The sequence below is a fragment of the Agelaius tricolor genome, unplaced genomic scaffold (assembly GCF_023055355.1).
Source record: "Agelaius tricolor isolate 1412-34295 unplaced genomic scaffold, bAgeTri1.0.p SCAF_7, whole genome shotgun sequence".
NCBI classification, from domain to species: Eukaryota; Metazoa; Chordata; class Aves; order Passeriformes; family Icteridae; genus Agelaius; species Agelaius tricolor.
The window spans coordinates 17,334,678-17,478,856 of record NW_027269267.1 but is presented as its reverse complement, the minus strand read 5'-3'; the positions used below and the strand labels follow the sequence as shown (position 1 = coordinate 17,478,856).

The window sequence follows — 144,179 nt, the reverse complement described above, 5'->3', positions numbered from 1 at the left end:
TTCTGTGCCTGTTCCTTTACCTCCACCTGTGCCCTCAGTCTCTTATTTTCTTCCTCCTCTCAGAAAGGGCTGGGCACAGACAGAGTTTCAGGACTCTTATTGCCTTAAAGCCTGACATAATTAAAATCTCTTTCATTACCATCCCTGATCAGAGAGTATCATTACAATGAACAGGATAGATACCTTTAGCATTTACAATAAGAATAAAAGATAACTGCCCATGACCACATGTGTCAAATAATATTAACAGAATGTACAATTCAGTAATGAGAGTTAATACAGTTTTTAATGGCACTGAGGTACTGGTATAATTTATCACTCAGGTATTGAACAGGATTCTCTAAACCACCATTGCTTGGTGCACTCCTCCCTGCACGTGGAGCTCCCACTTCTCCAGCAGCAGGGCTCAGGTGCAGAGCAGATGTCCAGTGATGGGAGCAGCTTCCCATAGACAACAACCTCACTGTGCTTCTGCATTTAAGACTATTAAACCACCTAAAGCCTTCTTGGGAAGTCAGTTAGTTCCCAGAAGCTGCAGTAATGGCCCAAAAAGCGTTGAGACAATTTTCTGCTCCTAAACCTGTCTCATCTTGGCAGGGACAGAAAGGAGCCCCCTGTGCCTGTGCTTCAGCTCTTGCACACAGTGGGGAGCTGGCAAGCCCTGCCCAAAGCTGTTCCCACTGTGATGGCACTGGGTGATGCCATCTGATGTTTGCAGCTCTGGGAGCTGCTCAGCCCTTGCTGCACATCCTTCTGCAGGATGGAATCCTCCACAACAGCTCAGGTGCCCCAGGACATGGCTCCCACCATTCCCATGGCAGCCGTTCCCATCAGCCACATCTATGCCCCTCCTGACCTCTCTGATCAGCCTTCCAAAAAGGATGGGCCAAGTTAGCTCTGGCAAAAGGGTAGCTCTTGTGGGAGTCAGGGAGAGCAGGAGGAGCTGCTTTCCTCCTGGAGTTGCTTTCTGTCCCACTCAGAGCACACTCAGGAGGTGCTGATGGACTGGAGCATCATCCAGGCTGCCAAGTGTGGTGCTGGTCATATGTCCTCCTGGGGACTATGCTCAGTGCCACAGGAGCAGGGGCCCTCAGCAAGGAGCTCAGGAGCTCCTTGTTCTCTTCCAATTCCTGTTCTTTTGATTGTCCTCAAGAAAGAATTAATATTCAGCTAGGAAATCAAATTATCATCCATTTTTCTGCTGTAAATCACAGGGCCCCCACTACAGGCCTGCACTGTTTCAGAGACAATTTCATGACCTTTGTCATTTGGAGATGGGTGTTAAGGAGTAATAAGGTAAGGACCAGAAACAAATAGAAAATAATTGACATGGGAGTGTGCCTGACAAAATTTTACAGACTGATGTGACCAGTGTTTCAGTTGGTGCCATGAAGTCTTTGCCCTCTGCTCTTTGTCACATATCATAGAAAACTGTTGCCTGTGGTCAGCTACTCCCTGTCAGTAGCTCTTCTGAAGAATCTCATCATGTCACATAGCTGGTATCATATTCTTCTTTATCATTGCTCAGGAAGGCCACAATATTTCGAAAAAGACATTGAAGAACAAGGAAATATGCAGAGAGGAGTAGCATTGCTCTGGAAAGAAAAGAGGACCCTATGGAAAGACATCAATATCCTTCAAGTAGGTAAATATATACCAGAGAAATTAAAAAAGGAATGGGAGATATGGGTGGAAAAGGAACAGCTGAGACCTGAGAGCCCTCCAATGAAAGCATCACATCGCAGACAGATTTGAAACTGTCATAAGGTCAAATTATCCAATAGAATTAAATTTGTGAGCTCATTCCTGCAAAAAAAGTATGGAAACAGTATGTAAAAACAATTAGACAAATTCATAGAAAGAAGAGGCTTCATAATAAAAAACCCACACCTTCAGACTGAGAAACCCCTGACAGCAGGCTGTGGATAAGAGATCCTACCAGGGCATCATGAATACAGACTGACTCTATGCACCCAGTTACTGCCTGAGCACTTTTCTTCTTGCCTGATGGTGGCTGCAGGGAGGCACAGAGGACTCTGGGCCACATGGGACCTGTAAACCCTTTGGCAGATGTCATCAGTACAGCTCTAGACTGGCCAGAGACAGCTGGAGCAGAGTGACTGCCATGGGGCTGAGCTGTGCACATGATGGGAGCGCCCAGCCCAGAGGCAGCACAGTGGGCAAGGTGATGGTGACACTTCAGCAAGTGAGACCTCCACATTTCTCAGAGCTGGGGGAAGATTTTCTCTACTTCTGACTCAGGACTGAGCTATGACAGCACAGCTGAACCCTGTATGACCAATGAGTACACTTTATCCAATGACATCTCTTTATTACTTCATGTATTCCAGTCCCCTCTGGTGTAGTTCAAAACCAAATACAATAAAATGTTCTGTGTAAGGGAGACATGAAATTGAGATGTATGGAGCAAATATTTTTGCCTTCTTGCCTCATTGCAAGAGGTAAGAAAAATTCAAGTTCTTTCATTAGGCAGGAATTAAAATGTATTTTATAGAGCAGGAAAACAGCATATTATTGAACAACTGTAAGGCAGGTGAGGTAATCACTCACTGATTCTATTATGCTACCTTCTCCCAAAATTAAAGTGACTTCCCTATAACTTGGAATGAATTCTGAAAGTATTTTCTGACTGTGCCTCCTAATGATGCAGGGGATGGTGTTTGTGTTCACTCTTGCTTTGCCCTCTAGTGAAACATGCCAGATAAGAAAATTAGCAAGCTGTTCTCATTAGCCATTTTGAGCTGTGTATCCCACCCTCACAACAGACAACTGGCAGGTAGGCTGGGAAATGTAATCAGCTTTGAGCCCATTATGAACAGGTTTGATGAATTGTTACTTCACAAATTATGTCTGCCTGACAAAGAACCTGGCATGGGTGTCTGTGCATTCCTGTCAAGTGGCAGCTTTGCTGGGTAAGGAATTTAGGACTGGTTTCAGAAAGAACTCTGCTGCCAACATTTTCTTTTGGCACCCCTGGGAATTATCCTAGTTTGGAGTGTTTTACAAAGCTAAGAAATCCCATAAATGCTCATTTCTGGAACAGTGCTGCAGCTTTCTGTGGAAGGCAAGCTCTGAACAGTAAAGAAATTGCACATCTACACTTGCACAGCCCTTTCCTTCCCTTCCCACGTTGTGATGTGCAGTGCTGCCTTGTGGACAGCCTTTGTGCCTCTCCAGGGAGCTGTGTTTCCCCACAGGGCAGCACTGCCACTCATCTCAGCTGCAGCATGCTGTGACCCAAACTGCAGCTCCTGCACTCCAGAAATAGCATCCTGCCTCTGGGAGAGGTCAGCCATGGCTGACTGCTTCATGGCAGCTGTATCTGCTGTGGAGCTTTCCAAACATGCCCTGCCTGATTGCTCATTGCCTTTCTCCTCCTCAGGAATAATCTCTGAAGAGGCTCTGCATTGCCTCCCAACATTGCTGCCCCAGGGCAGGAGACAGCATCCACACAGAGCTGTCCCCTGCACATTCTAACCCTGGAGAATCCTGTATGTGGGTGAAGTTCCCCTAAATCACCCGTGGGGAAGTTCCTAGGCCTGCCCTGCTCCAGATTTGTGGCTCAAGGGCATTAGAAACTCGGGATTTGGGATACATCACTGTGCTACAGGCAAGGTCTAACAGGGCTCTTAAGAATGTAAATGCACCCAGACTCAGAGCAAGGGTCATCTCGTCTAACAGCAGCTTTCTGAAGCATTCTTAAGAATAGAGGGTAAAAACCAGTCCTCTGCCCTTACAATTCCTCCCAGCCTCTAGAAACCAACCTTTTAAGGAGTTCTTGAGATTGTATACTCATCACTGTATGTAATAGCTCTTTTCTCCATGAGCTCACCCAAGTCCCTTCAAATTCATTTTTCTTTTTGGAGAAATGCATTAATCTTTTGACAGTGAGATTTGGGGTTTTGAGGGGGTTTTTTCTCCTTCTTTTTTATTTTGTTTTGGCATGTGTTGCAATAAACAGCCGAGACATGAGAGTGGCAGGTTGTACCAGAGGACTGGAGCTCAGCTGCAGCCCTCCAGGACCATTTCTACGCAGACATGTCCTCCCTCCTGCCTCCTGAGCTCATCTCATGATCAATCCCAGTGCTCTGCTGTGGCAGCCAAGCCCTCCTGGGCTCCTTTTCCCAGCCCTCTGGGGGCAGCAGGCAGGGGTGTGGAGTGAGCCCTGCATGGGGGCAGAGCCTTGTGCTTTCAGTAATCGCTGAGATCATTGTTTATGTGATCCCTCTGCTCTGAGACAGAAATATTAGTGCCTGAGGAGATCAAGCATGTGGACCACTCACCAGGAAGTGGAAGCAGAGATTAAATGCCCCTATTGTCCCCAAGACCTCCTCTCCAGAGTTCCCCTCCTTCACCTTCCTCAATCCATGCCTGTCCTGCCTTGCTGCTGACCAAGCCCTGGTGTCCCTCTGTTCCCTGGAGCTTCATGGCCCTGGGTTGGCCCTGGGGCATGGCAGGGCTGAGAGAGCAGGTGAGGACAGTTGTGTGACACTGTGAACCCTGCAGGAGTTCTGACCCAGTCAGTCCTGATTTTGCTGCTGACATTGAAGCACAGCTGGTCTGACCATGACTGGTGCTGTGCTTTGCCCTGAGGTCTCCTGCTGTGTGTGGAGGGTCAGGGCTGTTCATCCACCAGCTTTGGCTGCTCTTCTGTTAGCTGGGTACCTTATTTTCCAGAAATGTCATCCCAACAATGTCCATGAGCCTAAATGTCTTTATTTTTTTAAATTACAGATGGTCATAGTTAACATGATTTACCAAGATATATCTTAAGCATCACAAATTCTTCCCTTGATGAAGATTGCGTTTCTCTTTAACACTTTACATGGACCCTAAGGTTATACTAGAGCAGCTTTTTTTATGAGAGGATCTTGTTTTGTAAGGTGATTTACTAACAGCAAAATGTCAAGAAAATCCCACACTCCACAGGTATTACACAGTAGTTCCCACACGTGTGTGCTTTGAGAAAAGAAAAGTCCACTCCCCATTATCTGAACCACAATTTTGGCAATTTTGTTTAGCTAGAGTAGAAGCAACCACCTCTGAAGCACCTCAGATCTAAGAGCTACACAGATGGTAGAAATGGGCACAGTAATTCCATGAAAAATAATAATAGCCAATGTGTGGAGGTTACAGGTGAAAATAATATATTGGACCTGTAAGAAAAGGAAAAGACAAAACATGAATAAGAGTGTTCTGAGAGGACACTTAGACAATCACAGAATAAAAATAGCTGGATGAAGAAAGCCCTCCAAAAAATTGAGCTGGCAAAAGAAAGACATATTTTGAAACAGCAACAAAAGAGTGAATTATGCCTGTGAGCTGAGAAGCTGAATGATAGTGCCAAGGTCAATGGGATGGTAGACAATAGCAGGAGAGAAAGTTAAGAGGGGTTTTGTCACTTGCTAACTTGGCTATGAGAAGGAAAATTTGAGAAGAAAAAAGAAAAGAAAAGAAAAGAAAAGAAAAGAAAAGAAAAGAAAAGAAAAGAAAAGAAAAGAAAAGAAAAGAAAAGAAAAGAAAAGAAAAGAAAAGAAGAAAAAGAAAGAAAGAAAGAAAGAAAGAAAGAAAGAAAGAAAGAAAGAAAGAAAGAAAGAAAGAAAGAAAGAAAGAAAGAAAGAAAGAAAGAAAGAAAGAAAGAAAGAAAGACAAAAAAAAGGGGGGGAGGGGAAGAGAGGTAAAATTTTGTCCCTGAACACCAAGGAAGCCAAAGAAAGAATAGGAAGGAATAGGAAAGGGGAATAAACAGCACTACAGATATCAAGAAATAGCAAGTTCTGCAAAACTAGAAGGATAGTAATATAAAATCAGACTGTCCTTCCTTTTCTCTGAGACACAAGAACAATTTGATTATATGAGGGGTTTGAGAAACATACAAAAAGATATTTTGCAGGATAAGAAATATTTCTTTTACAGCTTGAGAAAAATACACATTTTTCTCAAGCTGTAAAAGAAATATTTCTGAAAAAAGCATGGAAGAAAATATCATTTCTGGTGAGAAGAGTGGGAGCAAAAAGAAAAAGAGATCTTTATTTGTGATAACCATACATTTTGGAAACTAACTTTTATACTTCAGGACATATGGGAAAACCAGTGAGAAATAATATAGATGCTATATCAAAGACAAGTTAATCATTTGAGTTTTTCATTAAAAAATCTGATGTTTGATTGTGAACCACATTTCTGGGGGCTACACAGCACACAGAGATAATAAAAATATTTTCTCTGAAACCCAAAAATATCTTTAAACATAGGTTCTAGAGAATTAAGAAAGACAGATGCACTTGCCTTGAACAATAGAAATTCCCTAAATTCTCCATTACTTTCAAGCAGTAGTTTTAATCTCCAAGGAGTTTTTACTGTAGATAAAATAAAATCTACTTGGAGTAGGTTTTTGCTTTCCTCTGATGCAAATGAATAGATTGTTCAGCTCACATTTCACAAAAATTCCCAAGGCAGGACCCACAGAAAGGGCATGCAGGCACCTTTTGAAGCAGAAGACTACAAGCAGCTCATTTTGTGGCTGTGGTTTCTTCTTCACTAAAAGCTGCAGGCTGTGTTTCAGGGTGCTGGTATCCCTCCAGATTCTTGGAGAATTTGGAACAGAAACCTCTCCCCAAAACAGGGCACTGTGGCCAGTTTGCTGCTGGCCACACCTGTAGCTCTGTCAGGGCAGGTGCCCATAGTCTGAAGATGCTCCCATGCTTTGACCTGAGCCAGCTCTCAAGATGCTGCCATCCAGGGAGGAGAGAGCTCCTTTCCTGCCAAAGCATGTGAAACACAGTGAGGGAGACATAAATGATGGTTTTGACCATCTTTCATTCTGAAACAATGCTTTTCACTTACATGGAAATATGGAAACTTCAGTGAGAGCAGCCATGGTTTACAAAGAGAAATGGACTGCCAGATGATGTTAAAGTTTTTTTGTTAAAGATCTCACATCTTCCAGAGTGAGGATCTGCTCTTTTCCACAGGATGTGCCCAGGTGAGAGAATATTGCTCCCAGCAGCTTTCTCCTACATCTTCCTCTGATGAAGAGGAAAAGGGTGGCTCCCCTGCCCTTGTACCCACAAGAAACAGCACCCACATCTCCCAGATCCTGCAGCCCCAGGGCCTCCCTACTGAACCCCTGTGGCAAGCATGAGAGAAAACCTCTGGTGATGCCCAACTCTGTTTGTATAAATGGATTGAGATTGGACTGCCCCAGGTGGCTGAATCACTCCAGAAGCTCTTGTGCTTGACCGAGAGCAGTTTTTTCTCTCCTTAGAGAGTCATGGGCCACCTGCAGGTGTCTGAGTCAGCCTCATCTTCTAAATTTGCAGAGTTCCTGGCTGTAGCCAGTAGGTTTAAAGAAATTGTTGATGTTTCAGCAAGCCTCAGTCTGCAGATTCCCCATGCATGCTGTGATTAGCTTGTTACAAAACTGTATGAACCACTGCAATAATCCCATGCACTAAGGAAAGGAATTTGGTACCTCTGTTCAACCCCTATTGAGCAGCATACCTCTGACTGCTTGGATTTACAGCCTCTTTTCTGACTGAAAACAAATTTACATATGTCCAGACTCTCCATTTTCCACTCAGCAGAAGAAAGACGACTCATTAAATCCATTGTCTGCTCTAATGAGGTGAGTGTTCATGAAGTTTCTGATCACTCTCCAAAAAATACTTCTGAGTGCAGGTGTTTAGAAACTGCACTTATCTGGACAGTTTTCATCCTGCTTGTTAGAGCTTTTAACTGATCAGTGCAATTCTAGGGGATGGAGCTGCAAGCCTGGAGGATGCTGCATGTGAGGGATCAGAGTGCCCCTGCCTTGGCAAGGCAGGAGCTCACCCTGCCAGGGCATCTCTGTGCACCCCTGCTGTCTGTGGTACCAGCAGCCTGTCAAAGTGCTGTAGGATCTGAGAACACATGTTAAGCACTCAAATTTATCTTTGTTTTATGCTGCTTAAGATAAAAACCTTTGCCATCTTTTCAGTAGGCTGTTGTCAATTAATCTACTGCTGAGGCTATCTAAACTTTCAAACAGTGCAGACATTTTCATTATTTGGCAAACTTGCCCTTCATTACCCACTTTGCCTCTCATCCAGGCTCCATAAGGACTGAGATTTACCCAAAGTAACAGCTAATTGAATACATTTTCTGTGCAAGAAATCTTTTAATCTGCAGAGATCAAATAACAGAATACTTGCACAGCAACTCTTCAGCTGGACATTGGATTGCCACATGCTTGCACCATCCTAATGAGCAACAGCAGAACAACAGGAAGCAGATCCTATTTCCCAGCTCTCTTTCTTTAATCTACCAGCCAGGGGTGGAACCATAAAAAAGGAACCACACCTCAATCGGTAGGGAGGCTCCCTTTTCATGTTTTCTCCAGGCTCAAGTTTTTACAGACACATGACAAAGACATTTTCCTGCCTTTACTGGTTTGCAAACATAAGGATTGAAACATATTAATTGTCATCAACACTTGCAAATAGAGTGAGGACTCTCATCTTGACTTTTGGAGAGCAATAATAAAGAAACTTGTTGACAAATTTTCTCCTTATTCTTACATAAAGCTACATTCCTTTTCTGTTTTCAGTTTCCTCCTATGAAATAGTCATTAAGACCCAAATTCCAGGCATTTTCAAGTACATGTGAGCAGCAGAGGGAAAGAAAATACAGCCTTGTAGTTTATATGATGTGAGCACAAAACCTTGTCAGAATTCTTTAGCCATGCTAAGCTAGAGGAAAGGCAGGAAATCTTGAATTTACACAACTTAAGGAATGCAGTTCAGCTTTCTGCTATCTTTACCGTGAATGAAGCTGTTGATATTTTTCTCACAGAATGATTTTTCTTGAAGATCTGAAGGGACAAAAGATATCCAGTGGAAACACATTCATTTAAAAAAATTGTTTTGCCCTTTTCTGTTTTATTTTTTCATGATAACACATAACTTTCATTATATAAAGGTTAAAAAGCTTCAGTGAAACGCTATGGATTATTTTTCTTCATAAGGAAAATCTACAATTTCAACTTTTAAGTAGACAAAAAAGAGCATGGTTCAAATTCCCAACATTTCTCTTGGGACAGATTTCACAGGCTCCCTTGGAATGGCAGTGATCTGTGTGAACAGCCTGCAGAGTGTGCAGTGGCTGGCAAGAGGAAGCAGAGCTTGGCAGGTCCCAAGGCCAGGCACAAGGCTCAGATGCAGAGCTGCAGCTCCCACCTCCATCACCCTGCTGCTGCCTGCAGCCCAGGCAAGGCTTCCACCCAGCCCTGCCTGCCACAGCTGGAGGTGGCAGCATCCTCCCTGCTGTAATATCACCCTGCTCCTGGCTCTGTGCTGAGATTTTGAACTGCTGTTTATAGAAGCTCTTTCATGGATTTTCTTCCAGTCAGTCTTTCCAATCCTCTAAACAGGCAGTAGGAGTTTGCCCAATATACACACAAGATTTACAATCCAGTCTTATTGTGGTGGTGTTCACAGGGGCCCCAGGATGAGGGAAGAGACGAGAATCTTGACTCCATGCTTCAGAAGGCTGATTTATTATTTTATGATATATATTATATTAAAAGAAAATTATATTAAAACTATACTAAAATAATAGAAGAAAGATTTTATCAGAAGGCTAGCAAGGAATAAAATGGAATGATAATAAAATCTTGTGACTGAGCAGAGTCCAAGACAGCTGGACTGTGGTTGGCCATTAATTAAAAACAACCACATGAGATAAATCAAAGATGCACCTGTTGCATTCCACAGCAGCAGATAATCATTGTTTACATTTTGTTTCTGAGGCCTCTCAGCTTCTCAGGAGAAAAATCTTAGCAAAAGGATTTTTCATAAAATATGTCCATGACATCTTATCAATTAAAAAATTGAAAATTTCTTGAAATTTGAAATTAAATTCTTGAAAATGGAAGTTAAATTTCTTTGCAAACTTTCAGTCATATATGGAGACTTCTGCAAAGAAAAGCAAAGCTCATATGCTTTTTTCTTTTTTTTTTCTTCTTTACTGGGGACTCTATGGCCTTTAAACACAATACAGAAGGGCATTTTTCACATTGGTCTTCTACTGACTGGTAACAAGTATAGGGAAGCAGAAAAAGTGCAACACTGTGAGAAAAATCATTCACCCCAACAGATCCAAATCCTCAGGAAACATATTTTCATTTGCAATGTGACTACCAGTCTGCAAGGTGTAAGGGAGCAGTGTTCTCTCTCCCAAGAGGAAAAGGCACCCTTTTTTCCACAACACCACAAGAGCTGTGTTAATATCACATCTGAGACATGACAGAAAATTCCTGCTAGCTAGAAACTACAGTGAAAGGGTTGTTGAATATTGATGTGCACCAGATGCTACTGCATATCCTGAACAAGCAGGGAGTGCCCAATTTCAGACATTAATTACTGGCTATAGAACACAGAAGGTATGGATAGAGTGAATCCAAATTAAAACTAAGCCTCAAGACAAAATATCCCACACAACTTCAGTTGGCTAAAGCAATGCACCTTTTTATGCAAAGCCATATTAATTGAAATTGCAAAAGTCTAATCAAAGAGTCATTACTAGTCCAGTTCTGATGATACTTATTGTCCAAATTGTATAATTATTACAGGAAGATCAGGAACAGACTTTTCAGGAGGGCCCCAGCAGGACTGGCAAGGTGAAGCAATAAGACTCTTCTTAAGGTAAAGGTTTTACTTTAATTCACTTTAAGGATCCCTTTAGGGATCCATAGCATTTGAGAGGCTATGGGTTAAATTAGACAGAGGCAAAAGAAAAAAGTTGTTGTTATTGATGTTGTCTGTGAATCACCCAGGCAGTTAACTAACAGATGAGTTAGTTATTCCACAGGCCTTTAGGAAAAATCTCTTGATCCCTACTCCTTGTGGGACATTTCAATGTCTCACACCTCAGCTGGAAATACCTTACTGTTACTGTGGAGACAAGTAAGTGGGGAATACCTAAAGGTTGTTTACTACAACTTCCTAAAGGTAGTTTACTAAAATTTCTTTTCACAATTAGTCTGCAAGCCAGCTAGGAGAGGTGCCCTCCTGGACATGACTTTTGTGAGGCAAGGGCTCATAGGAGATACCAGATGAAAAGAGCAATCATGCTTCCACTGCTCATCCAGTCAATATGACTAACTTTTGGAATACAGCCTGAAGTGTGTAGGATGATGTCTTGCTGTTCTTACAGACAAGGGTATTTAGCTTTTGAATAACAACACCTTTTTTGTGGCAGCATGAAAAGTCTCACTTTACCAGCTGCAGAGGATTTCAGTTTGTCAGCTTGTGTGCCACCCAGCACAGCACAAAGAGACAAGTGACATTATCTTTCTTTCATCTCCTGCTCAGTCTTGATAGTGACTCCTGGGATTCCTCATGCTGCTCTCAGTCTGTGGTTTCCTTCCCCTGGGAATAGTAGTGTAGAAGAGACAAGATAAGTGAAGCTGTTGTGTGCCACAGATAAACTCTGCTCTGCAGGGCCTCTTCAAGGGGTGCCAAGGCCTTTCCTGCCTTTCCTGCTGCCATGCTGGTGAGGAAGTTGGGGTTGCATGGGGGACTGGGGGGTGACACAGCCAGGACAGGCAGCCCCAACTGACCAAAGGAACATTCCAGACCATCTGACATCATGCTCAGTATATAAACTGGGGGGAAGAGGAAGGGAGCAGGAGACATCTGGAGAGATGGAGTTTGTCATCCCAAGTCACCACTGCACACGGTGGGGCCCTGCTCTCCTGGAGATGGCTGAACACCCGCCTGCCCATGGGAAGCACTGAATGAATTCCTGGTTTGCTTTGCCTGTGTGCCTGGCTTTTTGCAGTCCCTATTAAACTGTCTTTGTATCAATGCATGACTTCTCCAGTTTCACCCTTCCCATTCTCTCCCCAGTCCTGCTGGTGGATGAGCAGCTGCCTGGGGTTTGGCTGCTGGCCCACCAAGCTGGGATGACACAGAGAGGGCAGGGACACTTCCCTGGCTGCAGTGGCCAATCCAGATGGACAGATTCAGAAGAAAGATGCTCTCCATGGTTTGCAGCATGGAGTGACTAAAGTGGCATCACATTCACAGTAGTCAGAGCTCTGCAATCATGCTGCAATCCAGCTTCCTCTGGGAAGATGCTGTTCTAGAACCAGGCCAAAGCTACAATGTCCAAGAAGATTATGAGTAGTGTTTGGAATATTTTTCCTCATGATAGAATAACAAAATAAATATATCTGGAAAAGCCATAGTCAATAAGCAAAAGGTGACTACAGAACTCATTGTTTAGGTGAAAATAGTAGTTATTATCTAGTTATTATCTTGTTTATGAAAGAATCCCCCTGTCCCTCAGTATTTATGATGTGTGCCAAAGTTCACTAATAAACTTTTATGTTTCAGAAATTTTGAACAGTATTTTCACTGGCCACAATATTACACAATTATAACTTTCACAAATAATACAATCATCTCATTCTTCAAGTTGCTCTTGTTTTTCTATTCTTTAGGAATCACTGAAAAGTGCACTCAGAGGTCAGCCTATATGGCTTCACTTTTTTGTTTTTATTGTCATTCAGTAAATATTTTTTTCTGGACAGTGCAAAAGATTCATGTAGGCTGAACAAACAATGCCAGTGAAATTATCAGAAAGTATTCTTCTCACCCCAACAGGAACAGCTTCTGGTGCATTCAACTCACATTCCATTACATTTCCTTCATTACAGTATGGTGATGGAGAAAGGGAATTAATTTCATATCACTTCAAGCCTTTGCTGTCACTAAGCAATGGGTGATGTTGATTCCCTTCTCCTTGAGTGGTTAAGTTTTACTGGCAGTAGTAAAATGTTATTATCTTCATTCTGCTGTAGTTCTAGGCAATACCTGGTCTCCCAAATATACCAAGACATAAAAACTACTTACTAAAGAAATTTCAAGCACATATCTACATTAAAATTATTTATTAGATTCAGCAATTCCTTTTCCCCTACAGCAACAAATATGGCCTTTAGAAACTAGTATTGTATGAAGAATAAGCTGTCCATTCAAATACAAAGTATTCCTTTGCCCAATTATACTTTTTCCCATTTGAAATCCATTTTCAGGCTTTATTGTCTAATAAATACCAGGTCCCAATTCATGTTGAGGCAGAATATTATATTAGCATTCCTGGAACTCTGTCTCACTATTGAACCCTGCTTATATAAGATGAGAATTTTTCTTTAGACACAGATGTCAACCTAAATTGATGAGATTCTCCCACTCCTAATAATTGGTATGAAATTTTTTAACAGTATCTACACAGAAATTCACAGCCCATGCTGTAATGAGCCATTCAGCTTCACATGAAAAGCTAGCAAGAAAATCACCTTCTCCAGAACTAAAATGACATATTAACACCTGCAAAATGTGGAATTGTATCAAAGAGAATGAAAATGTTCTCTAAGGCACTGAGCACAGCAGCACATGCACGGCCCTGAGTGTGCAGTCCCTTGATCTCCTCTAGAATGATACCAAAGGCCAGTATTTAAAATTGCTTATTAAACATTTTAACAGAAGAACAAGTCAAAACTGTTCAAGACTGCACAGGGTCTATATACAGCCCTGGAGTTAAGAGCTTGTTCATTTTTTCCTCAGAGCACCATTGTTTTCAATTTATTTTTCCTGCTTTCCTTTGCTATTGTAGTGGATTGGGCTGCTCTGCTGGGAAACTGCTTGTGAATACTGCAATGATCAGCAGGAGAAGAAATCACCTGCAAAAGGGAAATTCAAGAGGCTGTTTGGTCCCTGCCCACACTGATGGAGAGACAACACTGTCAGATCAGTCAACACTGTCCAGTCACTTATTGGAATTTTCTGATGAGGGTTATGCCATAGTCTCCCACATCTCTGTCACTATATATCTATAGAGTCAATTTTTTTTCTCCAAAATCACACTTATATCTTCTTTCCTGTAATTAAACTGAACACATCTTGCCATCTGTGGAAAACAGCTGAAAATGGAAAACAATTAATTGTTGTGCTTATTTTATGTTACCTTTAGAAATGTGAGTTAGAAATCTTGTTTTGATCTTCACCACATTTATCCTTTCTGCCTAAGACTAAACAAAGGCAGTACTTTCAACATATCCCTCAGCAGTGACATCTCCAAATCATCCTTCTTATCAATGCCACCTTTCAGCTTTTGGCATGTTCTGCCTCACCCACACCTTTCAAAGGGATTGAAAAGTCCAGGTGGGAAAAGGCCAAACACCTGAGTGAAGCAGAAGCTTCCTGATCGATTGCTAATTTTTTCAGAAAGGATCCCCCTCAAGGCAGTGGACACAGTTCAGTCACCAGCCCAGAGGAATCTGTTGTCATTTGGCCTGTCCTACAGATGTCCCCAGCTGACACATGCTGCTCCACAGGACACAGCTCTCCCCTGGCTCTATATTCCCTCATTCCACAGAGACGTCTTGGGCATCAAGAGCAGCAGAAGTGACACCATGTTCAGGTAACTCAATTAATTTCTCTCTGTCTGCTTACAGAGCGAGATAAAAAATAATCTTCCAAGATACAAGTCAGCATCAGTCTACTTCATTAATTTTAGAAATCCTTGTGCCTTTGATGGCCAGACAGATTGCTACTGCCTCATGTAATGCAGGTTTATGCTTCCTGAGGATCTGCAAGTACAAGAAGTATGATTGCCTACTCTTCTCAAATAATAAATTAGTTCACTTTTGACTTTATATATTCACATATGTCTTACTCTCTGCCTAAGTACCTTTTTGTTGTATGACTCATTCCACAGGCTCTAAATATTGTTGATTATATCAAAGAGTGGTATCCAACTCCAAAACAGACTTCCACGAGTTTTACTAGAGGGACTGGGTGTAAAAATAATACTTTGTTCTTCATTTGACTGATCCTCTGTTCTTCCAACTATGCTTATACCATGTTCATAGCTATGTAAGGATGTATATATGGCCTTCCTAATCTCCTTTTGCAGTTAACAAAAAAAGACAGACCCTCCAGACTCCAGGATTGTCAATGCAGAAAATGCAAAGGGCCAGGTAGGAAGTTTATACACTGAACTTTTGAACATCTATAATTTTCTTTATCCCTTGATATGTCTTTATTGTTTCAATTAATTCACTCTAATTAATTTCACCCATGCCCAGTCCAGATGATAGCAGAATCTCACTCTTAAACAGATGTTCCACTTTAGGACACAGATCTTTTACCTCACTCAATAGAAACACAACTCAGATGATCTAAAACACAGCCCTCCAACTGCCTTATGCATAGAAACTGAAATAACACATGAAAGAAAAGATCAACCCCAGCTTTGGGGCACAGGAGCATCCACGTGGGTCCAACAGAAACCCAGGGCCAAGTGCTGTGCAGCTTTGATTGGACCAACCTGCACTAACAGTGGGAGCAATACAGATATGAGCCAGGGAAATCCTTTACCTGGCCTCATAAGTGAAGATTTATCATCTTCCCCAGTAGAGACAGCTTAGGACAACAACATGTTTATTTTAGGAGTCACTGTGTACCCAAAGAAAGCCAGATGAAAGCCATATATTGATAGTGGCTGCAGCACAGACTTGTGGATCCCATCCAAAGAGGTTAAGGGGAAGTTACTGACCACAGAAATTTTTTATTTTCTGCTCCTATCCTCAATGAACAGTCACAGGGAATTTCTGCAGGTAGTTCAAGGCTGAGGACTGATTAACCATTAGAGAAATGTCAATGTAAATTTTAAGTGGAACAGGGAGGAGCTCCAGCTTTCTGATCATCTTCATGGCCTCCTCTGGACTCACTCCAACAGTTCCATGTCCTTGTTTTGGGAGATCTGGCACTGAATTTATTAACATGCAGAAATTGCAGTGTATAAAATTACAGTTTTAATTGAAAACTAGCTCTGATACAAGTATGTTGCTGAAAATGGTTGCACTTTGATACTGGCAGTGTTGAACTCCATAGTGGGCTGTTATTTGCTAATGTTTATGTACATACAAAGCATTCACCATTAGCAAGCCACTTCACTAAATAAGTAGGGTACAAATGCAGTTAACAATTACTGCAACTGAGAGAGTAGTGAGTACAGGCTTTTCTCATCTGCACTTTGGCATACAGACAGCCTATGCTCACGTGTGAAAAATGAGCTCTTTCTTTACATGTTTTGCCTTTCTCCATTATATATAGAATACAGTAATAGCAGCAGGGGCAAAACCCTCCAGCATGACTCAGAGACCTAAGAAAAGCCACAAGCCCCCTGCTAATGTGATGCCAATTCTCATGCAGAGCTGCTGACTGCTCTGTGCTCTGTGCAGAAATCTCTGCTCACTCCTTCGGATCATCGCTCCCCTACGGACACGGCACAAAAAGAGCCACCCCACTGGAGGCAGTTACAGAATTCCTGGTGAGTTAAACAGGGAGCAGAGCTTGCCTCAGGTCCTGAAGTCAGTGTGCCTGTGCAAAATGACATCTTAACTGCGGGTCTGTGCATAGTGTAGGACATCTGCATTGTGGTTTACCCTGAAGGAAATCCCGGGCAAGTCAGTGTGTCAAAAGATTGACATAGTTTGGATACATCACAAGTCCATGGCTGAGGAATGGAGATCATGGCCCCACCACACTGCTGTGATCCATGAACAGCCCATCTTTCCCTGCTGCAGCCCAGCCTTTACCAGATGTGCTGTTCTGGTAGCAGAGGATCCCCCAGTGTCAGCTCACCTTGTAACCCCATTTAGTGCTAGACCCATCTTAAGGGAAAAGCAAAATCATAGTTATTGCCACAGAACATAGGAGTAATGTACTTTATTTATGGAACTGGGAATAAAACTACAAAATAAGAAAAAGGGGGGGAAAAAAGGGAAAAAAAAGGAAAAAAAGAAAAAAGGAAGAAGAAGAAGAAAAACTAATTATTAAAGCCACCTAAAATATTTCTCTGTCCTTATCTGCTCTGTCAGGAGTTGTTTGCAGATGTTGCCATTGCTGATAAATTCTCACAAGCAAATACCCATCAGAGAACACTCTAATTTTGGAGATCCCACCTCTTCCTCTGCTCACAGTGTCCTGTTTAGATGTTTTCTTAAAGGAAAAAATCTCTAAATATTTATGAACTTTCAAAATCTATTCCATCTCTCCAGTATTCCTCTTTTCAGCTATTATTGTGACAGTTTGCATCATGTTGCAGTTTCATTTCTTTCTTTTCCCTCCTGCCAGTCAGTGCAGACAGGTTCCTCAGGGCTTTTTTTTTTTGTGTCACTAGTGCTGTACCTGCTGCCCAGAGCAGCTGCCTGGGTCCCAATTGATGTTTAACCACTGAAGTAAATGCATCAAGGTGAGTAATTTTACTGAACTTTCATATTTCTGCTATGTGTTTCCATCACCAGTTCAGCCAGAGCTGTGATTTACCACAAAATTTCAAACATTTTGTCTTTACTGTTCCTTCAAATCTAGTAGCACCACCAGTTCAGGAGGTTTCCTCCCCACTCAGATAACCACCCCCAAACTGCTGTGTAACAGAGACAGAGAATAGAGCAGAGCCTGTTGCCTTGGGCTGGGTGCAGTCTGCCCTAGGCAAGCTCTGGACCAGGGCTGAGGCTGAACAGGCTCACAGCTGTGGAAAAAAGACTGGAAAAAAGAACAGGGCTCAGCCTTGTTCATGCACATTCCTTGCCAGGGATGCTGCACCCTGCAGACCCCCACCTGCCTGCTGCAAAATCCAGAGCTGAACATGGGGAGCTGGTAATCCCCAGGCCTGGTGTCCTGTGTGACAGAAGTGCTGGCCCTGAGCACCCAGTGAGAGAGGGAGGGCTCCCTGCCCCTCCATGCCTAAGGAAAAAGCACCATCACCAGCACTGTGGTTCTGCTCATTGTGGCTCAGCAGCCACCCAGGGATGCTCGTGCAGCCCAGCCATGCAGCCCTTCTGCATGTCCTTCCCTCCACACCAACTCACTGTGTAAAGACAAAACCCATCACTGACCAGCAAAACAAAGCACCTCAAAGGCCAGCCCTTTCTGCAGGGACTGTGTGTTTATCTAATTAGGGCACCTTCCCAATAACTTTGTTATTAAGTGCTATGGCAACAGGTGATATAAACATTAACAAACCAAGTAGAATGGGAGGGCAGGCTTTCAAATAAAAAGAAAGTCCACATTACAGGAGTGGACTGTGCAAAAGGACACAAAAGCCAGCAAGTCTAGAATAGATTTAAAATGTGGTATGAAACAGGTTCAAATTTTTGGAGGTAGTAAATAGGGTAGGTAAAGGCTTGTCACACAAGTCCTGGTAAGTTGTTTCCCATCCAATTGTCTTGGCACCCTCCCAGGTGTTCACCTGCCTCTGCAGAGTCCCAGGACTGTGGCTGGACACAAGTTGCCTTCTCTGTGGCAGCACAGCCACCCTGAGTGTCCATCAGCACTGCTGCCCATGTCCTCTGTCTGCTGACCAGAGCTCCACCAAAACTACATGAGCTGCCAACACAGAACCTTTGGGAAAAATTAGGAAATTAGTTGGTTCTTCAAGCAACTCATCATCACTTTGTCTTGAGCTGGAAATAAGGACTGAGATGTATTTTGGCTAGCAATGTTTTCTGTCCTATACAGCAGCACAGAAAGAGTATAAATGTTCACAAAGTGAAGTTCTCCATGGTCTACTTCATTGGTTTCAATGATGAAACTTGATCTCCCCCAGAAGACATGCTAAGTCTTCACAGTGCTGAATGAATTAGTATTTAGTGTACAGTTCAGAAAAATAGTTTTACAGGTTTAAATTTATATAGCATGTGTATGAAAGAAAAGGATTGAATGCCTATGGATCATGGAAAACACGTTCAGTTTTCTTTTCTGAGTATATGGGCCCTATGCTTAAGCAGTTTGCTATATGTAAAGTTTTCTAAATCCCTTTTAACAGATATAAATAACCTGATTTTTAGTTCACAGTGTTCCAAGTTTTATCAGCAGAATACTATGTCTCATGTACTCTTCCAAAGTCCAAACACAAATATATGCTGAAAATAAACTCTGCTACTTTGCTATCTCTACTTACTGGGACGTTCTTGCCTGCTTTTTAAACTCAAGATATTGCTGCATATTTATGGATTTGAATACAAACAGCATTAAAAGGAAGGCAGGGGAGTTTTCTAAGGACCTTCTGTAAAGACACTCCTAAAGAAAACTCTGGGAAAGGCTGACCTTCTTGCAGGTTTGCCTGTTCATCTATCACAGTTGCACAGTGACAATATTTTTTCAGGTTGGAAAAGAGATACTGGACAAAGGGAATTTGCTCTTGTGGGGTTTACTTTCCTTCTGGGTGGAGTTATTCAACTGCTATGTTATGTTTAATTTTGCTTCCTCTCCAAGTGTCAGGACTGCTTCTAGAGAAAATGCTGTGAGGAGTGATGACAAGCAAAGCAGCACAGGACCAGCAAGAAAATATGTGGAATATATGGAAATATATGGAAAATATATGGAATCATTCCCATATTAGCTTTCAAATCTGAAGATGAGTCTTAATGTAAAATGATTGGGCTTCTTTCAAAACTGGAACAGGCTGCCCAGGATGGTTTAGTCACCATCCCTGGAGGTGTTTGAAAGATGTATGGCTGTGGTGCTGAGGGACATGGTTTAGTGGTGGACTTGGCAGTGCTGGGTAAATGGTTAGACAAGAGTCTTTTCCAGCCAATGGGTCTGTGATCCTGTGTGCTGTGCAGGACTGCAAAGGTGAGTAGTCCCAAGGAGGGCTGCAAAGGTGAGTAATCCCAAGGAGGAGTGCAAAGGTGGGTAATCCCAAGGAGGAGTGCAAAGGTGAGTAATCCCAAGGAGGATGCAAAGGTGAGTAATCCCAAGGAGGAGTGCAAAGGTGAGTAATCCCAAGGAGGATGCAAAGGTGGGTAATCCCAAGGAGGAGTGCAAAGGTGAGTAATCCCAAGGAGGGCTGCAAAGGTGAGTAATCCCAAGGAGGGCTGCAAAGGTGAGTAATCCCAAAGAGGAGTGCAAAGGTGAGTAATCCCAAGGAGGATGCAAAGGTGGGTAATCCCAAGGAGGATGCAAAGGTGAGTAATCCCAAGGAGGGCTGCAAAGGTGAGTAATCCCAAGGAGGATGCAAAGGTGAGTAATCCCAAGGAGGGCTGCTGTGGGCCCCCGAGCACTTTGAGCAGAGCTGTTGTGAAAGGGGATCAGCCTCTGAGATAAAGACAATGAGCAGTGGTGTTCCACCCAGCTGAGCCCTTGTCTCTGCAGCAGTACAGGCTGTCCCAGTACTATTTCTCCTCTGAACCAGAAAGGTTTTCCTAGTTGGCAGCTACCTTTAGCAGACCATAGGTACAATATGTGCTGGGGGATGCTTCCCTGCAAGTCTGCCCTGAGGGACTGAGGCATTTTCCCAAAAGAGTTCAGTGTGAGAAGTCACAGTGCCTTCATCGAGCTGTAGCTGTCCCCATAGCTCTCCCCACCAAACCAGCACAGCCCTTGCTGGTGGTTCCTGACCTGCTCCCCCAAACCCCACAGTCACAGTTCCTCCATTAGAGGAGCAAGGGGAAGTTGCCCTTCTTGCAGCTTTGAGCTAAAAGTGACCCAGGTTTCCAGGCTTGCTCCTCCATGCCTCCAACTTTGGGTAAATTTCCCGTTTATCACTCCTCAGTCTCTGTTCCCCTGAAATAGCCCATTTTCCCAGGCAGTGGCTGGATGAGCTGGCAAAGACAGCCCTGTGTTTGCTCTCATGCTGAGGTCCACAGGCAATCAATCACTGGAGTGTCTGTTTGTTGCTGACAGACGGATAAGTGCCTCCTCTTCTCTGTTTTCAAATTATTTCAAGCAACAAAAACAGATACCCAAAACCAATCTCTGAATGCTACTTGAGCAGCAGAGACAGGATCTGCAGACAGTGGAAGAGCAGCCCCTGAGCTGGTGATGTGGGGAGAGATGGGCTTGGGGCAACCTCACTGAAATGTGGTGCTGCACCAGCAAGGAGGACCAGGAAACCCCACTTGAGGAATCTGGGTCAGGAAATCACTTACCTGTTTTACAAAGACTGGACCACAGGAAAGAGTCTTATTTTATACATGACAAACCTGTGGGGAAAAAGAGAAGCAGCCTGTGGGGAAGGATTGTCCACAGCTCTGGGGTGTGGGGGGAGAGGAGGAGTGCAGGAACAAGAATATTGAGAGCCAATGGGTCTGCTAACATACCTTCCAGATATGAAAAATCTTACTGATAACAGCTATCATCTAGATAAAAGAGCCATGCTCTGGGAAAGTCTGAAGGCCTTTTGCTGGAAATAAGCTAAAAGGGGCCTAGAGAAGGTTTTCTGTACTTCATTAAATTCTGTATGCTTTATTCTAGTTTTTGTTGAACTTTATGTTCCCTTGGTTTTAAAACATAAATCCCAGAATTCTATAGTTACAGTTTGCCTTTATTTTAGAGAGAAAAATTGGTTCAAAAATTCTAATTTTTATGAGTAAATATCTAATATTTCAAATATTCTAATTTTTTATGAAGATTATTGAGCAACAACCTTAAACAACAAAAATTAATATGGACAGAAATATCAATTACATTAATACCAGGTATGGATATTTTAAAGGTGTGAAACCAAGTGTAGTAACATATTATACAGGCTTCCCAGGTCAAACAATCCATTGGAGGGAATGAAGAAGTTATTTTCTCCACCAAATGCTTTTTTATAATTTCTTTTTACAAGTAAAAAGTAAGCCTATTAATACACATAATTTGTTCTAAATAAAGATAAAAATCTATTTATTTTCTACAGCTTCAAGATATCATTCATTACTGTCAGGTCCTGCCACCTCATACCAATTAATTTATTAATTTTTAAGGAACTGAAGGGAATGGATTTAGATGATACTTTGATATATAATTGATTAGCTCTGCATTACAGATGCTTTTGAGTCAAATAGCTGGGCCAGTCTGACTGGAGTGTTTTTTAGTGAAATATCACAAGAGCATGTGCTGAGCTATTGCCTCTCTACACTGGCCCTGAGGCAGCAGATCAGGGCAGGAATGCTCAGAGTTGCCAGCGTGCTTGGCTTCATATGAAGAGAGAAGTTCAGGGGCTTGTCTAGGGATGGCTGCAGTCAAATGTTCTCCATCCTTCCCATCTCTGAGAGTAGGAAGAGAGAACTGAGTGACCTGAGACATTCCCAACGCCACTGGCCAAAACTATAAAGGAGAGGATTTTCAGCTCGCAAATCCTGTCTGAATGTTTTTATGTAGCATGGCAGAGTAGGATGCCTAGAACAAAAAATAAAGGGAAATTTCACAGAACCACAGAATCTTCTGAGTTAGAAGGGACCCCTAAAGGATCATCAAGCCCAAATCTGAAGTGAATGGCCAATGTAGGGATCAAACCCACAACCCAGTTGGTGTTATTAGCACCATTCTCTGACCGACTGTACTGCAAGATATCCTCTGTGAAAATCAAGGCCATGACTGTGGATTCAAATTTCACTGAAGAGACCTTTAGATAGTACATTAGAAACATCTTCCTAACATCAGCAACTGCCTATTCAATTTCTCTGCCAGTTCCTCTCCTAAGGAGACTGAAATTTATCTACTACAGGGCAACACAGAAATTCTCCCTCACAAATTGGGGTATGGATTTGTTTGTACTTTGTCACTATTGTCAGTAGCCATACAGGGGAAAAGACACATTTTCTTTTCCATGCACAGGGTGTGACATGGTCCCTTCCTGGAGAAACAGATTCAAGTTGAATCAGATGGGGTGAGGGAAAGTCAAGTAAGACACTCCACACCACTTAGGAGTTGGTCACTTCTCTTGGGTCAGGCAAAAAGGACATCAAGGGGATGAGAAAGCTCTAGCTTACCCTTCGTGTCTCAGTTTGGTCTGACTAGTGTAGTTTAAAGCAATTGTTCTGTATTAGCCAAGGGAAAATCCATTAAGGTCACAGTGCCATGGAACAGATCCATGTTCATGAAGCTTCAATGGTCTCCACTTGATCTTTCCAAGCAGTGTTTGCTCTCACCCTGGCCCCCAACAGACAAAGTTGGTAGAAAGATTCCTGTCATTACCCGTCTTTAAGATGATATTAAATTTTTCTCATTCCCACTGGCAGAATAAAATATCTGGGAATTGTTTGCACTAGTAGCAGCGTGAAAAATGTGAATACATTTTTTCAAAAGCATAGGAACAAACTCCAACAATGGCTTGGCTTTGATTTGGTGGATGGGGGTGCTGGTGAATGAGAGCACATGTTTTCATCTGCAGAGAGATTTATTCTGAATAGTGAAAATATATTAAAATTATAAAATATTAGGGAAGGAAGTGGCGGAAGTGGCGGAAGGAAGTGGCGGAAGGAAGGAAGTGGCGGAAGGAAGTGGCGGAAGGAAGTGGCGGAAGGAAGTGGCGGAAGGAAGTGGCGGAAGGAAGGAAGGAAGGAAGGAAGGAAGGAAGGAAGGAAGGAAGGAAGGAAGGAAGGAAGGAAGGAAGGAAGGAAGGAAGGAAGGAAGGAAGTGGCGGAAGGAAGGAAGGAAGTGGCGGAAGGAAGGAAGGAAGGAAGGAAGGAAGGAAGGAAGTGGCGGAAGGAAGGAAGGAAGGAAGGAAGGAAGGAAGGAAGGAAGGAAGGAAGGAAGGAAGGAAGGAAGGAAGGGGCGGAAGGAAGGAAGGAAGGAAGGAAGGAAGGAAGGAAGGAAGGAAGGAAGGAAGGAAGGAAGGAAGGAAGGAAGGAAGGAAGGAAGGAAGGAAGGGGCGGAAGGAAGGAAGGAAGGAAGGAAGGAAGGAAGGAAGGAAGGAAGGAAGGAAGGAAGGAAGGAAGGAAGGAAGGAAGGAAGGAAGGAAGGAAGGAAGGAAGGAAGGGGTGGAAGGGGCGGAAGGAAGGGGCGGAAGGAAGGAAGGGGCGGAAGGAAGGAAGGAAGGGGCGGAAGGAAGGGGCGGAAGGAAGGAAGGAAGGAAGGGGCGGAAGGAAGGGGCGGAAGGAAGGAAGGAAGGAAGGAAGGAAGGAAGGAAGGAAGGAAGGAAGGAAGGAAGGAAGGAAGGAAGGAAGGAAGGAAGGAAGGGGCGGAAGGGGCGGAAGGAAGGGGCGGAAGGGGCGGAAGGAAGGAAGGAAGGAAGGAAGGAAGGAAGGAAGGAAGGAAGGAAGGAAGGAAGGAAGGAAGGAAGAGGTTGGTCTAGCAGGACCTGCCTTTCCTGAAGCAATCCTGGCTCAGCCTGATCCCTGGTTAGAGTGTGATGGCACTGAAGATGATCTGCTCCATGACCTTCCCCATCAGGCTGAGAGGCCTCTCATTCCCTGGACCCTCCTTCTGGCCCTTCTTGTAGACGGGTGTCACATCTGCCAACCCCAGTCAACTGGCACCTCCCCAGCTCACCAGGACTGCTGGTAGATGACTGAAAGTAGCTTGGTGAACTCTTCCAGCACTGGGAACTCTGCTGGCATTACACAAGAACAGGCCCTGCTACTGTAAATAGTGGAGCAAGAAACTCACTCCCCTTATAGGAGCAGACAGGGACATGATTTTTCTTTCTATGTGGTATCTGCCTCATTTTAGGATCCTATATATTCAATTCCCTTGGAGCTATTTTATTCCAGCAGTGGGTGTCACAGAACTTGCCTCACAGCTGTTGTCAATTAGTAACAACGGGACATTATAGTAAAATGAACAGCCTATTAGTTCACATCCTGGTTTATTTTCACGCCTCGCTCTTGAGAAAACCAACAGGCAGCTGCACTGTGACTTTGAACTGGTCCCTATTCATTTCCTACTGGGGTGTGCTTGGACATCAAAATATATTATGCATGCACAGCAGCTCAAAGGAGCCTTGTTCTTGCTTCAAGCCTGTGGAAATAATACATTGGATGGGATGGTAATACAAATAGTAGTAATTATACAGAAATCAGCCCATGTTCCCTTGGTAATGGCACCTCATTAATTTCACTGAAACCTCCCTAAATTATACCAATGAATTCTCCTGTAAGTTTGGGTTTGGGGTTTTTTCTGTTTGTTTGTTTTTTCCCTTTCATAAGCAAATTGTGCCATAGAAAAGCAAGAAGGGAACATTTCTGTTGGGTTGAAATAGATAAATTTCCCATCAGATAAAACAGCGGTGGTGAGAATAAGAGTTGTGATGTCTAGTACACACTAAAACTGTGGGTGATAACTGCTGCAAAGAAAGTATTACTTTTTACAAAAAAAGTTCAAGAATTAGTTCCAGAAGTGGCAGAGCCCAGTTTCCAATGGATTTCTGTAGGCAGTTGAATCGCATGAAGATTGCAGCATGAACTCACCATGCCAGTAAACATGACAGAACACTTCAGGGAGAAAGTAATAATATTAATTTTGACAAAAACTGCTATTAGCCAGTTGGGTTTTTTCTTTTATTAGTAGTAGTTAATGCCAGATAATCTCCTTAGGAGACAAGCTTTGACAGAGGAGAGGACTCTCCACTTGACCCTCTACATTTCACAGCTTAAAATCAGCCATGAAACACAACTCACAAGAGGCCTTGAAGGCAGACAGAGCATCCATTGGCTCTTCACATGGATCCTCTGGCAAATGGTACAATCTGAGCTCTAGTTGAAGTAAGAAAATGAGTGGAAATGCAGTGTCTTTGAGACCTTCAGGTTCTGGCAAATCTGTTTAAAACTAAACAGCAAGTTTGAAAATTATTGATAAAGGAGTTGATGGTTGACATATCCCTGCAGCAAAAAGAGTTTGAGCTTAGTTTCTTCAGGAACCAGGCTAATTAAGAAATACACTTTTATTATTCTCAGCTTTCACATTAAGTTTTCTTCACATTTTGTCACCCTGTCCTGTTGATGGAGGGGGTAGTGGGTACCTGGCAGCTAGCCAAGGTAAGCCCAACACATTCACTTTTATGTTTATCCTTTTTTAAAATTCCTTCTCTGACTATTTACTCTGATAGTCTCCATATCTGATACCCCTTATTTTCTCTCTCTTCTGCTGAGGTGTTTCTTATGTAAATACATGATCACCTATGTTTTTATTAAGCTTTAGTTTTTTATTTGCTTATTTTTAATTCACCAGTTGTACTACTTAATAATTTTATTTTCCTTTGCCTTTCAAAGTCTGTATTCAGTCTTTACAAGTGCAACACATTATTCATTTAATTCCTGAGGTACACATAGTACTTCCAACAAATGCAACAATAGTCTTTCCTCTAACAAGCTTACAGCTCAAATGATAGATGATAGAAGAAGCCTGAGCTGGGGGCAATCATAGAATGATAAGTCTTTCACTGTATACACTTGAGAATGAATTGACCACAGGATGTACATAGATCATCACATCCTTGATGGCATGTAACTGTGTAATCAGTGCCTGATAATGGCTTCAAGACATTAAAGCAATGAGGTTTTAAAACAACCTTCTTGTTAGAGTTGTGGGAACAACAAAATAAGTCATCCTTAAGCTGTAGCCTGGTGTGTTTCTGAAAATGACTGCGAGATGATGATGCTGCCTGCAGCAATGGGAGAGTGGATTTTTTTTTTATTTTACTTTTTTTCCACCATATTTTTTGTATTTGCTTGTTGTTAGCAGGGAGAGAAAGGGGCTTTTCCCAGTGTAAGCTTACAGAAGGTGAATGTCAAAACTGCATGCATAAGAGACAGCAGCCAAGCACAGCACCCTGGGAACAGATGAAAAAGTGCCAGCACAAGATCTAGCAAGAAAGCAGGGTCATTAAATGCCTACCTGCACCTGTGGTAGCTCCCATCCATGCCTAAGAGGTGAAAGTATTTGTTTTACTGCACAAGAGATGGACATTGTGCATTAGACTGATCCCAGCTGATCACAGACTAACCCAGTGACAGCTGTCAGTCTGCCCTCAGAGCAGACAGCACCTGCACTGCTAACTTGCCAAACCACATTAAAATAAACCATAAAATATTTTCCAAATAAGCAGTTCTTCTAGCTTTTAGAGAGCAAATAAAAGCAGGGAAGAGAAGGAAGGTGGTCTGCAGGTCAGAAAGAGAAATAGAGACACATGGCCAGAAGAGGATCTCACAATTGACTGTGATCTGCTTTTGAAAAATAGTTTCTACTCCATCTGCGCCAGTATATTTGATGATAAATGATACTCCTGGAAGAGTGGCTAGACATCCTAAGACAAAATAAAAGGGTTTATTTGAGGGATAAAGCATTTTGCAGGAAAGCATAATTAAATACCATGCTCTCTTCAGCCCTCAGAACATTGCTGTGAGGTTAAAGTATTGTATTTTTGCCTCCCTTGTGCACTGATTGCATTTTGTCTACACACATGCTCACACACACACAGTCTGTCAGCTTGCTGGATTTGCCACTTTTCTCCTGATTTGAAATAGCCTTTCCTTACTGAAAAAAATACTTCTGTACCACTGCCAATGGCTTCCCAAATACTTCTAGTATTCAGGGAACAATGACAGGGAATAGTTTATTCACCCTGTGTGATTCTGTCACCTAGAGACTGAACCCTGTTTGAAATAGAGATGTGATTCCTGACTATCTGCCTAGAAAAACAGATATCTGAATGACAAAGGCTGAAAGGGAACCTGTAGTATAACTGTAGTCTTTAAATTTTTTATTGGGTTTTAAGTAGGAAAAATTTTTCTGCAGTGCTATATGGCAGGGAAGTCCAGGAGTTTCTGCCCAGCACCTGCTTGATGTCTTTGGAGCCCCAGATCCCAGGAGCAGACTGTATGGAGTCTGCTTTGTCCCTGTGTTCTGCCATGCCTGACCTAACACCACTGAATGTTTCATCGTCTGTCACTGCACAGAAGCCAGGCAACATTATTTTGATGGAGTTTTTAGAGCACATCTTAGTGCTTTGGCACATAATTATTTCTACAAAAGCCCTCCCCAGCTTCTCCATTCTGTGCCTGCTTCACTGTCCTTTTCAAGCTGCCTTTTGCTGCATGGCTTCTGAAACTCTGACATGGGAGAGGGCACCTGCTGTTTCTGCAATCACTGTCCTCCACCCTGTCCATGCCTATCCAGGGAAGCTTGTCAGCTTGTTATATTGTCCAGAGGGGGGCAAGGATGGCCTTTGGTGAGCACCCAGCATGCAGGGATCTTTCTCTCAGCAAGTACTTCTGAGCAGAACAGCAACACAAACATATTGACAAAACAGTATTTGAAATAGAAACAGGATTCTGCCACAAACACTCTGGAGAGCTCCTTTCCCCTCTCTGCTGTAGGAGTTTGATCTCTCTGTGCACCACTTTCACAGCACACTTGGGGGTTCTGATTAATTTCAAGAGTTTCAAGTGCATTCCTCCTATGTTTTGAATGCAGACATAATAGTAACATCTCCTCCTTGATTTTCTTGAAGAGTTTTGTTAATGCATTTCATAGTGATTTGACTTACTCTCTACTCCATATTTTTAGGTGTTTTTCTGGCAAGAAAGATGTATTTTCCCTCATGAGAGAGTGAAGAGTGTTTACTCTTCAGCTCTTTAGATCTGCTTCACCTTTCTCCATCTCTTTCAGGATAAGCCATTGATAGCAGGGTTGGGGAAATACAGTACATTAAACTTTCTGAAACAAGGCAGGAGCAAAAAAATCTGGGGTGTGATGGTTCTAGCATGGGGTGACACAACACTGGTGCCATGTCTTGGTGATGGAAAGAAGGATTCAGCAGTCATCACTGCTGAGGCCCTCAGAGACCCCTGATCTCCCAGATCTGGAGCTGGCATCCACAGCCTGTTTCCCAAAAAACCACCAGTGGTGAAACACATGGCAAACTATAGCATATGTCTAAATCCTTGAGAAAAAGTACTCAAAAATCCCTTATGTAGGGGAATTTAACAATCCAAGCTCCCTGAAGGGAGGGAGAAATGGGGTAAAATGCAGCATGGATGAGGAAGCAAGAGGACCAGATGGGACAGCCCCAGGTGTGTGATCGGTGAAAGGGTCTCCAGAAAAATGCACAACACCATTGACCTGGACATCAAACATCACCTTGCTGTTGAGCAGATATTTTGGCAGTCAATTCTGTGGGGATGTTTTATCCTGAAAACTGCTTCATGTCTCTTCTTTCCTCATTGCTTCATGTCTGGAATAAAAGCAGAGAGCCTGAGGGAAATTTCATCCTCACAGGTTCAAAGGCCTTCACATAAAACATGACTGGAGGTGACATCAAAGAAAGTTCTTCTTGCCCAGCCCTTGTCCGGTGATCCAGCTTCCCTCTTGCCACTCCAGATTCTACTTCATTTCAGTCACCTGGAATAGGTAATGCATTATTCCTTCATGTTCATATACAGATAATGGCCCAGAAGTCTCAAAAATAATGATGGTATCAGATTAAGCCAAACTTAGCTTTTGTCCTGAGTATGGACTTCAGACCAACCCAAGTTAAATGTAAGCTCTTTGTGAGGCTGGTTTTGAACTTTCCAACAAGCAAAAGGCCTCTTTGGATACAGACCTGTGCCACTGCATCTGCCTTGATTTGAAAGGAAAAGATTGCTAATATCTTGAATCTAAAACATATTTTTTGCTTCTTAAACTTAAAATCAAAGGAAAAAAGGGTGTGTTGATAGCTGCTGTGCTCAAATAGAGGTTTTTTAGCAGTCTGCCAGAGCCTTCAAATTTTTTTCACCTAGTAAAAATCTTGATAGTAGCAAAGACTGATTCACTCTAGGCAATTAAGGAATTTTTATAATGTTTTGCCACTTCTTGAAGTATCTTAAGCTGTATGTAACTCACCATAGTTCTAACATCTGTCATTTCCTTGGGAATACTTCACCTGTCAGAAATTAAAATGCATTACTACTAATGAGATATTCTGATTTCAGATTGTCATTTCAGATTCTAAATATAAAAGTAATTACCAGCACATATGACCCCCCACGACTGAACAATTTTATCATCATTCTCAGAAGTAGCATCAGTACTTTTGCTTTTTTCTTGTAAAAGAAAATCCTTTACAATAATGACACCCTTATAGTCAAGTGGAAAACATTACATAGACACAAAGGAATGAAGTAATTGTATCAATGATTTCACAATATTTTCTACGTGAAAGAGAAAAAATAAATACAAAAGGACAGTTATTTAAGTTCTTACGTACAGTCATATAAGGCAGCTTTTGGGTTTGTTTCCAAATGCAAGGGAAAAAATACCTAAAAGCAGTGTCTCTGCAAACTGAGTCTCAGCTTAGTCTCTGAAAACTGCAGCAACAGAAGGAATGTTTGTGCTACTTGAAAATCTCAATAAAGGAAGTGTCATTTCTTTTCATCATACCAATATCTCACTTTGCAAACAACACAGCTATCCATGAGAGAACTTTTAAGATACAAGCAGCAGATTCATAAGCAAGCTGGATTTCAAGGATAAATTTTGCCACATGCAAACCTCATATTCATCTCCTGCTGTGCTTTTCCTTTTTCAGCAGACCCTTGCAGTAGGCAGGAGTTCCTGTTGGCATTGTCATCCCACTCACTGTTTAGCCCTCTCAAATGGATGCTCTATATTGGATATCCTGTATTTGATATAGAGTATAAAATGTCTCAGAAGGGAGCCAACAAGCAAGCAGACTTTTAAAGACTCTCCCTTTATCTAGCACATGTAGTTGGAATTATCTGAATAATTGCTGCATTTCTACAACCTGTTCCTATTCTGTAATTTAATGCCTCTGCACATGTCTATACATTATAACACTCCTCTGTATAGCCCCTTCAGTGTTTTACAAGTTGGTTTTAGATGAGTATTAGTAAGTGTATTGATAATGGTGATTAAATAAGTAATAGTATTTCTTCACTACTTACTACTGGATACTGAGAAACTATTTTGAACAAACTGCTCTGGTTTATTCTAAGAGAAAAATATTTCAGAATAAAGCAGACTACTGAATATCTGGTTAGATCAATATTCAGACAGACACTAACTATGTCCCCTTTTCCCATTTCATGTGCATTTGAAAGACAAGAGAAATTGGCAGTTTTTTGCCCAAATTCTTCTCCCTTTCCTGAGGATAAGACCATGTGAGGAGATTAAGAGAGAAAGGATTTTCTTGGGTCATCAGATCTAGCTTTCTGTTATCCCTTAGCAATGTCACACACATTTTTCCATAAAGAGACAAGCATCTAAGTTTATTTTTCACTCATATCAGTGATCATCTACTGGTTAGGAACATTGGGCTCATTTCCACTTGGAAATTATTCTTGTCCTTGTTTATTTCCAGCTCTTGTATCAGCATTTAGGTCAGTTAAATGCAGTGAGGTCCTTTGGTTAGCTGCCAGAAAATGGGCTTTCCTTTCTTCTGATTCTCCTCTCCTTCTTACCCCTGTTACTCCTCTTCAGACAGAACAGATCATCACAACTACATGCTCTGTTTTGGGTGGGACCTCATCAGTGGTTCTCAGAGGGTAAATAAGAATTTCAGTGTCTGCAGAAAGCATTCTGCCTGATCCAGCCACAGGCCTGTGTTGGCCTTCCCACAAATCCATCTCAACCTGCTCACCCTGCAGCTGTTTAGAACAACAAGGTCTTGTTCCTTCTTCCTTTGTTTCCAGCTGATGAGCTCCAGCTCACAGCAGGAATTTTAGCTACTTAGCAACCTTGTAATTTTGACTTCCATAATGTCATTATTTCTTTATTATGTCAAGATTTAAAGTAATCCTTTTGTTCCTGTACTGTTCTTCCTCCCAGCTGTTACCACCAAGAACTCATCAGCATGTTTCTACTTTTTCTGCCAAACTCTAAGATATTTCTGAGTCCCATATCCAGTACCCAAGGAATTCAGTTCTTCTTTTTTCTACTACTGATTAGTTCCCCCCACCCCTTGCATTTTGTTTATCAGACATTCCCTTAGTTATCATATACAAATTAACACACAAAACTGCAGCCTTATTAATCATTTCCAGTGAGAAAATGTTTAATCTAAGTCCAGGCAGATTGAAGCTATTTCACTCCTCTTTTATCAAAATTTAATTGAATCATAAGGGATAAGTATTAAGTTAGACTGACAAAATCTACTGTCAGGAGATGGCAAATCTACATTTTGTTTTATACCATTCCCCATCTAGTTCCTTGCCTTTAATTATGCTTTTAGAATTATTGGATGAATATTGCCTAAGTTTCTAGTTTGACTGCATTCAGCATTTTGAATTCAAATTTGTTTATGGGAATCAGCATATTTTATCATCAAGTTAAGAATTACTGGGCTCTCTTGAAAACACAATAATGTTTAATTATTTGTAAGGTTTTCTGTGATGTAATATATCTATTTGAGCACCTATTCTGCTGAATAAACTTCTTATTTGATTTAAAGTACATTACAAAATCTGAGTGCCATTTTCCACCATCATAACCTTCTTGATCTTCAAATTATCTTTTTTTGTTGTTGATCTGCTCTTTTATTTTTATCTGATCAGTCTAAAGAATGCCTGCTTCTCTATATAGAGAAATATACAGAGAAAATCCATGAAAATTGTGTCTCACTGTTTTTTCAATGGTTCATCATTCTACATTGGAGAAGGGAGTTTCCTCATTCATATTTCAATTCTTAAAATGTTTTTAATTTGAAGAAGTACTCAAATATTAATCTACTCAAATGCATTCACACAATCAAGCACAGATATTAACATAAGGGGGAAAAAAACAGCCAAAGATTGTAAGAGTCATTAATTGTGAATCACACAGTACAATAGCACATTTGTTTTTTTAAAACTAGCACAAAAAGCTTTTCTCACTGCCATCCTTACAAGTGTCTCTATAATCACCTGAAGCATTTAGCTTCACAGGTTGGAGAACTAGAGGATTTGACCTAGTTGTTAGATTTAAGGGAAACAAGACATACTAAGGAAGAAGCTGGAGGTTTTCAAGACAAGATGTTGCCAGGGTTACAGGAATTTGCTCGTGCAATCCTCTCTACCACACTTGAACTATTCCAGAGCTGCTTCATGTGCCTGCACACAGAAATAAGTGCATGCACCAAGGCCTTGAGAATGTTATTCCAGACAAGGAGAAACAAGATGCTGTGTCCTCAACACTGTTTTCAGCTCATTTTGTTCCTTATTCATTATCAAATTAAATAGTCTATGTAAAAAAAAAAAAAAAAAAAGAAGAAGAGGAATGAGGTGATCTTGGTTTGAGAGAGGTCTTCAGGTGGTCAAGATGTTTTGTTACTATTTCCAGAATGACATCATTTGAGCAGAGACTTAATATTTCATACTGGACTTCATGGTAGTACTGAAGAGTTGTAGTAAAGAAAACCTACTTTTAAAGTGTGTATTCATTCATATTTTACCTTATCAGTATCCAATCAAAATAAAATATTTGTTATAAAAGACTACACTGTAAAACTCCCTTAGAGTAAGACAAATATTAAGATTTGAACCATGTGGAGCTTCCCTGGGCCTGCCTGGACTTACACCACAGGCCCCTGGTCATTGTCACATCCCAGTCCTGACTGCCCCTGTGTCTTGTGTGAACCTCAAAATCACATTGCAGCAGTTTCTCTGCTGCTGCCAGGTGGATTCTGGACATGACTCACTACCTTGCTTCCTCTGGGACTGTTGGTGAATCCTGCCATGGTCACCAACCCATCCCTGCTCAGAGCCTGGGGGATGGTGCCCATTGCAGAGGGCAAACTAAACTTGAGCTCCAAAGGCACCAAGGGATGACAACTCTGTGCTCAGGTCCTGTGGGAGCTGTGATGAGAATGAGTCTTCTTCTCCCTTTCATTCCTCTGGACAGCTCTGATTTTCCAGGCTGGGGATCAGTCCAACTTGGTCCAACTTGGAGGCTGACACAGCTTTTCTGTTGGACTGTCCTTTGAGCAGGAAGAATTATGGTAGCACATGCAGTAGATAGGCTTGCAAGCCAGTGGAGAGGTTTGTTCTGCCTGGGAAGGTGTTTCTCTTGTCATATTACAACCACCACACCGTAGCAGCTACCAGTTATGCTTCTGAGCTTCCCTGGGCATCTACAGGACCCAGGAGAAGCCAGCAGTGTGTGAAGCTTGATTTCATCTCAGAAACATCCAATTAGGTCTCTGGATGCTGATTGCTACAGATCTTAGCACACCACAGGGTGTAAGAAACTAACCTCAGTTTCCATAAAGCATTCCTTTCCTCAGATTATGCTTCTGGTTCTAGTCTTTGCTTTGTTTTTCATGGCCAGTCATTAATTACCCCATGGATTAATGCAGAAAGCTATGAGCATAGGTTGCTTTTGGCATCAAGGAACTTTAAAAAAAAAAACTTAATTCAGGAAAGCCAGTGATGTGGTTTGTCTGAGGTCCATATGGACAGAACCAAAAGACCTGTTAGACCTCCTAGTAAGGTTGAGACCAGAATGATCTCATGTGCTGTATTTTCATTACCAAAATGCACCTCAGCAAAGGTGCATTACTTGAGCATGTCTTACCTGGGTTTTTGTGAGAACTCTCAGTGAACTTCCCAGCACACCTAAGCTTTGAAGGACTCACACAGAAAGGGGCAGGAACAGGTCCAGCCTGCTACAGGCACTCAGCCATTGTGACTGTATTGTGGTGTTACACAAATGTAATCCCAACAGCCCCAGTGCTGTTCAGGCACATAATCCCAAACGAAATGCAGTATTCAGAGGCATTACACCTTGCCTTGCATCATGGCATACAGCCCAGCCCAGCTGCCCTTTGCACAACCTGGCTCCAGAGCCTCTGGATTCCTGACTCCACAAGCAGCTCCTAGTGCTCAGCAGCAGAGCAGAGGGGCAGAACCCAAGCTGTGCATCCCCACCTGCCCCTAAAGCAGCTCTCCTGGCCCCCAGCCCTGCCTTATTACGGAGCAGGGTTCTGTAGGGCATACAGGAGGGTTTCTGAATGCCTGAAGGAGGAGGAGGAGATGATGTCAAAGATTATGCTGGAGTGAAGAGCTGGGGCAGGAGAACTCATTGTATGACCTTGAATTGCATTGTTCACTGTGGAGACACATCACAGGCTCGTCACCTCTCCTTTGTTCCTGTTCCAGCTGAGCTCTCAATGTTCCAATTCTCTCCTAATCAGCATCACCCTTTGTAAGCACCACAAAACGTTTCTCATTTTCTAGATACATCAAAATAATGCCTTGATTTAATCTCCTTCCTGCAGAGAAACAGAGGGAGAAAGACCTTCTTCCATCTCTGTCCCTATACTAAGAGCCATTTAGTGCAGCCTTATTGACAATACTCAGGAAAAAATCTAGCTCACTGCCTTCAGAACTGAAAAACAGGACAATCAGGAATAGCATAAAATCTATGCTGTCACCACTTTAAAAGCCCTTTAAAGGACAGCTCTTAAACCCAGCATCAGAACAGAGGCATGTCCAGGCAGAGAACACCTTAAGATGCTGTGTGACAAGGTTACAAATCCTAGGCCCCTCCATCTCATTTGCTCTGAAGTTTTTCTCCATAGTCTTGGACTCACTAAGTAACTGCAAACACCCACTGAAGAGAGATTGTATTCTTGAAATGAGGTGACACTCAGGTACTGGATGACACTCAGCACAAGTTGAACCATAGTTAAAATACCCCAGTTGCATAGAGACAATACATGTCTGATAGACAATAAATATATTTCTGCAAGCATTTTGTATTGGAAGTCCTGAAAATCATGCAATATAGTTACTTAAATGCTTGGCACAGCTACTGAAAAGAGACAAGGTCAGATATAAAAAGACAGTGTCAGTTTGTGGGAACTTTATTCCATGGTCTGATGGTCTTTGGGGCAGCAGAAGTGAACCTGTGCATGAAACAAGAAAACAGGCAAGTAAGCAGTGATCCTGAGAAATGGCACAGCAACTTATTCTAATTAACTAAATTTAATTACTGGAGTCAGACAAACTGTCTTTTTACAACAAGCCAACAAAATCAATACCAAGGATTAGTCATAGCAAATTTAGTAGTGCTGCCTGTTAGGAAAGTGGCTGGACATTTCTTATTAGAAAACCTGCTTTTGATCTAAATATTCCTTGCACAGCTTCATCTCTCTGAACTGAAATTGTCCAGATGTGATATCTAATTTTGACTAATTTTTCCAGAAAATGTTATCAAAAAGAGTGTAACCATTTCCAAGAATCAAAGCAGTGAACAGGATACTGCTGAGCCATGTAACTTTCCAGGACAATTATTTTCACCTTCTTACCCTTTGCTTCAGAGGGGGGTACTTAAAATGCAGTAGAAAGTGGGAGCTAGCATCAGAAACTGGAACTGTGCTTCCCACAGGGTCTAGCTAAACTCAGCTAAGCTTCACAGTCCTCAGACACTCCACAGATGCTCTGAAGTGTTTGACAGCTGAACTGCCCAGAGGTACAGCCCTCCCTGAGGACAGTGCACCCATTTCCCTCACTGACGCAATCCAGGAAACTTCTCAACATGCAAGAGCACTGGGAAACTCCCCTGAACAGCTGCTCTGAGTCATTTGGGACCTACCTGGGATAAACAAAGAATTTGTACTTAATTGTACCTTAGGTGGCCCTCAAGCAACCCGAGGGAGGGAAAAGCTCTTTATGAACAAGGGATGAAAATCAAAATAAAAAGAAATAAAAAGACTGGCCAGGTACAGCAGATTCAGACCTAGGCCTGGGGCAGGAAGAAAAGGAGGCTGGGGCAGAGGAGCCAAAGGACCAAAAGCTCAAGAGCTGGGCCCATGGGAACTTCATGAGGTCAAACAGGCCCAAGTGCAAGGTGCTGCACCTGGGTCAGGGCAATCACCAGCATCCAAAGGAAAGCTGGACAGGAGCTGGCTAAGTTAGACTGGCAGAATCCACTGCCAGGAGATGGCAAATCTACATTGTGTTTTATGCCATTCCCCATCTAGTTCCTTGCCTTTAATTATGCTTTTAGAATTATGGGATGAATATTGCCTAAGTTTCTAGTTTGAGTGCATTCAGCATTTTGCAGCCCTGTAGCCTGGGCTGCATCAAAACCAGCGTGGCCAGCAGGGTGAGGAAGGGGCTCCTGGCCCTCTACTCTGTGCTCTTGAGACCCTAAATGCAATACTGCATCCAGCTCTGGGCTCCCTGACTCAGGAAGGACATCAGCTTGCCAGAGTGAGTCCAGAGGAGGCCAAAAACGACCAGAGGGCAGCAGCACCTCTCCCATGAAGACAGGCTGAGAGAGCTGGAGTTGTTCAGCCTGGAGAGAAGGCTCAGAGGTGACATTATAGCACCTTTCTAAAGGGGAAGGTACCTAAAGGGGCTACAAGAGAGCTGGGGAGAACTTTTTACAAGGATGTGTAGTGTTAGGACAAGGAGTAATGGCTTTGAACTGAATGATGGTAAGTTTGATTAGATATTAGGAGGAAAGTCTTGACTGTGAAGGTGGTGAGGCACTGGAACAGGTTGGCCAGAGAGATGGTGGATGGCCCATCCCTGGAAACAGTCAAGGTCAGGCTGAACAGGGCTCTGAGCAACCTGGTTTAGTTGAAGATGTCCTTGCTCTCTGCAGAGGGGTTTGGTCTAGATGACCTTTAAATGTCTGTCTCAAACTATTCTATGATTTCATCTCAAGACAAGCACCCAGGTGGTGTCTCTAGTCCATATTCTCTGGAGGCTCTCACATATATCAGTGTCCTCTCCAAGGTGGTTTCCATGTGGACAAAATTCCCTCAGTGAAAGCCAGACAGAAACTTCAATGCAGTCCAAGAGGTTCCTGAGTGCAATGAGGAACTCCAGGAGAAGGGGAAGAACAGGGACTGGAAGGAAGCAGGGATATGGCACATCACAAGGCAGGAGAGTGCTTGTGAGTGACAGAAAAAGATTAATATTTCTTATAAAAGCAGAATTCTAATCAATACATATTAAAATGTCAGTGAGGCAAAATAAACACATTAATTTTATTAACCCTCTTCTCTTCTAGCATGTGTGCTGACTATTCCTAGCCCACAACAGAAGAGACAACCAAGCTTTATCCAACCAGGCAATGAAGCCATCAATAACCTTGCCACCACTATGCCTGAGGGAATTCTCTCCTAACCCATTTAAGTCTCAGTGAGCTTAGGAATAGCTGTCAGAGCAGACCTTGATGGTCTTTCTAGTAATCTTTTCAGGCCACTGGGGAAGAAATAAAATTGAACATTTTATTATCTGACTTGCTGTGGGCTTGGTTGTTTTTTTCCTTTCTTATTTGAGAAATCCAGCCTTTTAAGGACTGTCTTCAAAATCTTTCTACTCATTTCCTTGGATGGGGCCTTCAAAGGGAAATATAACCATGATCAGACATGTCTACAGAAATGACTGTTGAACCATTTTTTGTCACTTCCCTGCTGGAGAGGAACACTTCCCCATCCCAGTGAGGAGAACTGATTGGAGTTCTTAATCAGTCCTGTATCGGCGTTACATTGATTAAATATTCACTAGAAGACAATTTAACCTGCTCTGGCTTACTTCAGCCTGAGGTGGACAAAAAGACCTCATATTTGCTCCCCCTGGGGGAGCAATCATCACAGGTATTCCAGAAGGAGTGATCTGTCTTCAGCCTCAACTTATGTTGTGCAAATTCTTAGCACAAGTTTGTGCCCCAGAACATCTCTTTGCTGCTAAAATTTAGTCCTAGTAATAAAAATAAAAAAAATAAAAAAAATAAAAAAAAAAAAAAAAAAAAAAAAAGAGAGAGAGAAAGAGAGAAAAATGAGGAAAACAGGAAAACACAACAGGTGCTGCTGTATTTCAGTCGTTATCAAACATTTGGGCTGGAAATGTTGAGTGGCATGCAAACACTGAGAGGTGAACAAAGTAACCTCCAGTCTTTATTCATACTAGGTTTCCCTGTTATGGAAGAAGGCCAGCTTATTTCCTGTGTCTCCTCTCCTGTGAATCTGAATCCTGAAAATGCATAAAAAAACCCTCAGCAAAAGCAATTCAAACATGAATTAAGTCATGCTTTGTAAAAAATTGACATAAATTTGCATGGACAAGTGGCCAGACACAGGGAAAGCATTAGAATGCAGCACACAGACAGGCAACTCTCTTAGTTTAATCTCAAAATAATTTAGCTTTAGTGTTCTTAAAAAGCAGATGTCATTGTACAATACTGAATCAGACATGCAGAGCTGTGACTGATGGGAAGCTCAGCCAGCAGTCCAACCTGGCATTCCTGCTATATTTCTTCATCAGACAGAGCCCCTGATGTGTCTGCTCCTTGTCCATAGCAGTCATGAAGACAGGCATTGCCAGTAGTGCACCAGCTCCCTTCAGATTCCCTGTCTGCACTGGTGGGAAAGGAACCATGAAACACCTGAAGGCACACTTAATGCTGAGAATCTCAACTCATTCTTCACAAAATAGGTTGAAAATCTACAATCTTGTTTCAATCTGTACTAGCTATCAGATAACCTGATTTCTTTCAGGTTTTTAGCTGACTCACATCTTGGGGAAAAGCCATGGTGCAAGGACTGTTCCACAGCCACCTTTAGAAAACTGCTGCTGTGGTTTCAGATGTAGCAAAGGACTAATCCCATCTCAGACAAGTATAAGGAGAGGGAGGGAGAACAGAAACCCACTTTCCTCTCTTCATCTCAAATTGCAGCATTTAATGATGTCAGTAGTGCAATGGTCAAGCCTGGCTGAGAGCCGCTCACATAAGTTGTTCCATGGCAAAGAAGGAACCTCAGGAGATAAAAGCCCAGGCAGGCATCACACCTGTGATTCTCTTCCCAGGCAGGCCCACCTGGCTTTAGGGAGTGTAAGGGTCTCCTTAAGGAAACTACAGCAAGCAGTGTCAATAACTTCTTTCCCTATGCTAGGTTGGTTTAGATGTGCTGCCATTTTTTTTATTTGGAGCATTATTACAACACTTTGATACAAGAAAATAATTACTGATGGGAGCTAGTAATTGTCTGGGGCAGAGATCACAAGAAGTAAAGAAAGAAATGATAAAACATCCACTGCAGCGTAGCCCATTAACTTGATGCCTTCCAATTCTTCTCAGCTTTCATCTCCTTTTATTTTAGTTACTGTTACTCATCTCTTTGTGGCCTCCCGTGGTTCCTGATCCCTTCCATCCAAAAGGCATACATTAAATCTTAGAACAGAGCCAGGCTTTTTCCTAATGAACAACAGTCAAAAAAAAAAAAAAAAAAGGAAAGAAAAGAAAAAGAAGAAAAATACAAAAAATTGACAACTTTTTTAAGTCACTGCATAACCTGACCCTCTGGCTTATCTTACCTCCAGCTCCCAAACATCTCCTATTCATGTAAGAATCAAATAGGGATTATTTTTGCTTTCATACAATGTGTCTTCCTGGTCTTATTCCCACACACGTTTGTTGTCATCCTTGTAGAAATAAAAAGGCAGCTGTTCTTTGTAACAACATGAAGCTTTAGCAGAAAAGAACCTCATGAGGCTCATATGTCTCTGATCCCTCTAGTCCTAGTCTCTTCCTTTCATCCTTGGGATGAGAATACAGACAATATGGTTGTTTGAAGGACACCAAAACCTTCTCTTTTCCAACCCCAGGTGGCTGAAATGCTCCCCAGTTAATGGCATAAGGAGTCCCTTCCTTGCAGCTGTCTTGATGCTCAGATGCTTGGCTCTCTGCATAGGACTGGTTTGCTGGTGACAGGACAGAGCTGTGTGCTCTGTGCCCCACCCCTGAAAGCCACCAGATGAAACAAGAGCAAGGATTTGGATATTTAAGCAGCACATGCTCTCTGACCCTGAGCCCTGTGAATAATGACAAAGTTTAAATGCCAAAGCTCTCTTAGCATCATACTTTTGTCACCATGAGCTATTTCACTGTGATAAATTGCATTAGTGCTTCTGTGTCTCTCATGGCCAAAGCCAGCCTTGATCTAAAGTCAGTTTTGGTGACACTCATGCCCAGATTTTCATAGTGTGCTAAAATCTTTGTAATATCTGGTTCCACTCCACTTATATCAAAGAGGAGATCTGGCTTCTTAATGGGTCTATCATATTGAGACTAGAGAAAGTCTAATGAAATCCATGCTGGGCTATTTCATTATCTTGCAGGCAATAAAACCATCAAAACAAAGCCATTCATTATCTTTCCTATTAGGGAAGAAAACAAGTGATCTATATAATTTAGATTATCTCATTGTCCTCCCTGTTCAAAAATGATAGTAGCATAATGAACATTAAAAAAGGCAATGTATATTATTCACTTGTTTCTTTCCACAGTAAGAAAGCAGTGCCTTAGAAGGAAGAATAAGCTTGAGGGCTCAGCTGCATAAAAATTGCCTATTTTACAGCTCATTGCATTGTTAAGTAACATTATAGTGTAATTTGGCCTTTGGGATATAGTTTTACATAGGGTAGACTAGCATTTGCAAATTTTTTTTAATATTCTTTTCCCCCAAATATGTTACATATAACCAAATTCAATATTTGGATTTTCAAATCTGCACTAAGTGGAAATGGTTATGAGCATACATGACAGTAGGCTGCTTCTGCACTCCAATTCAAAACCACAATTTTTTCTAAAGTGATATATTAAACACTTCAGAATTGCTCATCCCTACTGTCTATATTTTAAAACAGATTATAGGGTCTTTATGATAAGAGCTCTGTCACATTGACATGCCATAAGGCTGTGATTGTAGTTAGAGATCTGGGAGGTTAAAAAAATACAATAATTATAATAAATTTTGTCCTGTTTTTATAAGAAAAAAATATTTCTGTGACTGCAGCATTTTCCCTATCCCTTCCTCAGTCTGTCAGTTCTCACAACTTTTAGGAAATTTTCAAACAAGTGCAACACAGAAACATGTGTCAGAAATGTTGAATTCCTCTAAACTTCATGGAAACAGGTTAGAAATACCTGGGTAAAAGGCAGTTATTACTGCCAAAGGACACCAGAGAGTTGGGCAAATGCATTGGGGCTACACTGCTACCAAAGCAAGACTTGGCAGGAGCACTTCTGGCCTGAATCACAGGCAACTGCTCTGGGGCTCACCCCTCATCTCTGATGGCAATGAGAATTTAAATAAAAAGGGCTTTAAAATGGTATTTAATGTGCTCCAAAGCACACATCTTCCACAGCTGCCTAGAGCACTGGGCACAAATAAAAATAACACCTCAGCTGCAGAGTCACCATTGGTAGCAAGGGAAAGAGTCTCAGTATTGACCCCATGTTTAATGAAGATTACACTAGAATTAGACCAAGGCAACTGTGGAGTAGGTTTAGCCAGTGTTTGAATTCAGCAAGGCTAGGACTTTACATCTAGGGAATGCCTTTTCACAGTTTCCATGGCATTTTTATTTCAATTAAGCCAAAATGAGATTCTAGTCTCCTGGCTGTGGGAAATAAACTGAAGCCAAAATATGTTGCTTAGAGGCAGTGACTGAAATCGGATGGAAATTCAGAAGAATGTGTCATTATATTGCCCGTTTCTAGATGACTAAAGAAAACAGCACATAAAAGAGAAGAATCCTATATTTTACTTTCAGACTGGATTCTCCTACAAATAAATATCAAAATCCCCAGTGGGTAGTAAAGACAACCAGACTGTGGGAAAGCCAAAATGTTCCAGGTTCCCCCTAAAAAGAAATTGCCCTACAAAGAATATGACTAGCACACATCATTTTTTTAAAAGCTCACTTGCAATAAGACTTTTTTATTTAGTAGAAGAAATTGAAATTAGGAAGCAAATAGTGATATTTCATCTCAGAAGAGGAGGGGAAATTCTGGGTTATGCTCTGGAATTAAATTCTTAATAAATAAATGCATTATTAAATAATTAGTAATTCAGGCATCTAAAAGGTTATCCTGTGGCAGCACCTCAGTCCTGTGTTATAGATTCACTGTAATATACAAATCTTTAATTGTAAGTTGGCAGTAGAAGATCCTCTGTGGTAATTTAGCTTTAAAGCAATTAAGTTCTTAATGCCACTGCAGCATAAATTTTTCCTACCATTTTCAGCTTAGCTGAAGGAATAAGGCCAAATGCTGCCTTTGGGCACCTGAATCTGGAAATAAGGAATGGGAAACCATTCCCAAAACCTCTGCCTTGGATTACTGGAGGGTGGACTTTGGGCTCTTCAAGACACTGGTTCAGAGAGTCCCTTGGGAAACAGCCCTTAGGAGTCCATGGAGGCTGGACATTAAATAAGGAAATCTTGATGGCACAGGGGCAGCTCATCCCTATGTGCCAAAAAAAAAAAAAGCCAGTGAGGAAAACCAGTCTGGCTAAACAGGAAGCTTTCCCTTGAACTCAGCAGGAAAAAAGAAAGTTTGTGGTATTTGGAAAAAAGGGCAGGCAATTCAGGAAGAGTACAAGGATGTCGTTAGGTCATGTAGAGAGAGAATTAGAAAAGCAAAAGCTCAGCTAGAACTCAATCTGGCCACTGCTGTGAGAGATAATAAAAAAGTGGCTTTATAAATGCATAACAACAAAAGGAGGGCTAAGGAAAATCTGCATCTTCTGTTAGATGTAGAGGTGAATATTGTAACCAAGGGTGAGAAAAGGATTGAGATGGAAAGGCTGGAAAATGCCTTCTTTGTCTCAGTCTTGAACAGAAAGACAGGTTATCCTCCAGGCAACTGGCCCTGTGAGCTGGTAGACAAGGATGGGGAGCAGAATAGACACCCTGCAATCCAGAGGAAGTAGTTAGTGACCTGCTGTGCCACTTAGATGCTCACAGGTCTCTGGGGACAGATGGGATCCAGGGAAGTACAGGTCTGTCAGCCTGTCCTCAGTGCCAGGAAAGGTGATGGAGCTGCTCATCTTGAATGCCATCATGTGGCACACACAGGTCAGCCAGGGGATCAGGCCCAGCCAGCACAGGCAGCATTTAGGAAAGGCAAGTCCTGCTTGATCAACCTGACCTGCTTTTATGACCAGGTGACCTACCTGGATGTGGATGTGCCTACCTGGAGCTCAGCAAACCCTTTGCCACATCTCTCACAGCATTTTTCTGGAGCAGCTGGCAGCCTGTGCTGCTCTCCCTCTTCACTGGGTTAAGAACTGGCTGATGGCTGGGCCCAGGGGGTGGTGGTGAATGGAGAAAAACCCAGGTGGTGGCTGGCCACCAGCAGGGTCCCTCAAGGCTCATTATTAGTCCTATTTAATAGCCTTATCATGATCCAGATGAGGAAATCAAGTGCACCCTCAGTCAGTTTGTAGATGACACCAAGCTGTGCAGGAGGGAGTGTTGATCTGCAGGAGAACAGGAAGGCTCTGCAGAGGGATAGGGATTTTGGGGTGAAGTTGTGTTTTTATTAGATCAAGATATATTGCTGGGAACAACAAACTAAATTTGAAATACACAAGCTCTCCTTCAGATGACCCAAAAGCTTGTCAAAACACTTCTAAATAAGTATTTCCATTTCATGGAAACAGTTACATCTGCCATCAGGTCTGCTTCTCTAACTTCACAGTCAAATTGTTAACCCATGTGCAAAAAGTCAGCAAAGCAGAGGGTATTCAGACAGCAGCAGAAACTCATTCTTTTATCAAGTTCATGCTCCTGAGCACTCCAGCAAATATTACCAGAATTTTTAAGCCTGTACAGTAGAAACAAAAATGACATAAATTAGCAGCCTTGTAAATTAAGGCTCCACACTGTTAAAGACCAAAACAAACAGATTGGGTAAGGGTCTTTTATCTTTTTCACACTAACATGTTCTTCTCACACAATGAGACGACCAACAGATGTTGAACAAATCATCTTGGGAAAAGCAGTTTCAGAGGACTGCCACTGGCACATTTTAATTTGTACTTAGATTTTTACTTTATACAGTCATATTTTAAACTATGATCTTGGTTGAACTTTTACATTTGCAGCACTGCAACAATATAAAAAGCATGACCTTTGTGTGATTCCTCTGACCCACCCTAGTAAGCTTTCTGTCAAAATTCTCAAATAAAACAATCCCAGGAGTTCTTCTACACACTTCTCAAATTAATAAGCAATCATGTCTCTGTTCCCCAGCAAAGTCAGAGCTGCATTACTCTGAGTTAAGAGCAGATCATTAATTTATAGTCTCATCCCTAATTCACTTAGCTATGTGAGTAGCAAGTCTCCTAGATCCTGCCCCTCAGGAGGTCTGATTGTCTCCTGCTCACAATATTCACTGCTACCTAACTTTGTGTAGCCAGGAGAGCTCTGTATCTTCAGTGAGTTGGAGAGAAATCTTTGTTGGTCAAAACCATTCTCTCTTAAAGCTCATGTAAAACTGAAAGAAGATGCTCTCAAGAGTGATATCCCTGTAAGTTTGTGAACAAAAGTTTGACAGTAAGATAACATACACAGAACAATCTTTAAATTGTTAACCTGCTTCAAACTCAACTATACACTAGCACTGTCCAAACTTTGTAAAAATGGCACATTATGCTCCCAAGACTAAACACAGGGGAAGTACATTAGCCAGCCACAAGCCTTAGAAGTCAATGTTTTGACTGTTTCAAAATTTCCATGAAATGCCTTTTCAATTTCTCAAACCTAGAGACTCAACCAAGGCATATTATTAGGCAGGTATGTTAAGAAGAGTTCAAGCTCTTTCAGGCGTTGGAACTAGGCTGAGAACAGTTTACTTTTATGTGTACAGGCTTCCTTCTATCCCTTTTTGGGATAAAATAAATTAAAATCCTGGGTAGGACAGATGAGGAGTAGCACATCCAGCAGAGGAAAACATAATAAGCTGGTGCCTGAGGCTGGCACTGGCAGCAGTACAAACTGGCACAGGCTCTCACAAGCCAGCAGGGACAATAACTGGATGGACAAAGCAATGATGCAGCAACTTCCATCCATAGGGGAGAAAAAAAAGAGAAGGTGCTGTCACTCCTTCCTGTTCAGACAGTGGGTTTTTTAGTCCCTTAGGAAGAACTACTCAGTGGTATCTTTTAAAGGCTCCTGGCTGTTGATACTTGCAGCTGAAAAGGGAAGTTGAGGAGCATCCTCTGGATGAAGTGGAATGTTGAAAAAACAATCCTTCAAATCAATGATTACAAGGGGCTACTCTCTTGGATCATTGAAAGAGAGGGGTGTCCAAGTTGAAGTGGTCCCATTTCCTGGATGACCTTGTTAATTCTTCTAAGGTCATGAAGTAATCTCCATTTAGAAGTTTTCTTGTGAATAACAAACACTGGAGGATTCCAGGGACTGTTTGTTAGATTAATGTGGTCTTTCTGCAATTGTTCTTTCACTGAATGTTTCAGAACACTCATTTTCTTTTCTTCCAGAGGCCACTGGTCCACCTGTACTGGGTCATTTGTTTTCCAGGTTAATTTTAGTGTGCGCCACCCCAGAGAAAAGGGTTCAAGACTGATTTGCCCAAAACCAGAAAGCCTCTTTTTAATGGCACTGGTTTAAGAAATGGGAGTCCTATGCTCTGGCTCCTTTTCCAATGACAGTTTCTGTCTTTTGTTCAGTATCTATTTAAAATTCATACACAGTCTAAAGACATGGGCTCAGGTGCTCTCCCTTCCTCCCTCCCTCTCAAGGAACCTCTTGTTGCTCCACCTGCAGAATCATATCCTTGATATTTTTCCAACAAAGGACCAGTGGGGGCAGATGGCCCTGGTATTATGAGAGCCATGAACATTGGTACCGAGAACTGGCTTTAACCTGGAGGAGTGGGCAGCCTCCAGAGGAGAGGGGCCCTGGCTGTTTCTGAAAGTCAGGAGGAAGCTGGTCATGTCTCCTACATCCTGGGGGAGTGCCCTGGGAAAGGGATTGTTATTTTTCCAGGGAGGGAGGCACTACATGATAACTCCTGATGACAGATTCTGCTGCTGCTTTGTCTTGTGTGGAGCTGGTCCCAGCAAGGGCAGACAGAGATGTTTACCCAAGCACCCACACTGGGGACACACAGGGACAGGCCCCTGGCTGGGCTTCAACAAGAAAGGGTTGCTATAGTCAAGGCTTTGACTAATACAAAAATGGGTTTGAGGCCCAAGAGAAGAATGAATTTTGTATTCTGAGGAAGTTCAGCCTGTCTGGGGCTGAGACTGCTCAACTGAGCACCCAAAAACCATTGTTACTAATCAGCTAGATATATCTAGCTGATTAGTAACAATGAGTAGATGGTAGTTGTGGAGGGATAGAATGTAAGAAAATAAAGGTAGTGCAGAAGGTAATGTCACCCCTGAGGAGTTGCAGCTGTACTAATCACCAAAGATTAGGAACAGGCCTGCCCTTAATAGGGCACAGCTGTGTCCAATAGGAAGAAGAGTGCTACAAAAGAGTGGGTTAGCTAGATGAGGAGAGAGTTGGAGCTTGTTGTCTGTGCTGTGGAAAGAGGTGGAGTTTGGTTGCTTTATGAAGAAGGAGTTGGTGCTGTGAGGAGCTGCACATGAGAAATCACCAAGAAGGTATGGAACTTTTGTAATGTGATGACAGCAAGTAGTGACTGATTCCCAGTCCAGCACCTACACCTATCAGGAATACAATCATCTGACCAAATATATGTATCTTAGCCATTTGGACCAGGCTCTTTTTTAAGGTTCACGCCAAGAAAGAAACAATACCCACAGATAATTCACCTCATCTGCTAAGGCTGACTGAAAAGTTCCTGGTTTGTCTGCTGAGGACAAAAGGAGCCTGTGGTGAGTAGCTCACACCTAGGCATCAATATTTAGCAGTGCAGGTGCTGATGCAAGCATGGCCCACAAGGCCCAAAGGACTGCCTGTGATGCTGTATTTTGCTGTGTCCCATCATCAAGTAGGACACTTACCAAGCTCAAAGACGACCAGCTCAGGTGACTCCAGGACTGTGCTGCCTGGTTTCTGGTCTTACATGAAAACACATCCCCAGCACTCAGAGCATGGTACCTGTGTGGAACCTTGAGGAAGCTTTCAACAATAAAAAATACAAACAAACAAAAACCAACAACAACAAAAAACCACACAACAATAAGGCTGATAGGAAGGTGAATACAACATCCACACAGAGGCATTCTGTGGAGTGTTCTTCCCTGGGTGGGTCCAGAACTGAATTAGAACAGGTTTTGGAATGAATCTTTGAATTTTATTTCCTGAACAGGATTCTGAGGTCTAGTGCACAACAGCTGCTGTGGGAACTCAATCACATGTGATGAGAAGGTTTGCTCCAAAACTGCACTGCTTCTTCAAATTGCAAATCTGTATTTAGGCAATGAGGACCATGTTCCAAAGGTAGCACAAGTGATATTCAAACAAAAAGACACCTGAGGTCATATTTTTATTGCTCAGATTTTATTGCTCAGCTGCTATTGGATGAGGATATGTTATGCAGAAGCTCAGAGCAGACTATCCTAACTACTCCTTTAAATATATGGAATCTTGGATTATACTTTAATCCAAGACTTGGGTCAGTCCTTAAGTTATCCAAAGGATGCTACTGTGAACTTCACTAGCATCTCCCAGCTTTCCTTAAATTATTAACTGCGGGTCCATAGAAGTAGAAAAAATAGCCAATAGCCTTACCTTTCCAGGAGCACTCCTGAAATACAGAATGTTGTCCACACATCAGGAAAAACTGGTTTTCTAGGCTCTGATGCAAATTTGTGAGAGCAGGTTACCAGGAGTCCAATAAGGCAACCAATTTCTTCAAATGAATTAGAATGTTACAAGCAGGGAAAATATTTAATATATAAACAAATCATCAAAGTCTAAAGATTAAAGTACACAATTTTCACAAGATGAAAGACATTTTAATAGAGTTTATTCCAGCAGTAGGTCAGCTAGGTCACAGCAGGATGTTAAATCTTGCAGCCCCTGAGGTATTTTAGAGAGCAAGAAACCAGACAGTACTCAAGATTACTTACTTTTATATGAATAAAGAACAATAGAACTGGTCCACTTCTGTGTTCTATGAAAAGTTTAATTCACATGAAAAAAAAAGTTTAAAAAATGTTTACAGATAAAATCAAGACAATCAACCAGAGATTGGAAAATCAGCATTTCTGAAATTGCTAGTCAGAGGGAATTTCCAAGTAAGGCAACACAGATATTTTCTTTGGGCATCTAATAGATGCTGATGTAAATATTCTAAGCCATTTTAGGGCATCTGTACAAATATGAGCCTGCTGCATAGTAGAACATATGCAAACTTTTTAAATGCAATTATCGTAGGTAAGCTCTCAATTAATTTCACCTTGTTAGCACATGCTAGTTACCAATTCAGACACAACTGAATACCTGAAAAATCTAGACAGTACCCAATAAAGGGAGAAATAGCTGAAATACTAAGTTCATTGTCATCAAAAATACAAAGGCTGCTGCCTGAGAAAATGTGAGAAATCCCTGAACAAAGTACTAACTGTGTCAACAGTGGGACAGGGTGAAATGATAAGAGGAAGAGTTTGTCTGGAAGTTATCACAGAGCTAACAGCTACCAATTCACTTTGCAAGCAGGGAAAACTTGAGCACTGTATGGGATAAAATGCTGAGGCACAGAAATACACCACAGCTCCCATGCAGATGTCCCGGGGAAGAAGCCTCCTTCCGCTTGTGTGCAAGGATGAGCTGTTATTCAGTCCTAGGTACAGAAACAACTGTATCATTTGTCTACTTCCCTGTCAAGCTGAGGGAGTGACCTTCTGCAGCATGTTGGAAGAGGCCACATGCTCTCCCAAGAGCAATGTTATTCTGATTGCCCCCTGCTCCACCTCACTCCCTTTTTCAGCAGATTTTGCTCACCTCACGTATGCAGACAGCAAAGTTGAGGGAAATGAGCTTCAGCCAGTCCCACACAGGTTTCCACAGCCCCTGTTCACTTGTGCTGATCTGGCTTTGCTGCCAGCTGAGAAGTCCTCTAGGCTGTAATCACACTCCCTTCTGTCATTGATACAGAGTTTGGGGAGGAAATTTCATTTGCATTGCCATGGCAGCTGTAACAGTTCTCCTGAGGAGGTTAGCTCAGGCTGGTTTGTTGCTTTTACACTTGATTCTCCCTTATCATCCTCCACATCATTTTGGGCAGCAAGACCCTGCCCTTATGATTGTTGATGATCTGCCTTTTCTCTCCTGAAAACTTCCTTTAGCTTTGGGCTGCAATTCCTGCTTACACAGGTTCTTGCAGAGAACTCAACCTCTACTTTTAAGGTATTGCTCAAAACTTCCAGGGTCTTCCTGGAAAGCCAGGGCTTAGATGCCTCTAGAGAATTTCAGAAGTAGTATGCCAGAGTCCCATGAATCTGAGGTCAAGTAAGCCTTTTTTGGTACTACTCTGAATAAACAGTCACACTCTGTCTGATATTAATATGGCTTCAGAAAAACAGCAAACTAATGCAGCATCTGGCCCACCCTCTCACAAGAATTCCCTGATGAGGAACAGTCTGTTTGGTCAAGAAAATCCTCCTCACTATACCCAACCTCTGCAGGCATTACCCACTAGCACATGCAGGTTATGTCTCCAAGCAGTCAAATAATGGGAAGCAATCTCAGCTTAGTACACATTAAATATGTTAGGCAGGTGGTAAAGGAGCTCACCTGTAAAGCTGACAGTGAAACAGGAACCCACACTGCTGAGATGCAACACTGGACTGCAGACACTCAGTAGGATCCAGCTCTGATCACAGAATCAGTGAAGTGCAATACCTACCCTGCAGTCCCATCCAAACTTGCATGCTGCTCCCTTCCTTACAAACAAGCACAGCTTCATGATTTAATGATGAATTCTCTCTTTAACACCACAGTTCACAATTGGCACTGTGATTCTTTAGCAGGTACCCAAACACTTCCAAATAACACAATTTATTGAAAATGTTTTGAAAATACATTTGCACATTACAATCTTAGGAAATTCTTCACTTTTCACAAAGCAGTGGCCAGTGTCTCATTGGGGAAGACATACAGTGACACCAATTCTGCTGTCAGTATTTCTAAGGCACATATTCACAAACTACTTTAGGAAAGTGCAGCCATAAAAATGCATTTTATGTTTCATTATCATTAAAGCTTCTTTTAGTGAAAAAACAAATTTGCTGTGTAACCTGAGATTTTCTAGAGCAATGCACAGCCCCAAACTTGCTGTTTTACCAAGCTGTAATAAGGAACATGGTGCTTCTTATTTTTGTGCAGATATTGACTTTTGATGAACTAAAGACACTTTACCCAAAACCAAAATTAAACACAACTCTCAAAATTCAGAATTTTTCTTTATAGGAAAGTGTGCCCCAAGCATCTGGAGCCCATCAGTTACACAGCTCAGATTCACTTTCTGTGACAGGTTTGATACTGCTCCAATGCTAATAGGATGCTTACACCCCTTACACCTTAATGCTGCCTTACATCCAGAGCAGCATCTCTCACTTTCCTCTTCTGTCCCAGTGGTTCAGGCTCCAGCCCTGGCTTTGCAGGGCTGTCTGAGTTGTGATGCAGTGAAATAACTTGTGATTTCTAATTAAAACACATCATTCCATTCTATTGGGGAATAAGTGCTACGATGATGGAGTGGTCACAGGATGCAGGAAAACAAGGGTGAGCCTTACTTAATTTGCTTCATACTTATTTACTATAACTAACTGAGTGTGGCACAGCTGGACCCCAGATAACACCCCAGGTTTATGACTGGTTTTTCTACAACTTTCACAAAAGTGTTAAAACTGGAGTTTAATATATTAACGTATTTACTTTCTCTCTTACAAAATACAAATATGAAACCACCTTCTAACATCACTTCTGTAATTTTGTAGGTCAGAATTATGTTCAGCATTATCAGACTTCCAGGAGAAATAGAGCAAATGGATTTATGTGAAATCAAATCGCTTATAAAAGCAAAGTGAAAAAACTTGTATCCAACATTAATTACTATAATCACATAGAGCTGAGATACAGCAACCATTTTTCATTGTACATATTGAACAGCAAAAAAAGTAATAAATATATATATACACAAACTTAACAGGAAAAAAACCTGAAATGGTTTTCTACTGCTCAAGAGAAAGACAATTTTCTCTTAAATGCTTTAGTGCATTCCCCGCCTCATTCCCAAGAGCTAATGCATTTATTCTTCCTGTTCCAAGGCAAACTGAAACTAGTCAAATCTTTCTTCAAATCAAGAAAGCTGTGAACTAGTGAATTGATACATATTCACCTGAGATCACTCTGGAATATAGGACAAGATAATGATTAACAGCTAAGGGGCACAACTGTTTGGTAACTTTTGAAGCAGCATTTACACAGAACAGTTTTTGCTACAGAACAGTAAAACTGTCATCTGTAATGAGAATTATTGAACATAGCAGAGGAAGAAACAGTATGAGAACTGCAAGCAGCTTACTCTTCTACTTTCTTCTATTCAATATTGTCCTGTTCCCAAGTTTTCTGTAACATAAAAAGAGGGAGAGGAAGGAAGAATAAATTTTAAAATATCAATTATTAAAAATATTTCATCTTTAACTCAGTTTATTTCATGATTATGTAATTTTCACTCAAATTTTTTTACTCATTTCAAAGTAGTCTTAAGTAAATTCTATGAGTAGATGCATTTTATCTAAAGTGAAACCACAAAGCTAAATATAATCTACATGTGTATCCAGCTCTGATTAATGGGTAGAATTAACCATGAGATAAAAAAAAAGCCAATGCTTTTCTTATTTTTTGATATCTGGATTTAGTTATTTAATCTTTTCTAGAGTAATTCTGTTGAATAACAATTGTTATCCACTAGTGACATGTTCAAACAAAATCAGCTTGACTATTGATAACCACTTAAAAGCATCACAAAAGTGCATTCATGCAAGGACTGAACAAGTCACCTGCAACAGTAAACAGAGAACTACCATCCATAAATTCCATTGAGGAAAGCAAGGGCTTTTCCAGAGGGACTGTCCTGTACCTGGTGTTGGTCTCAAGAAACAGAACCATTGTGATGTTTGGAGGTGGGAAGGATCCAGGCAAGAGTGAAAAGGAACATCTTGTCTACTTATTTTTTGGTTATTTTAGGGCAGGTATCAGTACTGTATGTACATGTACCAGGTCATTTAATCTCTTAACATTCTGTTCTTTGCTCTCACGATTTGGGGAGAGATCATTAACATGTAGTACAGGAGAGCAAAAAAGAATTCAATTGAAAATCACAGAAGAAACCCATGCATCTAAGGACTGAACTCCAGTTTCTAGTATCTCATGCCACTACTTGGATCAGGAACCATCAGGTAGAAATGCTGTTCATATGTAGCCTTAATTGTCTGCTCAGCAGAGCTGCTCAGTGTCAACACCATGTGAGACATGTTCAGAGGGGAAAGTTGTGCCCTCCTCACAAAATGCTCAGAAATACGGAAAAGCTGAATGGGAGACTCATACCAGCCCCAGCTCTGATGAATCTGCATAGGAAAAATAAAGTAAGACCAAGTCTCAAGCCCAGATCCTGCAGAGATCAGGGGTCTCACAGGAAATACAACCTCCAAACCAAAAGGAAATCTATGACTACCATGTTTAAAGGTGAATAAACAACCAATCCAACATCACTCTGGCAAAAGCTATGGCAAACAAAGCTACAATTTTATAAAACCTGTTTGTATCTCTATCACTCTGCAGATTAAATACAAGTATTTATGTTGGGATGTCTTTGTTGTATCAATGCATCAATGCAATTACGGGTGAATATTAAGGCAAAATAAAAAATAATGTCTACACAATGTAATTGAAGTGATTCTAAATTGTAAACTGAAGACACAAAAAAATGAAATATAATTTTAAATTGCATTTTTAATATATCTTCAAACACACAACTTGGTTTTGTACAGCATCCTACATAAAAGATGTACCCAAAATACTTAGCAGACTTTAACATCTCATTTTCAGAGTTAAGCAGCAGAAGAGGAAAACAATTAAATGCTACAGACAAGAAAGAAGACATAAGCTCTCAGATGGGACTTGACACAAATGGGAGAATTAAGTTAACTTTATTTCCTGTTTTAAGTCTAAAATAAATCAGTGTCATAAAGCAGTATCAAAACATTTCAGTTTACCTCAATAGCATCATCCATTTCTGTGCTCACATACAATCATTTCAGCTTGTGTCAGAATAAGGAAACTCTTTTTCTGGAGAGCTGTCATCACTTAGGTCACTGTAGCTGTCACTGTTGGAACCAATAAGAATTCAGAAAGATCTAAACCAAATATTTCATTTCAAGCCCTCCAACCCATGATGCATATGATCAACACTTTCCTCAAATGCAACCCATTTCCAGAAAACTTCTTTAGGCTCATGCTAAAAACACGGTATTTTAGAACATCTTCCTCTAATGGAATAGGCTGAAGTCTGGAGTTTAAGACCTGATGCAAAATAATGCTCTACCTGATAAACAGTACATTCAATTTCTTTTTGCTTGACTCCTGTACATTCATTCTGCATTTTGCTGGTGCTGTGTGTCTAAGATCATGGTTAACATGATAGATAATAACAGGTATTCAGAGCTAAAATAAAAGGAATTTCTCCCTTACGGTAAAGAAAATCATTAAGTTAAGACAACTCAATCAAATTTAAGACAACTTTATTAGCTCACAATTCTACACTTAAATTATAGTTCTTGCTCTTTTACTAAGAACACAAAAATTTTCATTGCACCAAGCAATATCCTGACAGTTTTTCTAGAGGTTTTATCCCCTTTTGTTGTATCCTGAGAGAAGCAGACTGGTTTTCAGAGACCAAATTGCCATGCAAGTGATTGTTTTATAAGTGGTAAGAACAAGGAAACAGTGAAGAACAGGAATCACCACAGTGACTGAGAGAAAGTAATGCCCAAAAACCACATTTTCAGTTAGTGTCTATTGGGTCTCCAAGTTTATCTTAAATTTAAGTGCACTTCAGAAGTGCCTCCAGCCTCAACTCCTCCCTACTACACTTCATTCTGCAGTCTGTTTTCCAGATGTTTTAATTTCCCCAGATGAGAAGCCAGCAAAGGCAGCACAGGGAACAGATTAAGTGCATTTGAGCAGCAATAATTGTGGTCAGTCCTGTGACCCTCCAGAGCCCAGGCCATGGTTAGCACAGCACAGGAGGGATCTCAGACCCCATTTGTGTGGGATCATGACAGCCTTGGGTGCCAACTCCATGGCAGGCACTGACTGCACAACTGTCCTGTGACACCTCCCCTTTACCACACACCCCTTCATCCTCCAGACAACAGGACCCCACTCATGTCGTGTTCCCCATCTCTGGGCATGATCTCCTACTGAGACATGGAGCACATGGCCCACCCAGACAGAGCCTTATCAGTGACTGCCTTATCAGTGATTGCCTGCTGGGCACTGCTTCAAGGGAGCCATGCAGCCCCATAGTCTCTAATGAGACTGCACTGTGGAACAGTAAAAAAACTGCACTCAGCTACTCTGCTACTTGCTACTGAGCACTGCTTTGTAGCCTGAATTTCACTCTCTCTTCTTTGAGAGAAAATGAAAACTAAAGAAAGAATAGGTAAAAAAACAGACACTTAAACAGAGTGGGACAGGAGGAATGGCACCAAGTCACCTCATTTAATTTCTACCTCTGTTAGGAAAGTTTCCCACAGTTACAGCAAGTCAGTGTACCAAATTTGTGTAAAACAGCATAGATATTCTGGCTGTCCTAACATTAAGACTTTACTATAGCATTCTGCCCTTGTCTGTGTGACACACACACTGCTGATGTGGCTCTTATAAAGGGTGCGTCACATCAGGCTAGTGTGAAATGCTCAATTGGATCATTTCATCAGCTGGTGATCAATTACACAGTTCAAGTGAGGAAAGTGTTGTTAACAGTATGATCAAGCATGCCAGATGCACACAGACAAACACAACATCACCAACGTTGTACTTACTTTTTTCTGAAAGTACCCATGGAAACATGGAACAAAAATGCAGTATTATTAAAACAGTTTTGCATTTTCACATCACAGCAAAATAGCAAATACTGTCCACAGAGCAGAGAGGAAAACTGATTGTAGAGAACTGCACAATCTTATGACAGCCATGATTTAAGTCCCAAGTCTTCAGAGGACTTCTTTTTTTTTAATTAGCTCTGCTGCCCAGTAACAATCCCAGCCCACAAACATGCCAGAGCTCTGTAAACAACACAGGATGGGAGTCAGATGCTTAAGTAGAAGTGCTCACCAACCAATGGGGTGAGTGGACAACTGCCCAGCTTAATCTCCTGGAAGCAGTCAGGTGCTGATCCCCACCCAGCACTCTCCTCATAGGTGCTCCCCCACTCAGTGACAAATCCCTTTGAGAGGGATTTGCCCACAAAAGTGGATGCTTCTGTGATTTCACTGACTTACCACCCAAACTTCTTAAGCCTGTTTTCAGTTTGCCAAAACTGAGGCTCACCTGGCCACTAGTGCAGAGGCTAAAACAACTCAGCTTATGACAATTTTGTTCCTGTTCCCACACTGCCCAATTTCAGTACAAGATTTGACACAGAGAAGGGCTGACATCATCACATTCTTGACTTCTGCAGTAGCACCTCACAGTCTCCCCTTCTTTAGGGCTGCTCTATGGGGTGAAAGTCAGTTTGATGTCTCACAAGCAGGCCATAGGGCAAGAAAGGCAGGGAAATACCCAGGTAAGGATCAGCCCTTGGGCTTCAGACTCAGGTAGCTGTCAGCCCCTCAGGTTCAGCTGCTTGAATGATTTGTCTAAGCATACCCAGAACCTGTGGCATCATCTTAAAAATAACAACTGGCCTCCAAGGAAACCTGAACTTGAAGAGTTAGGCTGCCAGTGGACTTGAAAGCAAAGAGGGACTCGTGAAACTTGGCATATCTACACCTGTGTGCCTACAGCTTCAACCAGCGTTGGTGTCAGGTTTTTGAGATTTCCTCTGATGTCAAACATATTAGTATCATGTGTAATCTGAAGGAAAACTGTAGGTGGCATTAACCAGAAGCAAGCCATCTTTTCTCTTTGGAATAAATGTGTACTTTGTTCCAAATTACAATGAGTTGTACACAGATATTAAACACAAAACCCAAATGGATGCTTTGTGCTCACAGTTGGTAATATTCAGTAACCTTACTTAAATCTGCTGGCTGTGAAAATGGTAGTGGCGAGAAACCAAATAAACCCAGCTTTCTTTAATGAAATTCTTTTCCACACTGAGCCAACCACTGAAAAAATGTGCTTACATTTGCTTCAGCAAGTTTTCTCTCAGTCTGTGTTCAAATTAATCAGTAATTATCTTGTGCAGGAGCCCGACGCCCACTTCATCTTATTTGTAACAATTCTTACAACAGTGGACAACAACAAGGAGGTACTGAGCAAATCTGAGGCCACCAGATCTAAGACCTAACCCCAACAGATTTTGTTTGTTTGTTTTTGTGGGATCTCAAGTATAAAGTGGTGGCCAAGAAAAAAAACATAACAAAACTCAATGCAGGGTCACTGGATCTAGTCAGTCACTTTAGATTAAGAATTTTGGTCACCTCACTCTTGTAAAATGGATACAATGAACTTTCTGGTTTTCACTCGGAAAATCCAGATTAATATTCTTTAGAAACAAAGCAGCAGTTTCAGGGAAGCTTTTCTTTCATTCATTTTTAATGTACAATTGACAAAAAACTCCTTTTCCAGAAACATAAGGAATTAAAATAATTGCTACAGTAATGCTATACCCTGCAAGGTGCCAAGCTAAGTGCATTTCTTCCTCAGTGCAAATTAAAGATACATGAAGTACAGATAAATTTAGTACAGACTGCAATTGTTTAAGTTGTTTAGCTTTTGAGGACTCAGCAAAACAAAATCTGCAAATTATTGTAATTTATTTCCCCACAAAAAAGCCTAATTATTAAAATTACTGTGTCATTAAAACATTCTTTTGAATAAATGAATATTTGATTGTGAAATGGTTATAATTGCAGTCACCCATATTCTTGGTACATATGTTTATGACTATTATATGGTCATAAAAATCACAGATATCATTTACAGTCATAAAAAATTTATCATTTAAAATCATGATCATCATTTAAAATGATGGTCATCATGATATAACCCTATGCCTCCATAAAACGTCATTTCATTTGGGAATCCCTCAGCACAAACCCAAAACTCCCCAGTTCTGACCTGTGAGCCCCCTGCCCTCACATAACTGGGCCTAGGATAAAATCTTCATCTGGGACTGGCACCAGCAGCTCCCTACAATCACTGCAGAGAAACAGGCTCTGGCAGCATGTAATGCATAACAGACCCACAGAACAGTTATAATGAGTTATTTGGGTCCTTAAAGTGCATTTTCACTTAACAACTGCAGAAAAAGGCTTGAGGTCACTAGCTCAGAAGGGTTTTCACTGTAAACATCTAACATTTAAATAACAAAGTTAAATGACATTACTAGCCATTACTAAGTGCCAGTATGGTCAATAAAGGATTTTCTTTAAAACTTTTCTGTAGTTTTCTGTAAGAGCTCTGAGGGTAACAGAGTCTTTGCTGTCCCAACCATCCCCACCTGGGACCTGCACCACTGGAAGGTTACTGGAGCCAGAGCACTTGCCTTCTGTGGCAACTGTGGTACTGACTGAGGACACCATCCCTACCAGGACAGCTCCCACCCCTGGCTCCTGGAGTGCCACTTTTCATGGAGCAGCCCCTCTCTTGCTGCTCTCCTGACAATCTTCAAATCCCATTTCCATCAAATCACAAGTCTGGATTCAGCCAATGGCAGAAGCATGATGCTGTGCCAAATGTGTTCTTGACTGGGGACAATGTACAGGGGACATCAGGCACAGAACAGGTCACACAGGCTGGTTTCTGTCCTGTTCATAGGTGCTTTCCTCCACAGCTGGTCTGAGAGAGAGCTGGACCATGCTAATGCAGTAAGCACCATATGGGCAAATTTTCTGAGGTTTTTGGTGTTTCATTTAATGTACCATTCCTTCTGTTCTCTGGCTTTTTTTCTTTGTTCTTTGTCTCTGAACACAGCTCATAGGTCATCTTTCATTAATATTTTTCCTAGAACTCAAGAGTACTCTGTGACTAGATGGCACTGGATTGGTACTTCACATTAGCATATTCACTAATGCTTTGCACAGGTTTTTTTTTGCAGTAGTCAGTGTTGCCTACACTTACTCAGCTAGGAACACCTCTCATTTCCTACATTTCCTCCCTTGTACTGGATATTTGTGTTTAAATTATTTACCTTTAGCTTCTTATCTTCTTCCTCCAAAGATGTCATTATATTCAACAGAGATTACTAAATTCCCTATATATTTTTTGTTACTTCTTTGTTCTGAATAGCGCTTTCATCTCTTATTCAAATGACATTATTTGCAAATATAATTAATGCAGTCAGGCTTACTCTTGCAGGCCATTAATAAAGGTGCTGGTTGTAGACAAAGAAGAAATAAAGCCTGCTGATGCTAAACTGGATAAGGGGAAAAAACACATCAAAACAAAACAAGCAACATGGCTTTATTGTACACCAGTGATTTTGCAACCATATTATACTGTTCCCAAAGAAGTCAGTTTTTATTAATTTTTTCAAATGAAACTACGTAAGTCTCAGTAAAAGCCAACAACATTACATGTGAAGTTCCCCTCTTCCTCCACTAGTTTCCTGTTAAAACCCTTTGTGTTCTCTTTTAAAGCAGCATATCTGTGGGTATTGTACACTTTTGAGTCTCATGTAGTTTTGGTTTTCTCTGTCCTTGAAGATGAAAATGTAAACTGGCAGCCTCCCACCACATTCCTCACTTCTATATGAAATGGTGACTTCAGTATTTCCATGGAAAGGTTTGGAAAAGGTCATGATCTAAAGCCATTCACAAGGAAATGAAGTGCAGAGCTTTGATGGTTGGGCACTCATGCCATGAAGCACAAGAGGCTGAAACCACAAAGGCAACTTGGGAGCCCAACTAGTACTTCAGGTAAATAAGTAACAATTAATCACTGAGCTACTCTTTGGTCAGTTCTTGACTGTCTCTTGGTGTATACACTGACATTTCTAGGAACTAAATTTTCCCCAGAGGATGCAATCCAGTTTCAAACTAGGTATGCTCATGCCCGTGTGGGCCTACATCTGTACCAGACTAGGCCTTACAAAAATTTAAGAGACAGTTTATTCACTTTCATTTATTTAGGGCACTCTCCCAGAAGTAGTAATGCATCCTTGAAGTTATTATTAGCTTTGCTTACAAGCTAGGGCTTCTGTCCAGGTGTCAAATATTCTAAAATCACACCCTAATTATGGGGCTATTAAATATTCTGGAGTAATAGTTTCCTGTTAAGACTCTCATGCTGAAATACCCATTTCCTTTTGTCTCAGGACTTCATCATTCACTCTCTCTTTAGTGTTTATGGTAGCCTTGCTTTGGTAATCTGCTCAGCTTGCTGGTCTCCACAAATTCTCTGCCAGCTTACTTTGCTCTAGTCCACAGCCCAACTAAAACTCAGGTGGGTGGTGCTGGATGAGGTGTGCAGAAAATCCTCTCCTCAGATTTATTTCAGCCTTGCTAGGGCATGCCTTAGCTTTACAACTGAATGACATCACCAGCACTCTGGGGTTTAAAGGTTTACATTGGAAAAGCTTTGCACTCAGCAGCTGGGTATGTTAATATGAGTGTGTGTGCTGTAACTAACTGCAATTCCCTCCTGAACATTCTTCCATACAAAATCTTCCTCTTTTAGCCTCAAAATGCCTTCCTATTCCAATGATCTTTCTCAAGACACAGGGGTATTGCTTGATTGATGTCTAACTAGATAAATAGCAAAACTGCAATTTTATAGATTAAGTTTTGGAGTATGGATTTTTGTCTTTGCTAAATGTTTAAGATTTGGTAGGAGTTTATTCTATGAACATGAAGAAAAAGAGTTGGGTATACATTTTGAATGATTAATTCAAATAAGTCTAAGTGAGGCAATTCAGTAATGGCTGAAACTTTAGGTCAGGGTTAGATAGCATATAACACTAAGGGATGTAAATTAGCAGGATGCATGCAGATCACTTATTGAAAAAAAGTAATTTTTCTTTATCTCAGAGAAATAAATATGGTTACTTATGGGACAAAGCAGTGTAAGTAAGGATATTGGGGCCTGTGAAGTGTAAGTCAGAGTGCCCACCAAGAGCACTCTGTTATGCTGAAGATCACAGTGATGGAAGACTCTGCCTTGCCAAGCACCGCAAAAATTTGATCTGTGTATTTCACCAGCACACCTTTTAAAAGGTAGCTAACATTATAACTGCTTCTAGCAATAACAGGCTAAGGTAACAGGAGTGTTTCAATCAAGCTCTGGTTTGCAGCTCAGAAATTCATTCTCTTTGTATGTACATCACTGCACAACCAGGCAGAGTGAATAAAAATTGATACCCATAAAGGAGTAGGGAACCAAAACAGATTGGTCTGGTCCGGCTTGGCTGTTTTCCCATTAATACTCAAACTTGAATAAAATTTCTATTTCTCTCCTAACAAACACAACTTATTTTAATAGAACACAAGACTCAGGGAAAAAAAAAAAGCCCAACCCACAGAATTAATAAGTTTGGTGTCTTGTTTAGAGGAAAAGCCAAAATGCCAGAGTTGGATCTGTTCAATGTTATTATTCAATCATTTTATGATTTTTTAAAATTTTTTGTTACTGTGCCCAAGGCATCCTTCTGAATTCTTTATTATTGCTATTATATTGAAATTTTAACTGTTCTTAATACCATTGAAATAAACAAGAATTAGTTAACCCTGGATAAAAAAACATTGGTACATTCAATAAACCAAAGCTTCTTGTCCAAGAGACCAAGGACTGAGTTCTGACCTAGATCCAAATCCTTCTGTAAGTCTAAAGGTATCCCAACTGTTTTATTTCAGGCCTGTCTCTGAAAGATAGTACTTATTATTTAGTTACTGCAAAATAAAATCAGTGCTTTCTTTGTTGTTGTTACCATCATTCAAGTACAGCTAGGTACGAATTTCACTTCATTGCTTGATCCTCTAGCAAATTTCTTTCCTTATGAAGCTACCGTCAATGGAAGTTAACACAGGAGGCTGCTATCTTCATTTGAATTTATTAAGGTTTTTTTACTTTTTTCTGATTGTAATGTGGAGTTCTGGCTCTAGCCCTAATAGCCTCTGAAAAGGAAGAAGTGAGGAACTGTACTTTCTGCTTACAGGTTATTTTACACCCAGGTATATGACAGGCACTCAGTCACAAGTAAATCAATACATGAAGAACTCCCTTTCCTCTTCTGGGCTTCTGAATTGAAGGATGGGATAGTCCCTCCAAAAATATGACTGTCAAATGCAGGCAAGCAACAAAGAAAGATTACCTTGGAGACAATTTACATCCACGCTGCAGGTATGCATTCAGTGTCCCAGTTGCTGCCAGCAACAGTCCAAGGTATGGAGGTGAAGGTTTCATAGGTCTTGAGGAAAATTCTGGGTGGAACTGAACTCCCACAAAATATGGGTGATCTACAAGATAGATATCAAAGAAAATTACACAATGTAGGAAGAAGATAGTAGAAAAACTTTTAGGAAAAAACCTTATTGAAGATTTCAGACTAGAGTCCAGAAGCCAGAGAAGCACATGTCAATTTAAGGGTGAGGCAGCAGAAAACTTCTTTCCACAAAAAGCAACGGACAACAGAGGCAGAAGGTTAGTAAGGCAAACCAAAGAAAAATTACCCTCTGATTCATAAAAACTGAATAATAAACCTGTACCAACATGTAAGGGTGGAGAGAGAGGGGCACAATCAGAGAAGTCACAAAGTTTACATTTATCATGTTATTTTCATGGTATTTTGGTTTCCAGTATCTATTTATGCATGTCTATTCAGAACAATATGCTCAAAGCAGGGACAAACTCAAAGTTAAATCAGGCTGCTGACAGCTTTGTCAAGTTTTGAAGGTCTCTGCTGCAAGGATGAAGATTTCACAGACTCTGTAGGTGATACACTCCAGTAATGTATTATCCTTTGCCTATACTGAATGTATACATATTCCATAAATGAAACATAAATTGGGAAAAATAAAACACATATTGGAACCTGACCAAGAATATTTGAGGGTGCTTAGGGAGCAGGGCAATGTCACTGTGAAACTGGGATATAGGTAAAAATCTATAAAAAGCCAGAGGTCTCTGATGAGTAGGAAAAGGCAGTCACCATGCCCTTCTTCAAGACAAAAAGAAGGATCCAAGGAACCACAGAAAACTCCTGACCTTCAGAACATGAAGGTGAGGAAGACTGGCACAACAAGCCTGAGAAGAATCTGTCTTTGGATGCAGGGAGAGCACTGGCTTTCCTTAATTCTGACTTTAGCAAAGCTTTTCCTATGGTTTCCTACCCTTTAAGTTGGAAGCTGTAGACTATGGGTGGACTACAAAGTGTGTTAAAAAAATGGCCAGACACCTGGATTCAAAGAACAGTCAGGAGTGGTTTGAAGTCCATGCAACAGCATACTTGGAGGTACTCAAATCTTGACTGATACAACTCTGGAGAACCTGACCTATATTTGCAGGTAGAACCTGTGCTGAAGCAGAAGGTTGGACTATATGACCACCCAAATCACTCAATGATTCTACTTAGCCAAATCCCCCTGAGCTAGATTTAGGACCTTTTGGAAAAGGAGCACATTTGTCCCATATAATCAAATACATGCACAGTCTTTGCAAAGTTTGAGACTTTTCCTAACCTACTCTGAATTTTCACCCATTGTAATACATAAGTGGAGTTAGCAGTATCCCCCAAAATGATCTTGGCTGTTAAGACAGCTAAATATTGTGCCTACATGTCATTCAACAACCTATAGTTTATAGTTCATACAGTTTTAACAGATGCAGTAAATAATTCAAATAAATAAGACACTCACTCTCTAGTTCAATAATTTCCATCCTGTTCCCTTCTGTATCATGGCCAACAAATTTTAAACCTTTCTCTTCAAAGCAGTGAGTCAATTCTGGGTTCACCTGAAACATTGAAAGCAATAACAATGGTAGTTCTGTTTATTTTTCGATTTAACCAACAGTGGCAGTTAATTGTAATGGTTTTTACAGGCATACAAGAATGAAGAGAATTGGGTAATGGTTGGGAACTTTTGCTTTCTTGTTTTAACAACTCTGGCATAAATTTGTAAAAGTGGACATGTTTATTAATAAAGAGATGAATCAGTAATTTTAAAAGTTACTATGCAACACTCAAAAATTAAAGCCAGGGTCCCTTCTGCTTGCTGCTCTTTTGAAACCAAGCAGCCTGAATTCCCCCTTTTTAAATGGCCAACTAGATGCCTACTGACCTCCCCTTTGAGGAGGGAATTTCAGTGGTTATGACAAAAGCTGGAATGCAACTCTTCCTTCAAACTGAAGAGCTCTGCAGTGAGCTGTCTCATTTCCTTGATGATGTTTTAACCACTCAGTTAATATCCAAACTTGAGCAGGTTTGCCACCATCACGTTCTCCTCCCTTTTAAGGAAGGTTAATATTCTTAACCTGAATCAGTTACAGCATGCACAAATCTGATAGTTCAAGGCCCTTTAGAGACACTGATAAGAGTCAGATCTCTTCTGGACTACCTCAGAGATAACTCCAGGAGTCCACCTCATGTGTGTCTCCTTGAATGCCAGTATTCTGAAAGTATTCAGGCACCTTATCCCAGATGTTTGCATACAGAGGAGTGGACCCATACAAAGGGCAGTGCTTACCTCATAGCGATGCCTGTGTCGCTCCTCTACAAACATTTCATCACCATAAAGCTTCCCTGAGTATACAACAAAAGAGAAATTAAAAGCCCATGTGTTGCTTTAATAATTGTTACAATTATTCCTTGTAATTCAAACCTCAAAGAAGTCACATTTAACAGTTGTTAAACACAACAAGACCTTACTCATCTCACTGCATTTTTCTGTTCTTCCTGAGTGGAAGAACACTCATCACTCATCCTGAGTGATGACTAGTTTCTTTTAATTCACTCTTACCTGACTTTATTCAGGATTCATATTCAACATTCCTTGACTAGAAATAGCTTAGGCAAACTAGACTCTAAACACAGTTTAACTAATTTAAATTGTAAAGCTTTAAAGAAAAAAGTCTGAGTGAGCCAGCAATGTAAAATCCCTTCAGGGTTTTACAACAGTTGTACACAAAAGATGCAGGGAAGGAAGCCTTTTAGTAGCATCTGTTCCATTTTAATAGATTATGCATGGCACCTGGCATAGTACCTCCAAAGAACAGAGAATATTGTTTTTCTCTGTTTTCCTGATCTCATTACCCCAATGACTCTGGCAGTCTTCTGTGCGTCATCTCGAACACTCTGCCTTTCATAGCAACTAGGAGCAAGTTTGAGATATGCAGTAAACCAGATTTCAATCATATCTCTTACTTTTAATCATGGCTCAAACTTTGCTCTCAATTTACACTAAGGTCATGAGAATTACTGTCTTGCTAGGGGATTGGTACATGAACTAAACTGCCATGAACATCTTCAGAAATTGTAGAATAATAGTACTGCTATTTTACAAAGTATGGTGTATGTCTTAATTTTAAGGGACCACCTTTTCAAAACTATTATTTTCATCCAAGTTGTAAAACATAAGAAAAATAAATCAGATTTCCTGTTAAACTACCATAGCTTATTATTCTTTCCAAAGATCTAAACAGATTTAAGCAACTCTTAATATTGGTCAAGAGTTACAACACATGTTAATTTTTATTAACTTTTGCAGAAGTGTTTAGGTCACACAACAACTTGTACATTGTGATATGCATATTTATATCACACATAGGCAAAGTATCACCTAGGCTAGTTAGATCACTAGTATGGGCATCTCTAGAATTGCAGATTTTTCATCAAGTGTGCATGTGGTATTACACTCTCTGGTCTCCTGCTGAAGTAGATGTAATTTTTAAGTACTCAGAAGGATACATTCCTTAAATTTAACATAGCTAAATAGAGAATACCTCAGATCAATATTGGGGCAGGGCAATATAAGAAATACACATATATTTAGTTAATGGACAAGAAACTACTTTTCACACTTTTGCAGCATCATCTATATTACTACTGTACAATGGGCTGATTAATAGGACACAAATATTACTTCAATTTTAAAATACACATAGATCTAATTAAATAATTTTTTCTATATTCTGGTTTCTTTTATTTTGTTATGTGAAGTGTCCCATTACAGCAAATAATTTTCCTTTTCTGCAACACATACTTTGCTTTCCCAAAACAAGACTGCTTCCAGGATCAAGCTAGAAAACAGGAAGAAAGCACTCTGACCTTCTCAAGAACATAATGAATTAAACTGCCATGAGAAGAATTTCAGTTTTCTCAACATTTTACTCATTGCTTTTAAAAAAGCATTGGACCCTCAGTGACAGTTTCACTGGGAGTTACAGATGCCTCTCATTTCTTTTTTTCACTTCAATTCTCAGTAAATGTAAATAACAGGATCAGAGTGAACGAGCTCAGGGAAGCTGTCACCTAACTGTTTGCTTAAGATTATAGCATTTTTTGATTTTCTGTGTTACAAAGCTCCTATCCAGAAGGCAAAGTCATAAGAGCAGAAAAATAACTTACTTAAAACAGAATTTTCAGTTTTAAAAACAGTCCTCCTCTTCCCCAGTCTCATTGTTCCGCCCATATCTCCAGGATTGTGTTCTGGCATGTCAATAACCTGTAGAGAAATGTTGCTCAGACACTGTTTCATTCAACAAATAAAAAAATCCTAAAACAAACAAGCCTAGCCTAGCAAGTGGCATAGATTTTTAAGTGGCAACTTTATGTATTTTACCTCCAACCATTCCCAATCATTATTTCTCTTTTGTTTTTCTAATGCTTTGTTCTTCAATACTGCATTGCAATAGACTGACAAGGTTAACCAGTTAGTGACAAATGTTTTCATTTAATGTTAAGATTAACAAAAGCAACTTACTAATTTCTTATTTTAATTTTTTGGAGTGAGAAAAACACCTTTCTTTTAAAAATTACACCAAAATGTTACCAATAGGATAACTCTGCCCAAAGCTATTCTTTGTGCTAAGATAGTACACAGATTTTTAAAAATTCGAATTCATAGACCAAAAAAGTCCACCAAGTGATAAAGATACCATCTCTGGAAAAACAAAGTCCCTCAACCTCACAGAGGCTGAAAGATTATACATATTAAATATGAGTAAATAATATGGGTTGAAATTTCTGTACACTAGGCCATTTCTTATATTGCTTCTTCTTATGGTAAGAGGCAGACACAGCTCTGGTATCAAGTAAGAAGGCAACCAATGGCAACCTTCTTTCTTGGGAAGTAGGAAGAGGGGAAGGGCATGCAGCAGCAGAGTGAAAAGAGGACACTTGCAGTGAGAGGATAATGTTGTAAAAGCAGAGTATGGGAACAGGTGACTCCAGTATGTGTGCGCTATTTCAGATTATAGATATAACTAACTTATCACAGAAAATGGAAAACCATTCCTCCCCTTCAGCTCTATTAAAGGGCTTCTCAGACTGCTGAAGAGTTAACAAAATGCTGGGTTGCCTTGTATGAAGAATATGCTATTTAACATAAAATTTAAAGACAAGGATATACAAATACTGGATTTGAGGACTGAAGCAGAGGAGTCAAATGGCTTCTACGTGGGTCAAGTGAAACCCAGAACAGCGAGACTCAGGGCATGTGAGAAACCACAGCTTAGTGGAAGGAGTGCACCCAGCTTTGCTCAGTTTGAAAAACCTTGCAGGGTCTCACAATCCAGTTTAGAGGAAATCTGTCTAAGAGAGGTAAAACAGTTTGAAATTGTAGAAACATGAGCTGAAGCCTTGACCTACGTACTTGTATTCACATAAACACAGTCATTGAGAAATGTAATTGACAAAGAAAATTTCTAAAAATACTAATATTCACATATATGGGTAATCTCAAATGGATTTTTATTAACCTTAATTTGCCCTCTGAGAGTAATGAAAACAATATCTGATGATACACTTCATAAAGTGAAGTTATTCCGTTTAGGAGGGATGGTGGAAAGTGCTCAACCTTTGGCCTTGTGCCAATGCATTTCAGCTGTGTAATTATCTCTGTACAACCTTATACATTCAAAATGTTATTTATAAGCAATATATTCATTATAACATGTCATGAGCAGGAATTGTGATCAAACCAATGGGATATTACAGATTCTTCAATTACCTCTCAAATCACAAAAGTAAGGACTGTGCAAGATGTTGAGCTAAGCTCCCCTCCACAAACACATAAAATAAAAGAAAACCCATTCACTGAATCCTTACTATTTTAAAAATATGAAATTTACTGAATTTAGTTTATTTTCTTTCATTTATTTTCACTTTTTTTCCGGAAGTAGCGGCCACAAAAAAAGAAGAGGGTCTCAGAAGTAGAGCATCTGCTCTGCTGAAGGCTTCTCATCCTCTGGGTCAGACCCTCTCGTGGCACTGCCAGCCCTACAAAATTTGGCTGCAGAAATGGTCTCACAGGGAAGGTTCAGGTGAGTTTCAACACCAAGTGTATATGTGTGTGTGTGTGTCTGTGTTTTCAGCTCTCCATCTCTCCCAATACTGTTTTATTAGTAAGAAATGGACAAGGTTTGATATATTAACTTTTGTCATCAGGTGAAAAAAGGAACCATTTATGAATTAATGCCTTGGAACTTCTTTGGCTCTGTGGCCCAGATGAACTCCAGCAACTACAACAGCACAGCCCTCAATATTACTTGTTTATATATTACTTGAGTTTCTCTGCAACAACATCTGTGCAAGAAGCTTTTCAAACCAAAGTGACACTGCTGCCCTACAGCCCAAAGAAAGTAATGAGAATCAGGAAAACAATGTCATATTAATGAAATATTTTGCCATATTATACAGAATTTATTTGATCAGAAAAAGCAGAGGTTTCAAATAGTGGTAATTTTGAACCACTGTGCAACTGAATGGACTCTTCAACAAGCTTATGCTTCCTGGCACCAAATAAATCAGCTCTTCCTGTGCATTAGTTCTTTGAAAGGGCAGAGAAAAGCACAGAACAGGCACCACAAGCAACAAAAAATATCTGTAGGGAGGATCCAAGAATATATAAGGCATCAATTAGGTCTTTCTTACCCAAATCTCTGAAAACTGCCAGCACTACAGGGATTTTATAGAGCTTTTAGGTGTATTACACCAGACAGCCAACATGAAATTAAGAATGAATCACTGTAACACAACACAAAGCACATTCTAGATATAAAACAGTCTGATCACTATTGAATCATGTTACTAATGAATAGTGACTTCAACTATCCATGAACAGAAATCTTCTTTCAGATATCTACTGCCTGGATTGTTTCATTGTTGATAGAAAACATATAAAAGCTAATGAGAAAACCTTTCAAGCCCTGACACTCAACACAGAGCAGCCAAGGCTCTGAAAGCCCCACACCTATCATTTTAGCAATCATGCCAGGACCATTACATTTTATCTTTTTTTGCCTCATGTTCTGCAATGCCATTTTGAGAAATTCATCTACTCTGGTTACCTTGGCAGGGGAAGGGGAGGGAGTGGGGGGTGTCTGCTTGGATTTTGTTTGCAGGCTTCATTTTTGAGGAGTTGAGCAGGGAGATGAGCATTACTTGATTTGAACAACTGTTAGCTAAGCAGCTTTGAAAGCACATTTTTACAAGTTTGGGGTCTAGGTTTTTTTGTCTTTTTACTCAGCCCTTGACTGGTGAGCAAAAGATTTAACAATGCTGAAATAAATTACTACACATGTAAGTGCTGATCAAAGCATCAGGAGATGCCACAGCCCTGGAGATTACCTGAACACTGAGAAGAGGCTCTGAACACAGCACACAAGGGATTGTGTAGAGGGAAAGCTGACAGGAGCAGGGAATGCAGTGACAGGTACTGATGAATACTAATCCCTGCTGAACACAGCTATGAAAAAAATCCAGCAGCACAAACTGACAAGGACTCAACCCAAACTTAAGGAATTCATCCTTTGATTGACTCTTTCATCATTCTCTGTAGGATTAGTCAGTACTTGCTAGATTTGATCAAATCAATCAATCACAAGTTCATCAGTAAAAAAACCCAGACACCTACAAATGGGACGTTTATACTAACATCTATTCTATTTTAGAAACCATCTTAGTACAAGTATTTTAAAGAAAAAGTTGACAACTACAACACTACCAGATGCACTGAGACCCTCCAACTTGGCAAGGAAAGCAAAGTGACAGACTTTCCCTGTTCAAAGGGTTACATTTTCAGTTACTGAAAGAATGTGCAAATATTACATCTACCTCCCTTGCTCCATTTTTCTCCAGAGATATCCCTGTTCCAAGCAAACTGCATCACTGCCCACCCATCTGAAGCACTCAGTGCCCTAGGACTGAATTAACTGCCAACAAAGCCACTTGCAGATTTCAGACTACTCAGTGCTCCATTACTCTGACTGAAGTAATGTTGTTTTTAAAAGAACATCCATCATGTGTAAGATCAAAGCAGAAATTATCAATAGCTGATTCATGCAATTACATACCGATACAAGCAACCAGCTTGAAAAATCCTGTCCTCTACTCTCTTCAATAAACTACAGCACAGTATCCAAACATTCCAGCAAATACCAATTTAAATTTCTTAAAACTCTGAAAATCCCATTGAATACTACTGTCAACTATTTTCCAGTTTGGGTGATCCTCTTCTCCACAGATCTGTTGTTTCCTATTTTAGAACTAACTACCTGCCATGGAGCATTTATTTATTGAAGTCTAAAAGCTCTCTAAGGATTCTGTCTAAGCAGAAATTCTGCTCCAGAATGTTTTGTAACATTTTCTCTAGGAGAATTCATGAAGGGCGTGGCTTCTTTTCAAACAGTGCTTACTCACTGGCAAGCAGAGTGCAATGAACTGAGGAAGTTAATGGAGATGTTGATATGCAAAGCCCATAAAGATATTGCTTAACAGCATTTTGAGAACTCATTCAAGTTATTCCTAACACATGTCCTAGAGTTGGCTTAAAGACTTAAGCAGAAAGTTTCAGACTGTCAGCATTAGTGAAAGGCACAGGGTCAGATAGTGCTGGCTACAGAAATACACTGGAGCGTCAGTCACATCATGCCACGAAAGGCAGGATTTGCCACAGACTTGAATAACTAAAAAGGATGTGCAAGGGTGTTCTCAGACTTCAGACTGGTCCATCTCACATCATAATTAATGATTAAATACTAATTTAATTTCAGAAAGATCAGCAAATCCGTAGCTAGGTGAAACCCTTAACTCTATCATATATATCTTTAAAAAATCAGAACTCTGTCACTGCCTTTGAAGAGGACTTCTCCAGCTGCAATTCCAAGTAGGTGTAATTCTGGTCTTACCAAATGCCCTTAAATCTACATCAGGTATATCAGAAAGAGGAAGGCATGAAGCAAGTCTTTGTCTCTGAGCATCCTAAAGAGAAGGAAGAACCTGAAGAGTGAGATAGAGCCTGGTGAGTATGTTCATCAAACACCCCACCCACAATGGTGAGACAGGAATAATCAAACACAGCCTGGGACTGTTTGAACAGCACTGTGCTTGGGTGGTCTCTGACTCAGAGAATTATATCCTGCAGGCAACTGCCACAGAAGACTGGGCCACAGACAAGCCCCATTACCTAAACTACACAAAATAGCCACAGAAACATGAGATAGATTGTCCCTGGTGGACAAAAAGCACAACAGATGTTTTACCCTCAGAATTGTCCAGTATTCTATGCTTGCTCCTCCCTGAGTTACCATGCCTGAGCAAGCATCCATTCCAGTTGTTTCTCATTCATTAAGAGACCTGTGCTAGTTTGAACCACTTCATTATCAGTTATCTCTGCCTTCAGCAAGCAAGACAGAAGGAAAATTTTTTACTTCAAGGAAAGTGAGCAGGAAAACTGATTATTTCAAGTGGTCACTACTCCAGACCATCACTGAGGAGAATTACTGATATCAGCTTTCAGGCAGTGCTCAGTGCCATGACCTACATTACTCTGGTACTTCTTGAAGAAATTCTGTTCATCTGCCATAAAAACCATTATCCTCACAGTGAACATGAGGAGAACTAACAACTGCTTTTTATCCCATTTCCCTAAAGTAATCAGACCACCATCAGACTTGTAAGAGAGACTGCCTGGAGTCCAACCACTGATCCCTCTCACAGAATGGTGTCAACACCCATTTGATGTTCTGCCCACCTTCCAAATCTGCTCAGAGATGATTTGGTACTCGATAACCAGAGACTGAGGCATTTCTTTTAGAAAGGAAGTGAATGGGCAGCAAGTAGAAAATTACAGATTCACCCATTTTAATTCTTTTTCTAGTTGGAAAGTGTTTTTGTTGTAGTGTAAAACTTCCTAGCTAAATGCAGAGTTAAAAAGAAATCCCTAGAAGATCAGCTGAAAGACACCTGTGGACTATTTATTTTATTCACTGGATATGGAAAAGCATCCTATCAAAAGGATATATATTTGAATAGAAAAAAAAGACAAGGTCCCTTAGTTGAAAAGTTGAAAAAGAGACTGAAAATTTTCAAGTAGGAGCTCTACTCACAGAAGAAAGAAGTGCAAATGCTATCCTAGAGCATGAAATCCATGTCAGTTTTAAGAACACAAATCTGAACATCTGTATTTTTTGTGGCTTTGCTTCTGCTTTAAGAGAAATTACTTTATTCTCTTTTTGATTCAGCCTGATCATTCATTTTTACATTATCTGACAACAGACATTTGACCAAAGCTTAAACAACTTCTAGCAGCTAATATGATTTCACCAACTAGGTTTAGTTGCATCTGATTAATGTATCATTAAATTGAGGTTTTAAACTAAAGGACAAAATATACAATCACACTGGTTGATACTGACAGAAGAAAATTCCTTACTTGAAATTTGGAGTAAATGAATGAAACAGAAAGAAAGGATTCTAGCTCCATAAGGATTTCTCTGCTACAGATACATAGGAAGCAGCCCAGTACCACTCCTTCTTATTAGGGTATTATGCTTCATATTATGCCCAATCACTTTAGTGATCATCACTTTAGTGATCATCACTTTAATGGCTGATTGATCACCTTTTGAAACAGATACCAGAATTTAAAATCTGACATTTCTACATCAAAAAGAATTTTCTACTAGTTGGGCTAAATTGGTATCTCTGATAGATGAACATTCCATGAAAATCAGCTGAATAGAAGGAAGAACAATGCATTTACTCAGAATTAAAAATGCTAATTTTTAACTCTTCAAAGAACAAAACCCCTGTAGTACAATTCAAAGAAAAGCAAAGTAGTGAGAAAATATCTCAAAATGTGTTAAAGACACCACTGAGCAAGCATGTTAAACTGCTACAAGGTATTATGCAAGCTGTCTTTGGGAAAAAATCCCACTAAAGACAACTGCAGACAGTTGTGAAAGTAAATCTTGATCTATATCCAGTGCCAAAATCTTGTGCCAGTCTGACTCTTTCAACAAGCAGCTCAGCTGAGTCCACTCTGCAAAACCACACAAAGCAGCCAGCTCATGCCCACCACTGTAACCTTTAATTGAAACAATTTGTTCTCATGTACAAGTCTATTTTCTTTTCAACTGTTCTTTTACATCTAAGCTGTAACTTTGTAGAAATGAAAATAGATGTAGATAATGAAGCTCTCATACTAATTAATAGTATAGCCATGCTTCTTCCTACCTTCCACTCCATTCTCTTCTTCATTTACATTTTTGCATTTTGAAACAGCATCTCACAGAAGATGACAAATCAGAAGAACACTGTGCAAGCTAAAGTAACTGGTGTTGGAAGGCATGCAGGATCACTTTTACTGTTTAAACTGATTCATATCTGTAATTTAGAGATCTTTAAATATTTGACATGCATTTTTGTAATGTACCCCTTCTCTCTTCCTCTTTGAAAGCTTCTGGTTTGATTTAACTCCTGTTTAAATGTCATGCCAGTTCCATCACCTCTACTACCTACACCCCATAACAAAGCATACAAAATGAAAGGCCCTCTAGAACTGAAGCTGACTACTTCATTACTTAGTGGCACTTCCACTTAATTTCCTAATTTGAGAAATTCTAGTAATGTTAATCTTATGGGTTGAGAGCAGAACAGACATATTTTAACAGGAAATATCTAGGCAGAAAGCCTCTGGCTCAATCATTCTAATTTTAAATACTACTCTTGTCTTCCATTGGATGCCCAGAATAATACATGTGCTTTGACATATCTGGTCTTTCATGTCTATAACTTTTCCTAAATTATAGAGAACATGAATGCTGGGTATCTTGTTAGGCATACAGTATTGACATTTATTCTTCTGGAAAGCTCTCCAGCAACAAGCAATGGGATTTTCTTTCCCCCATGAATTCAACAGCAGATTACTTCCATGAGTCCTTATCCTCCCTCCCACACATACATCATAATGTTTCTCTTCTCATTCTGGAAAAATTAAAGCAAGAGTTGGATATCATAAAGTGCTCATCAAGGTACTGAATTGTAATTCTAGGATTTTCTAAATCCTATAGTTTCCTATTGTGAACTATATTAGAAAAAAAGATAGCATAGGGAGATAATTACAACACAACTTTAAACAGATTATCTTGTAAGTACTTTGGTATTTCCATTACTGTCTATCCAACAACAGTAAACATCTTTTCAGCTTCAGAAAACCAAAAAGAATGCTGTATATTAACATCATAGCAGAGATTAATTACCTTGATTACCTCTGCCAGGCATTTCAGGGATGCTTTGAGACACATGCTCTGCATTACATTTAATAGCTTCCTGCTTCCATTTCAGAAAGCTTCAGCTGGCCAAAGACCATCTAGTCTGGAAGACTCTATTCTGATAAAACACTTATGACCTACAATACTTTTTTTTTTCAAGTAGAAACCATGATGTCTTCCTTCTGAGCAGGATACCTCCCGTCTCATTTTGTCTGTCCTACTTCCTCCAAAAACCTAATAAACATCACTGTTCAGATCATCATTTAATTCTGCACTTCTTGTGATCTTCTCCCCCAGCATGTTAACTCTATCCCCTTCAACATGAAATGACAAGAATTCTTTAGAATTTGCTTTCCTTAACTGTGTTTATAAGGTATAATCAGGGGGTCAGGTTCAGATACCATTCAAAGGGACAAGTGGCTTGACCAGTTGCACCCACACCATGTACATCAAACACTAATCACTTCCTCTCCCATTCCTGTAACAAGGTCCAGAGTTAACATGACAGTACAGACGTGCCTGTGCAGTTCTTGCTTGCTAACAGATCATAAAATCAGAATTGCAAATCTTCATATTCATTTTTAGGGATGGACATGGTACACGCTTTTAGAATATAAACCCAAGGGAAGAGCTACCTGTGAGGAAGTAAGAAGAGAGAAGCAGAGAGGATGTGTGTATGCATATGGAGAACCACTAGAAAAAAGGTCAGAGAGGAAGAGAAAAGGATCTTCACATCACTACTTATTTAGCAACATGATGGTGAAAACCTGTAGGAAAAAAATTACCAATATTGTTTCTAAGAAAGTAATATTTATAGAATTGACTTTATACTAATGCAGATCAAGCAGGCATTCAATTAACATGACATCAGCCAAACACACCCAGCGGGATTTTTCCTCTGTGAAAAGTGTGGGTGGCCAGGTACAGATTACTTCAGCAGATAATGCAGTGATCTACTCAAATGCTACAAATGTTTACTGAGCAACCAAAAGACATTGCCACACAGCCAAAGTTCCAGGCTGCATCACCACAGTGGCACACAACAGGCACCTAGCACAGCCAACATCACAAAGGCAAAGTTTCCCAGTGGCACCCATACAAAAATCATTTTTATCCTTCACCTGCACCTCTGATAGTCTCCAACAGCAGAATGAAGAGACAGAGAGCATGAGAAAGAACTTTTAGTGTAAAAGCACAGATCTACAGCACATCACTGTCAAATCCATTGCAAATGCAGTTCTGTTGTTCAGTGCCTAACCCCCCAGCATGGAACACTGCATTATCACATACAGTGAAGGATGGGAAGCAAATAAATACAGAATTAAGGAAACAGAAAACCTCATAATTAAAAAGGTCTTCCTTTTGGGGAACTTTCATCATTTTCTTATATTTCACATTATTTTTTTCTCCATCACATCAATTTCACAGGAGGGGTCAAGGGCAGACCAGACCCCCCCCCCCCCCCCCATGAACTAAACTTTTAACTAAAACTAAAACTTCAGCTAATAGCTTTTTGTTTACTTTTAATAAAAATTAAATTCTTCACAATATAATGAACAGGTCACTCACATCTAATAAAATACACCCTCCAATACCATCATTCAACTGATTTAAATCCCTTATTTTTCATTGCCCATGCACTTCTAGGCACATGTTCAGCTCCAGTTCTCACACCTGGGTGTCTAAAGGCTATTAGGAAGAGGGTGGAAGTCCTCAGCTGCTGCAAAGACCTTTCTCTGCAGGTATCAAGCCACTTTACAAAGGCAAGTGTGCTTCATTACCTCCATTTGGTATGGGAAAAATAAGGCAGATTAAACAATTTTTTTCACCTAGCAGAACCAGGATTTCTGTGATATCTAATCTTGTTCCTACACTTTAGAAACAAGGCAGCTAAGGATACAGAAACCACACATTCCCAGGTGACCTTCTAACAAAGCCAGTGCCTTAAAGTCACTAGGTCCCTTGTCTGAGAGGGAGAAATGTCTACAGAAATGGCATTCATAAAATTGGAGATTTCATGTAGTTTTTAACATATGAACTCCAGTAATCTATTGAGTTATGCAGGAATCTGTGAACAGGTAAAATATTTCATGTTCCCTAATTTTTAGATTTTTTGTTAATGCACAATTTCTGCAAGCTTGTTTTAAGGCCAGTGGGTGGAGGAGATGTTTTGGAGTTGTTATATTAAGCAATATAATCACAGCATTAAGGGATCTGGACAATTTCCCTTTACAATATTGTCTTGCCAAACAGAACAATGGTGAGGAACTAGTTCACTAGATATAGTGTTGCCCCTGTGTGTGACATTCATCTCATGTAACTTCAGCTGCATACCTTCTAGATACATAATTTAAGGGAACCACCCTAGTGCTTCTCTCTGTAGGGACCACAACACAGACAGGGGCCAATACATTCAAGCTGGAGAAGCTCACCAAAACATGTGGCAGCTTGAAATGCTCATCTAAGCCATGAGGTGAGCAGTGATGTTCTGCCCTAACCTGCACAGAAAGAGTTTTGTGAATGTCCCTTCAACATCCATTCTTTGTCAACACTCTACAGCATCCCAGAGCATCCTCAGCTCATTCTGAAGTGACACACAATATATTGCAGCATTGTCAATGCAGACTCAGGCACACAGTTCTCCATTAAATAAAATGTTCTCTGCTTATTAAATCAAGCACTGACAGACACTCACCTACATCCACTTCATCCAGAAAAATGTTTTGTACACAGCATAAATTTCCCTATTTGATTTACAATTAGTTACACATAATTCCTTTTTTAAGTACTGGAAAGGGCAAAGCTTTTTTGATAATCCAACATGCATTTCTATTTGGAAAAATGCTTTTTATGAAGAAAATTTTAAGAAAGGAAAAAGGTGGGACTTCATTAACAGCAAGAAGACATTCTTCACAGAAACTAAATGTCCAAATGAAGAAACACAAATACATTTAAGTTTGTATATATAAATACCAAATCATTAACCCTATCCCCCAAATATTTAAGAAGAAACTTGTAAAAGGCATCAATAACTGAGAGTCAATTATTTTTATTCATTGTCATTTAAGGAGAAAAATGGCATTGTAAAGTTAATCAAATACCAGGACTAAAAGATAAAATAAAACTCATACACAGAACAATGACCATGGCAGAAAAAACATGAGCATTCTGCTTGTGTGCAGTGTCAAGGAGTTGAAAGACATTGCCAAGCTAAAATCCATCTTCAGGGGAAACTCTCAAATTGAAGTGTTAAAAGAAGTGGTTACAAAACAGACAGAATAGACAGGAAAAAATCACTGAAAACAGATGGTACTCATTCAATTTTGAAGAGACTGAAGGGTGAAACAGCTGATCCAGTACCTGTGGTGAATAAGTGCCCATCAGCCTTGTCACCCAGCCAAGTGGCAAATGCCTCAGTGGAGATACAGAGAGCCAGGGTCTGAAACACCTGATGGCCATGCCAGGCAATGCAGCTGATGCTTTAACAAAAATGTAGAAGTACAGAGCACCTGGGCAGCTATAACAGGATGGGACACTGCCAACAAAGATTTTGTAAAGGGAGAGACAGGACAAGTCTGGCCAAGGGGGCCTTTGGCCTGGATGGAGCTGTGGTCTGACCCAGTGTGCTCTTGTTAAAGTCAAGGTGATACCATAATATGCACTGTAGAGCACCACACACATTGCCTTCCTGTGAAATAATTATAGGTGTGCTTAGTCAAAAATGTATTTCATCAGCTCAATCTGGGTCTCAAGAGGAAAGCAGGGTTCTCTCCTTATAATTCCTTATCTAAAGTAAAGGTCCTCTCAGTGTTATTTGTCACTTGACATCCACGTTTTGCTGAGTTTGTAAGAAGGTGGTGGAATGAAGAAAATAAGTTCACTGAAAAAATTATTTTTAGAAACTTTTTCTGTTGTTTGCTTAAGTACTGGCTCTCATATTTCTCCAAGAAGAGAGATATTATTAAATGTCTCATTACTTAAGATTCAGCTCAGAAAAAGCAGGTAAAAATTAGTTGAGTGAGAAGGTGACAATATAAACATATTCACCACATAATGGTGTTAATGACACTAAATCTCTGAAATGATAATTTATTTTGTATTAGTTTATTCATACTGTTTCTTTATAATCTCACTTACAATTCCAGATTCACAGTGAGAGAAACAGCAAGACAACACAAACCTTGCAAGAACTCTATTTATCATTACTTAAAATGGATTATTCTGAGAAAGATTAGAATATTTCTTTGCCACAGGACTAAAAGTTGTACACAAAGTCAAGCTGTGCAAGAAAGTACAGTCACTGATCTGTGTTGTTTGCAGGCGCAGCATGTCTGCTGTGATTTGTCAAAATTAATTTTTCATTTTACAGCTTGAGCAATACTGAGGTTTTGGTGGTTTTCCCAGGCTCTTGGGCAACTTCCTTCTCATCAATGAAGACCAAAGTTAAGAGTTTCATGGCAAGCAATGTCTCTGATGCCTACACAGGCTCCCCCTAATTAGCCAGGCCAAATGACAATGCCAATGGAAGCCACAGCTAATAAATCTGTATTATCTTTCAGTGGCAATGCAATAATCACCAAGTGGTTTTAGACGTATATTTTCATTTTTTTCAAATTTATAATTTCAGATTCTTATACTGGGGCTTTTTAATACTAGGATCCAATGGGCAATAGAAGGTGACTGTGCAGAGGTGCTGGGAAAAATGGACTTCTCTCAGAGGACAACCAATGTTTCTCAGAGGAAAAGCAATGTTTCTCCTTTTTTGATGTTTTAGCATAGCATGCACAGGTATCTTGGGTTACACAGGTCTGCTCCAAACTGGTGCAGCCTTAAGGCTGACCTCCACATGGTATCTGGTGCACTGCCTCACAAGCTAAAGACATTTAAAACTTTCTTATAAAATTCTCTCCACTCTTGATTCTGAATCCTAAGAAATTACTTAAAGCTACGTTTTGTTACAGCTTAGCTGTGAACTCCTGTGTATTACAGGAAGAAGAAAAAAGAAAAACAAAAAAAAAGCCAAGTCCTTTTGTGTTGAAGGGAAGACTAGTCACTAACCCAAAATAAATTAAACTGGCTTTAAGGTAAATTCAACTTAATTGATAGTTGGTTTCCTCACTAGCACAGCTAAGAAGCAAGTTATGGCTGAGGTGGATAATTTGTTAATTTCAGTTTACAAAATGCAAATCTACTTCTTCAAAGCTCTGGTTTACAGATGTTTAAATATGATGCACTTGTCTAAACTGAGAAAATCCAAACTACTACTCCAGTTACTTCTTGAACCTAGAATAATTTGGTTTTGATATAATGTTCAAATTGAGTAATTAGAAAATCTAAAATTAAGCCAGGTATACAAGCGCTACCCTTTCTTAACTACAATTGCTGTAAATAGCAACAGCTTAATTTCTTTCAATAGGCCATAATCACATAAAAAATTCTTAGAAAAGTGATTACTCTATACTGTTTGTTACCCAACTGCTACTCTTCTCATAGGCCTCATTAGTCCCTCTAAATTCTTCGATTTTCCCTCATGTCCACTCTTACTTGGTCAAAATAGAGGATAGGGGGAGAATTTTCTAGGAGCTTCTTGCTTCCATTGTCCTAAATTTCCATTAACCTTTCAGAGAGACCTGAAAGTTATTAATGCCAATTTTGACAGTTTTCCTTTGAAAATAATTTAGCAAACATCTATTATATCTAGACATTAATACATCAAAATGCTAACAAGATGAGGGATTTCTATGCCAAAGGTAAAGCCATTACTTTGTAGCATCATTTTTGTTATGTTTCCCATTGGTAATGAAACATACCCCAGAATACCACTAATAATCTGATTTTACAAAGCATGGCTCACTTACAGTCTTCTTACTGAGAATTAGTAATTTCTGGAGCTCTACTGGTGCATATAAGCACCTCTTTCTCCAAATCAAAGAGAGAGCTCCAAAGTTCTTACCACTGTTCCATTTATTCCTCTGCCTCTGCATTTTGTACTGCTGAGTATGATCAGGCCAGCAAGGCTGACCATCCAGATACACAGTGCTGAAGGGGAAGAAATTGAAGAGATTCAGATGTTTCTACCAAAAAATTACCTCCCTTTCTTTCTGCCTAAGGGCACCTCTCATGGTTTCTGCTGTTTTCTCCAAACTTACCTTTTCCTGGCAGAATGTAGGTGGTCATTATCTAGCACAAGCACTTTCAGCTCAGTATTTTGGCACTACCTCAATAATTTCCTTCCAGTTCAGCAGCAAAGTCAGCACAGCTCCAGCAGGGTCCCAGGGACCTAAAGGGTCACTGCAGCACAATTCTGATAAAAAACCTCAGTCACTGATTTATAAGGGCTTGAACATGGTTAACTGCTGAGAGCCCCCTGTCCCTGCCCAGTGTACATCCACAGAAGAGTGCACACTGGCCCATGGGGTGAAAACACCAGAATACTCCTTCTCCCAGCTTCTGCTCTTTAATAGAAAAGACAGAACTGTTTTAGAGAACCCAGAACCCAGGATTCCCCATCTTTCCCACATGCACACAAAGTGAGTCAAGAGGATCCTATTGTGTCACCACACCATCATCTCAAGCTGTAGGCTTTATAAGAAAGCTACACAAACTCATATGGTATCAGACTCCTGTCTGTCAAGTCATTTTCAATAAATTCTAATAATACAAAATGGATTACACCTTCCAGGATCAAGACAAGCAGATATGACATTTCTTACTCACCAGTAGGATTATTACATTGACAGACAGTAGTCCTAGACTCGCATGAAAAGAGATTATAACTATTTCTAGCTAAAAAATATGCTGGGCAAGGGAGTTTCTTAGTGGTACATTTCCCCTTTTGAGATCAGGCATCTCAGTGTGATGTAATCCCTAAATTAAGTGTCCATGTGTCTTATTAGATGCACCTCTAGACCTCTTTTGAACAGTCCATCAGGTTTGCACTGCTGAGAGGAACAATGCTCTGAAAATGAGCTACAAACTTGATTACAACTCCCCTCATCAATTTCTTCTTCAGGATTAAGAAAGGTTTTTAGATACAGGTGTGACATTTAAAGACTCCAGGTATCTGCAGTGTCAAAGGGCAGCTGAGAAAAGACCTCATCTCACCAGAGAAATAAACTCACTAGTGCCTCTTGTACAGCACTATTGTACTTATACTTACTTTTCTCTACCTGAAACTGAACCAAAGCCACTCCTCCATAAATGCATATATGTTTTGCTGGAATGGAAATTTGCACATTTTTGATCACTTTAAAGAATTTTAAAAAACAAATCTGAGTTTAGCATGCAACAAAAAAGGTATAGGGTTTTAGCAACTACATAACTGTAAATGTCAGCTGTGGCACTAACAACCAGATTGCACTGCTGTACAAGTCAAGGTTTACAAACGGAAGCATAAAACCTCTTATTGAAACACATTCTCCCTCAAAACTATCTTGTGCAATATAGAATATCTACATCACAGGAGTTTCAGTAATAAATTAGTCTGCCAGATATGTACATATGACAGTAACAGCTGACACATATAGTTACAATGAATAACACATCACCAATTTAAAGCTGACTACAAACAATGCATCTTATTAAATAATTCATCCCTGTAGCAGTCACACCCAGTCCTGTTTAGGGAGACACCTTCAACATCTCATTAGGTGTATGTCACAAGGGAGGGCCTGCAAGAGACTCTTGTCAGGATAACCCATATAGCTCAAGTTTAATTTGTGAGATGAGACACCCCTTTTACACATCACCACTACAGGTTTTACAAACAATGACAATTTTAACATAGGGAATGCATCACCTGTGACACATAAAGGATTTTACAACTCATCCCCAACTTCCATCTAACAATTCCATCCCTCAAAGCAATGCCATGTTCTGTACAATGGCTGCAGTGCAGTTTGCTGAACTTCTCACTCATAATTATTTGATCTTTTTCAGAAAGTTTGTTCACTGAATGTTCCTTTTCTCTCAGTCAGTCCTTCGTCTCCTCCTAGGCTAACAGTAAAATCCAGTAAAATCCAGTAAAATCATTTCAGTGACAACACTGAAATGTTCTATCACAACCCCCCTACTTGCACTACAGAGCTAGTTTCCACATCTGCCAGCACCACATATCTTGGAAAAATTACCCATGAGTTAGACTGGCTCTCAGTATCCCAACTTTAAAGCCCCTTCCTTTTTGTATACAGGTCAAGAATGCCTGAAGATGTGTGCCTGCAGTTGTGGGACTGACTCTGCACAACTCACCAAAGCCCTTAGAGCTGAAATGAACACACGCACCATGGTAGCAGCAGACATCTGCATCTCCATGGATTTCATTATTTGCAAATTATCTACAGCACAATGTATCCCATATTTAACTTCAGATGCAGCATGGGGATTGGTAATTTACACAGGCACAGACACACATACATTCTTTATACCAGCACTAGTTCTACACAATTTCTGCTCTGCTTTTTTACTCAATAAGAAATCAAAACTTGACACCTTGCAAGATTTCTTTGCAAATCAGATAGGACTCATATGTTCCAGAGAGTCCCCAGTCCACCCCAATTTACTTTAATTGTCCCATCATTTTTCTCCCACATCTCCCATCTTTCTCTGCTACAAAAAATAAGCAAAGTTAACAAAGGGCTTTCTTTGATCTAGTGATGGATATCTGTAAGCCTGAGATGGTGCAGAAGCACTATGTAAGTAGAAATAAGTGAACACTAAGCACAAAGCCACTTCCTGCTCTTTTTTTCAAGTGCTCAACATTCACAAACGTATGTTCTCCATTGCAGCAAACTTCACTTTGACAGCAGACATTTCAGTACTCTGGCTAGGCTAGAAAATAAGCCTGACAGAGATCCCTGAAATTGCTTAAAGTCACTGGGCTTACATACAAGTGAGCCTGGTGCTGCTACAATGAAATATACCAAAGAAGGTGGAAAAATACTGGAGGGTTAGGGCGTTAACCCATCACCAGGGGATTAAACAGGATGATTTGAGATAGTCACTGCCCTCAGGTGACAGCCCCACCCCTTCCCTATGGAGGGTGCCCTGTCCCTTCCAACAGTGTCAATGAATGGCATAGAAACCCACTTGCAGACCAACCCAATTTATTGTCCATCACCTTAAGGTAAACAAAGAGCACAGAATCACATAACATTCAGCCATCAATGGTGGCAGGAAGGATGTGACAAGGGCAAAAGAGACAACACCTGGATTACCATCCCACTGAATCCATCATTAAATGCACATGACTGAGATGCTGTAAACTTCACCCCTCCTACCACTTTGGTGGCGCCCAGACTTCAGTCATCCCTGCAGCTTGTGCTCCCTTGCTCTCCAATGTGACTGGAACTGCTTGCTCCAAATATGCCAACAAACCAGTTTACTAGGGAATATTCACCAATAGCCAGTTTTGAGTGAATACTGAATGTGCACACACTGAAAGAAAATGACACACAGCCACCACAGGGCCATGTGATGTGCATCCCTAAACAAACTTACAAGACATCACCAACTTAGTCCTCTTTTTGCCAATGGCTTTGTATCTAAGCTAAAATAAAAATGTCAATTCCAAAAGGATACTGTGCTTACAATCACTTCTCTAGACCAGGGCAAACCCAACTGAATTATGCCAGAAGCTGCAGGAATGATATATTTTCATACCTACAAGAAAGAGCAGCAAGGCCCTGGAACCAAAGTTGGATTGCTGCTTCTACACTGGAATTCAGCTCGCACAGACATCAAAGCTCCAATGCTGCTCTTTAGTCCAGATAAATGCTGCTGTCTGCTAGCTACACATCATCAGGGCAGCAACAATAACATATTACTCCCCTACTTTTGCTCAGATTCTTAGTGAGCAACCAGAATTCCTTACACCTGGATATCATTGTGCCATTGCTGGGCTGTGCTGGGTAAGATGGATATATTTCAGAATTGCATTTAAGTCCTACAAAGACACTTCTGGAAAAGACAGTGCGCTGGGGCCTGTCAAACTGAGTTCTGTGACTGGTTCCAGAGTTCAGAGATGCCACACAAACTACTGGAGGAGGACAAAAAGTCAGGAGGTCAAACTGCAAATCCCAGTTCTGCCAATCTCTCATTCAAATAGTCTCACAGATAAGAGTGCCTTGTGAACAGAGCTGATCTGAGGACACTGGATTCATCCCTAGATTTGGCACACAACTCTTGAGGAAATCACCCGCATTTCCAGATGTTGGTCTCTCACTTTCTCAGGAAGATGTTTCAGTAAAACTGGTTATGCTATTTTGCAATTAGGTGGTATTCTTTAATGAACCCTTAGCAAATTAACAAGACTAATGTGCTGAATTCTGAGTTGTGATCCCTCGAAATGCAGCTTCTCCGTACCACTAAGCAGCTTACTACTACATTTTGTACTCATGGAGGTGCCTTAGGTACAAAGAAAAGTCATTTGAATACTTAAAACAAATCTTGTAAACAATGTAATGTCAACAATTCAGATCAGGCATACCAGCTTCCCAACACTGCTTCCAAAAGGGATAAAGCAGTAAGGATGGTGAGGCCACCAGACCAGAGCTGCAGGGAGGAATTAGCAGGTGGGGAACAGAAGCCTTAGCAGATTACCCAGTCACACAATACTACTAAAATCTAAGGTGGAAAAGAGGATGAAAGGAGAAAGCAGCAGATATTTCTTTTTCATTTTGTTGGCAGAAAGAAAAAGAAGCAAAAAGGACTCATGATTATCTTCTTGTCATGAACAACCATGCCCCAGTTTGGTGTAAGGGACTCACCCTAACCCATACAATGCATTCCAGGCCATGAGCCCCATGCTTGCTTGCACTGCTACTCCCATATCCCATAGCAGCAGGAGAAGTTCTGTTAGTACAGACAGCAGCAGCTCCTGAATTTCTGTAGAGCCAAAAAGCAAACATAGGAGAAAGTGCATTTCCAACTTTGTCCCTCAGCTGGACTGGACAGATACTGGGGGATGCCTTGCCTCAATTCTGTGAATCCCAAGCCAATGCCAAGCTTTAGCACTGAATTTTAAATCACTGTATTTGTCCTCTCCACAATCTTGAAATTAAGTGTCAAGAAACTTGACAAGTCTTCCACTGTTAAAACCCTGGAGCTGGACACCTCCCTGTAAAATAGCACAGAGACTGTCCTCATCAACCAAATGCCTCTGGAACTACTTAAATGTGCAACACCATGAGCACCCAGAGAGGTGAACAAGTGGCACAACTTTGGACATGGCATCTCAAGCAGAATGGAAAACAACTGAAGAAAGTCAAGAAGAAATTACAAGATCTAAGTAGCAGGACTCACAAAGGAAGACTAAACTAGCAAAGATTTCAGATTAAAAAAAAAAAAAACAGGAAGACAGGGAATTTCACTGATGTCAAAGGCCATTTTAAGAAGGAAGATGTCTGTCCTGCCTATCTGCAAAGACAGGAGAATCAAAGGGCTTGAGTGCAGCAAGGCTTGTGGACACAGAGTAATACACTCTAACAAAACCCAAAAGGAATAAACCAGATAAGGAGGCTGTAGATTCCCCACTATTTAAGGCACTTAATAAGTTGAGCAGATATCCAGTATAAATATTGATGACCCCACTCCAGGGAAAAGGAAATAATTAGCTATATGATCTCTAGGGACTCTTCTAATACTCTCCTGACACTTGGAAGTGAGTGCAAGCACATTCAAATGGGCTGCTAATGCAAGGTGTATATCTACATAATCTGCAAGGTGTATATCTACATTCATCTACCAAAGTTTGCCTGGTTTTCTCAGGAAACCTCCTACTTACCCTGTTATGGAATCTTACACCCATACATCTGCAGTTCCAAAAACATGCCTTCTGCCCCATCCATCTCCTAGAGACCAAAATAGCTCTTTGTTTAGGAGTTATAAATTATGAAATGACAACTGATTCTGAAGAAGTGATGGACAGGGTGAAAAATCTGGTCAGTGGGCCTGAAGCCAAGCACAAAAAAAAAAGACAACAGACAGCAGGCAGATTAGAAACCACAAGTAGAAACCACAACCAGAGCCAGCAACTCAGCAGTTGCAAAATTAACAGTGTTGGGTCATGAAGCATCAACCACAGGCTGATTATCAGCTCCAGGATGTCCCACAGACCATCAATGGAACATGATAAAACCATTGGAACATTCAGAATGGAACATTCAGAACCTGCAGAACACAATATCAGTTATAAAGGTGTTCCTAAGAAGGGACTGTTTCTGAGAACCTCACATTCAACTTTCTCATTTAGAACACTTCCATTTTTTACCATTCACATCAGGCAATGTTTTGTTTCTTAACACTAGCAACTAAAATTTTATTCCAAAGGAATTTAATCTTTTTTCTGTGCTAAGAAATAGCACAAAATGTGAAGAAGTGTGATTAACTACTCACACAAAGAACGAATAGCTTCTTAATATATTTACATATTTGGATATGTTTAAAAACCCCTTATATTTGCTATTTTCCAAAAGGCCACTATAATAACAAATGCTATGCACATTGCCACAGGAGTCTTTTTCACACTTCTCTGAGTGTAGTTCATCTTGAAGTGAAGAATACACATACTCAAGCAAGAAAACCCTTCCAGTATCACCTATAAAGACCAAGTAAATATACATCAAGTGCAGTGGAGGATGATGACATATTTCAGAGATAAAAAAATATTACTCATTTCTTCTGCTAAATATCCTATTCCTTTGACTACAGAAACACAATAACTAGTGCACTGACTCAATGACACATGCCAGTTTCATAATTAGGGTGGAGCATGCAACTATAAAGGTCGCCCCAGTCTGAGACTCTCACTGCTGGACATCTGAAAGCTCTGGGTTCTCAGTGAGGTAAGCATAACCTAAATATATTGGGTCTTTTAAACCCTTAAACCTAACTTAGATGATTTCTTTTCTTGGGAACATTGATCAATTTTACAGGGAAAAAACCCAACTCTTTTCATCTAGGTTAAGTATTGTTCATTAAATGGTTAATTAAACAATGAAGAGAGTGTCAGATATATTTCAAATTGTGATTGTTATTGTCTGTTCTGTTTGCAGTTATTCTTCAAGACAACATCTGAGAAACATGGAACATTTACTCAACGAAAACCTTCTGAAGTATTTTACCCAGTATGCTTTACAGGAGGGCAGCACCAGTGCCCTGTCCATTGGTGGGCTGAAGAGTCTACTTCAGAATCAATTTGCACAGTACCTGAAGGTAAGTTTCACTCTCATTCTATTCACTGTGCTTCTATGGAATGCATGAGAAAAAGGAAATACAGGCAATGATGTTCAGGGCAGATTACTGTGTCCAAATGGTTTCACTAAATCCATAATTGTTAAATAAGGTTTGGCTTATAAAACTTCATTTACATTGGTAACAGTAGCTTCAAACAGATATTTGAGCACAGAGTTTATAAAAAAGTCCTATGAAATCAAATGCAAAAAAAATCAAAGAGCTGTTCTGTTTGGGTTTGGTTTTGGGTTTTTTTTTTTAATGTTAAGCTGTATTTCACCTGAAATATTGTACCTGAATCTTATAAAATATTTTTCATTTCAATCTAATTAATTAATCTTGAATCTATAAAATATATAGAAAAAAAAAATCTATAAACCAAGTAAAATAGTAGAACACATTTAAAAGCAAGATACTTCAGCCAATTTCTATCTAGGTTAAATTACCACCCTCACAAAATAAAAGAAGTTTTGCCATTCCAGAACAATGCCAAGTAAAGAGATGCCACCAAGCTAGAGAGAGAAATACCCATTTCCTGTAGCTAGGAAAAAAAAAAAATCTCTGTTCTGATTTTATATATATTCTCTGCCAAATCTTTTCCAAATTGCATTAGGACTCAATTTAGATTTTTCTGCTAGACTAATCTTTAAATACTATCTTTTGGATATCTCACAAAAGCAATTTTTGCTGAAGGTCTGAAATAAGTGGCACTCCCACTGAAAAACAGTATTTTGAGAACTACAGTAATCCAATTTAGTCATTTCAATTAACATGAGACAGCTTAGAAATTGATTGTCAAAAATTAACAGAAATGTAATGGCAAATTCAGAAATATAATGCTTTCTACAACACTGAAGACAATTCAGCATCATACACATTTTCCCAGATATGTGGAAATGGAACTGTTCTGAAAAAACAATATTGATGTTTTCTGTCTGGACCTCAGACATTTTCAAGCAACATGTCTGTTTCCAAATATTCATGGCACCATTATAAATCAATATCAAAACATAACAGGTCATTATAAAACATGCAGAGACACATGGTATGAACAAAAGAAAACATTTTATGAATTTAAATGATAACTCCAAATTTGGTTTATATTATTTAATTAGCCTGATCAGGGTTGTTATCAGAATATTCACTGCATCAGGATGCTACATGCACTCTTACCAGACACAACAAATAAAAGAAGCTAATAATCTAAACTAAATGTATTACATTAGCAAGATGTTTTGAACAGTGAGTACAGTATTCATACTAAGGAGGGAGAAAAGGGAGGGAAAGAGACCCTCAGATCCTGGCCCAAAGCATAAAGAAAGTAGCAACATTTTTTTCAAAACGTGCATACAGGGCCCAATTTAGTGTCTAATAAAGGAGTAGGTCATATGCATATTAATTTTTACAGGTGATTATGCACCTGCTGCAGCTATTTCACCTGCTCCATTTCCCAGATTCCAAATTTACCCTGAAGACTGAAGTAATCCATCTGAGTAATACTGCATCTTTCTCAAATGTTTATATATCTTTGTTAACATTTTTGGAAGGAAACAGCAGACACTGTCCTACTAGTTTAACCAGTCAAACCAGTAAATACAACACCACCAGTAACACCTTCAAGTAACACTGACTGTTATTGAATGCATCATTTCTTGGCAACATGCTTCATAGAAAAATGCTCATGGTGATCTAATAATTTCATTCTCTTTTTTTTTTTCTTTAATTCTTGTCTTATAAAAACAGGATCAATTCTCACTTGATAACATAATTAAATCGTTGGACAAAAATAAGGATGGATCTGTCAGCTTTGATGAGTTTATGATGATTGTAAAAAAGATAACTAGTACAGGACAGTGAGGCATCTGCAACGACGAGTATCACTGCTTTGGAGAAGAGCCTGGCATTTGTTTACATGACATGTACATCTAAACCCACAGATTTGTTATTATTTTAAAGCATATGGAATAAAGATTTAACAGAAAAGAAAGCATGTTTGTATTGTGTTTCATCCACAGTCACCAGCCACACATTCCAGCTAAAATGCCTTCCAACTAATTCAGAACTACTGTTTCTATTTCAAGCTACATTTGAGGTGTGATTTAACAAATCCTGCTCTACCTGGGCTATTATTTGGACCTCTAGAGAAATTCAAATCACACAGTTACTAAAACACACAAAAAGAAAGGTGCAGCATTCCATCTGAGGAGTGTTTCCTAGAGTACACTATCCAATACTCCTCACAGTTCAGTTTCATCACTCACAAAAGATGATACTTCATAAAACAAGCAGTTCAAATTTTTCAAAAATTAAGTACTTATTTTCAATAGCAATGTAGCAATGCCAAGAATGATAACTGCAACATTAGAGGCTCATTTTAAATTATATTTACATAAGTATGTACTTTTTTTGTTATGACTCTGTGAATGGGAACATACAAGTATATATATAAACTGAGTGACTGTTGTTGCAGTTGAAGTTCATTAGCCTTATTTGGTGCAGTTCTAATCTTTTCATTGCATGATTCCTGTAACAGATGTGTTTTCATGGGCATTATTATTTACTTCAAGAAGAAATCAGTGAAAGAGAAATATGAAGAACAGATATTTTGAAGACAAGTAATCAGTGGATTAAGGACTAATCCTACTAGAGAACTTGAAATTTTTGGACTGCATTTTAGCACCAACATCAACCATTATATTGATAAATCACATAGATTTCTCAAGTTACTTAAGGACTTAAAGACTTGGCTTAATTGCAAAGCCTGTGAAGTGCATTCAAGATCCCATACTACTGTCATTCCTCTGCCTGAATTTCCCCTCAATGAAATGAGGAATAAAGTACTCCACACCAGTGATGCATGAATGGAAGACTTTAAAAATATGATGTTTAAACATCATATGATTGTCCTAATATGCTCCTAGGCCTTTCTTTTACAAAAGCCCTTTAGTTGTTGAAATGTGTTACTTCTTAGAAGAAAGAAAATTGTGTGTATTACTTTTTTCCTGGTTTACGAAAATATTCTAAATTAACGATATGCTTTGATTTAAAAAGTAAATACACCACATGCACATTATGCTAACCAAGCTCCACTACCAACTTTACATACACACCTAAGTAAAATCACAGAATTTTAGGACATGCTTTTTGCATGTGTGAGACATACTTTCCTTTTCATCTCTTGGACAACCTTAGAAATTTTGGAATTCAATCAGGTTACTGACATCCTGAATAGGAAACACGGGCACTAGGAAATTAACATGTTTTAAGAGTGTCACCTACTGGCAAAAAATACTTCTGCACAATTTCTTGAGTATATAGAAAATGCAGTTATTTTACCCAGTGCAGTAAGATCAGGTTCATGATCCTATACAAGGTGTCATTGTGCATGAAGAACAATGATCACAAGTAAAATTAGCTTTTGTAAATCAAAATTAGTTTTTGTAAATCAAAGAAAAAAAATATTTCCAGAAAGTCTTTTTTTTTTCTTCCAGAACAGTGTTAGATGCAGTTGCAATAAAACAGACAAAGAACATAATTAAAAGGATCATTTAAAAAAAAGCTAAGTTTAATAGTAGAGGAAGATGAGGGAAATGGAACAACAAATAATTTTTCATCCATCCAGTGAATCCAGTTCACTAGCAGTTCAGACCATACTGTTTCCCTTTAAAGGAGTTATTTGTGAAATTACCATTTGCATGAGAAAACTCATACCAAGCTCTACACTCAAGCAAATGTGTGACCTTTCTGAACAGCCATTCTCCTGCAAAGAATACTAAAAATTTACCTATCATTATTTTTCAAAAAGGCTAAGAAGTAAAGTAAAAAGCTTAAAAATCCGTAATGGGAACATCACCTGCAAATAATCAAGCAAGAACGTGGGCTGTGCTCAGAGCTCATTTACCTCTCTCATTGCCCTGCTGAGCTGGAGCAATGCTCCAGGCTTGGGGAAGAGTGGCTGGAAAGCTGCCCTGGGCAAAAGGACATTGAGGTGCTGGAGTATGTCCAGAAAATGGCAACAGACCTGAAGAAGGGTCTGGAGCACAAGTCTGACATGGAGCTGTTGAGAAGGCTGGGGTTTAGCCTGGAGAAAGGGAGGCTCAGGGGTGACCCTATCAATTTCTACAACTGCCCAACAGCAGCAGGTGGGCACCGGGGGATTCTCTCAGGCAGCCAGTGACAGGATGAGAGGAAAGGGCCTCAAGCTGTGCCATGGGAGGTTCAGGATGGAAATCAGGACTAATTTCTCTGAAAGGGTTGCTAAGCATTGGAATGGGCCAGCCAGGGATGTGGTGAGGTCATCATCCCTGGAGATATTCAAGACACAGATGTATGTGGTGCTTAGGGCCGTGGTCCAGTTGACAAGGTGGTATTTGGTTTAAGGTTGGACTTGATTTTGCAGGTCTTTTCCAACATAAATGATTCTGTGATTCTGTGTAATACTGAGTTACAGGACTACTTGATAATTGTACTTTTTATTTGCAGCAAAAAGGTTCTGTGTAATATTGAGTTACAGGACTACTTGATAATTGTAGTTTTTATTTGCAGCAAAAAGGTTCAAATTTCCATAGATGCAGTCAACAAAGAGAAACACAAGAGACCAAATATTTTCTACATACTTTAGATGAAACTATCAACTTCAGTAGTACAGTTCTGAGTACCTGAATGCTTAGCAAATTAAGAAGCAATGTAAGTAACTGCATCTTTTATGATGCCCCTCAGTTCCCCTGCAAAACTACCTGTCAAGTTCTATCTTTTCTTAAAAAAATAAAAGGAAATGTAACTACTGCCTCACCAGTAGCTTCCTTCTCCCTCTTCTGTTTTCAAAGGAGGGGAAACCAAAAGAAAAGTACACTGCTTCAGTCCTAAGTTAGTGCACAGTAGCATCACAATATATTATCAGTGCTGATATACTCCAATTAACTTTCTTGGATAAGGAAACAACTACATCAGTTTGATAGTTCAGTAATCTGCTTCTATTTCAACTGTTTTTATTGATTATATAGGATATCTAAACAACTTTCAGCACAAGATGGACTCTGCTAAAGCAGATTATTTAGTGGCTGTAATTATTGGTAGTGCAAATCTTCCACTTGGAAAGATTTACATCTGTTTCTTGTCCAGAACTGAGCTGTCAAAGATCAGATTAAGATGCTGAAATATGACTGTCAATAACCAATTTCAGAACTTTAATGCAGCTCAGAAAAACAGAATATCCATTATACATACTGCAATGATAACACTTCCATCATAAACAAGTATTAATCTTCTATGACACATTCACTCCATTATTTTCCTAACTTTATGTACACATAATTTTCTCTTTAACAATCTACTTTACTTGCCCTTGAATGTAAACTGCAGATCACCCAGTTAAATATCATTAAATAAAACTGACACTCAAATTAGATAAATACCATTAAATAAACTGACACTCAAAAAGCTCTAGAAATAAGGATGCCCCAGAATCTGTCTTCTGTACTCTATCTTCTTACAACCTAAAATTCTACAGTAAGCTTTCAACATCTTCCACATTTTACAACGCATTGCTATTATGAAATTGACCCCTGCAGTGAAAGAGTACATTTTTGCACATAGTCAAGGAGAAAGGAAGAGACCTCTAACTATGGTAAGGCCACAAATTTGATGCCAAAAGTTTCCCTTCACTCACCTGGAGACTTCTCCAAATACCACCAAATTCTAGCAGCAAGTCTCACCCTGAAACTCTGAAGGTCTTTAATTTACCTTCAAAACTTCAGACTAGATTATCTTTCCTATGCAAACAAGCAACTTTGAAAAACTGAGCACATGCTCTATAAGCTTTACTACTTATAAATTTTACTACACTTATAAGTTTTACTACATTATTAATGCAGTGAAATCCACTCTAAAATGCTATCATCAGCATATGATGCAGAGAGCCCTGCCATATCTGGGGCATTGACAGTTTTGTCAAAAGGAGAACTGTAAGATGCATGGGGAGGATGGGTGTAGTGATTATTTATACTATATATATAGGAAATACAAAAATTTTTCAGCCCATTTCCATTTAATCCTTATCTTGTCATACAAATTTTTATTTTGGTAATAGCTTGTGCTACATGTTTCAGCTCCCTTTTATATTTTATTCCCTAGTAAAGCCAACTTAATAATAATTGTCTACTCCCAGCATGAGTTTACACACAAGGAAACCATAAGAAAAATTAAAAAATTAAAGCTAAGGCAATTCACAGAAGCAAATAGGCAATGGCAAGAGACTATCAAAAGAAAATACCTTTCTAAACAATACTGAGTAAGGACAGCAGATACCACCTCATGTCCTACCACATAGAAATATAGATAAATTTTAACTAACACAGAGTAAACTCCCTTTTTAAGAAAGGTGTATGTTCACAAAACACATGCAGGGAAAAAACAGTACTTACAACTGGGTTTTTTGTGTCTGGGTCAAATTCTGTAGAATTTGCATCTGGAACAGAAGTTCAAAGTAAACACAGTACATTTGCTCTGCATGCACTACAAACTCATAACAGCTCTGTGGCATTTCAGGGCTTGTCTATATTTATGTAACAATCTCATGATTTGAAATGCATCCTGCACCACTTTTGAAGCAATCATAGGAAGCATATGACCTCAGACACATACGTTCCCTTTCTTGCATTCTAAAACACTTTTCTCCCAGCTCTTAGTATTAGAAATTCATTGATAAGTTAAATCTCTTCATACTACTACTGAATGGCTCTTGTTTGGCCCCTCTGGCTAATGAAGGTAAGTGAGAAAACCACTTCTCAGCTTCAGCACCCTTCAGAAAGAGACTACAGAGGTGAACTCTAAAGCACACTTTCTTCTACACTCTTTAGATCAAAAAGCAGGTTTCAAACAATCCATATAACAAAGAGTTCTTACTCCCTTGCACAGAGAGGAAGCACAGGGTACTTAGCTGAAAATGATCTTGTTGCAAGACCTAAGTATCTAACAACCACAGGATCTGTAAACAGTTCTAATAATAGACATACATTTCACACAGAGAATAAAAGTTCCTCTAAATAAATCATATTCACACCAGCCTACTGAGCTCACCTTCCCAATTCAAACAGTTTCTTGCAAATTCCACAACTGCTAACTGCATTCCCAGGCAAACTCCTAGAAGAGAAAACAAAAACTCCAGAATTTCCAGGCCAAAGAATGGGACTGACTAAGTACTTGCTGCTCTGTCTTAAACTTGACTGCTTTGAAATCTTGGTATTCATTGCATATACACAGACTTACAAAAAACCTAAACCAAAAGTGGCTGCTCAATGTAAAACTCACACTTCAAACTTGGCACATTGTAAATACATGTGACACAATTATGCACTTTAAGCCCTTTCAAAGATATTTTATTTCTCTCATCTATTTCACCAATAATTACTGCAAAGAGAAACAGAAGCTGAAAGCCTGGGTACATCCAGATTCAGACTTTGCTTTGGCAACTACTCAGACACTTAAAAGTAAGAAATGTGGAGTGGGAAGCAAAGCCTCAGAAGCACTTACACAAACAGCACTTAGCTTATAGGCCAGATGATGTCTTTGGACTTTACTGTAATAACATATACCAGTAAATCAAAAAAAAAACATTTAATATAGCAAAAGTGGTCCAAAGACATTTATGTTTTCTGCAAACTGTTTAATAAAGAGAATTATAGTGATATAATTTCAATGAGAAGCAAAGACTCTCCACTTTTGTACATGTAAATTAAACCTTTGCAGATGGGATTGTTTTTTTTCCCTTCCTCATACAGCAGATGTGGTACAAGACTATGCTCCTGGGGATTCTTTACATGGCAGATAGTCACAACATCACACATACTTCCCTAAGACAGGATCCTTCTCTAATGTAGGGGTTTGTCTTTTTTTAATCAAATCAATTAGCTTGCTATACATCTCCTAAACACAGAAATTTCTCACTCTAATGATCTTACCAAGAAAAGGTTTTTTCTTTGTTCTTGCCCAGGAGATAGCTTGGAGTTTGCCTTCTGTTCCCCGAATTCCAAAACCTCCTGGGACCAGAATGCCACTGTAATGACAGCCATATATAAAAGAATTAACATGTAGAATCAAGCCAGCTGAGGAATCCACACAACTTGAAGACTATTGAAGTTATAACTAAGCAAGCACAATTCATGAAAGGCATGTTTTATATGAACATTCAGAATACAAAGACATTAAAATTGGAGATTTGTTTCATCTACCTACCCCAATTGTCATCTGACCAATATCACATTTCACAGTGAAATTCCCACTGCTTAAATAAATAGTGCTCAAATAAACTAGCTACATACTCATTGCTTAAAATCCTAACACCCAAAATTTAGATCTTCTAATACCAAAAAAACTAAATGCAGCTAGACAAGAAACAACATCACTTTAAAAATACAAATTGAAATCCTAGCAATGATTCTTAACAAAAACATTTGCAGGGTGCATTTACAAGCACCTTTCACTATGCTGCATGTTGACAACAAAGCTTTGACAACTGATCTGCACTGTAAAGAAAGGATATCCAAAAAAGCAAAACAACAACAAAAAAATCAAAACCCTAAACCAACAACCAAAAAAACCTGCAATTTGTCTAAAGAGATAGAGCAGACTTTGAGGACCTATGTTGATACTTCAATTTGCTGAAGCTTTTCACCATCCATTCAATTTCACATAAGTAACAAAAGTCTGGATGCATTGAGAAATTATTTCATTTACTGAATCATTTTTCATCACATGAAATAAATATCATGGTCTGCATTTGGGATACAGAATGCCCAATGTCACTTACTCTGCTTTGCACAGTTTGTGCCATGCCTGGTGATATTTCACTGAGTTCTCTGCTTCCATAGAACGTTCAAGTTCTGTTGAATCTATGTACTAATAGAGAAAAACATGCAATGAAATGGTCTCTTCTTCCACAGAACAAGCAGCAGACAGTATATGATCAAGTGTTAAGAGAAATTATTAAGAGTTTCAAGTGAATTTGCCAATAAAACTGTAACAACTTCACTGAAGATCCAGTATTTGTTTTCAAGATCCAGTGTTTGCTCAAACTGCAGCAATCTGTGCCCTTTTCTTTGCACACAGCTCAGGAGCTGTGTCTGCCTGCAGCCCTGTTTGGCATCCTCCAGGGAAGCAGATTAACCAGAATGCTTTGCAACTCTGAACCCAGGTTACCCTCCTAGGGCAACCAGGGCCAAACAAGGAGTGGTGCTGACCTTATCCTGCCATCCCAATGGGATGTGGCCGGGATGTTTACTTGTCTGGCTTTTGGGTGCCACAGCTTGCCCAATCTTATAATAAGACTGGAAAAATATGCACTGTTTGTGAGAAAGGTGTTCCTGGGACTCTTGGGTAGAAAGGGAAAAAGAATCATTACCTATACCCTACTGGAAATGGTCCATTAGAATCTCTAGTATTACTAAAAAGCACGGGTCCTGATGCACCACTAGAGTGAAGTGAGGGGACAATGTACTGCACTGGGGACACAAAAGATCAGAGTTTGATTCTGGGTTCTGTCAGCCTTTTTCTCAGATTAACATAATTAACCACATTCTGATGTAAAGTCCATCCTCCATAAAAATGAGATCATCTGAAATGGCAGAACTCACCTGTGTGCAGAGAAAGGCAACTGACAAGGAGATGGCTGAAAGTTTCCCAGACAAGACTGCTTTCTAGCAAATATTTTCTACTTTTTCCACATTCCAGAAGGCATCAAAATACAACAGAAAAATAACTACTTTTGAATGTTGCTATTCTATACTAGAAGAATATTACACAGCCAACTAAAAAGACACTATGATACTGCAAAATTGGAAAGAGAAACTAATGACAGTTGGAGTTAACTGTATTTTCCTTGCCAAACATATTAAGAAGGAACATTTATCAGTTAAAGATGCATGAACATTTTGTCATTCAGATTAAGCAGCTCCTTCACAGTATGGGATTATACTGACAGCCTTTGGGCATAAACAGTAAAAAGAGATTCGGACATGCAGTAAAGAACAGTGGGAACTGTGTCTGTTAACATTGCAACACTGCACTGGAGCTCAACAGCCATCAGTTTTCATGTTTGTTAATGCAGAAGTCCCACCAAAATTAAGACCAGCAGCACATGAAGCTTGCTGTACATTTGCAGACAGGATAGGCACATTTCACCTTTTTTGCTAAAAGCAAAGCTATTTTTCATATCATAAAAATTTTCCCCTCTGCAGCTATTGGTACGAAACCCTACAGTGACACAATCATGTAGGGCAGAAAGGACATTGGGAAGTCCCAAGACTCACTCCCTGCTCAAAGCAAGTCAAATTACAGCAGGCTGCTTAGGATCATTTCCAGTCAGGATCTAAAAATCTTCAGGCATCAATTCTGGCTGTTCCCATTTTCTTGTTTCTTCATGCACACAGAAACAATTTTTTAGAGTATTAGCTAATACTCTTCCTAGGGAACAAGAAAAGGCTGACCACCTGCCATTTCCCCAAATCCTAATTTGTGCCTTTTTTTTTTTAAGACTGGTACATTTGCCCTTTTCTAGTCATAAAATAATTAGGTTGGAAAGGATATCTAAGATCATTGAATCCAACTGTTAACCTAAGACTGCCAAGTTCACCATAAAACTAAGTGTCATGAAAACAAGTGAAATCTAACTATGATAGTAAATACAAATTTGAAGATAAAATCTGCTTTTTCAACAGATCCAGTTTTGGGTAACTTCAGTGTTCCTTTCAGGTAAGTTTAGTCCCAAATGAAATAATTAAATCTGTAAACATTTCTTTTAAAAAATGAGATGCTTGGCCAGTCTGTATTTATCTGCATCTTTCATTTTCTAGTTTTCACATGAATTAAAACTGCCACACGTGATGGGAACTAGTAGGTTACCACAGAATGATACAACAGTAGAATCAAAGCATTCCTGAAAGCAAAAGCCAGAAATATGCTCACCATTAAATCCAGTTTGTAATTAATTGCCAATGCAGAGTGTTCCAGAGCTTTGAAAACAGATGCATAGCAGTCACTTAGTTTTGTGTACTTGCCCACGAGAGCTATGGAACACACTTTCAGCAACCTTTCGTATCTGACAAAAAAAAGTTCTTCAGTTACTACATCAAATTTCACCAAAAAAAAAAAAAACCAAACATTTTAACAGCATTTGCTTTTTCTTCAACTCCACAAAATATCCCCTTAAATTTCCAAACTGCCAGTGGTTTTAAACCCAGACCATTCACAGGTGTCCATCAGCACTAACCCAGTCAGTCCAGTTTGGTGACTTCATAGCAGCTAAAACCGACCTGGAATTACAGCACTTCTAGAGAAAGCAGCAGAATGTAGAATACCTGCAAGCCATTTTCTTCCACTTCATTAGAAGATCACTTGGCTGGTCATCAATAGGTAAATTTAGCCTCTGTTTAAAATACTTAATGATGCCTTGCTCCTCCAATAGGATTGGTACTCGGTAAGTAGAAGAAACATCATGAATAAATATCACCTAACAAAAAAAAGGCAGAATATAAAAAACTTATGTAAATTTTTCATAGGAAACATTCATTCTACTTTTGGATACTAGATGCATTTTTTATTCTACACACATTCTGGTTTTTAAATATCTTCCTTTTGAATGAGCAGGACAGAACAGCTAATATTTAAGATTACATTAAATGTACAAGAAAAAAGTTACTCAAAAAGTAAAAATGTGGTTTACTTCTCCTTCATACCATCATCCAGGCTTGTCAAGCCTATCAATGCATCAGTTTTAATGCAAACATCTGGCCCCACAAACACTCATGCTTGCTAGCAGTTCCTTCCTCCCCTCTCACAAGCTTGAGGAGTATTAAGCATGAAAGTGAGAAAACAAATTAAACCTAACAAAACAGACCCAATTGGGTTGTGACAGGCTCCTAAAAGTATGTTGTTAGTGAACTAGTGGATGTAATTACTGAGTACAGTCCATCTAAGGACCTTTTTGTTCAGAACACATTTATAAACTGCATCCAAGCTGCCAGCAATTAAGGTGATTGTGCTTGGTTTACCTGAGATCACAGAGCTCAGAATCCTGAGCACAAGTATTCTCAAGACATGTGTACTGTCTTTGTTACCCTCGAGATGCTTCTGCTCATCACAAACTTTGTACATGTGTGTGCTGCCCCGTGCCTCTCTGTGTGCCCATTCAATCTGAATCTGTTGTACCTTCAGCATTATCCAGTACATTGAAAAGTTAAATGCTCTCACTTGGAAAAATATTTAAAGAGCAGTCAATTAATCAAAATTAATATTTGAATAGCAATTAATTGTAAACTATTGGGGGAAAAACCACACATGAATTATAGGAGAATATATAACTACACCATAGATGCATGCTTAAGGGCATAATTAGCCCATTACATATAATCACAGTAAGAGCATTCATGTGGCTGTTGCTTATATCTGTGGACATAAGCAAATCACCTAGCTTTAACCATACTTTGTTCATCCATTATTATAATCACTTGAGAGGATTTATGGGCAATAAATACATAATAATAAATAATTAATAAAACCAGCCATAGTTGTGAAAACTGTACAGTTTCATGCTATGTATAACAACTAACCATGCACTCAAAATCTATTTTTTATTAGCTTTTACTCAACACACATTTAAATTATTAATGACTGTCTGACATAAAACTTAACATATATACTCCTGATATTTTGAAAATGCTATGTCATGCATAATAGCAAGATAAAAATTATAAAAACAATCACATATGAATGAAGCAGTCAGAAGTTGAAAAGAGAAATGCACAGAAATATTTGTATACTTTCCCACATGTAATATTGAAGTACAGACCTGCTCAGGCTCCACATGACAAAACATGGAAATCTTCTCCTTCACAGCCATCTCTATAGGTTTTGCACTTCTGCAGACTATCTGTCATAACAGGAAAAAACTTCAAATATTTACTAGGCAAACCAATAGAAGATCCTCAATATTTCATAGTGAAATTCATCTCTTTTGGAAGCAGAGCACAAACAAATGTCCCTTTTTTTACTCTTTCCCCCCTTTTGGAGTTCTATGATATATCAGAGCTCACAAATATCTACTAGCAAGGCAGAAGCAAATCCATCACCTGCCCATACTGACCAATTTTCATTCATCTTTCATTGGAATTCTCTGTAATATTCCTTCCTCATATTCTTCTTTCTTGCAGCTACTCTTTGCAACACTCTTTGCCTCAAGTCTAGCAGCTCTAGAAGTATGAATATTATGAATCAAAAGAAATATTGTAATCTTATCAGTAAGATCAGATTTAAATTGAGAGCAATAGCATTTAGCTTACATGCATGAGTATTTCAGTATTTCACCATCTTCTTAATGTAGACATGATGACAAAAACGAGGCCAAAGAAGAGAAAACTAATTCATAATTGTATGGAGTTTTTACTGGTGCTAGTATTTTGTTGACACATTTAAACCCCAGTAATTTTAGAAAATATTGATAATTTCTAACCAATTGAAAAAATAATTATATGCTTTGGTGCTTGTTGGAAAGGGTCTTTTTGTGCATTATGTAACTCCAGGCAACTAGATCAAAATGCAGAACTGCTCTAGTAAAGTGCTACTGATTACTCAGTCTACTCCCTTCAGTTACTTTGAAACCTGAAAGTATAACAAAAAGTAGGATGAGCCTGTTACAAGGCTAGTTCGTTACTTTCCCCGTCTTTCAAGCAAATGCAACTATTTAACTCATCAAGCCCTTTTGCTCAGAAGCTTGTAGCTGCCCTTTGATCACCTTGCTAATGCAGCTTAGCTACATTGATACTGATGGAGTCTAATTAACTTATCCTTAGAAGTAATTCTAGAAACAGAAAAAAATGCCAAGTATAAGGGAAAATTAGTGTACTTTTAGATCAAAATGTAATTAGGAAACAAATTGTACATTCTATTCACTTAAGCACAATTCATTCCTAAAGTTTGGTACAGTTTGAAGCTTGAAGGTATAATTTATAAACCTTGATAGTACAAGCACATGAGTAAACCCACTTTGAAATCTATCATCCATTTAAAGTTAATGCAGACACAGAAATCAAAAACATCAGAGCTAGCACAAAAATAGCGTGGCTACAATAAAAATGGGAGAGATGCACTGCAAAGGAACATAACACAAAGCAAGGAAAAATTGAATCCAACAGGGCAGCTCTGACAAGTGCACACTCTAAGTGCTGCATCAGAGCACAGGATCTCTGCAGCCACAGCACAATGTCCATTTGGCACTCAGAGCAGCCTGGGCAGAACAGAGGCTGGGGCACACAGAGCTGAGCAGCCCCCCCAGGGATGCCTGGGAGCAGGCAGGGAGGCAGCAGGGATTCAGAACTGGATGGAACAGGCTCAGCTGGAGGAGCTGCTCCATGTGCTGCCTGGCCAAGACAGCAACCATTTAAATATTGTCCTGAAGCAGCACTCAAGGAACTTTATGAGGGCACCAAGAGGCTGCACCTGAAGTGAGAGCTGTCCCTGCTTCAAGTGTCAACAGCAGCAGTCAAAAACCAAAAATGATGCTGTGCTCCTGGCAGTCCAGAACTGCCCCAGGCAAGAACCCAAGATGCAAGACAGTCACTGTGTTTGTCTGCTCTCCTTTTATTACACACACCCACTTAACAGGCTTTTTAAAGAAAATTATTTTTTGGTTGGGAGGGGGAAGTCAGGGCCCTGGCAACTGCCTTAAAGGCCTTCAAAAAGAACAGGCAACTTTCCCTATGCAATTAGCACTTCAAGAGGGATTTTGGAGATTACACCCTGAAACTTGGAAGACAGTACAGCATTACATTAATAAAAGTCTTTCCTTCCACAAACTGGTTACAATTATCATGTCACAGCCACTTCACACCAAACACATCTTACACATACCCTATTTCCAAATCCCTTGGTTTTGTAATTAAAAACACATTCGTTCATAAATGCAAAATGAAAGAGCTCAAAAAAAACCAGAAAAAGCACAACACAAAATTTAGTTGTGTGACTATCTTATAAATAATTTTTCTTTTTTGAGGATACACACATTGCTTCTTCCTAATAATGCAAAAAAAATCTGAATGTTACAAGACAGAAACATTCTAGGTCTTTCTACAAAGTGAATTCGAGATTTCAATTATTTTTAGCAGTGAAGAATTATTTTTATAAAAAAGATGCCTTTAGAAGAAACTAGCTACAGTCCCGAGATATTGCAAGAAGTTAGTTGAATTAAGTTAGCTTAGAGTGATTTTCACTAATTTGATTTTCTGTGGCTTTAATGGAGCCATGCAGCACATATTTTACATTTCTTCTAAAATTCTCATTTCTCCTGAGAGACTATGGCTTATTCTTTGAACACAAGTTATGCAAGGATATTTCTAGATGACCTATAAATAAAAATCTGTATTTATTGACTCACCAAATCTGGAGACAAGCCTAGACCCCTCAGAGCTCGAACGCTGTTCTGTGTTGGTTTTGTCTTCTGTTCACCAGTAGCATTAGGCTGAAAAGGCACATTTTGAAAGCTCAAATAGCAACTAACATCTGCTAACAAAGCAGTTACAGATTAAAAGACAAAATGCATTGCAAGTAATAATATTTGCAGGAAATAAACATATCCAAAGAGAGCCATAATATGCCAAAAACAGAAATGACACCACTGTTATCAGTTGTATATGAAATACTGTGATGAAACCACAGGGTTCCAATTCAGGTCAAGTTTATTTTGTTGTTTTTGTTTTCAGAGAAAAATTTCCATATAATTGGTTTGGACAGAAGAAGAAGAATATTCCAAAAGTTGGATATGGCTAAAAAATGGAGAATGTCCAGCACAGCACAAAGCCTCCCGTGACTGTTTTTGAAATATTCACATGTAATAAATAATTCTGTCCTCAAATACACAGAATTGATCCTACCAATTGCTGTTCAATTCTCTAATCCACAGCTGTAGTTGGTAATTATCTTTTTGTCTGTAGAAGGTGAAATCTATCATCATTACAAACCTTTGCTAACCAAAATATCCCCAGTGAGTTGTGAAGCAAAATTTAGAGTTCAAATGAAAAAAATACTTTCGTTCCTGTACAAGGAGTTACAGTGGTCTTGACTTGACTCCAGCATGAAAGGGTTAATGAGACAAGGGAACAAATATAAAGCCAATATAGAGTAAAATTTATATTATTAATTCTAATAACTTACCTGTGGTACTAGGCTAACATGGATATTACAGAAGTTCTCTCTTTTTGCTTTGAACTGAAACTGTCTAAATGCTTCAACAAATGGCATTCCTTCAATATCCCCAATGGTTCCACCCAGCTGAAAAGGAAATGGATATGTCAGAGTGGCAGAAAGCAAAAACAAAAGAAAAAAATGTCTCACGTATTTCAAGATGTTTTCTGAAACTTTTATCTGAAAAAAAACCCTGACAATTGAAATTTGCAAAGATACTCTACAAAGTGCTCTCATCTACACTGCACAGTTTGTTTCTTGTGGAAAACATTAAACAATTTTCCAGTTTTGTTATGTTCACTTTCCACCAAATCCATAAGCTTCCCAGGGGAAGATGTGTGGTGCTGCTGAATAATACATGCTTCACACTGCCTTCAAAGTGGTGAACCAGTAATCAATAGTTAGGCTGATGCAAAGGTTTTCGTATAGGAAAACTTTATTTCCTGTCAGATTAAAAAATACTTGTGATTAACTAGAGACAGACATTTCTCAATATTATCACGGCTTTCCAACACCAATAATTGTTTATTACCAAACCAAAATGCAAGACTAAATCCATGCTGAAATTTATTTATAAAGACAGAAATCAGATGCCTTTCAAGGACACAGGGAGCTATAGCAGACTAAGCACTGAATAAAGCAGCTTTGCACACAAGTCTGATGAAATAGTTGTATTCCAGAATGATCTTTTTGTGCCACCAAGTGGATTTTGACAGAATTACATATTTCTGTTCATCCAGTACCAGAAAAACTGACAACTATATTTGCACATCACACACATTTAGTCTAAGTCCTTCAGGATTTTACAACGGAAAAATGTTACAATTATTTTTAGAGTACTAAAGAAAAATAATTTTGTCAGGTTAGAGGTATAAATGTAACAAAAACAACAACAACAACAAAAAAAAAACAACAAACAAACAAAAAACCTCCAAACCAAAACAGAAAAAAACCTGAAAAAACTGTAGTTAAAGGACTGATATGACCATCATTCATTAATGTTTTTGTGCAACTTCTGTATTTACTTTTTCATATTTGTTTTAAATTAAATATTTGACTCCCACTGTGAACATCTGAAAAAGATCTATAGGTATACTAGTAAGTGTATCTCAATCAAGGCAGATTCTTCTGCATAAGAAACACTGAGTAATTCTGCTGCTGGGTCACAAAGTTTATGGTACTATTGATTGCAGTGGTCACTTCTGGCATTAAATCTGTGACATGTTCTGTCAAATTCACAACCATAACCTTTTTTTCATTATTTTCTGCTGTAATAGTACTACTAGCAATTACTGGCTTTCATCCAGCTGTCTCAGTGCCCTACTAAGGGTGGGTCAAAATCCTTGTTTCCATTGTGCAGAACATCAGCAGGTTAAGTAATTAACAAAGTTGCCACAAAAGATAACATCAGAAAGTGGGACACAAACTTACACATTGTTTAAATATATTCCTTGAAGCATGACCACAAGCAACAAGATGAACATTTGAAGTTCTATGGAAGCTACAATGTTAAAGGCTGTCCTACAGACCACAGGAGATTTCAGGTATTACACAGGTTCTCTCAATACTATTAACAGTATAAAGCTTCAGTCAAACATCTGGATCTTGGAATAGACAGTTTACGTTACAGTAACTGCTTGAATTCTCTACGTTGATGAACTCTTAAGAAGCTCCATTTCAGCTGTATTCTAGAGTGGATTCAGTCAAGTAAATGGAAGTTGTAGAGATAAGACCATGCCTCTCTTTCAGACCAAACCAAAGAACATAGAACGTGTTTTTGAATTTCTGCTCTCCATAAAACTTCAGTCTGACCTCTTTACAGTAAGGAGCAAAGAGAAAGCAAAGAAGCTCATTGTGGTCACTGTAGATATACAACCTAAAAGGTTCTATACTTGCCTCAATTACACAGATTTGTGGCTCTTTTTTGTCATCATCCACAGGAACTTTTGCCTGATTCATTACCCATTCCTGAACTGCATCAGTAATGTGTGGAACAACTACAAAACAAAACCAAAGAAGGCAAGCACAGCTTACTTTAGGTTCATATACTAATTTTTGCATGCAAAAGGGGAACAGTGAACAGAAAGCCAAGAAGAAACTACTAGGTCCTTTCTCCATTTCTCCTTTCCTTGAGCCCAGAAGCCAAACATTACAGGAATATTCCATATCTTTTGGAAGGGAGAAAGGAGGAAGGTGGCAGAGCAAGAAGCAACCTGTTCTAGCTGATCCCTTCTTTTGTGAAGAGTGAATGGACTAAAATTAAAAATATACAAAAATTAAAAATTAAAATTACAAAAAAATGCAAAATTAAAAATATTACCTTGAACAGTTTTTCCCAGATAATCACCATGTCTTTCTTTATTAATGACATGCTGATATATCTTTCCAGTGGTGATATTGTTATCTTTATAGAGGCTGATGTCCAAAAATCTTTCATAATTTCCCAAATCTAAGTCAACTTCTCCACCATCATTTAATACAAAAACTTCACCTGAAAAAAGAAAGCAAAAGCAGACAGAAAAATAACAAAATAATCAGAAATTATGAAACACACAGCAGGAATTCCACAGACATCTTAAAATATAATGAAAAAAAATTCAATTATATATGACAACAACATATCAATAAAGTCCATAATGCAACCCAAGCTGCATTGTCAGTCTGTATGACTTAATATCCAAGTCAGTTTTACATCTAATGTCCATCCCTCAGATAGATATAGTTTTGCAAATCAAATGTAAATTACATTGCCAAAATATTTAAGACACATAAATATTTAACCAGCATTTCAACAGCAGAGTAATCCTTCACTGGAAGAAAACAACCTCTAGGAATCATAAATCAGCAACAAATAAAATATTCATTTACTGGTAGGAGAGAAAAACTATGCTTTTGTAAGCATGAATTATTATACATGTTAAAAGTGTCTCACTATAAAATCTTGTTGATTTGATCTATTTTAAAGATTGAGGCTTTGATCAGGAGTAAAGTTATGATGAAGAAAAATGCTTCTTCAAACATAATCACCATTTCTGAGTCAATTGTTTCATCCATGTCCACAGCAAGGGTTATTTCTGACCCTGAAAAATCCACTTAAAATACCCTTCAGCTTCACTTTTCTCAGCCCTCTAAAGAGTCTCTAATTTCTGAACCTAGTCAACTTCTGACACAATTCAAGTTACTAGATCTTGAGGTAAGGCTGGAAAGCTCTTCAGAAAAACTGTAAATATTTTGCCCTGACCCAATAAATCAATGGCAAAACAAGTTACATCACTAATGCAGAAAAAAGTGGACTACAGAAATGTATATCCCACCAAAGTACAGCACTCCACTTCAATGAACTTAGGTTCTCTAAGCTTCACTAATGTTTTTGAATAGATTTTTTTTCTTACTAAAATGAGAACTTTTAAGCTAACTCTCATGAAGGCACTTATACTAGAAGGCCCTGATACCCAGAGAACAGCATTCTTAAGTAACTCTTAAGGACTTAAGTTTCAAGTAAGTTTCATAGCACTATTTAAAAGGGGTTTTTAGTCAAGTTGAACTGAAGACAGCATTAACTGAACAAGTCTTACAGCTAGGATTTTCCCAGTGAAGTGGTATTTTAGAGAAAGGAAGCATCTGCTCATAACAGTATCTTCAAAAACACAGGCTTCTGTTTCTTAACTTAGAGCAGACAGTGTCCTTGAGAACACAGAGTAAGCAATAAACTTTCAAAACAATGATAAAACAACTTGTAAACACCATACTATTGGTTTTTAAAAAATAAAACCAGAACACATTATTGGAAATACAAATGTTTATGTGAAAGAGAACAGCACTTATCTTCATACCATGTTCATATGGTGAAAAGGTTCCAGCATCTATGTTTATGTAAGGATCAATTTTGATTGCAGTGACACGAAGACCACATGATTTCAGGATGGTGCCAATGCTGCTTGCTATGATCCCTTTGCCAATGCCTGAGATGACACCACCAGTTACCAGGATGTACTTCATTGGAAAATCAGCACACATGCACAGACCTTGAGCTGGAAATCTAAAACCACAAAGATGTACACCTAATGAATGTACATTCATGTCTGGGAAGGTCACAGACTCAATCTGCAAAGATCTAAATTGAAATAACCTTCATCAACATACAATAAAAATGACCATTCTGGAATCTGGGAGCAGGACTCACCTCTCCCAGGCTATACACCAATCTGTAAGATAAAAACCTGTCTTGTCCCTGTCCTAGGTTCTGATGAGGCTGATCAACACCCAGAGCCAAGGTATTAATTTCTAGATAGAAAGGGGTGCTGGGTGGCAAATCCACAAAAGTACTACAAAACTTTTTACTATTTATACATTTTAGCAAACAAAGGCACCAGTGTTGATCAGCTACAAGCTGCATTTTTCCACCCATCTGGGACAGGATGACATGTATCTCATCTGTAAACAAATTCACATTCTGTTCAGGTGGCTGTGGAGGCTAAGCACTGAACAATTTCTGAACAGTGACAGCATGCCTCACCATAAAGCAAGAACTCTAGGGCCAAGAAAATCTTTTCCTACTTAAATATCCAATTCACCCAAAACAACATGCAACAGCATTTGATATAACAGCCCTCAGAATAAATCAAAGCAGTGTGGTACTTCAGCTGCTGGTATGAAGCAGTAGATAGCCAATGAACGTCTTAATTCTTCTTTTTATGATACTAAAGTAACATAAATAAGGCCTGGATCTTCAGAAGACTGAATTCAGGAATGTAATAAGGCATGCTATCAATGCTCTTACATTTCTGGTAAGAGGAATTAATAAACTATTTGCTTGTCAATATGATTGAAAAGACAACCATAACCATTAAATGCATTTAACTCAGGAGAAAAAGGAACACCAGGGATTAACTTTCCCTTGCCATTTAATTTTAATATGCAATTTTTTTAATAGCAAAGATTTTAAGACTTGGAACCTACTACCTCTGTTTCAGGCTATTCCTTCAAAACTCAGCCAACTTCACTGTCAACATTAACATCATAAACATCTCAGCCATTTTCAAAGCCCTTTTCAGGAAAACGGGGGATAATTTCAATAACGGTATAAATCTTGAGTACGTGCCACTTTAGAACTCTTAAATCTTGCTTACGGAAAGCAAAATGAAAAGTTTGCTGTGATTTTAGCAAAAACGGCGATATCCTGGCAGCTTCACGAAATGCTTGAAATGGGTACAGCGAACTGCAGGTGGTCTGGGAAATCTCTTGTAAAAGATGAAGGAAATAGAGTTAGGGAAGGGAGCGCTGAAAGCGAATACTGGAAGAAATCATTTTGCTGGGGAGTGGCACACGAATTGCTCCATCCAGCCTTATCCACAGGAGCCGCCGCCTCCAGCCGGGATTTGTGGGCGCTGCACCCCAAACGCGCCGCACCGCGGGAGCGCTCGGGCCGAGCAGGGAGAGGCCTCAGACTTACGTAGGAGTTAAAGGCGGCTGCTCCGAGCGGAGCCCGGCAGCGCAGAGCAGGAGAGCCCGCCGCGGGAGAGCCGAGCCCGGCGGGGCGGGGGCACAGCCCCTGCAGGCACCGCGCCTCCCAGCGCAGCCCCGGCAACGAGGACGGACTCACGCGGGGGGCCGGGGACCAGCAATAGCCCCGCTGGGGACAGCCCGGCCGGGACCGCCCCACTGGGGACTTCCCGGTGCCTCAGGCGCCGAGAGCCCCGCGCCGCCCTTCCCTCGGCGGCCCTGCCTCCCGGCGGAAGTGGCGCACGCGGAAGCCGCGCGCAGCGGCCGCCCGGGTTCCGCAGCAGCGCCGGCCCGGCCGAGCGCGGCCGCCGCCCTGAGCCATGTTGCGCGGCCTGGGCAGCTGGCTGGGGCTGGAGCGGAACGGCGAGGAGCAGCTGCTGCCCGCCGGCAAGAGGAGCGGCTCCGCGGAGCAGGAGCGTGAGGAGGAGGAGGAGGCAGGGCCGGCCGGGCAGGAGCAGGAGCAGGGCGAGCTGCAGGGGGACTCGGAGGCGCTGCTCAGCCAGGCCAAGGGATTCGGCAGTGAGTGTGTGGGGGCTGCCGGCTGTCAAATATGAGCTAAGGAAACAAGGCTGCAAAGGGCCTTTCGAGTATCGCCTCTTTCAGAGCGTTTCTTAAGTATCTGTTCTGTTGACACTGTGGGAGGAGGTCTGTGTGTAGAGAGAATAGATCTGTCTGCATAGAATAATGTACTACGTGGATTGCACTGTGGGCATTTGTGGTGTTTTCATAGGAAAATAATGGGGTTTGATGATTTTGTTGAGCATGTCTGCAGTCTTAGAATCACAGAATGGTTTGGGTTAGAAAGGACCTTGAAAATAATCGCATTCCAACTCCCCTGCCATGGGCAGGGGCGCCTTTTGCTAGACCAGGCTTAAAGCCCCATCCTGCCTGGCCTTGAACGCTGCCGGGGATGGGGAAAGCTGTAACTTGCTATAAGTAAAATTCTTGCTTTACTGTAGTGGATTCTTGGATAAAATTAATCCACGGTATAGACCTATACTCATTACTAAGGTTTTTTTTAAGGAATGGGGTTTGGGATTTTTAAAATTGATGCTCTGAAATTCTGGATCAGTATCATCTGAGCTGGTTCTTTACTGTCCATTGTCTTAGGCAACCAGAACTGCAGCAGTTTAGTCTGTGTAGTTTGGTCAAATACCTGTCTTGTAGTGGTGAATTGAAACTAGTCTGCTACTGACTCTGATTGTTCAGGAAGGATAAAGTTTCTGGGGAAGAATAAGAATTGACTATTGTCTATATAAAGATCCATCCCATAACTTGCTCTGTAAATGAAAATTTGGTTTAGTGGTTAATGGGTCCATTGTCTGTGACACCAAAATAGATTGTGGTGGAAAGGCTTTCTTGCCGTTTTAGCACATAATCCTAGAAACCTCTGCATGACAAACAACCTGGGTAGCTGTGTAAAAAGAATGTCCTGGCAGATAAAGAATTTTACTGGTAAAACTGAAGCCTTATAGACATTATTTTTGCCCATTATCACGCCATTACAGAAATTATGAGCGTTTTGCCAATGTAAACTAATAATAGAAGTATTGCTAGATATGTATTCTTAATACCGGCATACATTTATAAGATGACAGATGGGTTTCTTAGTCATTTGAAAGTGTTATTTTCCACCACAAATACTATTTTTCTAAGGCTAAGTACCACCCCTTCTGCAGTTTTATAAGTACCTTAGTTTAAGTTTGCCCTTAATGGAAGTAAAAAGTATTTTGCTCTTCAGCATGGTTCCAGGACTGGCCAAAACCACTTTGTGCAATAATGCCGGAATGTCACCAGACAGCAAATGCCTCTGCACGTTATGCACTTAAAACAATTGCATAGAGGAGAGGTTCCAGGGACACATGAAACAGCCAATAAAAGCTGGTAGGGAGTAAGCAGTCCAGTAGGTTGCTGCTTCCTCTACTCTTATAAGGGGAATAATGTATGTGTCTATGTCTAAAATGTAGAATTTTACCTTTTTTTATACCCGAATCATGTGATGGGTGATAAAGCCTGATAACAGGTGTAAAATATGCTAGTAAGTACTTGAAGGATGTTTGGTTACCACCATTCTATGACTTGTAAGCAAAAGTTACATATAAAAATTTGTCTTAAGGCTTGGCTAGACCTCTGCATATTTTGGTATTGATTTGCTCATATCATTACAAGAGAACATTTTATCCAACACAGAGAATAGTCAGCTTTCCAAGAGGTGACATCAGTGTTCCAAAGTAACTCATTCTACCAGTGGCTAAAAACTGTGTGTTAAAGGAACTTTTTTTAGTTTCGTTTTTTTTTATTATAAGATTATTTTTTACATTTCTAACCCATAGGGAAACTGAATTCTTTGAGAGTTCTTGAGATGGAGAGTGGTCTTTTGTTTGAAACAGAAGACCTGGGTTTTGGTGGAGTTTGTTTGTTTTGGGGATTTTTTTTGGTTCATTGGTTGATTTTTTTGACAACCCCCTCTGTAAAAGTCAAAGGTGATTTTCTGGAATAACTGAAATATGTGACTCCTATTGAGCTGACTACCAAGCAGCACCCCCAGATCTCTTTCTGCAGGGCTGTTCACCAGACACTCCTCTCCCAATTTATATTGATCCCACATGCAGAATCCAGCATTTATTCTTGTTAAATTTCATGCCATTGATGTTTGCCTAGATGTTCCTATCTAGATCCCTCTGAAAGTATTTTATTTCCTGTGGCACTGACACAATGTATGTACTGGAACTGAGGTACTGCAGTTGGAATGCAGCCATTTGTGTATAATTAAGTGCTTGTGACATCATGCTAGCTGAGAAATAGTACCAATGTCTTAAAATCACTTATCTGTAAGCTGGCTTCTGAAGGTTTATGATATACATCTTGCTTCTTGCAAGTTTGTTCTCCCTAATTAAAATGGAATAGTACAATGCAGACAGCCATGCTATGTGTATGTAGTTCTTTCCCTGACACCTCTCTTCACTTCAGCACTGCTAATACAAAGAATGTGAGTCTTTGAGAATAGTCTTCATTGCCGTTCCAACACTGAATAGTTTCAGAAAATATGGCTCAGGGTGATTGGGGCCACAGTGGTTTTCTCTTCCTAGAGGAAGACAATGCAAAATAGATAAGAGCAAATATCAAGAGCAAGCTTCTATGCTAAGACTTTTAAAGCTGTTACCTGCCTGAAATTTTTCATGGATTTGCTGCCTCAGTTTATAAGAATTTATTGAGGATGTTGATTTTCTTTAAAAAATATAATTATGTTTTAACACTGTGGCTAAGTTACTTTATGGCTTAATGCCTCCAAAATACTTATATGAAATCAGGAAAGACACGTTGCTTCAGAAAACTCATTGGAAAGGAGTATTTCAAGGACCATTGGCAATGTTTGATTTAGTAAGCAAGGTTTGTATATAATTTGTAAATATTGATTTACAGAAAGCTGTCATTATCATAATCATTAGAGAATATAAACCAGAAAAGGATAAATAGAATTTTAGGAGTTTTTTGTAGGCCAGAAGCTGGGTTAAGTTATTTTGAAAGAAACTTTTAAGTAAATATCCAAACGTTTAAAGAGAAGATAAAATAAATAGTAGCAAGAGCACTGGATGTAAAGAAATCTGTTCTCAGGTCTTTGTTTTTTTGTTTGTGAAAGGTTACCTCTTCAATTTTGCCTCTGCTGCTACAAAAAAGATATCTGAGTCTGTTGCTGAAACAGCACAGACAATAAAGAAGTCTGTAGAAGAAGGAAAAATTGACAGTATCATCGATAAGGTAATTTATTTCTAGACACTTGATCTGAAATATCTGTTTGCTTACCATTGTTACAACTTGTGGCATATCTGGTATTTGATAACATTTCTTTAAACTGTCTTTAGATATTATGTCTTTCAAGAGATACTATGCATCTCTTGTCATGATGAATGATGTGACTGAAATGTTTATACGTGGTAGAGTTTCCAAAAAATGGTCACCCTGCTTTTCTCAGTGCTGCACCCGTGTTTGTTCAGTTTCCTCAGGAACAGAAGCTGTTGATAGACTGGAGAAAGACCAGAAGAAAATATGAAAAATGCTGATAGGTGGAAGGGCCGGAAGAATTTGAGACAGGCATTTGGGGAATGTCTGTCCCAAGATGCCTGGACTGGTTTCTTTTTGCCCCACAGCTTATTTTGTTGGAAAAAGGAATGAGTTAGCTGCATCTTAGAGGCAGAACTCAAAATTAGCTTGGCATTGTATATATTGTATCCTAGGACCTAGGGGTATACAGGTACAGCTCCATAAAAACCGGTGAGCTAATGAAACACTTTGTTACTGTCCTGTTCTTTTCCCCACCCTTACCCTGCCCTCTTCTTGCCCTCTTTGTTCCTGTCAGCTCCAGTTGCTTAACTTGTGCCAGCAAATGTTCCTCCAGTGCTTCAAGCCACAAACCTGGCAGAAGGAAAAGAAAAAAAGAAAAAGGCATCAATAAGTGGCATGAAGTGTTCTGTGTTTGCTGTTGAGAGTATCTGGGAAGGGAAAGGGAACTGGTCAAAACCATCCCAGCAGTAGTAGGACTGTGCATCCAGGAGTGTCTGACACAGCAAACCCCTTTTCCTGCTCCTCTCTCAGACAGCCCTTCTGGGGAACTACAGCATTGCCTGTTTATTTTTTTAATACAACAGAATCCTATTTCTTGATATAAAGAGTTTTCAGGTTGTCTTCCACCTAATCAATTTCTATTGTGATCACATTTTACATTTTGTCTTCAGATTTCATAGACACTTGTCTGTGTAATAATAGCAGAGATCTATTTCCTTCTATGGTAATATCAGAGTCTAATGTAATTTTGACCTACATCAAAGGGGAAAAATCAATTAACATGATTATTTGTTAAATTAATACACTAATAATAATGCTCCTGAGAAACTGTAGCCAAGTACCTACAGTATATTTTATGCCAAAAATACCATTTTCTTTTTTCTAAATGTTTTAGAGGAATATGAATTCCCTGTTTCGATTAATCAGTATTACATACAGGAGAAACAGGATTATACCTGTATCATCGTAAAGCTTTCTTCTTATACTATATAAATTATTTTATTCCATAAGTAGAAAAAAATTAATATAATTTTAAAGCAGAAGGAACCACAATAATCTGTTTGTATAACTGACATTACTATGGGTCTCACTGATAGTAATCTTAAACAGAAATACTGGGCCACTGAAGAAAAAAAGAAGTAAGGAATTTATCAGGATTTAGCTTGAAGACTTCTGTGCATTTTTGCGACTTGTTAATCCATAGACCTCACCACATAAAAGCTGTATTTTTGTGAGTGGTTTAAGTATTCATTTCTAGCTTCATCTTTTTTGCTTCTGCTTTCAACCATAGAATGTTTGCATTCTTAGCTCTAGATTATGGCATACCGAATTCTGAGACCATTCTCTATTTTTTAAATTCTAAATTCAATATAGAATATTTCTAAATAGGATTTTTTTAAATGAAAAATTGTCAGCAACATAAGTGGAGAAGTTATTTTGTTTCAGCTAAGCAGGTGTTCTGAAATGCAACTTTACAATTTTGAAAGCCCAGTTTCTTGCTATGGATATATTTCTTAGGCAGCTCTTGAAATTTCTGTAAGGCTAAGAGTATCTCTATGTGTTAGTGCTTTAAAAACATGTTTAAATAAGTCTAAACAGTCTGTGTTGGCTTTTTATACAGTGAGACAGTAAGTGGATGCATATAGTACACCAATGTTCAAACTATCAGCTAAGATTTTCCTTCTTTTTTCCTTGTTCCCTGAAATTAATAAAACTATAAATATAATTTTGAAAGCATACACAATAGTTTTAAATGCAAAATCAAATGTTTCAGTAAAAGGAAGTGTATGGTTGACACGAAACACCTTAACTAACAGGAAGAGCCACCATGGATATAAGAATATGCACTGTATTTGAAAGCACTTTATGACTGAACATAAAACAAGAAGATTGATTTTTAATTTTTTTTAAATTGTGGTTCCCTAATTTTTATTTTAGACAATTATTGGAGATTTTCAGAAGGAACAGAAGAAATTTGTCCAAGAGCAGCAAACCAAAAAATCAGGTAATGTATGCATTTTTGATTAAGTCTAACATCACATAAGTGAAACCTTGCTGAAAGCTGGATAATTGAGCTGTATCTAAAACGAATCTATCAAAACACTATTTTATGAAATACATTATGACAGAACTTAATGCTTGTGGTGGAAAGGAAGATTGTATTTTTAAGTGAGGTTAGTGTTACATTATGTAGTTGGTTTAGATTTGCTTTTTAACCAAATTCTGCTTTGTGAAATAATCTCAAAGATCACCATGCTAGCAAAGTTGTTTTCTCACATTGTGTTTCATCATTGACTTTTATTTTTTTTAAATGTGTTTCCTGAATGCAATAATTTCTGACAGTTTGAGTATGTAGTGTCTCTGTTAATCTTTAAAATAAGCTGGTTTTAATGGATTGTGATAAAATTTCTCCATGGTGTTTTTAGTTAGTATGTTAGCCCGGTTTCTTCTTGCAAGATTGCTTATGGGATTGTGTTGTCTGTATTTCTGTCTATTTGTCTGTTAGTAAACTTGAGATTCTCTTAATATATTTCTAAAAGCTTCATGAAAATAGGTAGCTAGATTGGCCAAAGGTGGAGTGGCAGATGGCCTGACTGAAAGAAGCATCAGCATCTAATGTGGATCCGTGTGGGTAAAAGATCTTGCTGATATCAGCTGCACAGGCAAATACGTGTTGTTAGTTTAAGGGCACAGGAATTATTTATCTGCTACACATGCATCAAATTGTCTCTTTAGGCTGAATTTGCATTGACAGTGAAGAGACTGATAAATATCTATACATCTACAATAGTTTATTTTCCTCTCTGTACAGCCCAAAGAACTATTTCAAAAGTATCTGCAATAACAATATAGACCAGCTGAACTGGAGTAGGCTTGCTCAGTGTATAACAGGTTGTAATTCATAACAAATTTATAACATTTTTCTCCACTGTTAAATAATTGGTGTCTTCTGGGTGTAAGTTACTTTGAAAACTTAATTTAGACAAAGTTTACACATTTTAAGTGGATCTGGAAATACTTTTTGCAGGCACCCTAACCAGTTATACAGTACTACTTCAGTAGCTAAACTAAGAAGCACCAAATTCTGACTGGTGCATGCTGCAAAGAAATCCCACCAGATTTATTTTTACACTTACAGAGATCAGCAACTATTTAGTTGGGTTTTTGTTTTTTGGTGGGTTTTTTTGTTTTGTTTTACCTCTGATAAGTAAAGATATATTCCTAGGGTTTCTCTCTTAGGCCAGGGACTTAGTTTAGGAAAAAGACACAAAAGACACAATGACTTGGCCAATGAGTGTAACTGTGACACAATGAGTGTAACTCTGCTTGCTTTTGTGACACTGTTACCTCATATAAGGTCTGTTATTTGGAGTGGGTTTTTTCAAGTTATATACATGCAATTATCTTCCTGTTTTCAATACTAGAAGCAGCAGTGCCTCCCTGGGTAGACAGCAATGAAGAAGAGACAATTCAACAACAAATACTGGCTTTATCAGCAGTAAGTATTTAATTTCCTGTAAGATTTGAAATTTTCTCGTGGAGAAATTTAAACTACTGGTTTTTTTAAGTAAGTTTATTAAATTATGTGTTTTCAAGATACTTTTAATATGTCTGTCACCACATGAATCATGTGCAAGAGTAAATAGCTCTATCATTTTCAACTTGACCCAAGCAGATTCTCAATATAGTTTTTATTTTTATAAAGGCTTTACAGATTGCTTTGCTGTTCTTGTGTGTGAAATATGGTGTCCTTTTTCTGATAGCATTTAATGGCTATAAATATGTTCTTCAAAGGATAAACGGAATTTTCTGCGGGATCCCCCAGCAGGTGTGCAGTTTCATTTTGACTTTGATCAAATGTACCCTGTTGCACTGGTCATGTTACAAGAAGATGAGCTTCTCAATAGGATGAGGTTTGACCTTGTTCCCAAACAGTAAGTAATTTCTTCTGGTAACTCTACCATCATGCTTTTAATGTGGCTGTAAATACTCATAAATTACTCTTTGTTCCTTTCACTTCCTTCAGTTCTTTATGTTCTTCCAATGTGTACATACATTTTTATGCTAGTGTTTAACACATGCAGTATTGCACATGCATTATAATTTAGCAATTTGAGGTAAGAAAAAAAGTGTATCTGTGAGACAGAACTAGTAAGGACCTGTTGACTTAAGTATGGGAGAGGTCCTCAGTATTACTATGTCCAGTGTGCTAAATTTTATGATTTTTTTTTTCTCCAAAGAAAGGTAAAGGCAGCAATCAAAATGTTCAGATCTGTTGGTGTAACTGACATCCCAGACAGGTGATCACATAGTCAGAGACCGCCCCTGGAGAAATGGCAATAGAATGTGTCACAAAAAAGCAGCAATGCAAGCAAGAAAAACTGGATTTGGATAGGAAATGGGAAAAGCTCTGTGTTGCAGAGCTTTATTCTGGAGCTGTTATTCCTTATCCAGTCCCAGACTCTGTTCCTAATGCTTATTTCTCAACTCATCTTTCTATTTAAGTGGGAGTTCCTACATTAGTCTCCTTGTCTAAGGATGAAAACGGAAAGAAAATCTTTCCTTGTGACAGTTTCTGTCTTAAATCTCCTCCTTTTATAAACCTTCCCAGCTCCTCATTCTGTTTACCTTCTTCTCTGTCAGTTCTGAAGATCTGCCCATATTCTCTGATGCTCCCATATTGTCTTCAGCCTCTGGTCATGCTATCCTTGCCTTTTCTACAGCATTGCTTAATTTATTTTTTTTTTTTTTGCATGTTCTTAGTCTCAGTCACTGTTTGTCTGAATCGGTGTGAAGGTAACTTCATTTTTTCTCAGCCTACACGAGTTCTTCCCCACAGATCTTGCCATTTCTGCCTTCTGTTGCCTGTGGGTTAAAATTGGGTCTTGTCTTTCTTGCTGGAGGAATTTCAGAGGGAAATGTTACCTGAGGTGGGGATAGTCTGCCACTTACCAGAGCTAGTTATTTCCAAGATGGCAGTTTCTGGTTACTATAGGTTCTGTGGATGTGCTGAAAGATGTGCAGATAGTGAAATAGTACTGCTGCAATCTAGGATTGGCTTCTGCCACCACAGATGTTCCAGTTCCACCTGATGTCTAGGGAAGATGTAGACAATTATAGTTTGACAATAATAAGAGTGTTTGGCTTAGAGGGGAAGCGAAGGGGGTTGTTTGGCTTGTTGGGTTTGTTTGCATAATTTGTCAGGAGAGATGGAACAGCATAGTATTTTTCCATACCATGTATTACTGCATATTGTTAAGCTTTTTCTAGAGTTATAACATTACTATTGTAGGTTCAAGTCAATTGCAAATGTCTTGTGAGAGATCAGGAACTTCTAAATGATAGACTTTTTAGAATGTGTTAATGTCACAAATTTCTTTTTTAAGATTCTTCTTCAATATCAGCTATGTCTGTTCCTCCTCGCTACATATTTAATTTTATTTCACTGCTAGATGGTAAAAGGAACCATATTCCAAATGTAATAATCAAAATCTGTTTGTTCTCTCTAGTGTAAAGGAAGAGGTGTTCTGGAGAAATTATTTCTACAGGGTGTCCCTAATTAAACAGTCTGCACAACTCACAGCGCTTGCAGCTCAACAGCAGGCAGCAGGAAAGGAGGAGGGCAAAGGCAGAGAAGAGGATAGTGAGCTGAAAGGTATGAGAAGCATTTGTTTTAGCACAGTTCATTCACTCAGTGTAATGCTGTTGTCTAAAATCAGAAGAAAAATTTTCCAAATATTAATATTGATTACATAAAGAGCAGTCTTTTAATGAAAGCTTTCAGTTGCACATATAATACCTATATGCATGTGCAGCATCAAATTTTCACCATTTTTATAAGTTTAATTAATTAGCATGTCTAGCAAGTACATCCAATAGGAGAACAGTTGCCCTGTAACCCACCCTTGGATCTGCCCCATTGGAGCCCCTCCAAGGATTCTTAGCCCTATATCTTGTTATATCTACAAAGTATCTTATTATTTCAGCCCAGGTGCTAGTGCAAAGCAGGATGTCCTTGTGAGAAACTCTTCTTGAAAATAAGACCAAACAATTTCAAGAATGTAGCATAACACGTGAGAAAGGGTAATTAGTGTTCCAAAGTGTGAGAAAGTGCTAGAAGCTATACAGCTGTTTATTAAAAATGTGCAAAGCTACAAATACATTCTAAAAAAACTAAAACTCTTTAGGCATCAACAAATGTTCACTGTATACCTCAGGTGCTATCACATTTTTGTCTTGGATTGCCTATTAAATCAAGGCTTCTCTCACTGTACTTGGTGTCATTGTGTAGGCTGGGGAAGAGGAGGCTCCTGGTGCTTTTAAGCTGTTTTCCAGTTTCAGCCACCTTTGTCAGAAGAGTGGAGGTCTCAAGAGGAGAAATGTTTTACTTGGCTTATGACAGCTCATGACCATTAGGTCTTAGGTGTGATTTTTGACTTGTCAGAAAGAAGTAGGAGATACCTTTGGTTCACTTGATCAGACAACAGGTACTAGCCAACCCAGCTAGCTGGCATATGGATTGCTCTTGTGTTTTACTCATCCCTCATGCCAAGCAGAATTTAGTGAGTGATACAGGGGTAGAACTGCTGTGGTGGTGGAGTGCAGGGTGTGCAAAGGCCCATAATGTATTGTGGAAACAGAAAAAAAGGGGGCCAGGAGGCTACCTGGGATTCAACCTTGAGATGAAAAAGCTGCTTCAATAAAGCTGTCTTCAGTTACATTGATCAGTTTCTACAGGCGATTCTTACTGACCCTCTTACAAACCACTGGACCTCTTTGCATGCTAACAGATTCTGCAAGCAGGAATATCTGTGGCTTAAAAAGTATAAAGCACTTAGTTATTGGCAGAAACACAAAAGGTAACCGGTAGCTCATTAAATCTTAGCCTAACCTAGGTACACTCACCACCCCAGTAAGACACCTGAAGGATCTTGGCAGGATGGGTAGGCATTGAGCAGAAGGAGAAAGCCTTTTCTGCACCTTGGGATGGTTCTCATATCCTCAGTATCAATAGATTGTCATCCATGAAGTCCAGTAACACTTATGTTCTGTTGACACTGCTGGCCTGATTTTCAGTCAGGTGATTGCTGCCAAGTTAACTTCTTTTTCCTCCTCTTTGAATATAATATCTTTCCATGTAGGTATTTTTCCTCTTGAGTTACCTTTCTTATTCTTTTTAGAGACTTTTTCACAGGTCTTTTGCACAGCTTAAGTAATCTTCTGCGCAGTCTGAACTGAGGTTACTCACTCAGGCCTTAGCTGCCCATCCAAGGAGCAGAACTTTGGGGTGAAGGGGAGGCTACAGATGGAATTACAAAGCTGGGCTTCCATGTTGCCTATCTGCCTTTGTTGTCAGTTTGTCTCATGCTTCTCATAGGTTTTGTTTGGAGTGTGCCTGTGTGAGCCTAGGCAAGGTCCCAATGTAGAATTGAAAAAGTAGTTTTCTCTGAGTAGATTCTGTAGTAACCTGTTCTGTCAGGATTGTCATCCAAGCAATGCTGAAAGAACAGGCAACTCCAGAATATAGTGTAGACCAAGAGGCATTAATTCCCACTGCTTTTACTCAGGTCAGTTGTTTACTGTCCCAGAACTATGACTGTTTTAACTGAAGTGTCTCAGCTTTACAGGAGAGACTGCATCTGATCCTATTGAACAACAAAAATGTTATGTTTGAGTCACCCAAACCCTTGGAAAGTACCATTCAGTCAAAGTGAAAGTTGCTGGATTCTAGTAAAATTCCCATTGTGACTAAAGCAAAACATATCTTCATTTAAAAAAACCAAAAAACTCCATTGTCTTTTGGTGTCTTGCAGTTCTTCTACAGTTCAAACAACCAGTATGGGGTATGCAGATAGATTTCCTGCATTTGACTGCATGTTCTGTAATGGCAAAGATACATGTACCAGACTATAGTAAATGCATGTTTTGTTTGACTCAGAAATTGCATAGATTTGGCAAGCTCTGAATCATACATGATATTTTTGGTTTAACCTTTTTGAAAGTTGGATTCCCTAATTGGAGGCTAAAACTGGAAGTAATTGCCTGTTGGTAGTTCTTCATAATGTTCAGGGTTTCTTCTTAAAGCTGAGTGTCTATAAAATAGAATTGTTAGGCTTCCATTTCTGTGTCTCCTCCTTAGCTGCTATTTTCAGAAAGTTAAATAAGCGTGGTTGATGGGAAAGGAGAAGAGACAAATGGAAGAAATTCCACATTCTAGTGTAAAGGTTGTATAAGATCTATAACAAAATGCCAAATTCTAGCCCTTCTCTAGGTATTAGCAGCTCTGTAGTTAGGGGGTAAGTCACCTTGGGATGAGAGCACACTGCAGTGGAGGAGATGATGGCAGCCAGTAGTCCAGAATGATGCTAATGGTATGTCAGTCACACCTGATGGGGGCATGGCCCAGGGCAGAGCAGCTGTGTCCCACCTGCACAAGAGCAGCAGGTGGGGTCTGAGGCACCTCTCTTGAGCAGCAAACAGTTACTGCCATGTCCTACAGCTTCCCCAAGCAGGGAATGCTGGAGCCTCTTTGGCTGCAGTGTTGGACGCAGTGAGAGACCCTCTGGAGACAGGAAAGTGGAAGAAAGAGAGAAGATGGGACAGAGCAGTGGGCATTGAGTAGATGAGCTATAAAAGCAGTGACAGCTACCAATTAGGGAATGATTTTAATTAAAACTGACCTTAATTTTAAAAATTAAACACAAAGAATGAGAAATTGCTGAGTTAGCAGGAAGGATCCAGCTGGGCACCCTGTAGAAAGCAGAGCTGCAAGCTCAAAGCTGCTTTGCATGTTTAAGCAAAGAGAACTGCTAAGCAAGCACTTGACCACTACCACAGCCTCCCCTGAATGTTAACTGTTCTTGCAGCCACCTGGCTCTTCATTGTAATTCCTCTCCCCTGAGAGTTGCACAAGGGAAAAAGCTGGGATGTTCCTTTACCTGCCAGGGAAAAGACCTAACCTTGCTTGTAAACAGTCATTGCCTTCCTAGCACCATGCTCTAAATAGAGAATACACACCAAGTTCTCTTAGGAAATTGAGACCAGCTTCTAGGGTTTGTTTCTCAGTGACTTCCTTTGCCTGTGTGAAAGGTAAGGCTGCAGAGCACTGTTCCCATGTGCCCTTAGGGGTGTGCATAGTAGGTGTGCAGTCTGGTCTGCTCAAGAGCTGACTGGCACCCATGTCAACAGTAGAACCCAGTCAGGGGAGTTTGAAACCTTCTCTGATAGACACTGACTGGATTTCATGAGTTTAAGTTTTAAACTTGTAAGTTTATAAGTTTATGCACTTGTAACTTTAAAGATCTTGGGATGTCATTTTGAGGGTCAGAGGGATCCTGTCTATTAAGTTTAGAGCCATAATGAGGAAATGGCTTGCTAAATTTGTCTTTATTAAGAATAGAAAATTGTTTCGCTTTGTTTTTGACAATGGTTCACCTGTGGCTAAATTCAGCCTTTAACCACAAGGATTCCTTAAAATACAGTATTTCCTTGTATACTTAACAGCTATACAAATTAAATTTTTAAATATTTAAATGTTATCTACCTTTTTTTTTTCCCTTGATAGAAACAGTACGGCCAAAAACACCGCCTGTTACAATAAAGCCTCAAATAAAATCACAAGAGGTAAAAATGCTGTTATATTTTATCTGGGATTTTGTATGTGAAGCTGTTCCTTAATAAGTAATTATGCATCTTATTGAGTAAGTTCTGCTATGAAACCATAATAATATAGTAGCTGACAGCCCTAACCTGCTGCTGTTTTGCTGTGATAATTTTCAGCATATAATCTTGAAACTCATTTTTAGTAGCAGAAACAGTAGTTTATCTGAAGAATGTTTTCCTTAGTATCCTGCACATTATTATGTGATTTTACTGTCAAGAGTGAAATTTCCAAAACGTTTGGAGTAGAAGGTTAGCATTGCATTGAGACACAAGCAGTACCTTCATAAAAATATATTTGTGTGCCATGTTCTGTGCAACTCTTCAAGCAGTGGTCAGGCTGAAGTATAAGGAATGTAAATGATGCATTGCAATAGCAACACTGTTCTATTTCACTTTTGCTTGGTACTGCAAAAGCCTTTACCTTAGACACCAAATGACCTTTGTTTATTTCTGGATTGTAAAATTGGTGCCAGAGAACACTCTTGGCAGAAGCAGAGCTGTGCATTCACTTGCCAATAATATGCAGCAGGCAAAGATTTCCAAAGAACAGTCCTCTCTTAATCTTACTTGGATGTTACTGAATTGTGGTCAAATTTTTAATGTTGAAGTCCTGTTCTAAACCACTCAGGAGTTTATTATTGTTTCTGAATATTACAAACTCAGAATTAAAGTTGTTAAGAGAACACAAAAAGACAGCCTAGAATGTAAACCAAATCATTTTCAGTACAGCTATCTAACATTTTTGTTTGTACAAAAATACTTGTAAGGAAAAGTAGCCAGTAAAGAAAAGGAGTTGTGAGAGTAATGCACTTGGGTTTTGCCAACTCTAGTTAAAAGCAGTCACATGAGGGAAAGTACATATTGGTGACTTTTTTTACCCTGTCTAGATAAGTTTGTACTGAAATGTCTTGTTTCAGGATGAGGAAGAGATTTCCACAAGTCCAGGTGTATCAGAATTTGTGAGTGATGCTTTTGATACCTGTAATCTGAATCAAGAAGATCTAAGAAAAGAAATGGAACAACTAGTGCTAGACAAAAAGAAAGAGACTTCAGTAGTAGAAGGTAAAGCTACTATTACCATTACCTCTGTTTCTTACATAGAGCAATTCTAAGACAGGTTGATTTAAAAGGAAAAAAAAAGGTTGTAATTCAATTTAGAAAAGTAGATCTTGTGAACATTTTTTCAGAAGTGTATGAAACAACCTTCAATGAGATATTGCAGAAATTAATGATAATTTTTGTCGTGGTCAAACCACATCTTACACAGAATGTTAACTGTGAGGGGTTTAAATCCAAAGAATCTAACAGTTTTAGGTCACTCTGATGAAAGTGAGTGTGGGGTATTTTTTCTTTTTATCTCTTCCTTTCTCTTTCATAAGTTCTTCTGCATATGAATTGTTTTCTTTAATTGACATCCTTGTAGGTAAAGTACAGTATTTGAAAGTCAGGCTCTGTTTACTTCTTTTGGCACCAGCTAAAAAGGCAACTTTTGCATCAGACTATGAACTTGAAGAGGCCTCTGCCTACAAAGGTTTATAGGCATTTGGAACACTTAAAATTTAACAAATAGTTTGAGAATGATGATAAGAAATTAAGTGGAGCTTATTAATTAAAATAATTCAAAAGAACTAGTATAAGTGTAAAGAGCATAAAAATAGTCTGTGATGATGTGACTCTGGCCATAGATAATTTACTTTGACAACACTTTTATATGCAGATGCTTATCACAAAATTTGCAGAATTGTCTTAGAATGTGCTTTGGATTTTCTTGCATCTAGTTCTTTGATTGGAGTGGTTTAATAGGCCATTAATGTGTTACTTGTTCAGAGCAATCTCAGCTGGCTTGAGCTGATTTGGACTCTGGAATTGCGTACCAGGCTGAAGTACCAGCCAGCGTGTAACACACGAACGCCCGTCTCCTCCCCCACACTCCTGCCTGTGATAGGCAGAGCTAATTAAAACAGAGATTAGCAACACAGGAATGCCTTCTGACTAACTTTTTGCCCTGAAGTATGAAATATGATTACCTTTAACCCTGATTAAATGAGCTTGCCTAGCTAGTGAGAAGAGTGTTTGAAATGTTAGCGAGGATAGTACCTTTTTTGTTTTAAACTAGCCACAGTATTTGACTTGATTTCTTTTTTCCATAACAGTATATCCACACTTTAACAAACTTTATTTTTTCATGAGAATTTAAAATTGTAAAGGGAGATTCAGTTGAAAGCAGAGTGAAAGATTGTAGAAAATGATCCTGCAAAGGGACATTCATAATGACTTAGATGTGTATTTGCTGTTATATCTTTATTATAGTGTGCATATAGGAATTAATATTGTATATTAATTAATTCCTATTTGTGATCAATAGGAAGGTGAAATTTCTGAAGTTCCTTTTGTTTCTAAGGAGAATAGTCCATATAGTTTAGGGGATATAAGAGAGATTCAGTGCAAATATATCTAGTTTTATATAAATAAGCAACATGCAATATTATCTGTTAAATTCTTACACATCTTTTGTCTCTTTTAGAAGAAACTGCTGATTGGGAAAAGGAATTACAACAAGAGCTTCAAGAGTATGAAGTGGTGACAGAATCAGAAAAGCGTGATGAAAACTGGGATAAAGAAATAGAAGAAATGCTGCAAGAAGAAAATTAAACATTTTCACAAGAGCACTATAACCCAAAGCTCTTTTGGAGGGACTGACATGGATTTCTGCTTTCATATTTTGGTTACAAAAATATCTTCAGAAGACATAATAGAATCTAAAGTCATTATAATTCCATATGGGAATACAACCAGTATATCTGTTCTTTATATGAGCAGTTTCTGAACTTCTATATTCTTCAAAAGAAAAAAAAGAGGAGGCAGATACTGCAGGTTATAATTAAAAGTGATAACATTAATACATGAAGCAGTGGTTCAGTTTGAGGCATTTTTAGGTGATCAAGAAGCTCTTCGAAGAGATTTCTAAATCTAAGAATTGCAATTTTTTTTTTTTTATCCACAGCCTTCTGTTTGGGATGTAAAAATGGATGTTGTAAGTAACTTAGTCCTTGACAACAATTCTCTCTTGATATTTGCACTCTGATTCCTGTATAATCTGTAAATGTGTACTATTTTTAAGGTACTTATAGCTGGTAGATTTCACATGTATTTAACTTCCTTAACGTATGTAGCCAAAGAAATTATAGAAAACCCTATCAAATAACTTTCAAGGATTTGGTAAAACACACTAATGCAGAATCCAAAATAAGCTGATTATTTATCAGTCAGGCAGCGAACATTTAAGCATTTAAATTAGTAGAGCTAGTAACTGCTTGAATTAAGTTTGGGTTTGTTAATCATATTGAGATACTGCCTTTCCCCACAGAGAGAAATGGTTTAATGCATTCTTTCTGCAGAAGGCTGTTATGTTTCCATTTAATTCTACTGTCTTAGCTGAGAGCAAATTAAATGCTGCTTCTTAATTTTAAGTGGTGAAACATTTATGTGAAAACTTTCACTGGTTTGGACATCTTTATTAAATATTGTAAATATGTATAAAATGGGCTCATTTGTTTGGAGGGAGGGCAAGCAGTGAGAAGCAAATATGCTTCAGACACAGATTTTAAAAATACACATTTTCACAGTGCGTAAGACATAGAATTTAAATTTAAAAATAGGGTTTTTTTCTCTAAAAGGTTTTTGATTCTTCATAGGTATCTGGATGTTTCCTGTGGTTATACCATTAAGTCAGTATCTTTATATATAGATAAATTAAAATTTTATGCTCAGTTTGTCATCTATTTCATAAACTTCTATGACAAAACATTAATGAAATTCCAAATACAAAGGAAAATGGGTAAAATTAAGTAGGTCGGAGCCATTAAGCACAATTGAATTATAGGCATATTACATACAGTAAGCTCTGTCTTAATGACATAATTCTGCAGAAAACTTTTTGTAAAGAGACTGAAGAGATTATAGCTGTAATTACTCAGTCAATATTCATCCCGTGGGAAATGAAAAGAGCTAAGTAGTTTCCACTGCTGTTACTGTAAGAAAGGAATATTTTAAATTGTCTCCATTAGCAACTTGGACAGAAAGTTCTCCTCTATTTTTCGTTATGGAAAAAGAATTGTTTTAAACCTGCATACATTTGGCTTCTCAGATTAGTTCATTGTCATACACTTTCTCAACTTCAAACCATTTGAAGCACAATTTCTATTTTTCTAGTGTTTTTCACTTAGTTTGCAGACGCAAGGTAAGTCACGGTAAATAAGATGTACTTAAGGAGCTTTTATATCTGGGATTAATTAGACATGACAAAAGTTAAATCTGTTATGCTTATAAAAATAAGTCTATTCACAGCTCAGTGGTTACTCCTGACAAATACAACTGCTGTAGATTTAAGCTGGAGATATTAGGAGCTATCTACTGTACAGTTTGATGTGACACCATCTAAAAAGATGGGTAGTTCTATTCTGATAGTGGCAAATATTCCCTGGATGGCTAAGAGGTCCAAAATCACTGCTTCAAAAGTCTGCTTTCTTAAAAACAAGCCTGATCATTCCTAATGTTTTCAGATGTATGATTGCCTTATTTGCATGGGGCTTGTACATCAAGCCTCATCTTTCCTTTCATGTAAGCATAACCTATATAGTGGTCATAGCTATTAAATTCCATTTCTCGTAAAAGATGGTTTCTTCATATAAAACGCTCATTTTTCCCTTTTTGTGAAAAGCAATTTTATCTATAAAATAAAAGAAACCAACCCACTGCTTTAATTTGCATTTTAAAAAGATAATAATGTAGCAAGACTGAATCTGACTTGAGCTCTGATATTTAAAGTCTCTTATCAAAAGTCATATTAATATTTTCAAATCTGGGTATCTGGTTTTAAGTTGGAAAACTGAAGTAAATTCTCCATAATCCTGCAGTTTTCAGGCCTGGCCTGTGACTTTCATTTAGGTAGGTCCTACAAGTGCCTATCAGTTCTTATTGTGCATGGGAAGAGGGAAAGTTTCTGCATTCCTCTTGCCACAGTGGAGGAGCACAGGCTGACCTTTTCATGTTCATGGTGAATTTTGCATGCCTTTGTACCCAAATGTGTCATAATAGTATATTACATAAGCAAGTGTGTGTAATCTTTTCTTAACAAAAGATCACTAAATCAGAAGCACTGGGATGGTACAGATGCTAACATCCAGCAAAACAGTGCTACAAAATGAAACCAAAAATGAATGTAAATAACATCATCCTGTGGATACAGAGTAACAAAAAGTACAGTTGTTCAAAACATTGAGAAGAAGCTCTCTTGAAAGATAAACTTGCAGATTTTTTTAATTAACTTCTGGGAAACAGGGCAAAGATCACCCAGGAATTATGTAAATTAGCTTAGAATAGCTCTGAGATACCAGCATTTCCACTTATTCTGTGCACTGAACAATCATCTTCAACTATTAGTTTATAATTCCAGTTGATATTAGTTAATACCTGTGTGAAATCTTAAAAATTTAATAATCTGTCCTGGAAGAAGTGGAAAGATTGTCAAATCTGGAAATAAGAAAAGTGTAGTGAAAAGTTCCCCTATGTTTTTATGTGATCACTTACAGATGATCTGTTATCAAAGTTAATCAAAGCTTTCAGTTTCCTGAATTGTTCTAGTAAACCTCTAGTTTTTTGAATTTTTTGCCTCAGTATTTTTTTCCTTGCTGTTTGGTGGTCTTGGTGGTTGGTGGGGTGGTGTATGTAGTAAAGAAGTGCAGGATGTGAATTTTAACCTTGTGCATTTAAAGAATAACAGTATGTGCAGGAGTGTGTTGCTGGACTGTGAGATGCATCCTTGAACTCTTGGCCACTCACATATTATTGACTTTTACCTTGCAATATCTATTGATAGAAAGGAGCAAAGTGTGTCTGGTTACTTCTCTGTGCAGTGCCAAGCAGTAGCAGCTGCATCAGGCCCTTAGTCCCAGGGCTGTGTCAGGAATGTGGTTGTACCATTGATGCCTTTTTCTCTGGTCCTAAAAATATGATCCAGACACAGGGTGATAAAAAGGGGTACTTTTATATAAGGATCCTCAGGTGCACAGCTGGTTTGGTGGAAAACACTGAACATGCATGCCCTGTGTGACGCATGTACAATTTTTACAGATTTTGTAAATTTGAGTATCTGACAAGAGCCCTGCAATTAGCAACTGACCTGGTGAAGTAATCCCCCCTGTTCTAGTACCTTCTAAATTCTCCCCACCTTCAGTGGAGACCAGGCCCTGTTTACAAAAATATGTCTCGAAAAGCTGGTTTCAACCTTGGTTTCTAAGGACAACCAAGACAGCATAGGGATCCTGGAACTTGTTTTCCTGCCTAGGGAAATGCTGAAGCTAAGCTACAGTGAGAAGCTACAAATATATGTGTAAAGAATACAGACAATATATAAAAGAAAAAAAGGTAAAAACCAAAACCATTTACCACCCTGATAATGGTCCTGGGTTTCAGTTCAGCCAAAGTCTACAGGATGTATTCTCTGGCCTGACACTCTTATGTCTCAGTAGGAGGTGAGTGATAGATCTGTAACAGCAGTACAGTAGCCTAGCCTTAAATAACATTACCCATTAGTAGATTTTCCTTCCAAAATATTAATTTTCAATGCTTTTCTCCTTTGTTTTAAACATTTGGATTGTTCGTGTGTATTAGATCATCATTCTAATTTTTTTTAACAAAATGGCAAGTCAATTAATTTCTTGCTATATTTTCTGTATATATTACAGTTAACTATTGGAGAAAACAACAATTTATACAAAAATATCAGAAGACATGCATGGCTCTGTTTTATTCTCAGTACAGCTCAGCATTTCCTATTGATAGATCAAGACCATGCATACATATAAATACAAACCCACATGTATTATAGTGTCTAAATATATTAAAGAAATTATAATGTACTTTTCAGCTGTTACTTTGAACTAGATACCATTGAGAGACAAAGTACAACCAAAATAATTAGCATTAGTTTGTCACACTGTTATTTGTAATGAGATGACTCCGTAGAAATTAAGAATGAAATCACTTGCTTTGTTTCCTAAAAGATTGGTTTTCATTATGAACAGGTTGGGACATTTTCCTTTGCTAATTCAGGAATTCATGAATCTATGACAAACCTCTCCAGATAAACTCAGGAGGTATAATTACCCCAAAACTTCATAGGCAGATAGGTTATTTTGTCTCAGTGTGATTCTGGCTAAGTAGGGAAAGACAAGAAAAACGCCTCTAGTTAAGGGCTGTATATAAAATTAGAAGAATAAATATTTGATGCCCTTTTTGATATATGATAGTCTAAAGAAAACTGCTTAGTGGTTTTTTTTTAACTTATCTGCCTGCATAAAACCTGAATTCTGCAGTTGATTTTATTTATTTCTTCTCGTGGCTATGGTTTCCAAACACAAATGTGAAGGTTTAAGAGCCAGATAAAACTGCTGCTTTTCTGCATTTCCTCTCCTTCCCAATTAAATCTGTTTACCTCACAGTCAAATAATGGCCAGAGAATGGGTTGATACACCCAGCTTCTTGTCCTACTTACTTCAGAAATGTTTTAATGCTGGCCTTGTGCCCTTTGGTGCCAGCAATTTAAACATCAAACACTTCTGGTTGTGCTGTATCATCACCACCTTTCATCCTGTATCATGTGTAACAAGATTTTCAAGCCCATCATGTGTTGGGTGGATGAAAGGTCCTGCTGTAAGGATGTTATTGGGTGGAGAGGAGCTGGAGAGGATGTGGAAACAACAATCTCATGGTGGGATGTAGTGTCAAAAAATTAGTGGGCATGTTCATGAAAAAGCAGGAACCATTGCCTAAGCAGGCAAAAATACTGGTGCAAAGGATCTTTCAGGTGGAAGAATGTTGTTATCCAACCCACTCTGAGTTTCTCTGGCTGTGGATGTACTTAGTTGTCAGCTGACATGTCTGAGCAGATGTTGAAAACAGAATGGTGATAAGCAATTACAAAGACCACTAATAATGTTTGCCCTGAGTCAGCTAGCAAACTCTCCATCCCAGCCACTGCACTGTTCCCACTGGAGCTGGAAGCACCCCAGCTTTGGAGGCCAGGTGCCAAGGCCTACAGTAGGGAGTGGTCTGCATCCCCTTGGGCTGGGGAAGCAAGCAAGAAAGAAGAAAATCCCCTGCATATTTAAGTCACAAGAGTAGCTTCTGGCTTGGGTGTCAGCCCGCAGTCCTGGCTGCTGTAAGCCAGGAGAGGCACAGTTTCAGAGTGAGCAGTGCCAGGCTCACCCAAGCCCCACACCAACCTCCTGCCTCCTCCCTGGGGCCACAGCTCCCCTTCCTACCCTGATAGCTGACATCCCAATTCTATTGCCAAGTGGCTATTGCAACTGGCTATTGTTCTTATTCATAAAAAAATACAGCTCCTTTTTAGAACTAATTCATTACTTAACTGGTATTGTGGGGTAAGAGTTTATTGATGTGTGAAGGGGAAAAATCTTTTGATTGGTTTTGAATTTACCTGAGAAATGTGTGACACAGAAAAACAGGAGGACTTGACTTTGCCTTCTATGTCCCACAAGTTAACTTTCTTGAGTCAAGTGAGAAGTTTCAAACTTCACTCTTTTCAAATTTTAATAGGGGCAGTTTTCCATATACCAAATAGTGTGTAGCAGCTTTCTTCAATACTCATCTTTGGAGGTCATTCTCTGGCAGTGAGGTGTGACATGCAACAAGCACATACAAGAAAGCACCACCCAGCTGACACATCCTGGTTTCATGTTCTGTATTTCTCCTCATCTCATTCCACATGTACCTCAACTTCTTGTTTTTATCTGTAGCAATATAGTATGTTCAGCCAGTACATGTTTGTAGTGTTGTCCACAATGGACCCCAGGCAACTTCCCTAGCCACCACTGAATTTTAGGATCCTGTAAAGCCTGGTGACTTGGGTTGGGTTTTTGATTTGTATTTTTCTATTTCCCTCCTGCCTTCATTTTAATTTTTGATTAGTTATATTGTGAAAAGTAGCATTGGAAGAATTACTGCTCCTACTCAGTATCATGGAGGGAAATGTTCTAAGAAAAATTCTGATAGTCCTTACCTTCTCCAAAGTTTCAATAGAAGCAATTAGCATAATCATCATGAGGAAAGGACAAAATGAAATAGTCTCCTGACTGCATTGCATGTTGTAACAATGCTGTGAGGAAAGAAATAATATCTTTATTTCACAGTTTCTCAGTTGTCTTTGGTTAAAGATTTGAACGTCTTGTTCTAGTTGTCACCTTGCTGATGTGTTCAAACATAATGGAGGAACTAATTTTTCACCCAGTTGCCTGGGAGTGCCTCTGCAATGAGGGCAGTGAAGTACCCAGGAGATGTGTCAGCCTGGCTGGAAAGTGTAGAAGGTTCATGAAGTCAGACACCCTTAAGCAGGGTGATAACCACATAACTTGGTCGTAGTTCATAAAAACAGAGTCCAAAAATTTGTAAAAAGTTGATGACTAAAGATTTCTACCAATGGATATTTAGTTATATCCCTAAATAATAATTTAAAAGAACTAATTTTCCTAGAATTTCTTGCCTGTCAAAACTTGAGACCACTCACCTTCTTGGCAGCAGCCATTTGGGTGGAACAGCTGCTCCTGGTGCGTAGGATTGCATGAACAACCTCCAGCAAGGTCATTTACAGGGCACAGCTGAAAATATGTTCTCAGTACCTGTATTTACTTGCAAGAATGGAATATAAATTTCCCATACTGTTGACATGCACTTTATTGGTAAGTGCATTTTTGAGGGAAAGCATGTTCACATGAGCACAAGAAGAGACACAGGGAGAGAATGCTACATGTAATTTAAAATACTAAATGTAATTATTTTCGTTCAATTTCTCATTTTTATTCTCCAGAGGACAATAGCACTGCAGGCAAACAGTGCACCAGAGATCTGAGTCCTGATAGTACCTCTCACACTACACCTGCATCAGCTATCCTCAAAAAAACCCCAACTTCTAGAAAACTGACTTATTAGGAAGATTATCTTTCTTCACAAAATAATTATAATTTATATGTGTCACTTTATCAGCAGAAAAACATGCAGTTCATGTGTGAAAAGCATTACTGCTAGAAATATATTCTCCAATATCTAATAATTTTTGAAGAAAACTTTGTTCTCTTTGACAGATCAGCCTTGTGCCTTCTTCTACAGCACAATGTATGCTAACCCTGGCACTCAAATTCACCAAAATAGAGCTCACAATTAATTTTATTACAGACAGCAAGAGCTCTGTGGTTCTTTATTCCATTCTTTCCAAGTAGCTCATATTTGCAAATAATCTTCCTTCCATTCAAAAAGTGTTTGAGAGGGGAACAGTGCAAAAGTAATTTATGTTTTGTAAATTTATATATATGTATAAAAAATAATGCTTGGAAGAAATTAAAAGTAATCTTAAGGCCCTATTTAAGGATTTCATGAGCTATCCAGGGATAAAACAGAGCATGTTTGATGATTGGATCTCTTGCCACTCTCAAGTGGAAGGGATGCACAGGGAAAATACTAAAACAACAAAATTCTGCTGGGGAAGAGGAGTGGGCTGTCTTCCTTTTCCTGAGAATTTTTACCAGTATTATGCATGTTTGTAAAATATCAAGTGTTTTGGGGGGACAAAACTTCCATCTAAAGATCAGGATGTTACAAAAAATGTAAAATTATTTTTCATCTTGAAATTAACAGTTGAATACTTACTCTTTGTACTTACTCTAGTAAGTTTAGATTTAAGATGTAAGGATAAGGTATTTTAAGCAGTTACTGCCCCACTGATACTACTTTATTGAACACTAACATTTGACCTATTCTCTGGAGTATTAAGTGCTTAGGGAGGTTTAGAGTGATATTTTTATTCAGTAACTCCAAAGTTCCCATTATATATGGAGTGGGTAAGCTTATTTTGCCGGAAAGCAGGAACATATGTAATGTATTTCTAGGACGTTTGTTTCTACCAGTTTGAAGTTATCCCCCTGCAGCCCTGACACCCGAGCCCCACGTGTGCACATGGCACGGATGGTGGTTCACGGGAGCGCAGGAGTGCCTTGGCAGCCTCATTCTCCGCTCCGTGCGCTGAATCCCTGTTTCCCCAGACGGGACCCTTCATCCCGGTGCCCCCGAGTAGGAGGAGCCGGGGACGGGCGATGGCTCCCAGGGCATCCCCGGTGGCGGGCGACGGCTCCCAGGGCATCCCCGGTGGCGGGCGATGGCTCCCAGGGCATGCCCGGGGGAAGCGCTGCCGGCAGCCCCGGCCTCGGCTGCCCCGCGCTGCAATTCCCGGCACAACTTCCTTGCGCAACTCGCTCTCCCCGCTCGCACGCCCCAGTTTTCCTGCAGAAGCAGCAGCCGAGTATCACTGAGTATCTCCAATGAGCCTCCCTCGCTGGAGATATTCCAGAACCGCTGTGCTCTGGGATGCCCTGCTCGGGCAGGTTGGACCAGGTGCCCCGCTGTGATCCCCTCCAACCTGACGCATTCTTTGATTCTGCTGATCCTGGCCGCCCCGCCCGCTGCCCCGTCATGGACACGCTGCTGAGTTGGCCCCGACTTCAAAGCCGTGACCGAGGCAGGAACAGAAAGGAGGGAGGCGGGATGCAGGGCGGCCAGGGAAGGGACCGGCCGCCACTGACGCTGTCCGCCCAGGGCCATGCCGCGTCCTCGCGCCTCGACGGACGGACTACAACTCCCGGCATACCCCGCGGCAGGGAGGGCGCGAGCCCTCCACGTGAGCCGTAGAGCTGCGCGGCGATTGGCTGCGGCCGGGAGGGAGGCGGGCCCCCGGGGAGCACTTCCGGTGCCCCGCGCTCGGCACTTGTTTGGATGCTGCCGTCACATCATGGCGACGCGCGGGGGCGGCGGCGCGGCGGGACCGACCCGGCGGAGCTCGAGCCTCAGCGGCGGCGGAGACGAGGCGGCGGCGGCGGCCCCGAGCGGCAGCCCCGAGGTGAGGCGGCGGCGGCCCGGTCGGGCCCGGCGGGAGGGAGCTCCACCTTCCCCGCCTCGCCGGCTCGCGGCGCGCGTTCCCCTCCTGCCCCGTCCCCACGCGGCCGCCCGGCCCGGGAGCACGGGGCAGGGGCGGGCAGTGCCCGCGCCGCCTCCGCCGCTCCTCGGAGCCTGAATCTCGGGCTGCCCCCGAGGCCGGACGCGCCGAGGCACCCGCAGCCGTGAGGTTTCGGCGTGGCCCCCGGGTAGCCGCGCTCGCCCTGCGGGGTCGGGAGCGGCCCCTCGGCGCTGCCCGGTAGTCGCGGGGCGGTCCCTGCCGAGCGCGGGCCGCCGGGGGCGGCAGCACGTGGCGGGCCCGGTGCGGGGGGCGGGAGCTGCGGGCCGGGGGGGGAAGGGGTGCCGCCCCCCCGGGGTCCCGCCGCTAACACCCAACACACCCCCCCCCCGCCCCCCGGGGTCCCGGCCGCCGCTGCCCCCCCAAACCCCCTCGGCTCGGCCGGGGTGCGCGGCCGGCGGCTCTGCCCGCGGGGGTGGCGGGAGCGTTTTCTTAACCTCCGAAATAGTAAAAAAACCCAAAAGGCCATTTTATTTCTTTTTTTGTTTTCTGCCGAAACCACACAGAAAGTAGGGCTGTTCCCGGTGCTTTTACAATAATTCCTGGTTGCAGATCCGTGTAGGGAAAAGCTTAAAATACCTGTGCCTGGTCACCCAACGGCAAAGACTTAAAATATGCTGTAATTCAGCTGCTGTGTGTAATATCACCGGCTCGGTGTTTAATGTGACAGAACTGCCTTGCTAATCTCGTGTGCTGCTGAAGTATCTCATCCTGTGCTCTTACATAAATTCAAGTGGCTTTTTAGTGGTAACTTTTTTCCGTGGTACAAAGGATAACATCTCAGAAATAGTAACTTCTTAGTGGTGGTTTATTTTTGCTGTTAAAAAGGTCTAGGAAGCGATGGAGCTAGTTTTCTTCACTGAAAAGCATCGTCCTCTGCAGTGTGGTTTTTTTAGTTCTTTACTAAGAAGTAACTTGTAAGTAACTTCGGTGTCTATTATGAAAGCAGATGATGATCATGTTAAAAAAACCCCTGTGTTCCATATTATTTCAAATACAGTGGAAAGGAATGTAATTATTTTAAAGAGGTGAAATATGGCAGGCAATGTTAAGCAAATTCTACATTCTCTTGTAGATTTCCCTCCCCCTGCCTTGATATTATTTTTAGGTTCCTTGTGACCTGTTTGCATTGGGAATTCAGAACTTGTCTACCCTGCTTTTTCCAGAATCATACTGTGGGTGACTACAAAACTATTAACTTTATAGTAAAGAGGAAGTGAAGCCTCATTGGTGGAAGTGATTCACACTATATTAAATGTTTTCTTAATTAGCACCTGTCTCAGATGTTTATATTAAAAAAGGTCTTGTTGGATGTGCAGCACTTTGTCCTGTGGGTAAATGCCCTGAAAGCGTCCATGTAAGCTTTGAGTTCCTGCAGTGAATTTTTTGCTAGAATTATAGGAGGTGTTTGTCATTAATTTTTTAGGTTGTTTTAAGAATCTCTGGCAAAGGTAGATTTTATATAAAAGCAAAAGCATGTCAGAGTTGCTTGGTGAGGTTCACTCTGCTACTTACTCTGTGGTTTAAGTATGCAGTGAAAAAAATTCAATAAAATCAGTTGATCTAAAACTAAAACCAGCCAAAATGATCGTCATGGAGGCCGGGGATGGGAAATGGGTAAGGATGAAAAGAAATAAGGGGACCCTTCTGTTGAGTCACACGGTTCAGAGTGAATTCCCCCTGTCAAACCTAGCCCCAGGCTTGGCTGATAGTTTAGGCACAAAAGCACTTGAACTTAACAGCAATTAATCAATGCCTCCAGTTAACCAATTTAACAAAATATTCTCTAGAATTTACTATCAGTACAACAGTAAGTCCCAGACCTCACTCACTCACAAATGTGAAGCACTTAAGAATCTCAGAGATTCACAGTACATTTGCTATAGCAAATATATTTACAAATATATATTTACACTGCACAGACACAGACTTGAAGAGTGTGTAGCAGGTGTCTATCTGTGAAAAATTCCCCTCAGATCCAGAGAAGTACTCACAGTTGATGCCTTTCTGTGTTCTCAAGGGACAAAGAGCTGAGCCTTGAGGAGTGCTATCAGCCCAGGCTCCATCACCAGCAGTTGGCAATTGTCCTCCAAGAATGGCAAACGTGGGAGTTTGCTGGGTCTGAGAGCTGCCCCCCAGGGGGAATGCTGGCCACAGCCTGCCACAGTCCAGGGGAGCTCAAGGGATCTCACTTAGAGCACTGTTTGCAGGGTCTCAAGAGAGAGCTTTAGTCATAAGTTTTCATCCTGCTTCAAATTTGGGTTGATAACTTCCCTAGAAAGCCTTGTAACAAGAATATTGTTCCACTTGGGTTGTTGTTGATGTAAAAAAAAAGGTTTTCAAGGATATTTGCTAAAAGCCATGAGCTTGTTAGACATCACTATTTCGTGGGAGCAGACAGTGTTTCTGATAAGCTCTGGATGAGCTTTTTTCCTGGGTGCTGTTTGTCATGGCCAAGGCCTTGGGATCGTACTGTGGCCTGGGGTGGGGCTGTCAGAGATGCACCACCACTGTTTTAGTGTCTTCAGCTAAGTGAGGGAAGAGATGGTTGGGTTTTTTCCTGTTTGTGTTTGAGGTAAATTAAAAAGCTTTCTTAAAAACAGGCTTATCATCTGTGTCATGAGGTCACTGAAAGAGCAAAAAAACCCAGTGTGGTTAAGGGTAAGAGGAAGAAGTGAGGGCTATAAGCAGGGATCATGTGAGAATGTTTCTGAACCAATATGGGAGACCAGGCCTTGAATTATAAGGCCAGGAAACCTAAGGGTGGAATTCTGCTAACAAAGAGTCTGTCTTGAGTTTTGTGAAGGTAAAATACAAATTTAGGAAGTAGGTGTTTCTTAATAGTCATCCTGCTGTGTTGGAACTTCTAACCTTGCAGTGCTTTGAAATTAGTGATGAGCAATGCTGCTGGCTCCTCTGTCCAGTGTTTTGAAAGTAGATAAATGACTGCACAGAACATAGTTTTTAATGTAATGACAGAATGTGATGAAGTGTTTGTTTGAAATGACTTTCAGATCTCACAGCTGAGATCCTTGTTCAGTGGGGAAGCCACCTCAGAGGCCATTAGGTTTGGGAAAGGTGTAATTAGACTGTGTGATCATTGAGGTCAGTGAGCACAGTATAGAGAAGAATTGCATGGAGAAATAGCCTCAATAAGCTAGTCTTGTGGTCAGAAGCATCTCAATAATTGTGTCTAGACCAGTGGATCAAGATGCACCTGCTATAAAATGCAAACCCAAATTTTGTGACATCCTAAAATGGTGGTTTTCATGCAGAAGTTGTAAATAAAATTATTCTTTATTTAACATAACTGTTTAAAAATCGATTTGAGGAAAAGTGTATCACATACATGTTTTCAAAATAAGCTTTTCTATGTTAGCAGGAAAAAGTAAATTGCTGGGATGCAGGAAGCTTAATATTTGTTATGAACCAGACACATTTGTGATAAATACAACTTACCTTTTTTGCTGCAATTTTTTTTTACTGCAGTCGGTCAGGATAAGGGGTATAAGGCTTTTATGATGAGTGGCATGTGAAGCAAGTTTGGAAATGTACTCAGCTGAACAGTGTTATTCAGATTATCTCTTTTGGAGTCTGATGTTGAGGAACTGATTATATATTTACTTATATAGTTAGGTTGTCATCACAGTTGTGAAAATCTGTTTTATGTACATGTGCTTGTTCCAAAGTTTCCTGGATATTTCCTGAAGTATTAGCTATTCCACAGACTAAGGGTGGAAGAGTCTTTTCACAGCACAGTCCAACTGCTACTGTGGGGTTTGTAGGAGTTGTTTTCATAGATTAATGCTAGTGCTTATGTTTCTTAGGATAATTAGCTAACATTCAGGATAAAATCGATCATAGTGCAGCTACTAATTAAAAGGTACAGAGAAGTATTTTCAGGTGGTTTAGGGAAAGATTGTGTATGTGTATGCAGAGGAGTATGGAATACAGGTAAGCATGGTACTGATAGTAAGCACAGTATATTTTGGCATAACGTGTAGCATAGTGTGCTGTAGACTTGTGTAGGTGTGGAACAAAAAAAATAAGTGGGTTTGTGATACGTTTTGGCATGGTGGTAGGACAAGTTCTGTAGGACAAGTGTCTGTTCTGTCCTTATGTGCAGTGTGTGTTCCTGAAGCTAAACTGTTTGAAGAAGAGCTGGCTTAGGCTCTTGTGATCATAGCAATTTTCACATATGGGGTATGTGTCTTGTCTGCTGATCTTTTAGGTATAAAATAAGGTAGAGTTTTCTTGATGTGCATCTTTTTTGATCGAGGTTGAAGGAGCAGAGCAGAAGACTGACTGAAAAGTGGGGTGAGCAGGAACAGTGTTGCCAGTAATTTTCCTACAGTCATCTTCAGGTGGTTTGTCCTGTAACTCTTAAGTAGCTTGAAGATGACATGCTTATTCAGAAATGTCAGCATCTTGTAATAGCTGGTTTCACAGCTAGGTAGGTTGCACATATCTTAGAGTTTTGATAAATTTGTGATATCTTATGAATTTGCCTGTTACCTTGCAACATCCTCTTTTTGCCTCTCTGTAAATCTTTCTAGGCATATAATAGTCTGACTCTGGGTTGTCAGATCATGAGCCTCCTGTGGTTGAAGATGGCTGGAAGCTGAGAGGGGAAGGTAGCAGTTAGAAAAGGTAATTGTGATTTCAGTAGAAGGTCTTTGCTGGGGTAGTTTTGTTTTGGTTTTATTCAGTCAGTACTGAATCAGCACTATTATACAATGTGCTGTGGGAAGTGCTTGTTCTGGCTGGAATGTTAAGCTGAGAAGTTCACTCATCTGATGAGCACACATTTGAAAAGATGAGAGGTAAGAGTTAGGGTCGTTCTTACCATGGCCTCAGTAAGGAAGGGAGCAAGTTAAGTAATTAATATGGGTTAGTACTTAACATTCTCCAAGTGCTGTTTCTTATTCCTATACTCCAGCTTGAAGCATGATACAAACCAATCTGAAACCACCTGCAATTAAAGTGTTTTAAGAATAGCATTGAGTGTAAGAAGGCTGTTAAGACTTCTGGCTAATGGTTTTAACATCTAAAGTTACAGCTAATGGAGAAAATTCTTTGTTAGTCATAATCAGGAAATCATCTAGATATTTGTGTTCATGGCTCCTGTCAGGCAATAGCGGATTTCTGTTTTTTAAAATGAGAACACTTTCTAATTTAGGTTAAATAAGTTAGAATTTTAGTATTTAGTTGTGCCACTACTGTCAGATTTGCTTAAACTTACAGGCTACAACTTCATAGATAGATTGAGTTTTAACTTAGAAGGAAGGGGTTTTTGTTTGGGGTTTTTTTTGGTGTGTGTGCTGTCAGATTGTTGTAGCTGCTGGTAGAACCACTTTTTTGAGTACAATGTTCTAGTCTGTGGTCAACAATTTGTAATTGTATTTAAGATAAGAAAACTGGATATTTTTACAAAGCCTCTCTAATGCTACACTGAGCTTTGGTTTTGCAGGGAGCTTGTTTGCTTATCAGTAATCTTGGATTTGTTCCATGTTCATGTTTGGAAAACCAAAAGAAGGTTGACAAGTTCTGTATATATTCACCATCTTTATAATTTTCAAATGTGTTGGAGACATACAGGACACTTGTACACAAACCTTTTTCTTCAATTCATTATTCTGATAGGTTATTTCTGCCTTTTCTGTTAGACTTTGGAGAGTGAGTCTGAAATTCCTTGTGGCTTTTTTGACAAAGAATAGAAAATACTCAGAGTTTAGAAATTATTATTGTCAGTAAAAAATTGAACTGACACCTAATTTGACTTCAACAAAAAGCTCTGCTGAATTAATGAGGTGGTGGTGTTCACTTCCTGAAACTTCCAGATGCTTTAGAATATGCATGTTAATTGCCTGCTCTGAATTGATGTGTAGCTTACTATGATGGTTTCCTCAGAAAAAGAGATGGGCATTTCATGACTTACTGGTCACATGTATGCCCCTGCTAGTAGTTGTTCTTTTTTCCACTGGAAACAACAGAATTTTCTCAGATAGAAAACAGCAAATTTTTTTCATTTGACTAGGTTTGAAGCAAACACACACAAATGTGGTCTTGTTGATGTCCCAGTCCTTCAGTAGCCAGAGTTAAGTGTGTACCTGTGGTGAGAATAAGGTATTGTGTGTTTAGTTCTTGTGCTCTGACTGCAGTTACATTGGCTTGTATTTTTTAGAGGCTCTCGTGCTTTGGCTTCTTTCCAGTCATCCTGCTTCCACTTCTGTTGGCAGGATTGCCTATTGCTGTGCAGTGAACTGGGCTGAGGAGCTGATTTGGCTGTAAACTGTGTTAGAACAAGTTGCACAAACGTTAGTGCTAGACCAGAGGAGCTTGGGCATTGCTGCTGTTCAGTATGTGACTGCAGCCAGGCAGGCCTTCTCACCTTCTGTTGGAGCTGCTGGCAATTTTGTGCTCTGCATTCAAAAAAAAACCTCCAAAGTCTCTTTATGGATATCAGTCTGGAAATGCTTAATGCTTTTGGGTGCCAAGCCCGAAACTTTAAGTTTAAAGCAAACTTTCTGTATGTTTTGCAAGACTACTTGGGTACAAGTATCTGAATCAGAATTTCACGTTCTATGCAAATAAAAACCCTGCAAGTTTCAGCTGTTCTGTTGGTACTGCAGGTACTCTTAGTATCATGTTGTGTTAGAAGAATCTGACCTTTCTTGTCTTGTCAGCTTAATGTGACACAGTGTCTCAGCTTCTGTATGAATCCTGGGTTTTACAACATCTGTGCCATGGCTTCAGCCATTGGTACACACAGAGAGGTGAAGAGAGCTGTGTTGTTTTCACATTCTTGTGTTTTCGCATTTCTTGTTCTTTTATGTTTATTTGACTGACCCTAGAGGAGTAAGCCTTTCTTGGAAGACCCACAGTTTAGGACAAGCCAAGGGGAAAAAAATTGGCATTTTACAGATGACAGATGACTTTTTAGAGGTGTAAAATGTTGTTATTGGTTATTTGTTCCAGCAGTTCAATTACTGCATGACCTTTGTAGGCATTTATCAGTACGTTGTCTGCCGTGGTTAGAGAATAAAACTGCAGTGCATTTATGTTTGTTCATAAAGCATGTGCATCATTTCCACACTTGTAAAGTGAATCTTCCTTGGAAAGTCAAAAGTTGCTTCTTAATGTCTGTAGAGATTATTTGCAGTTAAAAAGCTTATTGTCCTTTGAGAAAGACGCTGTGTGAAGTCCATCTCCTCAAGAATGAATCTACCTTGAGATAAGGTCTAAAGAAAGGGACTTGCTTTAAGAATAGCGAACAACAAAGCTGTTATGCATGAATATTTCAAAAAAAAGATGTATTTGTTTAATGATTTTTAAATAACCTTTTCAAGCATGCTGAACAAATTTGGAGTTGAAATACATCTCACAATATATTATGAGTGTTGGCTGCATTCCTTTGATGTTGGCTAATTCCTTTTGAAGAGGGAAACAGTCCTGTGCAGAATATAAAACCCAGTGCAAACCCCTGGCTTTAAGAATTAACACATTTTTATTAAGAAAATGCAAGGTAATCTGATATTAATTTGTGCTTTAACAGCATAACTGTGTATAAACAAGCTCTGTTTTAACAATTCCTTGTGATTTTAAGGAAATTTACATTCAGTCCACTGAAAATAAATCAACATGAATTTTACTTTGGCAGTGAGTTCAGCTCTGCTCATCGTGCTTTTAACTGTCCATGTATGTTGTATATTGGGATTGCAAATGGACAGAAAAAACCATGCAACTTTCAAGTATTGTCCTAAGTCCCAGCCCCTGCCATGTAACCAAATGAACAAAACAAAAACACGCCCAATCAAACATCCTTGCAATTCTCATCAGCCTGAAATGTTTCTAGAAATTGAGAATGTTGTTCAGGTGATCGAGAGAGAAGTCTGGAGGTGCTTAATAAACTACACAGTATTATATAGAGAACTGCTCTAAAATAGGAGTGTCACAGCAGTGTTATAAAACAACTGGTGGTGGTTAACTTTTTGGTTAAGTGATTAAACATTTAGCATTTTAGGAAATCTTTAGAGAAAGTTCTGTTTAATTGAGCATATATTCTTATATTCTTATATTGAGCATATATTCATATATATTTAAGAATATATTCTTAAAAATCATAGGCAGTAGGAGTCCAGGCCTGAAGTCAGTTAGTATTCACTTTTTTGGATAATTTCATTGATGTGAATTTCATTTCATTGAATTTTACCACTTCAGAAGTGCTCCTGGTCCTGTTTCTCATTCTTGTTGTAGCAACCAGTCTTCTCCAGTTAAGAGCTGACAGTTGTATTTGGCATTGTGATTGAAGTAGTTCAAGCTCTTTCTCTGTGCCATTGAAACAATTTATTTATGTATTCATTAGACTTCTTATGAGGGTTTCTTTTTTGCATTTTACCCTTATTTGTCCATGGAAAAGAAGGGTGGAAGTTGTCATTTTAAACACATTTGCTTAACTGTTCACATCCACTTCCTTCTTTCCGTTCTGAAGGTTGGTGGTGCCATGGAAGAAGCTGGATCTGGGGAGATGGGGATGGATAACCAGGATCAGCTGGTGAAGAGCAAGTGCACTGAGCTGTCTGATGCAGCCTTGCAGTATCCCCAGTCCAATTGCTACAGCCTGGAGAGCACTGGCACCTTGGAAGAAGCCGAGTACATCCCAAAGAGCAGAAAGCACCTGGGGCCCACGGGCTGCTCCCAAGAGTGCCGGGAGGAGACTCCTGGGAGAGAGGAAGCCCGTACTGACCCACCTGATGGCCAGCAAGATCCAGAGAGTGAAAAACACAAAGAGAAAACATTGGGTGTGTTCTCTTTGGCGTTCTGATTTTTAATATAATATTTTTAGAAAATATTTATAAAATATTTATAATATTTCTGTAAAATAGCTATGGATTTGCTCCTTGTCTCAAATTTACTCTGTAGCCAAAAACTTGTCACCCGTAACAGGATATTTTGAGAAACTGTGTGTGCACTTCTTCTTGGGAA

The 144,179-nt window shown here is 39.7% G+C and overlaps 3 protein-coding genes across 4 annotated transcripts in view; 2 read left to right on the top strand and 1 right to left on the bottom strand.

Annotated features, from left to right (window-relative positions):
• Positions 1-48,504: 48,504 nt before the first annotated feature.
• Positions 48,505-109,608, bottom strand: CTPS2 (CTP synthase 2). Of its 2 annotated transcripts, none has more exons than XM_071430473.1 (19): positions 109,341-109,608; positions 107,722-107,927; positions 106,209-106,379; positions 105,785-105,885; positions 103,859-103,975; positions 103,083-103,166; positions 100,503-100,583; positions 99,013-99,164; positions 98,621-98,753; positions 96,468-96,556; positions 95,620-95,714; positions 94,739-94,801; positions 94,084-94,127; positions 66,288-66,384; positions 64,408-64,463; positions 63,580-63,676; positions 62,037-62,181; positions 53,776-53,886; positions 48,505-52,126 (listed from the first exon to the last, which is right to left on the bottom strand). In XM_071430473.1, exons 2-18 carry the CDS (start codon positions 107,903-107,905, stop codon positions 53,817-53,819), a joined length of 1,779 nt encoding a protein of 592 aa, XP_071286574.1. In that variant the 5' UTR covers positions 107,906-107,927; positions 109,341-109,608; the 3' UTR covers positions 48,505-52,126; positions 53,776-53,816. The 2 variants fall into 2 exon arrangements, with proteins under 2 accessions (XP_071286574.1, XP_071286575.1); XM_071430474.1 differs by lacking the exon at positions 109,341-109,608 and adding an exon at positions 109,018-109,274.
• An 8-nt stretch (positions 109,609-109,616) lies between these two features.
• SYAP1 (synapse associated protein 1) lies at positions 109,617-128,778 on the top strand. The gene is made up of 9 exons (XM_071430476.1): positions 109,617-109,909; positions 113,031-113,149; positions 115,391-115,457; positions 116,878-116,951; positions 117,248-117,387; positions 118,963-119,108; positions 123,018-123,076; positions 124,033-124,177; positions 125,640-128,778. Exons 1-9 carry the CDS (start codon positions 109,711-109,713, stop codon positions 125,765-125,767), a joined length of 1,077 nt encoding a protein of 358 aa, XP_071286577.1. The 5' UTR covers positions 109,617-109,710; the 3' UTR covers positions 125,768-128,778.
• Positions 128,779-134,768: 5,990 nt separating this feature from the next.
• TXLNG (taxilin gamma) overlaps positions 134,769-144,179 on the top strand; it is a 24,436-nt gene continuing 15,025 nt past the window's right edge. Inside the window, exons 1-2 of the mRNA XM_071430475.1 lie at positions 134,769-135,080; positions 143,686-143,995. Of these exons, the coding sequence (XP_071286576.1) occupies positions 134,784-135,080; positions 143,686-143,995 (607 nt within the window). The 5' untranslated portion in view covers positions 134,769-134,783. The remainder of the gene's footprint in view (positions 135,081-143,685; positions 143,996-144,179) is intronic.

Bases quoted from the DNA above. Each gene is read 5' to 3' on its own strand.
- CTPS2 (XM_071430473.1), bottom strand. From the start codon at position 107,905: ATGTGTGCTGATTTTCCAATGAAGTACATCCTGGTAACTGGTGGTGTC. The intron at 105,886-106,208 runs GTAATATTTTTA...TTTGTTTTGTAG, and splicing joins TCTGGGAAAAACTGTTCAAG to TTGTTCCACACATTACTGAT. The intron at 94,802-95,619 runs GTAAGATCATTA...TTTCTCTTCTAG, and splicing joins AAAGAAAAAACCTTTTCTTG to GAGTTTGCCTGGGAATGCAG.
- SYAP1 (XM_071430476.1), top strand. From the start codon at position 109,711: ATGTTGCGCGGCCTGGGCAGCTGGCTGGGGCTGGAGCGGAACGGCGAG. The intron at 113,150-115,390 runs GTAATTTATTTC...TTTTTATTTTAG, and splicing joins TTGACAGTATCATCGATAAG to ACAATTATTGGAGATTTTCA. The intron at 124,178-125,639 runs GTAAAGCTACTA...TGTCTCTTTTAG, and splicing joins AGAGACTTCAGTAGTAGAAG to AAGAAACTGCTGATTGGGAA.